At 35.5% G+C, this 144,179-nt stretch overlaps 1 long non-coding RNA gene across 2 annotated transcripts; it reads left to right on the forward strand.

The window, feature by feature from the left end:
• Nucleotides 1-45,324: 45,324 nt before the first annotated feature.
• LOC308640028 lies at nt 45,325-109,374 on the forward strand. 2 transcript variants are annotated; one of them, XR_014020156.1, is made up of 3 exons: nt 45,325-45,360; nt 103,396-103,522; nt 109,283-109,374. It is a non-coding gene; the product is annotated as an uncharacterized lncRNA (long non-coding RNA). The 2 variants fall into 2 exon arrangements; XR_014020157.1 differs by lacking the exon at nt 45,325-45,360 and adding an exon at nt 72,538-72,586.
• The last annotated feature ends 34,805 nt before the right edge of the window (nt 109,375-144,179 follow it).

The raw sequence follows: 144,179 nt of genomic DNA on the forward strand, positions 1-144,179 counted from the left end.
TATATATTTTATATAATCTGCAGCTACATATTGAAAAATAATAGTCATCAGAAAATCATGTATGTGAAGCTAGATCATTTCATGATTCTTTAGAACATGTAGATCTATAAGGCAAGATAGTGAGAGAAACAATAAAACTGAAACATTAATGAACTTGGGATACCATTTAAAAATCTGAGGTGAATGTTGGTTCAAAATCTGACTTCCATAACAAGACCCTTACAGCACAAATATTAAAAATCAAGAATAAATAAAGGGGATAGATTCAAACTAAAAAGCTAGTTTCTAGCAAAAGAAACAATTATGTGAAGAAAGAACCTACAGATTTTATACAAATCTTTACCACACTTAATTCAGAAAAAGCATTAATGTCTAGGGTATATAAAGAACTCAAAATTAACACAAACAACAACAACAAAGACCAATTAAAAAATGGACTCCGTAACTGAACAGACAACTTCACAGAAGAAATATGATCCATTAACAAATACATGAAAAAACATTCCACCTCTCTAGCAATTAGGATAATGTAAATCAAAATTACTTTAAGATTTTACCTCACTTCAGTAAGAATGGTAATCATTCAATAAATGTTGGTGAGGTTGTGGGAAAAAAGGAACACTCACACATTGCTCATGAGATTGACTCCAAATTGGTGCAACCACCATGGAAAGCAGTATGGAGACGCCTTGAAAAACCAGAATAGAAACATCATTTGACCCAGCTATCCCTCTCTTTGGACTATACCCAAAGGACTTAAAAACAGCATACTACAGGGAAACAGCTAAACCAATGTTTATAGCAGTACGATTCACAATAGTTAAACCATAGAACCAACCTTTGTTTTCTTCAACAGATGAATGGATAAATAAAATGTGATATATGTATGTGAATATATATAATTTCCCACACCAATGGAATATTACTTAGCTTTAAAGATGAATGAAACTATGTATTTGGTGCTAAAAGGATAGAGTTGAAGAATATCATGCTAAGTGAAATAAGCCCCCCCCACACACAAACACAAAGGCCAAATGTTCCCTCCAATAAGTGTATGATAATTCACAATGGGGGTGGGGAAGAATAGTTATTTAGATTAAGTAGAGACGATTGCATGGAGGGGAGGGAATATGGGGATAGAAATGATAGTAGAATGAAACAGACATTATATATAATACATAATATATATAGATGTTAAAGCACTCAACAAAGACAGGGGAGAGAATAGAAATTCAGTGGATTAGACAAACTTGGACTGAAGAAAAGAAAAGAGAAATAGGAGTACAAATGACAGAAGAATGAATCAGACACACCTTTTCAATGTTTATATATAAACACACCACCAGGGAAGGTCCACAGCATGTACACCTCAAGAATGGAATGCTAACTAAAATGAGTTTTACTCCATGTATAATATGTCAAAATTTGCTCTACTATCATGTATACCTAAAAAGAGTAAGAAATTTTAAAAATGACAAGGGAAAATTTGTATACCGAGAAGGTTTGTGAGTTAAAAACTCTTCAATGAATGGTAACGTCATTAAGGTTAAATAAAAGTATAAAAGAGTACCTTGAGCCCATACAAAACAACAATGGTAAATAGAGTTGCCCAAGTCAGTCTGCGCAACTAGGTATAATCACAAAATTTTTGGTTTACAACTCTTTTCTATTTGTTTTACAAAGCAGCACAAGAACAATACTTACAAGTTGAGCAGAGAGGAAACATTACACAGCAGTGTTATGAATACTATGAATAGTGCTGTGGGCACTCAAAGAAAGCATTCTCAATTTCCTCCCCCCCTTGCAATAAAAAAATCATGCAGTTGAAAGATACACTAGTTACTGATTAGATAACACATACAAGTGTTTGTGACATTCAGTATGTGGGCAGCTGCTCAACTTCGCAGGTCAGATCCAATAGATAAGGAAGACACTCTCTTCACACAAGACAGTGTTGCCTTGAGTAATACTATGAAAGCAAGAGGGAAAGCAAAAGTAACAGACACAGGCAACTGTATTGCCAGACTAGGAAAACCCAACCACTGAACCTATGTACTGGGGAGTCCCAAAGAGCTTTTCAGGGTCCTGACTGGGAAGTGCTGGGCAGAACATCCTCTCCACAGGTGAGAGTCTGAAGTCTTGTTCTACCTTGTATTGAAAGTGAGGCCGAATAAATACAAGTTAGAACAAAGAAAACTTCATTCTAACATCTTGCATAACCTGGTGATCCCCTGAAGAACACCAAGTCCTCCCAAGAACAGGTCAGATACTAGAGGAGGAAGTGATAGCCTTGAAATTACTAAATAAATTGGGATTCCAATGAGTGAGCCACCCAGCCAGATGCATTGAGAAATCAGCATTCTTTATCTGTTTCATCAAGGATTGCAGACATCATTCAATCAAGAAAAGGGAAGATCTTTAGTATTTTCCTTAGACCTCTAGGACTGAACCTTCCCTCCTGTCCTTATAGTTTAAACTCTCATATGTAAAATGAAGCCAGTTTTCTGCATAAAATAATGTGGAGATAAGCATGAAACCTAGATATTTACCCTTTGGAATAAAAAATGGTGTGAATATTTTTCTCCTAGAACTTATCATTATATTTCAATATTTATTTTTCAAATAAAGTTAAATGAAATGTTGGTGGGTGGTGTTTTTTTGACCCAAAAGGCTCACATATAAAGAGAATATTGTGTTTTTAATTTTTGATCAGGACTTGTAGATGAGAGTCTACAGGTTTATTTCAATCAAAATTGTGTTTCTCTCTGTGCTGTCATGGGCTCTTGTAGCTATAAGATCTGAGGAGGGGCATGGTTAGTTTATAGTATCTTATAATTACTGGGTTGCAGAGGGTTCTGGGAGACCATGACACATGCTATCTATCATATAATCCAATAAGTATAACAAACATTATGTTTTAAATTATTATGTAGAACCAAAGGGTCTACAAAATCAAAATATATAATGAAATAAAAAATGTGGGGACATAAATGCTCCTATAGTATGTCTTTTTCTTTTTACAGTCATCATTTTACATGTTTCTAGTTACACTTTTCTACTGGGTAACCAAAACTAAAGAAGTGGTCCCAAATTGTGATGTTTTTCCTACACTAGAGGAGAGTATAGTCACCTCAGTGATGAACGTCATAGAATTCATGAGGAACTGCATGGTTTCTTCAGTCCAAGAGTCAGGATGGGCCTATGGACCATGTGGATTCCCCAGGAAACATTAAGACTATTTCCCCCTTCAGCAACCCTCCTTTATTGCCTGAATATGCACGTTGGCTCCTAGTCTCTTGGGTCTTTCTCCTCTCTCTAATTGGGAGCTTGTATACCTCTCCAGAGTTGTAGATCCCTTAGGGTGTACTGCTACTCTAAAAGGTGAAATGTTAAACTCATAATTCAAACTAGGGATATCTGGGCATTGTTTTAGTATCCCTAGGTCCTTCCTATAAGTCTCTTTATTTTCCCATAATTACAAACAAGAGAGTATATAATTTACATAAATAATATTCTCCAAATAATACTTGATTAAACATATGAAATAATTAATGGAGATATTATAGTATTATTTACCCAATAGAATGTTTTACTATTGCATCGATCCATTAGCAAAGTGAATAGTGGGAGATGTGTAACCTAATATCATTAAATGCATGACAAGGTTAACATTAAAAAAATTCATACTTTATTTAGTAACAAATTGCATCTTTAATGAAATATAAGTAAAAATGCTCTGTAAAACGGGTATGGTGGGCCATGCCATAACCCTAGGGACATGAGAAGTTTTGCAAGTTCAAAGTCAGGATCCATAACTTAGTGAGGCCCTATACAACTTAGTAAAACCTATCTCTAAATAAAAAAAAAAATCTGAGGATGTGGTTTACTGATTAAGTGCCCCTAAGATTAAGAGGCTCTTAAAAATTTAAATTTTAAATTTCATATAAATCTTAAGAGACTTCTGAAATAATCAACTCTGAGTGTTATTAGTATTTCTCCAGTTGTGAAAAATGAGACTCTTTAGTAATTTTTGATTTATACTAAAATTATTTCCTTTTAGGGATGAACAATTCTATACTTGTATTTTCTTATTTCTATAATATCAGCTAAAGATGTTAAAAAATTTTTTCAGCAAATGTCAAAAGTAATTACCCATTTTCTACATTTAAATGATTTTTTCCACCTAGGTCCCAAATACTTCAAGGGATGGGCTATAGATAAGAAACTTACTACAATCTTTATATTTGTCAAGGTGTTTTTGTAAATATTTTGCTGTTATCTAAGGTACACACTTTGGACAAATGCTACTCCATATTTGCTACAGATATGAGGTCAGAAATTCAAAAAGGTCAGAATTTTGAATACAGTCTTGGACACATTCTTTGGGTTTCTATATGCTATAAATTCTCCAGTGTTTTAAAAATGTTTGATCAATGGCCAAAAGCTTTGCAAAAATTTTTCCGCACGTCCTCTCACTTGTATGAATTCTGAGGTGCTGAGTAGGGTGTGAACAACTGTTGGAGACTCTGACACCTATTTTACACTTGTATGATTTCTGTGCTATCATATCTCTGGTGTGAAATAGTGTTGAACTACTGTGAAATAAGGGTTGATTCATCCTTAAAGACCCTGATGCAATGTTTTCATTGTAAAACTTCTCTCCATTATAAAATCTATAATGTTTAGTAAGATATGATCTTCAATTTGAAAAGGTTTGCCATTCTTCACATTTATAGGTCTTCTCTCTAGTATGGGTTCTCTGGTGTCGAGTAAGTATTGATTTTTTATTAAAAGCTTTGCCACATTCTCTACATTTGTAGGGCTTCTCTCCAGTGTGGATTCTCTGGTGCTGAGTAAGTGATGCTTTGTGATTAAAACTTTTGCCACATTCTTTACATTTGTAGGGCTTCTCTCCAGTGTGGATTCTCAGGTGCCGCGTAAGTACTATTTTTTGATTAAATCTTTTGCCACATTCTTTACATTTGTAGGGCTTCTCGACAGTGTGGATTCGCTGGTGCTGAGTAAGTGATGATTTTTGACTGAAACTCCTGCCACACTCTTTACACTTATAGGGCTTCTCTCCAGTGTGGATTCGCTGGTGATGAGTAAGTGATGATATGTGATTAAAACTCTTGCCACACAATTTACATTTGTAAGGCTTCTCTCCAGTATGAATCCTGTTGTGGCAATAGAGATGTGAGTTTGTATTAAAACTTTTGCCACACACTTTACATTTGTAGGGCTTCTCTCCAGTATGAATACTTTTGTGCCAATTACGCTGTGAGATTCTATTAAAAGCTTTGCCACATTCTTTACAGCTGTAGGGCTTCTCTCCAGTGTGGATTCGCTGGTGCTGTGTAAGTGATGACTTTTGATTAAAACTCTTGCCACACACGTTACATTTGTAGGGCTTCTCTCCAGTATGAATTCTGTTGTGGCGATCAAGATTCGACTTTGTATTAAAACTTTTGCCACACACTTTACATTTGTAGGGCTTCTCTCCAGTATTATTTCTCTGGTGATTTTTAAGACTTGGTTTTTGACTAAAAGTTTTGCAAAGTTGTTTACATATGTGGGACATCTCTTCAGTGTGTGTCCACAGGTGACAAATAAGATTGGAGCTTTTATTAGAAGTTTTGTCACATTCTTTGCATTTGCATGGCATATCTCCTGTATGAACACTGTGATGTTGAGTAAAGTTTTTGAGTGTGTTGCATTCTTCACTTTTGTAGGTCTTCTCTGCAGAATAAATTTTTGGAGTTGAGTAAGAGTTGAAAAATTTTTAAAGCTTTGCCACACCTTTTACATTTACAGGTCTTTTATTCAGTATAAATCCTCTGATGCTTAACAAGTTGTAACGTTTCACTAAAAGTTTTTCAGCATTCTTTAAATATATAGGGTTTATCACTGTCATAGTATCTACTGTGTTTAGAAGATGTTGAGCAAGCCGATGCTTTGATATTTTCTTTAAAAGTATAGGGCTCTCATTCTATATAAATTCTCTTGTATTGAGCAAGCTCTGCACTGTGATTAAGAGCATTTTCACATACCTTACACTTGCAAGTTTTCTCTTGACTATGAATATTTGGATGAGTAATAGTTTTGGAGCTCTGAATCAAGACTTTCCCACATTTTTCATCTTGGTAAATTGTTTTTACAAAATTACTAGTAGTTTCTCTATATTCATAATTTTTATCATCAATGTAAATATCCTGGTAATTACTCAGGGTAGAGACATGGCTAATGGTGTTACTTATAGCATTATCTATATAGTGCACTTTCCAGAAATCTGTATCAGAATTGTCATTGAGCAATAGTGGGGAAGTAGAAACCTGTCAACAATTCTTAATATTGTCCATTTGTTTTGTTACAGATAAAAATGGACATTTTGTAAGGAAACTCTCAAAAGAGTCACTTTTAGAAATTTGTCTTAAATATTGTCTCTGTGCAAATGTTTGATGGGAAGTGTTACATTTATAATTGGCTAAGTTAAAAACTTATGCATGGACCAGATATCTTTTCAAATTTTCCACATTTCCTTTCAGAGGAAATATAGTCATCAAAATTGGCTGTGAATATATTCTTAAACATATATATGTTTAAGAATATATATATATATATATATATATATATATATATATATATATATATATCCTTAATACTAATAGAAATACATTAAATAATTTTTCAGATATTAATTGTTTATGGTATATTTTGGCTATAAAATTTTTATTGCAAATACAGACTACTAATTGGTTTTGTCCATTATAATACGATTTTTGAACTTTACTCTCACCTATATTTTCCCAATTTTTCCTTAGTTGTAAATAGTCAAGGTCACACTTTCCACATCTTCTCTCTCTCTCTTTTATTCCTTGCTCTGGTAAAATTTCTCGCGGATGATGAGAAGTCATGGCTGAAATAAATAAAAATTAAATAAAAAACAATCATGTTTACTTACTGAATTTTGCAAACATAGGAAACTACAGCAATTAAGGAAAATCAGCAAGGGAGTGGATTATTAAATCCAAGTCCATTGTTATGGCAGAAATATATATGAATCAAAGAAAAATCTACCCAGAAAAATACATTGAGAAATTTTCAAATCATCTTACTGTTCACAGTATCCAAGATGTGTACATGACTGTGAAGAATAATACAGTAGAGGAAAATACATTGTGTTACACATAGCCTTTCCTCCTTTACAATATATTTTAAAAATTTACCAACTTTGTTCTGCTTCATTAAAAAATATGAAACATGCAAATATTTGGGGACTGTTCAAAAAAGGGGTTACTGCTTACCACCAGAAAAAAAAAAACACAGCTAAGTCAACTGTAAGAAAAGTTATGAATTAATCCAAAGGAATAGTAAATTATCATTTAAATGAAGTTTACTGAACTAAACCAACACACAAAAACAGAATAAAAATTAGTCTAGAATTGTTAATAGTAATTAGCAGAAAATGTGTGTTGAAAGAATTTCTTTAGAAAATGTCTGAAAGTGTCAAGGAGGACACAGCAACATAGGAGGTTGAGCCAGAAGGATCAAAATTTCAAGGCCAGCCAAAGTAAAATGAAAAAAAAATGAAAAGTGGGAACTAATCCTTAAGTTTTCTTTCTAGTACTAATAAACACATCCCAGAAAATAGGAAAAATAAAACATCCAAGCAACTCAATTATCACCAAGTTGTAAAGACTCAAAGCAGGTATTAAACTAAGTTTTTAAACTCAGAATATTGAGAGCATCCAAGAGAAAAAGATGGGTCACCTAGAAATGTGTAACTATATAATTGTGAAATCCTTAGTTGAAACTTCACAACACAGAAAGGAATTCAGGGCTATTTTCAAAGAATGAAAGAATAAAATTATCACCAAGACATTATATTCACAGCTACTATATTTCAAAAGAGAAGGAAAATGATGTCTTTATAGATATAAAAATGCACACACTACTCATCAACACTAGCTGTTCTCCATAAGTATGGAAGTTAATCCTTCATACTAAAATGTAAGTGTGCCCAGCAACACAAGTCATATGAAATTTTAAACATGTCTGGGCACAAACAATTCTATTGTATTGTAACGATGGGTCGCAAAATATGTAATTTTGCAATAGAATTTGAAAGACAAAAGCATAAAAACAAAACTGTAAATAGGCATATATATCTGTAACCGTAATATAATTTTGAAAGGACACATAAATATATTCATTTTTTAATAAAGTGAAGTCAAGTTGAAACTCATACAAAGTATGCGAAGGAGATAATTCAGTTTTTAGATTTTTTTTGTTGCCAAATGCAAGATTACAAAATTCTGATCAAAACAAACCTTGGCTATCTGAATTAACTCTAAAAATTACAACTGTTGGTAGTCTGCAGGATACTCTAAATCTAAAAACACACACATACACGGAAAGCAAGAGGATATAAGAAGGACACATACAAAGGTGACCAAACACAATCTGAGCTGTCTAAATTATTGTACACAAAACATAGTTTAAGACAGTAATAGGACATAGAAGACGTTTTAAATTTAAAAATAACCTTTGAAAAGAGGCAAAATTGAGAAAAGGAACCTTTCCCTAGGTTCTGAATTAAGAGTAAATACATTCACAACAAACATCCTACTTTCCAAACACACAAAGAAACATTGAGAAAGTTGAATATAAACCAAGAATAACTGTCATACTAAAAGACATCAATCCCCACTTACTGAAAAGGGAAATACAGTGAAGCAAAATGGTAATTGCAAAGCATAAGACTTTACAATAGTTTCAAAATATTTTCAGATTTATATAACCCCTGTTCTTAATCACAAATGGGATATTATCCTGGATAGACCAATTTTATGTATTAAAAAGGTTAATAAATATTTAACATATAGCTATTTTTTTAACCAACATGGAATAAATATTTGAAGTCAAAAGTGGTAGGGATTTTCAAAAATCACTCAATATGTGTCAGTTGATTGAACACTCTTGGGCATGCTGTTGTTCAAGAATTGAAAGATAAATATTAAAAGATGTTTATAATACTTGAAGTTAACTAGAGGCTCCAGGTAATATTCATTAAACTCGCCTTGTTAAAAAGGATTTTTTTTTTTTTGCAGAGAAATCTGTTAAATTATATGAATATCCCCCAAAATACAAATAAGAAGACTTTTCCCTGCTAAAAAATATACTAAAAGTTATAGCATTCAATTGTAAATGCAGACATGGAGTTAGGTAAACGGAGTTCTTAGTGAGTGTGGCAATAAGCCCTCACATCAATAGCAAATTAAAAACATTACACATCAGTGTTGTTACAATGTTATTCAACAGAGCCATCATGGGGGATGCAAACCAAATATCCCTTGAAAAGAATGGATGAGCCCATTTGAAATATAGAAACAATAAAACTTTGAAGTCAAGGAATTTATTCTAATTATATATTTTACAAAATGTATGTACACTAGGTTAACTGAAATGTCACAGAAAGAATACTGCAGAATTCTACAAGCATGAAAGTACATGGGCAGAATGAAAAGCCAACCAAGATAAAATACAAAAGTCATAGACAAAAGAGGCTTAATATTTATACAAGCAAAAGCATATATAATATGATTGGCAATACAAACTAGAGTCATGCATATCTTAATTTGTAAAGCAATTAACTGATAAGAGGAAACCCTCTGTACACAATAAAAACATACTGAAAAAATTAACCAACCAAATTGTAAATATCCACAGATGTATTATTTTACGAATCCTCTTATTCAACTACAACTTACACCATCTCTCAGAAGAGCAATCTTTGTCCATCTTGACATTCATTCCATGGCAGATAATTTCACAGAAAATCCATTACACATATTCAGAAAGAACTCTAATAAGGAAAGTTTAGTGAAAAAAATGTACAAATAAGATTAGAGAAACCGACTTATGATAGTAATGTATTACAATGGGTTGACCTAGAGGTCTTGAGAAATGTGCAAAAATTTCCTCAAATAATGCAAGAAGGGTTGGAGTTGTAGACTAGTGGTAGAGTGCTTGCCTAGCATATATGAAGCCCTGGGTTTGATACTCAGCACCATATATGAATAAATGGGAAATTCATTAACAACTAAAAATATTTTAAAAAGTTATGGAAGTGCTGTCAGATAATATTGACACTCACAAGGTAAGGGGAGTGTTTTGTTGTTAATTGTAATGTTCCGATACATTACTGGAGGAAAAGCAGGAGACTAGGTAATTTTAAAGCACAAAACACAGGACAGGGGACTCGGAAGATGGCGGCGAAGGGAGTGCAGCACACCAGTACGCTGCGCCACTGTGCGGGAGAAACACGAGGTGAAATGGCTGAAGGCTACCTTGGTGGGAATCCCCAGTGAAATTGAGGTGCTCCAGAATCTAGAGGTCAGAAATTCCAGCGCGCGGGATTTGGCTGCAGGGGCTTGGTCGCGGGCGATTTCTTCGCACGGAGAGAAGCAGTACTTGGTCGGCGGACCGCCCCGTGGATGGAGTCTGGAGCGCGCCCGAGTTAATTAGCCGCGAGGTACCAGAGAGGGATTACAGCGAAGCGGATTCTGCAGGCTCCTGCCAGTGGCACACTGGCCGCGCTGACTGCTGAATTCCAGCTTTGAAATAGAGGAGAGAATCGGTCCAGTTCGATTCCCGACACCGGTCGGAACACGGAGGAGGACAGCAGCCGCCATCATGGAGAGCTGATGCAATCATCCCTGTTTTCTACTGATCTCAGCTCATTCAACTACAGAACAGGTGATTCCAGGCTGGTATTTGCCTGCGTCGCGCAGACAGATTCCTCAGGCTCGGGATTGGAAACTCTGAGGAGAATACTCTTCAGGCCTCACCCCTGGCAAGGCGGGCGCCGGGCTTTGAGCGGCCAGATTCTAGTTCCCCGGGTTGCTTTGGCCCAGGGCGGGAGATCCTTTGGGGACTCCGGGTGGAGGCCAGTTATAAGTGGAACAGTTTTGGCCCGGGGCTAGGGAACCCGAGGTGACGGGGTCTTTGACCCTGCCCCTGTCTGAGCGTACACTGAGCTGGGAGAGGTTGGAGCTGCCAGGCTCGGGCTCCCGGGGCTGCCTGGTCCTGAGGCTGGGGTACCTCTGTGGAGCCTGCTCCAAGCAGAGTGTGGCAGGGATCGGAGAGGCTGGGTTCTGGCTCTCGTGGCTGCTTGAGCCCAGGGCCGCGGAGCCTGCGGGGACCGCGAGCTGAGGCCAGCCACAAGTGAAACTTACGACGAGGGGCAGCGGGACTCTGTCTCCTGGAACAGTTTTGACCCGGAGCTGGGGAGCCCGCGGGAAGTGCATCTTAGACTCTGCTCCCAGCAGAGCGTGCACCGAGCAGGGAGAGTTTGGTGCAGCCAGGCTTGGGCACCGAGCAGGGAGAGTCTGGTGCGGCCAGGCTTGGGCTCCCGGGGCGGCTTTGGCCTGGGATTGGGGAACCCGCGGCGGTAGCCCTGAGGAGCCTGCTCCTAGCAGAAAGTGGCGGGGATCGGAGAGACCGGCTCCTGGCTCCTGAAGCGGCTCTGGCTCAGGGTTGGGGATCCTACAGGGACTGCTTCTTGGTCCGGGTCCTGCTGGGTGCTGCAGGGGCCTGGGGGGCAGAGTGGAGCTGCCTCCTGAGCCCAGAGCAGGCTAAGGGTCCCGCCGGTGTGGTATTGTGACACCCCAACTGCAGCTGGGGCCGAGGAGAGTAGCCGCCCATGCCTGGAACAGGACCAGCTACCCGACGGCAGGGTAGCCAAGTCAACCCACTTGGAGGGGAGGCCATGAAGAGCTGCCGTCTGACCCTGCAAGGTAGGCAGTCCTGCATCCCACTGGCAGGACAGCCTTGGCAGCCGGCCAGTGTAGTGGACGAGTAGCATCGAGGCAGTCACGTCACACTGGTTGGAGTGGGGGTTGAACAGAGCTGCCGCCAGAGTCCGGAAGGAGCCCAGAGACCCGGAGAGGCAGTTAGGTACCCCCACTGGGAGTGGGGGTTGAGCAGAACTGCCTCCCAGGCCCGCAGGGCGGGCAGATCTGAGACCCACCGGCGGAACAGGCTTGGAGGCCGACCAGCGTGGTAGACACGTCACATCAATTGGAGTAGGGGTGGAGAAGAGCTGCTGCCCACATCCGGATCAGGACCAACGATCCGAGGATGTGGTAGGAACGTCACCGCAATTGGAGTGGGGGCACAGTAGAGCAGCCACCCGTGCCCGCAGGGTGGGCAGACCTATGACCAACCAGCGTAGTGGATAGATCACCCTGATTAGAGGAGGATCACAGCCACTACCCGCCCTACAAGAGAGATATCCCAAATATACAAGAGCAACATAAATAAACAGGGGGAAAAATTTCAAAAACACAACAGTTTCACGAAGCAGAAAGAAACGCAAGCAACATGAAAAGACAAGGAAAGAAAGGACCACAAGCAATGCAGGTCAACTCAACTCTAGAAGAGGTAACAGCTGCAACAGATGGAATGTCAGATAAAGAGTTCAGGATATACATGCTTCAGATGATCTGGAGTCTCAAGGAAGACATGAGACAGCAAAATGAGACAATGAAAGATCACATTGACAAGGAACTACAGAAACAAATCCAGGAAGTAAAAGATCAATTTCACAGGGAGTTAGAAGTAATAAAAAACAAACAAATAGAAATCCTAGAAATGCAGGAAGCAATAAACCAACTTAAAACATCAATTGACAATACTACCAGCAGAGTAGATCACTTAGAAGATAGAACATCAGACAATGAAGACAAAGTATTTCAACTTGAGAAGAACATAGACAGTTCAGCAAGACTGCTAAGACACCATGAGCAGAACATCCAAGAGATATGGGATAACATTAAAAGACCAAACTTAAGAGTCATTGAGATACAGGAGGGCACAGAGCTCCAAACCAGAGGAATGAACAATCTATTCAATGAAATAATACGAGAAAACTTCCCAGACTTGAAGAATGAAACAGAATCCCATATCCTAGAAGCCTACAGGACGCCAAAAGTGCAAAATCATAAGAGATCCACACCTAGACACATTATAATTAAGATGCCCAACATACAGAATAAGGAGAAAATTTTAAAAGCTACAAGAGAAAGAAAGCAGATTACATTTAGGGGCAAACCAATCAGGATAACAGCTGATCTCTCAACACAGACTCTGAAAGCTAGAAGATCCTGGAATAACATTTTTCAAACACTGAAAGAAAATGGGCTCCAACCAAGAATCGTGTATCCGGCGAAATTAAGCTTCAGGATGGAAGATGAAATTAAAACCTTTCACGATAAACAAAAGTTAAAAGAATTCGAAGCTAGAAAACCATCTCTTCAAAAAATCCTTGGCAAAACATTACAGGAAGAGGAAACTGAAAATAACATTGAAAACCATCAGTGGGAGGTAGGACAGTAAAGGGGGGAAAGTAACCAAAGAGAAAAACTAATCAGGTTTAGTAACATAAATAAACAAATATGACTGGAGGAACAAACCAAATATCAATAATAACCCTAAATGTTAATGGCTTAAACTCACCAATTAAGAGACACAGGCTAGTCGAATGGATCACAAAACAAGATCCAACAATATGTTGCCTACAGGAGACGCATTTGATAGGAAAAGATATACATAGACTGAAGGTGAAAGGCTGGGAAAAATCATTCCACTCATATGGACTGCGGAAACAAGCAGGAGTGTCCATACTCATATCAAACAAAATAGATTTCAAGCCAAAGTTAATCAAAAAGGATAAAGAGGGACACTGCATACTGCTCAAGGGAACCATACACCAACAAGACATAACAATCATAAATATATATGCCCCAAACAATGGTGCAGCTACATTCATCAAGCAAACTCTTCTCAAGTACAAGAGTCTAATAGACCACCATACAATAATCATGGGAGACTTCAACACACCTCTCTCACCACTGGACAGATCTTCCAAACAAAAGTTAAATAAGGAAACTATAGAACTCAACAACACAATTAACAACCTAGACTTAATTGACATATATAGAATATACCACCCAACATCAAGTAGTTACACATTTTTCTCAGCAGCACATGGATCCTTCACAAAAATAGATCATATATTATGTCACAGGACAACTCTTAGACAATATAAAGGAGTAGAAATAATACCATGCATCCTATCTGATCATAATGGAATGAAACTGAAAATCAACGATAAAAGAAGGAAGGAAAAATCATGCATCACCTGGAGAATGAACAATAGGTTACTGAATGATCAATGGGTCATAGAAGACATCAAGGAGGAAATTAAAAAATTCTTAGAGTTAAATGAAAACACTGACACAACATATCGGAATCTATGGGACACATTGAAAGCAGTTTTAAGAGGAAAATTCATTGCTTGGAGCGCATTCCTTAAAAAAAGAAAAAAACAACAAATAAACGATCTCATATATCATCTCAAAATCCTAGAAAAAGAAGAGCAAAATAACAGCAAAAGAAGTAGAAGGCAAGAAATAATTAAAATCAGAGCTGAAATTAATGAAATTGAAACAAAAGAAACAATTGAAAAAATTGACAAAACCAAAAGTTGGTTCTTTGAAAAAATAAATAAAATTGACAGACCCTTAGCCATGCTAATGAAGAGAAGAAGAGAGAGAACCCAAATTACTAGCATACAGAATGAAAAAGGCAATATCACAACAGACACTTCAGAAATACAGAAGATAATCAGAAATTACTTTGAATCCTTATACTCCAATGAAATAGAAGATAGTAAAGGCATCGATAAATTTCTTAAGTCATATGATCTGCCCAGATTGAGTCAGGAAGATATGGACAGCCTAAACAGACCAATAACAATAGAGGAAATAGAAGAAACCATCAAAAGACTACCAACTAAGAAAAGCCCAGGACCGGACGGGTATACAGCAGAGTTTTACAAAACCTTTAAAGAGGAACTAATACCAATACTTTTCAAGCTATTTCAGGAAATAGAAAAAGAGGGAGAACTTCCAAAGACATTCTACGAGGCCAACATCACCCTGATACCTAAACCAGACAGAGACACTTCAAAGAAAGAAAACTACAGACCAATATCTCTAATGAACCTAGATGCAAAAATCCTCAATAAAATCCTGGCGAATCGGATTCAAAATCGTATCAAAAAAATTATACACCATGATCAAGTAGGATTCATCCCTGGGATGCAAGGCTGGTTCAATATACGGAAATCAATAAATGTTATTCACCACATCAATAGACTTAAAAATAAGAACCATATGATCATCTCGATAGATGCAGAAAAGGCATTCGACAAAGTACAGCATCCCTTTATGTTCAAAACTCTAGAAAAATTAGGGATAACAGGATCATACCTCAACATTGTTAAAGCAATCTATGATAAGCCACAGGCCAGCATCATTCTGAATGGAGAAAAATTGAAGGCATTCCCTCTAAGATCTGGTACAAGACAGGGATGCCCTCTCTCACCACTTCTGTTCAACATAGTCCTCGAAACACTGGCCAGAGCAATTAGACAGACGAAAGAAATTAAAGGCATAAAAATAGGAAAAGAAGAACTTAAATTATCACTATTTGCAGACGATATGATTCTATACCTAACAGACCCAAAAGGGTCTACAAAGAAACTATTAGAGTTAATAAATGAATTCAGCAAAGTGGCGGGATATAAAATCAACACGCATAAATCAAATGCATTCCTGTATATCAGCGACAAATCCTCTGAAACGGAAATGAGGACAACTACTCCATTCACAATATCCCCACAAAAAATAAAATACCTGGGAATCAACCTAACAAAAGAGGTGAAAGACCTATACAATGAAAACTACAGAACCCTAAAAAGAGACATAGAAGAAGACCTCAGAAGATGGAAAAATAAACCCTGCTCATGGATAGGCAGAACTAACATCATCAAAATGGTGATATTACCAAAAGTTCTCTATAAGTTCAATGCTATCCCAATCAAAATCCCAACAGCATTTCTTGTAGAAATAGATAAAACAATCAGGAAATTCATATGGAATAATAAAAGACCCAGAATAGCTAAAACAATGCTAAGCAGGAAGTGTGAATCAGGCGGTATAGCGATACCAGACTTTAAACTATACTACAGAGCAATAGTAACAAAAACAGCATGGTACTGGTACCAAAACAGGCGAGTGGACCAATGGTACAGAATAGAAGACACAGTAACCAATCCGCAAAACTACAACTATCTTATATTTGATAAAGGGGCTAAAAGCATGCAATGGAGGAAGGATAGCATCTTCAACAAAGGGTGCTGGGAAAACTGGAAATCCATTTGCATCAAAATGAAACTGAATCCCTTTCTCTCGCCATGCACAAAAGTTAACTCAAAATGGATCAAGGAGCTCGATATTAAATCAGAGACACGGCGTCTGATAGAAGAAAAAGTCGGCTATGATCTACATACTGTGGGGTCAGGCCCCAAATTCCTCAATAGGACACCCGTAGCGCAAGAGTTAACAACCAGAATCAACAAATGGGACTTACTCAAACTAAAAAGTTTTCTCTCAACAAAAGAAACAATAAGAGAGATAAACAGGGAGCCTACATCCTGGGAACAAATCTTTACCCCACACACTTCAGATAGAGCCCTAATATCCAGAGTATACAAAGAACTCAAAAAATTAGATAATAAGATAACAAATAACCCAATCAACAAATGGGCCAAGGACCTGAACAGACACTTCTCAGAGGAGGACATACAATCAATCAACAAGTACATGAAAAAATGCTCAACATCGCTAGCAGTCAGAGAAATGCAAATCAAAACCACCCTAAGATACCATCTCACTCCAGTAAGATTGGCAGCCATTAAGAAGTCCAACAACCACAAGTGCTGGCGAGGATGCGGGGAAATGGGTACACTTGTTCATTGTTGGTGGGACTGCAAAATGGTGCAGCCAATTTGGAAAGCAGTATGGAGATTTCTTGGAAAGCTGGGAATGGAACCACCATTTGACCCAGCTATTCCCCTTCTAGGTCTATTCCCTAAAGACCTAACAAGAGCATGCTACAGGGACACTGCTATATCGATGTTCATAGCAGCACAATTCACGATAGCAAGATTGTGGAACCAACCTAGAAGCCCTTCAATAGATGAATGGATTTAAAAAATGTGGCATTTATACACAATGGAGTATTACTCTGCAATAAGAAATGACAAAATCATAGAATTTGGAGGGAAATGGATGGCATTAGAGCAGATTATGCTAAGTGAAGCTAGCCAATCCTTAAAAAACAAATTTCAAATGTCTTCTTTGATATAAGGGGAGTAACCAAGGACAGGGTAGAGACGAAGAGCTGGAGAAGAAGAATAACATTAAACAGGGATGATAGGCGGGAGGGAAAGTGAGAGTTAAGGGAAATTGCATGGAATTGGAAGGTGAGCCTCAGGGTTATACACAATTACATATAAGAGGAAAGGAGGAGTAGGAGAAAAATTATATAAGTGGAAGAAACGATTTATAGTAGAGGGGATGGAGAGAGAGAAGGGGGGAGGGGAGGGGAGAGGGGACAGTGGAGAATGGGATAGACAGCAGAATACATCAGTCACTAGAAAGGCAATTTGTAAATCAATGGAAATGTAACTGATGTGACACAGCAATCTGTATACAGGGTAAAAATGGGAGTTCATAACCCACTTGAATCAATCTGTGAAATATGGTATATTAAGAAGTATGTAATGTTTTGAACAACCAACAATAAAATAATTTAAAAAAAGGGTCTTGTTAAATCAAGATAAAAAATTGTAGAGAGGGAATCTCAAGTGACTTAAAGATGTGAAAAACACCTTCTGTTGATCCTGTCTTTTAAGTTGTGTTATTTTGTTCCTTGTAGATTTTTTTGAATAAATTTGATATTTTAAAAGAAAAAAAAACACAGGACAGGTTTTTCTATGATAACAAGAGAAAGAAATCAAGGCTTCTAAAAATCTTTTCTGTTGGGTAACTTCTCAATCAACATTAATGAATTTAGGCTTCCTCCACTACCTCAATTATTTACTCTGCTATATGTGAGCCACAGGATTTGACATCTCTGCATTCCTCTAAGGAAACCATATGTCAAGTGAAGGATATATATCATGCCAACAAAGGAAAAGATTAAGGATGAAAAGAAACATCATTAACATTTTTTTGTCAGCACCAAGAACTACCCCATCTACTTTATTGATAGCATAAATGTGAAACTCATTCTTGTGGAGAAGTTCCCGAAATATATACTTCAAGGGAAGAAAATTAAATAATGATAATTAGGAATTTTGAAGTAAAGTTATGCTCACCCACAAAGAGCAGGTTGCTGTAGGTCTCCAACATCACTTCTCTATATAAATTCTGCTGAGCAGGATCCAGGCATTCCCATTCCTCCTCAGAGAAATTAATGGCCACATCCCCGAATGTCAATGGCTCCTGAAATAAAAATTGGTAGATCAATAGCACTCGGACCAAACCATTATTTAGTTTTTAGTTTGAATTAAGAGTTAGTAGAACTGACTGTCATGTAGGAGAGTGACTTTAATTATGTAAAAATATACTTTCTATTATCGTTCCATTATCTAATTCAGAGGAAAATACATAAGTCTAAAACAGTGTGTGTGTGTGTGTGTGTGTGTGTGTGTGTATTCCATATCAGAGTGAAGTGAAGGATATATACCATAATCCAAGCAATGAATAAATGCCCAACTCCTAACTTTTCTGCTATCAGTGAATGTGAAATTTGCTGGACATTACAGATGCAAATCAGACTCGTCAAAGATACTCTCATAAGGAGATTGTGCCCAAGGGAGACAAAAAGAGTGGTAAAAAGCTTTTGAAAACAATGTGGTTCCTATTCTCTCTGCTTTCTATCCATGAGATAGATTGACATCCCCTATACAATTAGTTTCAAGTATCATCCATGACACATTCCCAATGTGTAAAACATTCATATAATATTAACATTTGGAGATATGTAAAGGGACACTTCCACCTCGTGAAAAGACAAACTTGAAATATTTCACGTTCTATAAGCAGTTCAATGAGTGAATAAGATTGGAACAATAGAGGCCCAGACAACAGCACGTATGTGTTCAAAATACTGAGGAAAAGAAATGGTTAATAAAAGAAAAAATACCTTTTGATATAATTGTAATAGAAAAATAATAGTAACAATGTTACTTAAGACTCATACAACCAAGTAAATATAACCAAGGAAAACGATGGTTTTGAGAAATAAATAATAAAATTATTAGTCATAAGAGGCACAGGACTGTCAACATCTGTGTGTGCAAAAGGAAGATGAGATCAGTAAGACACACCAGAAGTGTCCACACGGGTTTTATGCATGTGGATGGATCCTAATTACTTAAACATAGCTACTTTATTGGAACAATTACCTTGACACCAGAGCATAGTCAACTCATCTACACAAATAACTAATTAAAAATCTTCAATAGCAAAATGTTTAAATAACTGAGCGAATTGGAATTGTAAGGTATCAAGATTTCATGAAAGAACAACAACAAGAAGACAAATCAGGTTAGTAGATGATTAGAGTCACGGTTCACAAAACACAAAAAAATAAAAATCCTGACATGTTAGAATAAATATATTTTCCAAACTGTGGAGCACCCTCACTGTAACACTGTAGCCTTCTGTGGCTCATTCCTAAGAAGTGAGTGAGGTAATTCTGGACAGCTAAGAAAATAAAGTCCACACACCTCAGATACCTTTGGCAAAGAAAGGAAATGCTTAGTCTTCCAGAGTCACAATTCTCACCAGTTAACAGACACATAGCTGCAGTCAGTTATAAGTAACTTATAAGTCTGATGTCACTTATAAGTCCCAGAATGTCATCTACACTGCTGATCAACTTCCTGTAAGTTGGTGGACCCTACAACTACCAAACATAGAAAGGAGCATTCAATATTAAGTGTTAGTTATCTACAACTCTAATAAATGATTAAACACAACCATGATAAAATCCTAACAAGTTTTTGCATAAATATTGAAAAATTGGCTTCTAAAGGCTATATGGAGAAGGCAGGCATATAGAGTGGTCAACAATTCTGTAGAATAAGTTTACAGGACTGAAATATTGGATGCTGAGATGTACTATGAACTTAAAGTAACCCAAAAGGTGAGCTATGTGGCAAGGAGTATACAAACAGATTATTGGAATAGAACAAAGTGTAGAAAGAAACTCAAAAAAATAGAAGAAATGGAAGGACTTCACTGGAGATGATATAATATTTTATTTAATTATGAATAACTTGGCATCTGTATGCAAAGAAATGAATTTGACACAGAACTTACAACTTTTAAAAAATGAAATCATTCATCTGAAAGAAAATGTTAAATTTGTAGCTTGTGTCAGACAACATAGCAGAAATTCTATATGGCTTTGTCCTTGACATGAACATTCAAAGCCAGAAGCAGCATGTATAAATGAGAAACTTAATGAGTTTTTATTCTGTTGAAAACTATTCTGTATTTTGAAGTATGCTATAAACTGAATGAGAAGAAACTAGGTGAAGTATTTGATTATATATATATATATATATATATATATATATATATATATATATATATGTATATGTATATGTATATATATATGTATGAGGCACTGGGTTTGATCTTCAGCACCACATATAAACTAATAACAAATAAAGGTCCACTGATAACTAAATAATATTTTTAAAAAACACTGAGAAAGAAAACAATGAGTTTCAAAATGGCACTATCACATATAATGATATTAGAAACTCATAAGGAGCAATAGTAAGAATAATATAATTAGAAACTATAATATATACAGATCCATGGAGATGATATTTGTGTATCTATCTACATCTGTTTTTCTATAGACTTCTGTATATGTACATACTTAGATTTATAATTATTGATATATAAAATCCAGAATTACATAGTTTAAGCATATATCTTAAAAAACTTTATTATAATTCATTAATTAATGACTTATTGTATATAGTTTATGCATAAATACAGAATAACTTGTAAGGTTTTCACTTAGAGATATTTACACAATAATATTTTATGGAGTTATGGTTGTAGTTAAGTGGTGCAGAATTTGTACACCAGGTGCAAGACCATGGGTTTGATTACCGCAGCACAAAAACAAATTCAATAGTTTCCACTAAGGCCATGATCACATAGTGACATTTGACAGATATTTCAGTCATTTTCTTGGAAAACCAAAGAATTTAGTGGGTTTCTGTGTTTCCTATATGTAGTAGAAATTTCAATGTCTGAAAACTTCTACTTGAAATATTTTTACCAATCCCCATTTATTTCTAATGTCATTAAGTTAAAACAATCAATCATGATCCTCATGTACCTTAAGCATAATTTTTATTTAAACTTTCATTTTTTACTTTTGTTTCTACTTAGTGCCCAGCCGTTTTTACTTTGGAATTCATCAAGTCCCCAGATTATTCCTCCTGTTCAAACACCATGGTTCCAAGAACTGTAGCTGAAATGTACAAACTGCCCCCTTAGGGAATCTAGACTGACAGTCCTGCCCTGGATGAGCCCATGTATCAGTACATTCTTAAAAGTCAAAGCCATAAGGAACAAATTATTATGCCTTTTATCTTTCTAAGGTTGTTGTCTAGTGAACAAACCAGTATTAAAATTTACACAAATCTAAAAATGTAAGAAAACAGATTTCAAAATGACAAGGGATGCAAAAATTAAAAATAATTCTTTGGGATAATGTAAATAGGTGTTAGAAGGAACTGACTTTTTTATGTATAAAAATATCAGAAACTAAACACTGGTGATCGTTTTACAACATTGTGACTACTGCATAAGCTATGGGATTGTAACCTTAAAAATTGTAAATTAGATTTTTAATTATATTTTGCCAGAAGAAAAAAAAAGGTTTTGTAAGAGGAACAAGAAAAATGTCAAAACCATAGCAAAAATAATAATTATAAAATAATAAAAGATTTCAAAAGGCAAACAAAAATGCAAGTGATATTTGCCCAATAAATAACACTATTTCCATAATGAGAAACATTTGAATATGCTACTGCCTATATATAATGATCAACAGTGGATTGTTTTCTTATGCCTGACATATTTGTATCAGAAAATCATGTCCGAGTAGCCATGAATATTAGCTATCTGTAATTTTAAATAATAGTTTATTTAGATAGAGCCACATTTTTTCCCAGCATCCCAATTCACCATAGCCAAATTATGGAAGCACTTCCCATTACGGACGCAGCTCCCAATAGATGAATTGAGTAATAAAATGTGATACACACAATGGAGTTTTTAGTCAGCTATAAATAATATTATTGACAAATGTCACAATTTAAATGGACAGAAATTAACAACATCATGCTATGTGAAATAAATCAGACTGATCAAGGGTCAAATGTTTTCTTTCACATGCAGCAGCTACAGCAAAACAAAGGGAAAGGAGAGGTGGATATCATAAAGATATAGGAAAGATTAGTGGAGAATGAGGAGATTGGGTGGGAGTGACAGGAAAGGAGAAAATTAAATGTAATACACACATACCACTGTGAATTCCACATTCCTGTATATGTAGAAAGCATCAACCATAAATGAATAAATAGATTAATAAAATAGATGAAGGAGAATATTGGGGGAAAATAATGAAGGGAAAAATAAGGTAATGAGAATTGAAAGGGATTAAATTAATTTAACAAAAGAGGTGAAAGCCTTGTACAATGAAAAGTACAACATGGTAAAGAAAAAGAATTAAAGAAGACCTAGAAGACAGAAAGTTCTATCTTGTTCTTAAATAGGTAGAAGTAATATTGTCAAAATGACCATGCTACCAAAAGCACTGTACAGATTTAATGCAATTCCAATCAAAATCCCAAGACATTCCTCATGGAAATAGAAAAATAAATAAAAATTAATCCTGGAAAAACAAAGAGACCCAGAAGAGGCAAAGCAATCCTTCGAAGAGGAATGCAGGTGGCATCACTATACCACACCTTAAACTATACTTCAGAGGAATAGTAACAAAACAGTGTGGTACTCGCACCAAAATAGACAAGTAAACCAATGGTATAGAATACAGACCACAGAGAATAACCCACATAAATACAGACATATCATATTAGACAAAAGTACCCAAAACATATTGGAGGAAAAGTAGCCTTTTCAACAAATGGTACTAGGGAAAGTGCAAATCCATATGCAGCAAAATGAATTTAGGACCCTCTCTTTTATCATACACAAAACTCAAATCAAAGTGGATCAAGGACCTAGGAATTAAACCAGAGACCCTACACCTAAGAGAAGAAAATATAGGTCCAAATCTTCATCATGCTGGATTAGGCCCTGACACCCTTAATAAGACTATTATAGCATAAGAATTAAAACCAGGAATCAATAAGTGGACAGATCAAAACTAAATAGCTTATCAGCAAAAGATACAAGCAGTGAGGTGAAGAGACATCCTACATCCTGTGAGCAAATTCTTACCACTCACATGTCAGATAAGCCCTCATCTCTAGGGTATATGAAGAACTCAATCTTGACACCAAAACAAAACAAAACAAAACAACAACAACAACAAACACACACACACACACACACAACCATATAACCCAATGTATAAATGGACCAAGGAACTCAACAAGCATTTCTCAGAATATAATATACAATTGAGCAACAAATATATATGAAAAGTTCAACACAGCAATTAGATAAATGCAAATCAAAGCTAAGACTTCATCTCCAGCCAGAATTGCAGCTTTTATGCATATAAACAATAAGTGTCGGCAAGGATGTGGGGGAATAGGCACATTGATACATTGCTGGTGGGGATGCAAATTGGTGCAGGCAATATGGAAAGCAGTATGGAGAGTCCTTGGAAATCTGGGAATGGAACCACAATTTGACCCAGCTATCCCACTCCTCAGTCTATACCCAAAGGGCTTAAAAACAGCATACTACAGCGACACAGCCACATCAATGTTTATAGCAGCACAATTCACAATAGCTAAACTGTGGAGCCAATCTAGATGCCCTTCAGTGGATGAATGGATCAAGAATATGTGGTATATATACACAATGGAATATTACTCAGCACTAAGAAAGAATAAAAACATTGCATTTGACAGTAAAGGAATGGAGTTGGAGAATATTATGTTAAGTGAAGTTAGCCAATCCCAAAAAACAAATGCTAAGTATTTTCTCTGATATATGTGTGGTGACTCACAGTGGGGTAAGGAGAGAGAACATGAGAGGATTAGATTAATTCTAGATAGGGAAGACAGTGAAAGGAAAATGGATGGGGAAGGGGATTAGCAAGGATTGTGGAATATTATCAACATCATTATTCAAAAACACATGTATGAAAATTTGAATTTGATGCCAACATACCTTATATACAAACAGATATGAAAATTGTGTTATATAAGAGTTGTAATGGAGAAAGAAATAAGTACATGTATAATGGCATGAATTAGCATGAACATACTTTTTTATACAGAGATATGAAAAATTGTGCTCTGTGTGCAATACGGATTATAATGCATTCCACTGTTGTCATGTAATTAAAAAATAAATAATTTTTTAAAAAAGAAAGTTATTGGAACCCGTTGGGGACACTATAAGCCTACAGGGTAAAGATTGTAAAACCTTGAAAACACAGAGATGGAAGAGAAGATTCATGAACAACATGAAAAACCAAGAAGAATGTGCCCCAAACAAAGATGCTACATTATTAGAATCCATGGACAGAACATCAGGAGAATAAAACAGAGAAGGAGTGGAGGAAGTACATAATTTTCTGTGAATTAAAGGATGATATAAGAGCAAATACAGGCAGCAGAGGATCATTTTGATAAAGAGCTACATAAGCAAATACAGAAAGCAAAAGATTCCTTCAATAAAGAGATAGAAATTCTGAATAAACAAACAAACAGATATCCTTGAAATGAAAGAAACAGTAAATCAAATTAAGAACTTAATAGGCAGCATCTCCAACAGAATAGATCACTTGGAAGACAGAACCTCCGACATTGAAGGCAAAATATATAATCTTGAAAAAATGAAGTTGACCCCAGTGAAGATGGTAAGAAACCAGGAGCAGAAGATTCAAGAATAATGAGATAACACAAAAAGACCAAATTTAACAACTATTGGAATAGAGGAAGGCATAGACATATAAACTACAAAAATGGACAATCTATTCAATGAAATAATATCAAAAACATTTCTAAACATGTAGAGTGAATTGGAAAATCAAATACAAGCAGCATACAGGACACCAAATGAACAAAATCACAACAGATAAACACCAACGCACATCATAATGAAAACACCTAGCATGCAGGAGAAGCAGAGTATTTTAAAAGCCACAAGAAAAAGGAATCAGATTATATATGGGAGAAACAAATTGGAATCTCTGATTTCTCAACCAAGACCCTGAAAGCTACAAGAAGATCCTGCAACAACATATACCAAGCTCTGAAAGAAACAGATGCCAACCAAGAATCATACCCAGCAAAATTAAATTTTGATTAGCAATTGAATTTTGATATAGATGTTATATTTCTGACAAAATAAAAACCTTCCAGGATACACAAAACTTGAAAGAATTTACAACTAGAAGGCCTGCACTACAGCACATCCTTGGCAAAACATTCCATGAGGAGGAAATGAAAAACAATGAAAATTAGAAAATGGAAGTATCCCTCTAAATGAAAAACCTATCAAAGAGCAAGTTAAATACAAAAAAAAAATAAACAAAAAATAACTGGTAATACAAATCATGTATCAATGATAACTCTGAATGTTAATTTCTAAAACTCAGCAATCAAAAGACTGGCAGATTGGATTTAAAAAAGAAGACCCAATAATATGCTGCCTCCAAGAGACTCATCTCATAGGAAGACACCCACAGACTGAAAGTGACAGTTTGGAAAAAATATATATCACTTGGGCTGGGGCTGGAGCTCAGCAGTAGAGTGCTCACCTAGCATGTTTGAGGCCCTAGGTTCAATCCTCAGCACCACATAAAAATAAATAGATAAAATAAGGATGGAAACCCTTGCTTGCTTTCACAGTCCATGTGAGTGGTAGGTTTTTTAATATTTATTTTTTATAGATGGACACAATATCTTTATTTTATCAAATAATGTGGACTTCAAGTGAAAGTTAATCAGAAGGCATAAAGGAGGACCTTTCATACTGCTTAAGGGAACCATACACCAACAAGACAGAACAATTATAAATATTTATGCACCAAACAATGGAGCATCTATGTTCAAACAGAATCCTCTCAAGTTCAAGGTCCAAGTAGACTACAAGACAATAATTCTGGGTGACTTTAACACACCTCTTTTACCACTGGATAGATCTTCCAAAGGAAAGCCAAACAGAAATTATAGAACTCAATAATACAATCAATAACTTAGATTTGACTGACATACATAGACTATTTCATCTTTCAACAGGTGAAGACACTTTCTTCTTAGCAGCAAATGGATATTGCTCTAAAATAGACCATATATTATGCCACAGAGCAACTCTAAGCAAATACAGAAAAGTAAGAATACTACCCTGCATTCTATAAGATCATAATGGATTGAAATTACAAATCAATGATAAAAATAGAAGATTCTCCAACACCTGGAGACTAAATTATATGCTAGTGAATGAAAAATGGGTTGCAGAAAACATCAAAGTGGAGATTTAAAAATCTTAGAGGTGAATGAGAATACAGATACAACATATCAAAGTCTCTGGGACACTATGGTGGCATTACTAAGAGGAAAGTTCATTGCATGGAGTTCATTCTTTAAAAAAAAGAAAAAGTCAAATAAATGACGTAAAATTGCATCTCAAAGCCCTAGAGAAAAAAAATGAATCAATACCAAAAGCAGTAAAGAACAGAAAATAATTAAAATCAGAACTGAAATCAATGAAATTGAAACCAAAGAAGCATTTAAAAATTGACAAAATGACTGGGAATGGAACCACCATTTGACCGAGCTATCCCACTCCCCAGTCTATACCCAAAGGACTTAAAAACAGCATACCACAAGGACATAGCCACAATGATTTTAGCAGAACAATTCACAATAGCCAAACTGTGGAGCCAACCTAGATGCCCTTCAATAGATGAATGGATAAAGAAAATGTGGCATTTGTACACAATGAAATATTACTCAGGAGTAAAAGAGTAAAATCATGGCATTTTCAGGTAAATGAATGGCAATGGAGAAAATAATGCTAAGTGAAGTTATCCAATCCCCCAAAACAAATGCCCAATGTTTTCTTTGATATATGGAGGCTGACTATAGTGGGGAAGGGAGGGGGAGCATGGGAGGAATAGAAGAATTCTATTCAGGGCAGAGGGGTGGGAAGGAAGGGGCCAGGGGATTAGCAAGGGTGGTGGAATGTGATGGACACCATTATCCAAAGTACATGTATGAAGAAATGAATTGGTGTCAACATACTTTATATACAGAGAAGAAAAATTGTGCTGTACATGTGTAGTAAGAATTGTGATACATTCTGCTGCCAGATATTTTTTAAATTAATTATTTTTTTAAAAAAAATTTCAAAATGAAAAGTTGGCCCTTTGAAAAAATAAATACATTTGATAAACCCTTATCCATGCTAATGTAGAGAAAGAAAAAATCTCCAATTACTAAAATCCATGATAAAAAAGGAATATCACCATGAACACTACATAAATAAACATAATTTGAAATTATTTTGAAAATTTGAACTCTAATAAAACAGAAAATATTGAAGACATCAACAAATGTCTAGAATCATATAGTTTATCCAAACTGAGTGAGGATGATATATACAAGTTAAACAGATCATTTTCAAGCAATGAATTAGAAGACACCTTCAAAAGCCTACCAACCAAAAAAAAAAAAAAAAGCCCAGGACTTAATGGATACAAGACCTTCAAAGAAAAACACCAACAATCCTCAAATTATTCCATGTAATTGAAAAAGAGGGAACACTTCCAAACTCACTCTATGACGCCAATATCACCTTTATTCTAAAATCAAAGACACATCAAGAAAGAAAGCTTCAGACCAACCTCTCTAAAAAACAGATGCAAAAATTCTCAATGAAATTCTGGCAAATAAAATACAAAAACATATCAAAAATATGGTGCATCATGATCAAGTGGAATTCACCCCAGGGATGCAAGTTTGGTTAAACGTACAGAAATCAATAAATGTAATTCATCGCATCAGTAGATTTAAACATAAGAATCATATGATCATCTCAATAAACGCAGAAAAAACATTTGACAAAATACAGCACCTCTTCATGTTCAAAACACTAGAAAAACTAGGGATAACAGGAACTTACCTCAACATTGTAAAGGCTGTATACACTAAGCCCCAGGCCAATATCATTCTAAATGGAGAACAACTGAAGGCATTCCCTCTAAAATCTGGAACAATACAGGGATGCCCTCTCTCACCATTTCTATTGAACATAGTTCTTGAAACACTGGCCAGAGCAATTAGACAGAGAAAAGAAATTAAAGGAATAAGTATAGGAAAAGAAGAAATTAAATTAGCACTATTTGCTGATGATATAATTCTGTACCTAGAAGACCTAAAAAGCTCAACTAGAAAACTTCTATAACAAGAATTCAGCATAGTAGCAGGATATAAAGTCAACACCCATAAATCAAAGGCATTTCTGTATATCAGTGACAAATCCTCTGAGGGAGAAATAAGGAAAACTACTCCATTCACAATATCCTAAAAAAAATAAGATACTTGGGAATCAACAAAAGAGGTGAAAATCTATACAATGAAAACTATGGAACACTAAAGAGAAATCAAAGACCTTAGAAGATGGAAAGATTCAACTTGATCTTGAATAGGCAGAACTAATATTATCAAAATGACAATATTACCTAAGCATTATACAGATTTAATGCAATACTGATCAAAATCCCAATGGCATTCCTCATGGAAATAGAAAAAGCAATCATGAAATTCATCTGGAAAAATAAAGACCCAGAATGGCTAAAGCAATTCTAAGCAGGAAGAGTGAAGGAGGAGGTTTCATTATACCAGACCTTAAACTATACTACAGAGCAATAGTAACAAAAATAGCATGGTATTGGCACCAAAACAGGCTGGTAGACCAATGGCACAGAACAGAAGACACAGAGAACAATCCACAAAATTACAACCACCTTATACTCAAAAATGGGGCCAAAAAATTGCACTGGAGAAAGGATAGCATCTTCAACAAATGGTGCTGGGAAAACTGGAAATCCATATGCAACAAAATGAAATTGAACAGCTCTCTCTAACCATGTACAAGACTCAACTCAAAGTAGATCAAGGACCTAGGAATCAAACCAGAGACTCTGCATATAACAGAAACAAAAGTAGGCCCTAATTTTCATCATGTGGGATTAGGACACAACTTCCTTAATAAGACTTCTATAGCACAAGAATTAAAACCAAGAATCAATAAATGGGATGGATTCAAACTAAAAAGCCTTTTATAAAAAAAAAAAAAAAAAAAAAAAAAAAAACAATAGAATAGCCTACTTCCTGGGAGCAAATCTTTACCCCTCACACATGAGATAGAGCACTAATCTCTAGGGTATATAAAGAACTCAAAAATCTTAACACCAAAAAAAAAAAAAACCCAATCAAGAAATGGGCCAAGGACCTGAACAGACACTTCCCAGAAGAGGATATACATATAAATCAGTACACAAATATGTGAAAAAAATGCTCATCATCTCTAGCAATTAGAGAAATGTAAATCAAAACCACTGTAAGATATCATCCCACTCCAGTCAGAATGGCAGCTATAATGAAGACAAACAACAGCAAGTGGTGGCTAGGATGTGAGGGAAAAAGGCACACTCATACATTGCTGGTGGGACTGCAAATTGGTGCAGCCATATGGAAAGCAGTATGGAGATTCCTTGCAAATCTGGAAATGGAACCACCATTTGACCCAGCTATTCCTCTCCTCGGAATTTACCCAAAGGAAAGCAGCACACTACAGGGACACATCCACATCAATGTTTATAACAGCACAATTCACAATAGCTAAACTGTGGACCCTACCTAGATGCCCTTCAGTGGATGAATGGATAAAAAAAATGTGGAATGTATACACAATGAAATATTACTCCAAACTAAAAGAGAATAAAATCATGGCATTTGCCAGTAGATGGATGAAGTTGGAAAATATTATGTTAAGTGAAGTTAGCCAATACCCCAAAAACAAATGCCAAATATTTTTTTTCTGATGTATGGGGGTGACTCTCAGTGGGGTAGGGAAGAAGATCATGGGAGGATTAGATTAATACTAGATAGTGAAGAAGGGTAGGAGGAAAATGGATGGGGAAGGGGATTAGTAAGGATATTGGAATGTGATGGTTATCATTATACAATGATATAATCGACATGATTATTAAAAAGACATGTAGGAAGGCTTGAATTGGGTGTCAAAATACCTTATATACAAAGAGAGATGAAAAATTATGGTATTTATGTGTAGTAAGAATTATAAGGCAGAAAGAAATGAGTACATGTATAATGGCATAAATCGACGTGAATATACTTTATATACAGAGATTTGAAAAATTGTGCTCTATGTGTGTAATAAGGATTATAATGCATTCAACTGTTATCATGTATTTAAACAATAAAAACAATATATATATAAAATTAAATCATGACCTAAAAAACATCCTAAAAAAAGAAAAAGAAAGAAATTGTGAGATAGGATGCATGTGGTGCTACACAACTGATATATCCAGTGGTCTAGAGGCTGAGGCAGGGGATCACAATTGTGAAGCTGACACCAGCAACTGAGTGAAACCCTGCCTAAACTTAAAAAAAGTAGGCAAAAGTAATTTTAAATTTAAAAAATATGTATTTTTAAGTAAAATTTAAAAACTGCTGGGGATATAGTTCAATAATAGGATACCCTATTATTATAATTATATACCCTATTATTATAATTATACCAGAATAGGAGGCTCCTGGATTTTTTCCACACATGCATACAACAAATAAACACCTACTTCTCTCTTGAGTTCCTCTTAAATAAAGTTATACGTGGATTGAGATACCTATGCATCGGACCACTGAGAAAATATCTACCATCTGAAGAGCAGTCAAAGTTGAGGGAAACTTGGGCATTAGTCCTGCCTTGAACAATGTGCTACATAATGGGGACAGAATACCCCCATCCAGTGTCACCCAGAGTAGATGAAGAATGATTTGGGTCACAAATGGAGCACATTGGACACTATATGACTTGTAGCTGGAAACACAATTTGGTGTTCATAGAAGAGCAAGCTGGATATACACAAGTATCAGGATGAGAGAAAAGGGTTGGTTTTCTATGGCTGTGGTGGGTCATGAGCTTTATCCCATGGGATCAGGGCAGAAAGGGAGTGAGATCAAGGGTCCCAGTTTATCCCTAGAAGGGATTTGCCAGCATAATCTGCAAACTGTGTCTGCTAACAGTCGAGCTCCTCCCCAGCCAGTCCCTAAGGGTAGACAGGACAAATGCAGTCCACCCTGACAGCCCTGCCTGAGCCCTCTCCCCTCTACCTCGGTAATAATTCCAGGCCTGACCAGTTCTTTCTAGAAGGAGTAAGTCCAGGCACTCAGAGTCCCAACATTTTTCCCCATTCCATGGACTCCATCCTAACCCACCAAGCTTTGGGAGCAATGGCAACTGAGCATGTGCAAATCTCCCTGGATCACAAAGAAGGGGCTTCACATTGGGTGCAACACTTCCATGGACTACGATTCCCCCCACCCCAGGAGTGAAGAAAAAGGATTAAAACCACAGCTCCCTGTTTCTTTCTAGAATAGGCTCACACCACCTTCTTGCAGTGAGCACAGGCAACCTTGGTTCTAACCAACTGCTTCAAGAATTCAGTCCCCAGCCAAGTAGGAGAGTTTCTGCAGCCTGAGCGCAGCTGTGGGAAAGGCTCCATATCAAACAGGTGAAGGAACCACTCCTCCAATTACATGGATATGGAGAAAGACCCACTCACACGGGGATAGAATATAAGCTTAGTGCAGCTTATATTAAATAGCATGGAGTTCATTAAAAGCTAACAGAGTAACAACCACTCTGGACGCATTTCCAAAAGAACCTGTACCAGTGTGTTAATAATGCCTGCATGCCCATCGCTGTTCCAGGATCCACAGGACCCAGGATGAGGGAACATCTGAAGTGGCTTCTGGATAAGGAGACTCCTCCCAGCCACAGAGCCATCACCTACTACCCTGAAAAGCTACTCCCCCTAAATGCACCTGCTCATAGGTCAACAGGTGGCTGATATGTACCAGACACTCAAGAGACCTCAGATGTGCCAGGTGTGGGATCCTCATGTCAGGCAGAGCCAAAACAGGACCAGGAAAACATCACAGAGGGCATGAGACCCCTGGGACATGCAGTCCACAGGAAGGACTCTCAGCCCAAAGACATTCTGACAAGGTGTCTGGCCTTGGTGAGGTAGCGAGAATACATATGCACGCGAGTGTGTGCGCGCGCGCGCTCACACATACACACACACAAACACACATTTTTCCAAATGTCAATTGGTTTTTGGTGTACTTTTCTCTCATGTGAAATGCTCATAAACAGAAAACAAAACCTTTGCTTCTTATTTTGTTACACTGGGGAGGAAAAATTGTCACTGGAAATGGGGACAGGGGACTAGAATTTGAGGAATTCATTGATACATGTGTACAGCTTTCGTCTGGGAGACAGGGTTGTGGATCTGACGTTTTGCTTCCCTTACATATAGAACATTCAGGGGGACCCAGGCAGGAGGGCCACACCTGTAATCCCAGCCACTCAGGAGGCTGAGGTATAAGTTCAAGGTCAGACATAGCATCTCAGCATCTGTGAGGAGATAAATGATAAAAAGTACGAGGGCTGTATCTCTGTGGGAAAGGACCTCTGCATTCAATCCACTATACCACCCATGCCCCCCCAAAAGAAAGAAAACCTCAGAGGGAAGAAAAACCTGAGACCCCTACAAATCCTAGCCCGCTTAGGTAGGAAAAGGGCGCACAGACTGGTGATTCTCAGGGTCCCAACACTCTGAAATCCAGCACAGAAGAAATTCAGGGAGGAGACTTGAGCTGCCAATTTGTATAGGAGATACCCGTGTGTTTAATAATGAGAATAAAAAGAATTCAACATCTTTAGAAACCCAAGAAATGTAAAATAAAACATATCAGAGATAAAATTAAATAGTATCAATGACGATAGGAAACAAAAGAATCCTAATAAACTCAAAATGTTTTAGTACTTAACTATTTGTGGGAACTGTTTTGCCATTAAAGACACATGATAGTCCCCCACCGCAGGGACTTGCTGCAATCAGTTCATATGACCAGGATAATACATTACTAGTCATGGTACATTCAGCTTAAAAATAGTATAAAATACCATGGGTAAGTTTTACACGGGTGCCATATGTATGTGGTACTATGTATAACTATGATGCACTAATAAACAATCCAGCATGCTTTACTCTTAATGGAAGCACCCAGTCCTAAAATTCATCCACAAAGTTAAATATATGTAAACTTAACCAAAAAACTTTTGAATTATAAGAGTAAAATAATAATAAGAAGAAGTTATTACCTAACACGTGCATTGTGAAGTTGTACTCTTACAATTGTCATCCAGGAATCAGGACATCAACAGACTCCACCCATGAACCCACGTTATTGTAAAAATCATACACTTAATTGCAACGGAAAAGTCATTGTAAATCAAACCCTAACAAGGCCAATCTCAGAACTTAGCTAGACCAGCGGGCAGAATAAAAACTAAAAACTACCAGGGAGAGAGCTTAATGGTAAAACACCCTTTTGTTAACTACCAAAACACAACAATCAAAAAAAAAAAAAACAATAAACTTCACAAAACTAGCTTAGGAATAGGCAAGGTCCCTGTTCACCGAAGCTTCCCTCCTGCAGGAAAACGGTATTTGGAAATTTGATTTTTTTTTTTGGGGGGGGAGTGCTGGGCATTGAACTCAGGGGCACTCCACCACTGAGCCCCATCCCCAGCCCTATTTTGCATTTTATTTCTAGGCAGGGTCTCCCTGAGTCTCCAAGTGCCTCACCCACTTTCGAGGCTGGCCTTGACCTCCCAATCCTCCTGCATCAGCCGGCACCCCCAGCCGCTGGGAATGACAGGTGTGCGCCATCCCCTGGCTTGGAGATTGGATTCTTATAGTGGTCCCACCTGTCAATCACCACAGTCAGGGAAGACGCCAGGCTGTCGCGCTCACCTGCCAGATAGATAGGACTTGAGCAGGGGTTGAGGCTGCCCCAGAGGATGAGGAGGCTGCCTGGAGTCTCCGCCACTGTCTCGTTCTCCACCCGGCTGGCCAGGGAGACAGAGGGGCACTGTCCCCAATGGGCTCAGGCCTGTGGTTGCAGAGAGCCCCCGGAATCAGGATGGGCCAACTCGGGTTCCCCCCACAGCCGCTCCCGCCAGATAGACTCCCTGCCCCGCCTCCCTCCTGAGCCTTCCTGTCCAGGCACCTGGTGCCACTGCACACTCACCATCTCCTGGTGCCCAGCAGCCAGGACTGACCTGGGGAGCTTCGTCTCCTGCATGGCAGGGCCACCCGGGATCCTGGGCAGGGAGCAAAGCCTGGAGTCCAACTGCAGGAATCTGAGTGGAACCTCGGACCGCGGAGAAATAAATCCCATCCCAAGCGTGGAAGCCCGCCCCATGCTCTCTGGCTGCCTCAGGATTGGACAGCGCTCAGCACGGGGGCTTCTGAGTGGACAGGGCGTGAGTCAGTCTCCGCTCTCCCCAGTCTGAGCCCAGAGAGCCTTTTTTTTTATTATTATTATTTGAATGATAGGGGGGTGATATCTGCTCCAGGCAAGGAGGAAACAAGAATGGCAGGGCTTGGGTATAGCTTTTTTCTTTTTCTTTTCCTTTTGAGGTCTGGGCATTGGGTTAGGGTTAGGCTGACCAGAATTCTAAGTTCTGTTGGGTTTTTATGTTAGGAAATTGAAGTCATTTCTTGAAAGTTTCATCACCTGGGCCTCCTCCTACAATAAGACCACCCAAAGCGTCTTCAGGGTGCTGACTTGTCCTCTCTTTATCTGTGCAAAATTGTCCAAGCAGAACTGGCCTTTCACCCGGTGGGAATTGCCTAGTGCGTCATGGCCAGTGCTGGTGGAGGCTCACTGGGTACCTGGCAAGCGCCCTGGAGGAGTTTACCACCCAGTTGGCAGTGTGAGAGCTGATGTTCCTCCAGCTGAGTTGAATCTATCTGGAGCCCACATTGAGGCTGGAGGGAGAGTAAGGAGATCAGCACAGAAGAGACACAGGAGTGCACAGACCTGGGTCAACCCCAGCTGCACCCTGGCTCCCTCGCTCTCTGGCCCACTGGGGAATTAAATCAGAGGACTCGACCTCTGAGCTCTTTCCCCAGCCCTAGTTTGAATTTTATTTAGAAACAGGGTACTACTGAGTTGCTTAGAACTTACTTTTGCTGTGGCTGGCTTTGAATTTGCCATCCTCCTGCCTCAGCCTCCCCAACTGCTGGAATTACAGGCGTGTGCCACTTTTTTTTTCTTTCTTTCTTTTTGAGAGAAATACCTGGGGTGGCCACAGGATAACAGCCTGGTGCTCTCCCTAGTTCCTGCCAGTCCCCTGGATCCCAGGCAATGGGATCCTGCCTCCTCCAAAACCCAGAGACCCCCTGCCCAGTTGTGCATCCTTAGTATCAGGTTAATACTCTGCACTTGACAGGAAAAAATAAACAACAAAAAAGACAGACCCTACCTGCTTGTCTTGATGCAAACAAAGTCAATGTGTTTCCAAGGAGGGCTCTGATCTTGTCCCCCCAATTCAGTGCTGCAAAAAGTCACATAATATAGAGAAGACTTCCCGTTAAGATGGGCTCAAGGGTCTCTCTCTTTAAGGAAAAACAATTTGCCTTTGATTGGGAGTCCAGGAAAGACAATTCCAGGTTTTCCTAATTTGGTAAATAAATCCATAGACTCGAATGCACCCTGCTATTCTCTGCCTTAGTTAACCGAGGAGGCCTCGAGATTACCTGCCCCCCCACACACCCAGGACACCTGCACCTGCAGATGAATGCGGGGGTAGGGGGAGTCCTTTCTTCTCTATGGAGCACTCTGAACCTCCACCATCCCACAGGCTCCAACACATTTAGAAGCATCCAATGTGGGAGCGGTTTAGAAAATTCTGGAATGTACCTAAACACATTTCTTCACCTTGCTATGATGCTATCAACTTGGTCCCATGGACCTTATCAGTACATTTTATCTTTTTCTGTTTTATTGGATCTTCTTAGATATATATTACAATAGAGTCCATTGTGGTAAAATTATCCAAACCTAAAGTATACCGTATTCTCATTAGGACCCCATTAGTGTGGGTGGGCAAGATGGGCAGATTCACTTAGGTATTTTTATATATTTAAATAAGAACAATATGGTGATTCATGCTACTGTCTTTCCTGTTCTTACCTCCTCTCCCTACCTGTCCCTGCCCTTTGTCTAATCTACTGAATTCTCTTTGTGCCCCTTCCTTGTGATGTACATAACACATGTCAGGGAAAATATGTGACCTTTGGGTTTTGAGGATTGTCTTATTTTACATTAGCATGATAATCTCCATTTACTGGCCAGTGTTATGAAGTCGTCTTCTTCTCTGCAATATTCTAGCCAGGAAAATTCATGAGCACTTTAAAAGCATCTTAATATTTACCCTTGGTAAAATGTGCCTCAATCAGAATGCAACTATTTGAAAATAGCTGTCAATGTGAAAAGTTTCTGAAATCTGCTGGTTTGTGGACCACATTTGTAGATCACTGCAAAAACCATAAGAGTCCATAGCTAAACACATAAGTAAAAATAGAAATCTAATAATGAGCATTCTCTTAAGACTTCCTTCCTGAAAACACTTCCCTTTTTGCTTTGATAACTAACTGATCATTTATTCAATCATCTAGCAACACTTGAGGTCCATAAAGAACTGTGGAACATGTCTGGTTGGGACACAAATACTGAGATGCCAAGAAGAAAGTTACAATGAACCTCAAAGAGAAGGTTCATAAATCATAAATGAAAAAATATGTATAATCTGATTCCTAAATGGTTGTGCATCAGAAAGAAAATAAAATTATTGAAAACGACTTCATTGGGACAACCAGAAAACTTTGACTATAGATTGTATGTTGAATAATATCATGGTGTCCATATTACATTCCTGAATTTGGTAACCATATTGTGATTATACAAAGGAATGTCCCTGGTCTTAGGAAATACTTCAAATATTTAGAACTAAAGATCCTAACATTGGAATCTCAATGCTTTAAAAAAATGTGTGTGTGTGTTATATGCATGTGCATAAACACATACCTATACACATATAAATATGTACAGAAAAAGAGGCATGCACACACAAGAGCTTACAAGGTAAATTGGGCAGAAATATAAGCTGTCAAATCTAGTGTATAAAAGACTATTATGCTGTTCTTGTAACTCTTTCATAGCCTTGAATATTTCCAAAATAAAAATTAAACAAACAGAAACTCTCTTAAATTTACTTCTCATGGCACAAATCTCAAATTTTTTTTGGAGAACTGGTAGAGCACTTGCCAAGCATGTTTGAGATACTGAGTTCAATCCTAAGCACCACATAAAAATTAAATTTTAAAAAAGGTATTGTGTCCATCTACAACTAAAAAATAAGTAAAAAAAAATTTAAAGTTTTTTAGGAGCTCAGGGGGCCTTCAGATGTTAAATGGTTTTAATGAAATGAACGATTCATATTTTATTCCCAAAATTATTAACAAAATTAAAATGTCTCATAAATAGAAAAAAAGTATCTATCCTGTCATTAAGTTTATGTAGATAAGACAGCCAAGTTACCTAAGAATCCAACCAGACTTGTTCTTTTTTTTGGGGGGTGGGGGTGGGGCAGGGTGTGCTATGATTGTGACATCACATATCTGCAGAGCTGTCATTATGCACATTCACGGGAGAATATGTTTGGTTGTATCCTGAGATTGTGATGCTCCTAGCATGTGTTGACTGATAATAAAGAGACACTAGCAGTAAGAGAGAGGTGTTGCAGATGGACAATGCCCAAGAGACTTTATCATCAGAAAGAATGAAAGCAAACAGATAGGATGCTGATTTTCCTCACTGCAGTTCACTGTGTCCAATTCACCCAGAGGCCTCTTCTGGCTCAGCAGCTGGCTGTTTCTCTTCAGTCTCATCAAAGTGCTGTTGTGAGACTCAGTTTCCCCACCTACAAAATGGAGATATTACAGAGTAAGCTGACTTGGAGTAGGGTCATCCTGCCCTCTGAAGTCTTTAGCTATTACTGACTTGAAACTCTACCCCCACCAGCATTCCAAGTGCCTGGGGGAAATTCCAATGCCTGTGCAAAAATGTCATTGAATTCCTAGGACCTTACATTCTTTTTTTTTTAAAAGAGAGTGAGAGAGAGGAGAGAGAGAGAGAGAGAGAGAGAGAGAGAGAGAGAGAGAGAGAAATTTTTTTAACATTTATTATTATTATTATTATTTTTTATTTTTTGGCGGACACAACATCTTTGTTGGTATGTGGTGCTGAGGATCGAACCCGGGCCACACGCATGCCAGGCCAGCGCGCTACTACTTGAGCCACATCTCCAGCCCGGACCTTACATTCTTATGATATCTAGGCCTCAATTTCCTCCTGTCTTGGCTGATGTCTTGTTGGTCCTCTGAGTCCTGTGATTTTGTATGTAAATTCATTGTCACAAGAAATTAGTCCTTTGCTGGGATTTCCAATACACACACATACACACACAAAGAAGACATACAGGCTCAAAAATATACACACACAGATGCACTCTTATGGATGGACTCAAACACATAGAAATAAAGACACACAAATGTACACACACAGATATGGACTACCTCACAGAACTAAAAAAACATAAAAATAAAGACATACATAGTTATATACACTGACATAGTTAGACATATGCACACACATACAAATTGATAGACACACAGAGACCCATGGACACAGACACCAAGCTTGTTTGTGCAGCAGACTTTATAAAGGTCTGGGGATACGGAAGGAGTCTTTAATGCAAACAACTTATACATGAATGTTAGGAATCTTCCTTCAAAGCTCCCTGAACTTCTGTCCATTTCCACCTTTTATATTCCCTGCCCTTCCCCAATATTCTCCTCCACTTTTTCCTTTATCAGAACAATTTGTGTCTTTTCAACTCCCTCATTTCAAAGTCTGCTCTGGACTTCTCTTTGCACCTCTCTCTTCTGATGATCTAGCTATGCTGAGAAACACCCTCTGATTTGGTCTCCTGCACTCACACCAGGTTTTGCCAGGGAAAAAGAGCAGGAGAGATTTATTTGCCCACTGATGTCACACGCCCTCACACAGACCTAACCTAAAATGCCAGCATGGAGCTCACCTCTAGATTCTATCATTATTAACCAAGGGTTTTGTATTGATGTTGTTTAAAGTTTTTTTCCCCTCTACAAAATCACAGAATATTCCCGCAGTCCCTTCACGCAGTTTCCTCTAATATTGACTCTTAAAAAGATTAACTAGGTTGGGCACAAGGGTGCATGCCTGTAATCCCAGAAACTCAGGGGGCTGAGGCAGGTGGATTGCAAGCTTGAGGCTAGCCTCAGCATGTAAGCAAGGCCCTAAGCAACTTAGCAAGATCTTGTCTCAAAATAAAAAATAAATAAATAAATAAAATAAAAAGGGATAGGGATGTCTCTTAGTGGCCACCCACCCCGGCTTCAATCCCCAATATAAATACATAAATAAATAACTATAGTATAATGATCAAAAAAAGACAAAAACCTGGGTACAAAACTATCAGCTAATCTATAGACTTCATTTGAATTTCACCAATTTTCCTTTAAGGTCTTGTTTCAGTCTGTGTTCTTGTGTTGCATTTAGTCATAATGACTCCTTAGTCTCTTCAAGTCTGTGACAATGCCTCAGTCTCTCCTAGTCTTTTATGACCATTATCCTTTTAAAAGATACTGGTCAGATGTTTTGCACAAGGTCTCTCCTCTTGGGTTTGGTGTTTACTTATGACTTGGCCAGGTTATGGGTTTTGTAGGGAGATGCCTTATGGGATTGTTTGGTGGGAAGGGGGATACATCAACATGACTGGTTAGGAGTTATATTAATTTTTATCATGTGATGCTTCTTGGATTTCTTATTATAAACTTACTATTTCTCCCTTTCTGATTAATAAATATCTTGGGAAAGATACCTTGAAAATATCTTATTTCTCCCTCAATTTTTACTTACTTAGGGGATGTGGCTCAGTGGTAGAACACTGGCCTGTCATGCATGTGGCCCTAGATTAAATTCCCAGTACTAGAGGAAAAATTGTTTTTGCTCACTTATATTTTTGGCATCCATTCATAGATCTTACCCATAACAATTATTATTATGGTTTCCTAAATGTTATTTTATTTTTATTTCACTCATCCTTTCTTTATTTATAAACTGTAATTGTCTTTAAGGAAGCAACTCTCTCTTTCTCTATTCTTTTCTTTCTTCTTATTTTTTTCTATCGATATGGGTTTATGGTTATCTATTTAATTCTATGACTTATAGTCCAATACTATCATTATTTATTTGCTCAACCTGTTCCAACTTTGTCTTTTGGGAACTCTTTCAGATTGGTTCCTGTATGCTTTCAGTAAGTTCCTATCAAATCGTCCAAGTTATGCTGCATGCATTACAAATATGTCACAAGGAATCCTCCTGATATATGTAATAATAATGTACCATTTTTTTTTAAATAGCCCCTATTCCTTATTAAGTATCTCTATTTTATGCCACTACAAGGTTTCAAGATTATTTTGCATTTTCCCTGCTCCAGTTCTGGGAGCAACCATATCTTGAAGAGCCCTGGTCTCTATTATTGGAGAATAGTATTTAGAAGAAGCCAGATCTGGGTGGAGATATTTCCTGCTCATTTCTATGGAGTGAGAGTTCTAAGCCCTCTTAGTCTTCAGAATTTGGAACTATGTTATGTCTATAAATGCATGCATACACATGCATCTCTGTTTTTAAATTTTCTTTTTCCTTTCATTAAAAAGCTTTAGTTTATAATGATAGTACTAATTTCAATTCATCACCACAGTGTTCATCCTAATACCATCTTTTTTTCTTTCTTTTTTTTTGTTTTGGTACTTGGGATTGAACCCAGGGATATACTACCACTGGGATACCTCCCCAACCTCTCCAGCCTTTTTTATATTATTTTGGGACAGGGTCTCAGTACATTGTGGAGATTGGTCTCAAACGTTCGATCCTGCTACCTCAGCTTCCTGAGTAGTTGGAATCACAGACCTGCACTACTGAACCCAGCTAATTTTCTCTTTCCTTACTTGCAACTGTGAAATTCATTTTTTTTCTTTTTTAAATGAAAGGCTGTTGCTTACATATTGTTAAATTGTGAAAAAATGTTCCTCGATCATTCCTCCCCCATCTTTTTTCTCTCCTAGAAATGGCTGACACAAGAATACAAGATAGGTTGCTATATATTGCTGTCAGAAGCTACATAAATGAGAATCCAGCTGATTTCATGGTCCTTCTTCATGCAAAAAGCACTAATCACACCCTTTATGCTTTATCAGTAGTGGGGTGCACGAAGTTCAGCCAAGGCTATGGAATATAAGCTCATATTTCTAGCCAAATGAGTCAGATGAGATGGGAATGAACATTTATTTAAGGAGTTGTGCATCAACATGGTTCTGAAAAAAAAAAAGGCTATTTCTCACTCCATCCCTCTGGGGAAAATTCCCATTCTGAGGCCCTCTCACTTTGGTCATTGGCTTCCCTGGAAGCAACTTGCCTCTTGGCCCACCTCTTTATCTCTGCATTGATTTCTGGTCTCTTCTCATTCCAACAATGCCAACATACCTACTGTATACTTTTCTTCCTACAAACCGGGATCTATTTTATCTTCCACATACCCCCTGGGTATTCATCTCAGTTTGGGGTCTCAGCAAACACCCCTCAAAGCTAGGGTCTTCAGAATATTTTCAATCAGAAAAGCCAAGATTCAATTTGTCTTTATTTTGTAGCTTGAGCTTTGGTTTTCCTCAAAGGTTGCCTGTTCTGATGACATTTGGGGTGTGGGAAAATGATCTGTTCTCCTGTCCTTTTATAATAGCTCAGACTCATTTAACACACAATCTCAACTGGAAATGCTCACCAAAACCTCAATTTTGCCTACTGTGCTTCAGATATGTGAAAGATGAGGAAGGAAGGGGGACAATATTAGATCACTCTGAGGGCATTATTATTCCCAACTAAAATCCCCATTATTTGAGTTCCTTCTAGTAAGAAAGAAAATAAGCTTTGTGCAGGTATTATTCCTTTTAGAGTTATCAATGATTCCAGAATCCCACAGGCAGGTTTGTCTGCCATCCTGATCCTACCATAGGGAGAGATGGGGGCCACCTCCACAGTGGACTGGTCTAACCATAAATGAATCGGAAACACCCATAGTGAGAAGAATGTCAGTGACAGTGGGAGGCTAAAGAGGACCTATGTTTTCTTAGCCATATCCAAAAAGCCTGAGTGGAACTGTCTGGCAGCCACAGACTTCCTTAGGATGCACTGGACAGATTCCTGGAGGTTCCAGGGAGATAATTTATGATTGGGCACTGAATCATTACAAGACTGTGAAGAACTCATTTTGAGGATTCTGAGAATATTATGCATTCTAGGAAGGAATGGTTAGCACAGTCACTTAGACTTGGTGGGAAGTATGAGTGATAATATTAATGATGACATCTATGCGAGTATGCTGAATAGAGATAATAGCAGTGTTGTAAAAAGAAGATACTCATAACAACCAAGGTGGTTGGGATTTAGTTCATGTCTCCCTTATAAACCAGGCAAGGCATGTAAGTTTGCCTCTTAATAAATTCTCACAACCATGAGGCAGGTACTCCCATTAGTTCATTTTACTTCTGAAAACTGAGATTCACAAAGGTGGAGAATTATACAGTGGTCACAAAATTACGAGAAAACAAAGGCCTTTCATAAATATTTCACTTTGTGGTCTTGTTGGAAGGATCTGACTTGTGGGTTGTAGGAATGTGATTTAGCTGAGTTAAGCATTCATGGGGTCATGGCTGGTGCTTTAGCACAGTGTCCCCAATGCTAGTTACATGACTCAGAGAAAGGAAACTGAGACCCAATGTAATCTAATGATGGAGGTGCTCAGTCAGCCAGTAAAGGAATGTGCTGTTGGGGGCATTCATAGTATCAGGGATGGGTCCACCCAACCAAGTATTCAATGACCTTGCTGGGGTTCAGAAACAAGGTGGTGAGGATTGAGGGAAAGCACACCAGACAGACACAACAGCAGAAGCCAAAGTACTGCAACATGGTATGGGCCTGCAGTGACAGGCAGTTTAATGCAGTCAGAATACATGGTTCAAGGTAAAGGGAGAAACAAGAGAGAAATCTGGAAGAGAAGCGGGGGCCTTAATGAAGCAGCCAAGGCCTTGGGCTGTAGATAGATAAAAGCCTGGATCTGGAATCCAATTCAGCCATATGCTAACTATTTTGACCCTGGGCCACATCTTTAGAGGTTTTCTAAGCTTTGTTTTACATAACTGAAAAGCATAGTGACAGATAGTAGTCTCCATGTTAAACTGACAGCTTGGGTACCTGGTCTGTGGTCACAGAGTTGATGAATGGATTTGCCAGGGCTGGAGAAAAGAACATGAGGCTAAGCTTCAAAGGAAAATGCCCCAAACCACATGCAGGCTTGGCTACATGAACTAATGACCACTTCTCCCTTGCTTCCCTGGAGAGCCAGGTGCCAGGAGCCTATCCTTGGTTCAACTCCTGCTACTCTCAGCCCAGTTCTGCTTATCCTAACTGAAACAGAATTATCAGACTAAATTAGTTAGTGAGTGGACAGCACTTGGAGCTGTGCTAGGCACCTTGTAGCCGCCCTTTTGATGTGATTTTGCCTCCTTACCCACTCCTTCAACTGGTGGATTGGGTTGGGTTGATATGAAGAAGGGGACTCATATTCTCTGCCTCATATAGCAGAATTATTTCCTGGAGAGTGGACAATCTTGGAGGGTGAGTGGACCCGCATTTTCTAACAGACATAACTATCATGTAACCTACAGTAGCCCAGGAAAACTCCAACAACGGGGTAAACTGAACCTTAAAGGCTCATGATTTATCAGAACCTGACCCAGAAGTAGAAAATGCTGTCTTGTGGAACAGGATCAAACTCAGACTCAGGTTCAAATTCTGACTATCTATGAACACTTATGCTAGTTTCTTCATCTCCAGGACTGAAAGAATATATGCCTTCAACAAATGTTAGCTCCTCTTCTTTAGAAACAATTATTATGATGTCCCCTGGGGAAAAGTGTCATGTGTCTTTTCCCTAACATCATGTGTATTCTATGTCCTGTATGTCATTCCATTGTGCATTGTTTCAGCAAAATGTCAACCAACGAGACTACAGAATTCAATACATTCTGGGTCCTGCCCAAGAAACGTCACAGGGAGGCCTTAGGAAATTCATGCAATGAAGCTGAAACATTTTATTGATAACAATTTTATGGAGACCAGGGGTATTGTAGCAGATGACCTCCTAGGTGTGTCTCTTTTTACCTTGGTGAACATTGGGGCCAGGGAAGGGGTGGGGAGTGATGACTGGGGCTAAAAGGCAGTGCCCTTGGTGCAAGCAGGGACAGGGCCTGGAGGTTGTCGTGGAGGGCACTGGTTTGGGAACCAGAGGAGCCTGGATTCCAATGTGGGCTCTTGTCACTTCCTAGCTGTGTGACTTGGAGCCCATTGCTTAATCTTGCCACACCAATTTTTCCTCTGTGAAATAGGGAGGATGGTAATACCCTCTTAGGGCAGTTGTGAGGATCCAAGGGGTGTCATTAAAGTTCTCAGCTGCAATGATTACTATTTTTACCATCAGGGCTGAGGCTGTGAGCTCCAGGGCCTGGGCAGGCGCATGCGCAAAAACACCAGGCGGGCCAAATGAGACCCAGGTGCTAGGTTACCTAGCACCTGGGTTTTAATCCTTTGGGGTCAGGTGGTGGGCGGAGTGGATTCAGGGGCGGGGATATGGAGAGAAGTTCGCAAGAATGGCTAGTACTGACCCTCAAGCACGGTGGGCGGTGTAAAGAGGAGGGGCCAAGCTAGTTCCAGGCTGGGTTTGCGCAGTGGTGAGGGCGGAGTAGTGAGGGGAGGACCAAAGTCTCGCGAGATCTCACTGCGTGGCCAGAGCAGCCGTGGAGGAGGCAGCGTGAAAGGTGAGCGGTGGGCTGTGGGCGGCGGTGGCGGCCATTGGGGCCTGAAGGGAATGAAAGCAGCAGACAGCAGAGACCCAGCCCCTGGAGAGGGGAGCGGGGCGGGTGGATGGCCAGTTTTTCGGAGGCCGTCCAGCAGGGCTTGTGGCAGAAGCGGCGCCGCCTGGTCCGCGCCATCCCGACCCGTGCAGGGTGGGGCGGCTGGGTCTTGGGCCAGTTCCCCCTGGCCAGTCAGACCTCGAGCTCGCTGGGACCCAAGACCCGCCTCAGTCTCCCAGGGTGGCTGGGTTGGCACTGCTGGTCATGGCTGGTTCACTTTGCTGTATGCCAGGCACTTAACGTGTGCACTTCCAAGCTAGGGCTGCACAGAGAGGTGTAGCGCCCTGCGGAAAGTTGCACTGCTGGGATGTGGTGGGATGGGGCTTCCAATACCTGCACTGGCCTGTGCTCCTTCCTTGCCTCCAGTCCTTCTCCCAGCAGTGCTTGCAGCTGGTTTCCTGGGGTCCTGGCGGGGCTGCAGAGAGTGTGTCAGACCCACTCTGAAATTGGATGCAGCATGGTATGTGAGTTCATTGGGAAAGGCTTTTTTTTTTCAAGCCTTTTGTCCAATTCCTGGAAGGTCTTCCACTCATAAATTGTCATTTGGTCCTGTGTGAGAGAGAAGAGGTGGGCATAGAGTGACCTTTATACACTAGGGGTGCGGTCACTAGCCCAAGGCTTGCCTCAGGCAAGAGAAAGTTTGATTCCCATTGAAGCCCTTGATTGTAGCCTGGAACAGTTGGTTGTCAACCACAGAAACCAGGCCCCTGTGTTTGGTGTTGAGCCTTTGTAGAGCCCACTTTACAACTGAGCAGTGAGGTTCCTAAATAAGAGAACCTACCTACACACATAAGTGAAAGTGGGTATGATACTTTCACTTACATGTAAAAGAGAAATAAAGGGATAACAATGTATGATGTGCAGTGCTGTCTCACTTATAACCAGAACTTTCAGCTGTGGTGGAAGACCGCATGCTTTCGAGTGCTTCCACCTGCTGCTAATGAAGAAGTTTGAGTTAGTTTAAAAAAAAAAAAGTATTAGGCTCTAGCTCAAACAAGGAAATCAAAGAGGGAAATGGAGATGGAGACTAGAGAGAAAACACTTAGTGTTGGGATAACCTTATTTAAGCTAATAAAAAGGAAAGGCTAGATTGAAGTAGGGATGACATGTCAAGGTCAATTACAGGCTGTCATACTATGGCCCTTCCTTGGATTCCTTTTCCACTATATCACAGCACATCCTTTGTGTCTTGTGCTTTGAGGTACTGCTACTTGAAAGAACAGTAACGAGTTCCTTCTCTTGCTAGTAATAACAGTAAACTATTAACAAGACTGAAACTTTTGGATTCATCAAGGTGAGATTTATCTGCTATCTCATACTGTTAGCATATATACTAGTCTATGTATACTCGTTACAATTTTAAATTTATGTTGAGTTAATGTGTAGTGTGAAGAAATGAGTACTAATTTTCAGAGTTTCCTTATTCTGCTGAAGCATCCCTTACTACTTTGTCTTACATAATTAGAGGCAAGCTGTGGGGTTTCCTATAACACCTTTAAATATTATGTCTTAAAGAAATGCTCATTTAAAGTGGGCTTGATTAAACCATTTTAAGATCAAAATTCTTGTGACCAGGATGAATCTTGATGATACAGATCCATCCCACCCAAGCATTGTGTGAAGCCTAGATCCTGGCCCCCAAACACTAAATGCCCCAGGGTGTCCCCCAAACTCTTTGATAACTAATTTTTTTAAGGCTATTTCTGCCTCTTTGAGAATACTAATAAGAGCATATCCATTATCTACTTAATTTTAACAAGAAAGGGGTGACGAACAACTTTTTTTCTGGGAAAATTGTTTTTTTCTGAAGTGTTTGACATATAACAAAGACATGGTCTTGGTGAGTGACAATTTTGTCAATTATTCTAGAAACTTGGGAGAGAAGGTTATTTCCTGTCATAAAATTTTGTCTTCTGTTGATGGGAATTCACATTAGAAATGTTGACAACTAAACACTAGAATCATTTTAGCAGTTTGATGTGAGAAAAGAGTTGGAAAGTGACAACAGTGTGTACTATAGCAGGTCTGAGTTGAGTAGAATATACATTCATGTCATCACTTAGGGGCTGGGTTACTTACAGGGATTGGATTGAACCCATAGGTGCTCTACCACTGAGTTATAGCCATTTTTCCCTTCTTGAAAATGAAATCTTCTGAAGCTGTTGAAGCAGTCTCAAACTTGGGATCTTCCTGTTTCAGCCTCCCAAATTGTTGGGAATACAAGCAAGATGCTTCATGCCCAGCTGTAATCACTTTTAAAATAATCCTTTCTACTCACTGGTGTTTATATTAGCAAATTTGAAAATGTAGATAGATGTACATATACCAGTCTTCGTGGTATGACTCATTACAAATTATCTTTTCATTTGAAACACTAGCTATGACATAGAAAAATTAAAATAAAGTTCAGCTTAAACTAGCTACAGTGTAACAAAAATTTCATCAACTTGTTTAACTCTAAAAAGGATATTTATTTTGATTTTTAAAAATTCTTGTAAGGTGTATGTTGCTTATTACTATTGAAAGGTGTTGTGAAAACAAACATGTAAGTAAAGACTTCTTGGAAGAGGATATATTTTCAATTGTCTAGAGATGTATTGAATCTCTTTGACCTGAGAAGTCAGCCAAGTTGAAAATAATTAATTTTTAATTTTTTGAGCAAGTAAAATGTTCCATAGTAAAAGAGGTCTGTACTGTTAAAAAATACTGTTAAAAATCATTACTTTTTTTCATATTCACATGTTCCTAAGTAAACTAAATAAATAATGAATTACAAAGATATTGAAAATGTTCCAGTTTCTAAGCATAGAGGATATATTTTCAGTGGACAAAACATGCATGCCTTTATGTTGTTTTCCATTTGAGAGACATAAGAGTTAGCTAGAAGGAAAACAAATACTTTACCATACAATTCTGTGGTTTATAATTAAGACATTTCATTAATTTTTAAGATGCACATCTGAGATAGATGGAATTTTAAAATTGGCATGTCGTAACCACATGGCATTTTTTCTAGTGAGTGGTACATATAATAAGAATGTTCTAAGTGTCTTAAAGGTGATGGCATCTCAGAGGCAATGAAATAGAAAATATATAAAAATGTTAGGACATTGGTTAATATTTAGCACCAAAAACTATTCAAGGGTGACTTGCAAAAAGAAGATACACAATTCTTTATCCTGTTTTTTTTTTTTTTTTTGGGGGGGGAGGGCGTGACGTGAGTACCAGGAATTGAACTCAGGGGAACAGAGCCACATCCTCAGCCGCATTTTATATTTTATTTAGAGACAGGGTCTCACTGAGTTGATTAGTGCCTCACTATTGCTGAGGCTGGCTTTGAATTTGAGATCCTCTTGTCTCAGCCTCCAGAGCTGCTGGGATTATAGTCGTGTGCCACTACATTTAACTTCTAAATCCTTCTGTCTAAACTAGAATTCTTTATTCAGAAGATTCCTATAGAGATCTTTCTCCTCATGTAAAACAAATGGAAGGCCAGTGTTCATATACATGAGTACATTTTTTTTTAAAGGATTTGAGGGAAACAAACTTCTTGGTTCTTTTTCATGGAGAGCACATGGCGGGCAGTTAATGCATTTGAGGTTAATTTGTTCAGAAAACATGAAGAGAATTTATGAAATATGGATTATTTTTGTTTCTTTCTCCTAGTTTTGAAAGCTTGTAGGTCCACTCATACTTTTTTTCAAGACATCCTTAAGTTGAATTTTGATGATTCATAGTTGTTATTGTTTTATAAGAATGTATTTGATGGCATTTATTCTCTGTGTACACAGCTTATGTGGGAAAGTAGCTCCATGATATATCTTGGCTAGGAAGCCTGTGAAAGGACATTTTCCATTTGATATTGAGGACAGGTTTCATAGGAAACTCAACCATATGAAGGTTACATACCGTTTTCCCCCAGGAGGACTTCAGCTTTGCTTATCCAAGTGTGGTCCTAGGTCCTGGAGCTTGTTTGAAATGCAGACTGGTGCTGTTGTGAATCTGTGGGAAGCAGGAGACAACATAGGTGACTCTCAGACTTGAGGGTATTACCAGGATTGCTGGACTAGTACAAAGTTTCTGATGCAGTAGTCTGGGTCGGAGCCTGAGAATTTTAATTTTAACAAGTTATCACATGATGCTCATGCTGCTGGTACAGGGGCCATATATGGAGAATCATTATACTAGAGTGTCCTCATTGTACATTTCTCTCTTCTTTCCTAATTTCTTACTCCTTCAAATAGCTTTTTAAAAACAGATTATCATATTCTTTAAATTCATTGAAGGGGGAAAAAGCATATGTTTTTGCAATGACCACACGAAGATTGATTTTCAGCATCTAATTTCAGAGCAAAAATCTATTTAAAGCTTGTTTTTAAATCTTATCTATAGGTGTCTCTTTCTCTTCTTTTTATAAGTATTCTTTTTAATGTTTAAAAAACTTTTTAATGTAGATAACATGTTCTTATGGTTCAAAAGTTAAAATGACACAGGCATGCTTGGGAAAATCTGATTTCCAATGGCTTTGGCGCCCCCTTCACCCCTCTTTCTTTGATAACCTCCTTCCTCCTTTAATTTTTTTCCCATAGATGTCAATTGTTTCCTTTTATAGTTGGAGAAATGCCAGTGTACTATATTCTTATAATATAAACTGTAGCATAATATGTAACTAATTTTGTCCCATGGCTTTTTCTTTATATGCTCTTGAGATCTTTTTCTGTTAGTATTTATTTAGAAAGAATATAATCTTTGTTTATAGAAAACACTTTAAAAAAAAAAAACAGCTGTGTTTAAACAGCATCTATTAAGTGCTTTGTTTACTTAACCAGCGCCCCTTGTGGGTATTTGGGTCTTCTCTAGGTTTATTACAGACCATACTGGGGTGAAACAGCTTGTATACATATCATTTTACATGTGCAGGTACATCAGTGGGATACATTCCTAGAAGTGGGATCGCTGTGCTAGTGGGCAGGGCATTTATGATTTTGTTAAATACTTCCTTTCTTGAGTTGCACCATTTTAAACTCCCAAAAGTACAGTTGCTCCTCCTTATCCACGGAGGATTGGTTTGAGCACCCCTTTGTGGATACTGAAATTCAAGGATGCTTGAGTCTATTATATAAAAAGCATAATATTTTTGTATAACCTATGCACATCTGCCGCATACTTTTAAATCATTTTAAGATTGCTTACAAGACCTAATACAATATTAATGCCATGTAAATACTTGTTACACTGTATTGTTTAAGGATTAATGACAAGGAAAAAAGTTGGTATGTGTTCTGTATGACAATTTTTTAAAAAATATTTTCACCTGTGATTGTCGAATCCAGTCTGAATACCATAGATACAAGAGGGCAGATTGCAGTGTATGAGAGAGTTCCTGTTTTTCTGAGGCCTTTCTAATGTACTGTGTCTTTACAACCCTTGAATTTGTTAACAGTTTGAAGTATGAGAATTATCAATACAGAGTCATTTTAATGTACATTACTATTATTATTAATGAGGCTGAACTTCTATGCTTAAAAAATAGTTGTATTTCTTTTCCTGTAAACTCTGTTCATGTGTTTTTTTCACATTTTTGTTTTGAACTGCGTTTTCCCCCTATCAATTTCTAGAAATTTATAAATTGTAGATATTAGTCCTGTGTGATATAAATTGTAGTTTTTCCCCAAATTTTCACTTATTTTTTTATTTACCTTCACATATTTTGATATACAGAAGTCTTACATTTTTTCTTTGAATTTTATTGTTTATATTACTCATTATGGTATCTTGATTTTTTAAAAATTGTTCTTTATTTCTATGTGGTGCTGAGAATTGAACCCAGTGCCTCACAAGTGCTAGGCAAGCGCTTTACCACTGGGCTACAGTCCCAGCATAGGTATATGGATTTTAAGTCACTCTAAGGCCTCCAAGAGTTTTAGAATTTGCCCATGGTTTCTTTTAGTACTTTTATGGTATCACTTTTACATTTAAATGTTCAAACTAGGATTTATTCTGGTGTTCAGAATGATGCATAGGTTCAACTTTATCTTTTTCTGTGTGCCTGTTATTTTCACCTGTTGATTTCAGAACCCTTCTTTGAATATTCTTTGGTATTGTTAACTTTTGGATGTATTAGGGTGTCTCTGGGGTTTGTATTCTATCAGTCTTTTTCTTCATATACCAGCATTACATTATTGGTTTTGTAAAAGTTTTAACATCTTTTAAAACTAGTTTCCCCTTGTTGCTTTTTATATTCCTAGGAATTCTTGCTTGCTTACTTTTCCATGAGTACTTTTGATGTATTTTGTCTAGTGCCAGAAAAACAAAAATCTAAACAAAATAAACATCAGATTAAATGTATACATTTAAAATCTATTTAATTTCTCCAAACTTTTTTTTTCTTTTTTTCAGGTTCTTAATAAAGGTGCTAAGAAAGAATGTAAGACAGGAAAATAATTAAATATTTTCACTGTAATGTTTTATGATTTTACATTTTAAAAAATTCTTTAATTGTTATTATTTTTTATTCTGCTTCCTTAAGTTGTAAAAGGGATATTGTTTTAGGAGTTTTTGAGTTCATAGAACCTGTGGGTGGTAAAGTGGATGCCAATAATACGGGCTGTCTGAATGATGATGTTTGTCTTTCCCTATCTCTTTGACTCTAATATTTTAATTTCTATTATCTTGTCATTTTAAAGTGTGGGTCTGAGAAGGAGATCCTGTATGACATCTACTTGCAACATTCAATGAATTCTTTCCTCTTAAATAGGAAGCTGAAAAGGATTGAAGTAATTTTGGTGATATAGAGGCACTTGTTTATCTTAAAAGTTTGTTGTGATTTTTTATTATAATAATTAGAAAAATTTCTACCCATAAAAACAACATAATGACAAAAGTAAGCCCTCAATTTTTGCACAAAGAAATGGCCACCATTAGCTCACTTTTGGAAACTTATTGATGGATATGAAAGTATATAGAAGACTTCAAATAAACAGCAGTTTCTCTCTATATGAAGCTATGGTGGTCATTTTTAATGAGTTTTATATATCTCTATTTGTGAGTTGAAACTGATGTGCATAATCATGGGTGATCATTTTACTGGCTGCCTAGTTTTATTTTTTTAATTTTTTTTTTATTCATCAGTAGATCTTTATTTATATATTCGGTGCTGAGAATCAAACCCTATTGTTCACAAGTGCCAGGCAAGTGCTTTACCACTGAGCTACAACCCCAGCCCTCGCTTCCTAGTTTTCCATCATTTAGAGGCATCATACTTTATCTGTCTACTCCTTTGATAACCATTTAGATTGTTACTTGTTTTTCTTTCTTGTGAATAATTGTATGTTGATGATAGTATACTTATTCATTTATCTTCTTAGAGGCATAACTGTCAGGTCAAACATTATATATATATATATTAAGTATGATAAATATGACTAAGCTGTTATCTGTAAAATGTCCATGAGAATCTTCAATGTCCATGAGAATCTTATTTTCAAAACCCTTCCTCACACCAAGTTTTGTTAATCTTTTTAATCTTTGCTAATCCAATAGGTAAGAAAAAGTACATTTTTGAGATAACATGTTTTTAATTGGTACTGGGGATCTAACCCAGGGCACTTCACCAGTAAATTAGATCCCCAGCACTTTTTATTTTATTTTATTATTTTTTTTTATTTTGAGACAGGGCCTTGCTAAGTTTCTGAGGCTCTTCTTCAACTTGTGATCCTCCTTCCTCAGTCTCTTGAGGTTCTTGGATAACAGGTGTGTTCCACTGTACTCAACTATTGAAGGAAACCTTGTGTTACTTAAAGATTTCTTTCATTCTGTATTTTTATTAACAGAGAATTCTCTCCTTAAGACCATACTTGTGATTCTTTTGTGTCAGATATTCTTAGGGTTAAATGTGATTAAAATATTTAAATATATTGAGTTGTTTGTACGTCGTTTGCCTTGATTTTAACTCATTATTAATATTTGAAAACCTCAGGGTTGGGGATGTGGCTCAAGTGGAAGTGTGCTAGCCTGGCATGTATGAGGCACTGGATTCAATTCTCAGCACCACATAAAAATAAAATAAAGATATTGTGTCCACCTAAAAAGTAAATATTAAAAAAAATTGAAAACTTGATCAACCAGTTATAATTGTTTTGAATACAAAATGTTTTCCTCTGCAAAGAGCAGTACTTTTGTGTTTCATTTACCTGAAGGGAAGTCTAAAGTAACTTTCAAAATAAATTTCTTAAGAATTTTCAAACATGGATACCAATGGCTGAATAGCATACAGAATATTCTTTCCATAATTGGTTGATAATATAGTGTTTTAGAGTCATGTAAACTATGTGATTGTGTGTTCATGTGTAAACCTATGTGTATTTCTTTTGTCCAAAAGATTTTATCACTTCCTGATGTAAATATGATTTTTAATTTTATGTTTGCTTTACATTTTATTTCAATCAAATAAGAGTTACATATAAGGATGGCCTCACATGAAGCAGATTCACAGCTTTGTCATTGACCTACTATTTATTCTTTGGCTTAATAAGACAACATTAAACTGTCTTCTATATATAAAGTACCTCTAGATTGCCTTTCCTGAGGGGGCTTTTTTTTCACTTCAATTAACATTGTCTACAGAATACCCCAAGGTTGGGACCATATGGTCCAACTGGTGATTTAGTCACCAGTTTTTATTCAGCACTGAATACCTACCTACCTGGTGGGCATCCACAGACATCCAAATCATTATTTACTTATTTGTTTACTTTTTTGGTACTGGGGATTGAATCTAGGGGCAGTTTACCACTGAAAAACATCACCAGCCCTTTTATTTATTTATTTATTTTTAATTTTGATAGGGTCTTGCTAAGTTGCTTAGGGTCTCACTAAGTTCCTAAGGCTGGCCATGAACTTAGGATCCTCCTGCCCCAGCCTCAATCTCCCAATGGTTGATGCATATTCATTATTAGGTTAAAGATGTGAAAATGAATACCCATACGTTTTAATTTAGAGAGGACTAACATAGTTTCATTTAATTTAGATGTGCATAACTGTATGGCACTTGCTACTATTTCATTTGATGGTACTTTGTTTCAAAATTTGATTTGGACTATATTCTAGTTAATTTTTAGAATCACATAAGCCATGTAGTTTGAATCTTTTTTTTTTTTTCTTTATGGGCAGAGTAAGTATTTAAACTAGGTATGCTGCTGGATATTGTTTAAGATCTGTTTATGTTTACCAGTATAGATATCACAATATTTTTTACAATATCTTTTTTTGAAAATAAGGATAAAGTAAATGCCCCCAAAATAAAATAAATATAATTGTATGGTTCACATTTTTAAAAATAAAAGCAGATGTTTAGATTGCCAGACTATGTAGAATGAATAAGTTGTTGTCTGGCACCTGTCTATGAACGTTTCCTGACTCCTAAACCAGTTTATCACAGCCAAAGTAAGCAGAGATGGAAAAATGAATGATATAATAGATTTAAGCAGTGTTTTAGTCTGTATTTTATATAGTTTATTTCTATTGGAATACAGGGTTCTAAAGAATAAATGTAACTAGTTTTTTTTTTTTAAAGAGAGAGTGAGAGAGGAGAGAGAGAGAGAGAATTTTTTTTTAATATTTATTTTTTAGTTCTCGGTGGACACAACATCTTTGTTGGTATGTGGTGCTGAGGATCGAACCCGGGCCGCATGCATGCCAGGCGAGCGCGCTACCGCTTGAGCCACATCCCCAGCCCAAACTAGTTTTAATTAGTATTTTTGCAGAAGTAATTTGCATGTGAAAATTTTAAAATCAAATAAGCCTATAGAAATTTTTATTTGCACTTTAATTTGCCTAGGAATTGTTTCTTTTTTTAATATTCATTTTTAAGTTGTAGTTGGACACAATACCTTTATTTTATTGATTTATATGTGATGCTGAGTATTGAACCCACGGCCCTGCATGTGCCAAGCAAGTACTGTCCAGGTAGAGCCACAGCCCTAGCCCCTAGCAATTGTTTCTTAATACATAGTCCAAAATTAAGTCAAGGCAGACTTGGAATTTTTGAGTCTTCATTATTGGGCCAAATTAATGAGGTTTTACTGAACTTTTCCTTCTGGGATCTTATTGTGGCTAAGGATGCAATCTTATTTGTTTTCTAAAATATTGAAGTTTGATGTTTTTTAATCTCTTTTCTGTGGCAGTACCGGTATTTGTTTATATCAGTGCCTTTTATTTTACTGATGAGTTCATTTCTTTAATTGTGTGCCCTAAAGCCTACTAAAAATATTCCTGGAAAATGAGGGATTAAATAGAAGTTATAACTAAAATGAAGGCTTTATCCTTTATTTCTCCTGTTAGCTGCATTTGTTAAAATTTTTTATACTATATTTAAATAGATATTAAGACTTTATTACAGGAATGGGATTATGGCTCAGTGGTAGAGTGCCTGCATGGCATGTTGAGGCACTGGTTTGATCCTCAGCATAACAATCAATCAATCAACCAATCAATCAATCTATTATGTCCATCTACAACTATCAAAAAAAGACTTTATTACATATTACATGGGTTGGATTTTGTGCATTTGAAACAGTTTCCTCCTATATTAGGCATAAAGCTTAGTTTAGACTGGCATAGTAAGTGATCATTTGATTGGAAAGTTGGGTAGACAGAGAAGTTCAGTCTTTCTGTGCAGAATTTGAAACTTTGTACTCTTTTCGATAAAACAGCTTTGCAATCAGGGTGGTAGTACTGAGCTGCAGTGGAAGGAGAGATGCCAAGTTCTGGTGTACAGTGTAGATGAGAGCTGCTCAGCTTTTCCTTCTGTAGACTCTGCAACTGACCAGATCTCCTCAAGGGGCACTGTTAACTCACAGTCTTCTGAGTGGAATTTTAGAAAGGGGAGGGAATAACAGTAGCTTTGGGGCACAAGGTCCATAATGAGCTCAGAGCTTAGTGAAACTCCCAAAGTTCTTAACATCCCATCCTCTTGAGAAATTTCCTGTCCTAACCCTGAAAGTTTTTTCCAGTGTGTGACATAATGCAAATTTGTGTGGAGCCAGGCAGAGCAAGTCTATTACTACAGAGTCTGGATGCTGTCTTTTAATGGACATCCAGCATGGGAATATGGCTGAAAACCACTATCCCCCTCCCCACATCTTATATATAGCAGTGCAATTGGAATTTCACACAAGCTTTTCCTTCTTTGGTTTGTTTAGAGAGGACACTTAGGTGCAGGTGGTGTTTGAGTATGTTAAACCCCCTGTGTTTTGTTTTAGATATATTTCAGTCTGTTCTAATATAACAAATGTTTTTAGTCTGAACATTCTAGCAGCCGTCACTCAAACATTAATTGCTGTCAATGAGAAAGGATATCTTCCCACATTTTTTCATGGTGATTAAACCATCCCACTTCTTTTTTCTTTTACCTTAATAACAGATTACTGACACTTGGAAATTATAATCATGTTGGCTCAATCTTTATGGAAAGATTACCAATTATTGCACAGCAAAATAGGCATTTCTGTCTAATAGAGTGTTTCTTTCCATGTCTTTCTCTCAGTTCAGTGCTTTTAAATACATTTTAGGTGAATGAATACATTGTGTCATGCTGTGATTTAATATTTTTAAGACTTTATTGATAACTTTTTAAAAAACTTATGTGGGAGGGGAATGAAGGAGGAAGATTATTCATTCAATGTGAAATCTTCATAGATCTTTAGATGTTTACAAGGTAGAAGGATGGCCAATGTTAATTACCCCTACTCTGGTACAAGTTCTGAAATGAGTATTTGCTGTGAAGAGTTGTGAACAGCAAGGATTCTTGTGCTGGGCTGTGGATTGAGCATTGCACTGTGCTCTTTGTGTGCATTACTTCATTTTGTTCTCAAAACAACAAGGACTCAGTAAAATTGTAAAATTTTTCCTTAGGCATGTAGCTAGCAGGTTTAAGAAAAAAGAAAAACAAACACTTGAATTCAGATCTCTCTATCCCTAAGTTCTAGTGCTTTCTTATGCATACACAGAAGAGTATTGGTTAGAATCTTAGAAAGTTGTATGCAACTTCATAGGCTGCAACAGGATGATGGATAGTATAAGGCCAGCTTCAGGAACTTGATGAGACCCTGTATTAAAATAAAAAGGTGTGGTGGGGATGTTACCCAGTGGTAGTACATCCATGTGTGGTTCAATCCTAGGTTCCACACACACAAACACACACACACAAAAAAAAAAAGAAGGAAAATGTTGTTAGACTCTTTCCATTGTTGTATTTTAGATAATGAAAATGTTGAAAAGACTGACAATAACTCTATTCTCTCACCACCCCTGCCCTCATTCATACTATCCTTTTTATTTTTAATGTTCCTCAGCATCAACTAATAAAATCTAGGAGCATGCCACGGTGTCTGGCTCAATGTGTTCAATACAACATAGGCTAGTTTAATTTAGCAGCACTCTGAAATGAAAGGTTCATGCTGCCAAGTACAAACAGACCTTCTGTGGGATGTTAATTTGATTATAGGAGAGAATGCTTGTCTTTCATTGCTATGTGCTAATAAAGAAGCTGGCAGATTTTCTTATGAGTATAAAGGATTTTGACTTGTTTATATCCGTGTAATTCATAAGAAGTGGGTAGTCTTAATAAACATTTTTCTTTTTGTAGTCTTTGGTTAGTTTCATTCTGTAACCTGCCAGCTAATTGTGACTTGCATGCTCTTTTGTTCTTTGCTCTTTTTACTTTGGATCTGGTTTTATGGTTGGTTTTCATAGGGATTTATTGGTAGGAACATAGATTATTTCCCCATTTGAACAGATTGTATGTTTTTATGACAGATTATTCTGTCACTGGCAGAGTGATTCAACCAGACCCTCTTGCAGAGGTGTTACTATATGACTTTGTGCAGCCATTTTAAAAAATAACCGCTTTATTTATAAATAATTCACATTACCATCAAGGTCACTCCTTAAAAATGCAATTCACTGAGTTTTAGTATACTCACATAGTTGTGTGCCTATCCTGCTGTCAAATTCTGAAACGCTTTTGTCACCTCCAAAAAAGATCCATACCCTTTAGTCTTCACTCTGCACTCACTCTTGCTCCATGTAGCAATGAACCTCCTTTCTCTATTTGTGGATTTACTTGTTCTGGACATGTTATATAAATGTAATCATTCAGCCCTTTGTGTCTGGCTTCTTAGCCTGTTTTTGAGGTAGCACATAACAGAACTTTATTCCTTTTTTATTGCTAAATAGTGTTCTATTATATGGATACACTGCAGTTTGTTTATCCATTTATCAGTTGATTTATATTTGGGTGACTTGTACTTTGTGGTTCTTATGATCATGTGAATATTTGTGTTTTTTAGTTGACTTATGTTTTCTTTTGGGTAGATACTTAGAAGTGAAATTTATTGGCCATAAGTAAATCTGCCAGACTGTTTTATAAAGTGACTCTATCATTTTACATTCCCATCATCAATGTTTGAAGATTCCATTTCTCCATATCCTTGCCAACACTTTGCCATGGTATTTTTCCATAGTAATCATCCTAATGGGTATGAAGTGGCATCTCATTGTGGTTTTAATTTGGATTTCCCTCATAACTAATGATATTGAACTTTTTCATGTGCATGTTAGCCATTGTTTTTCTTTGTTAGACAAATGCCTATTCAGATCCTTTGCCAATTTTAAAATTGAGCTGTTCTTTTCTTGATCAGTTGTAATAGTTCTTATGTATTCTGGATATACACAAATGTACTCTTATCAGATATAGTGTTTTTACTTTTTATGAAGCATGTATATTTTTTATTGGAGTCTAATTTACCAATTTTTTGTCTCCTTATGCAGTTTCTCTGAAATTTTCTATAAGTTAAAAAAAACACAACAGACCATATTTCTCAATGTTCCATTAATATATTTTAAGAGAAAGAGAGAGAGAGAGAGAGAGAGAGAGAGAGAGAGAGAGAGAGAAGAGAAGAGGAGAGGAGAGGAGAGGAGAGGAGAGGAAATTTTAATATATATTTTTTAGTTTTCGGTGAACACAACATCTTTGTTGACTATGGTGCTGAGGATCGAACCTGGGCTGCACGCATGACAGACAAGTGTGCTACTGCTTGAGCCACATCCCCAGCCCCCATCAAAATTTTTTTCTACAGAAATAATTGTCATTTAGTTAACTACACATGGATTAGAGATATTAAAAAAATATTTTGTATTTTCAAATATTTTTATCAAATTTAATGGGAGAAGCCTAAGTTTTCAAACCTGATATCTAGTGCCCTTTTTTTAAAGTCAGAAAATATCTTTGAGTGTTCTGCTCAGCTCAGAATGCACATGTTATTCTGTAGACATTTATAGGTGTCTAATGTACTTTGAGGACTTGAGTGGGTTTGGAGATCCAGGGATGCTGGGAACATGGTCCTGTCCTTAAGGAACAAGAGGTCATGTACCAGGCTACTGATTTCTATAGAGGGTAGTTGCACCAGTGGAGGAGGAGGGGCACTGTCTGGGTGAGAAAGCCTCACAGGGAGTCAGTGCTGGTGCTCTGTCTGCAGAGATGCATGGGTGATCAGAACCTTTTGTTATAATCTGTGATTCTTCCTTTCAGACACTTGCTGCTATGTGTGTTGTGTACATTGGCACCAGTTATCTGTAACAGCAATATTTATGGATATTAATGTAATGATATGTAGACATCATTGTGATGACTTAGATACCTAGAAGTAAGCTTGAAGAAAGCCACTTTTCTTGGATTTCTTCAGGATTTCAATAATGGGGACTTCCTATTTACTAATTAATTCAGTGCGGTGTGTTCATGTATCTGAGTTCCAGCCCAAACCCAAGCAGTTCTGGGTAGTCAGAGCTACAATGTGAATCAAGGAGGAAAAGCTGTTTGGCTGGAGGGAAGATTGTGAATAGAGGGTGGAGTGAGTCCTGTTAAGGAATTTAGATCTATCTATAATAATGGAGAGCTCTTGATGAGTTTTGGTGTGTGTGGGGAACATGGTTTTTCCTGTTATTGTAGCACAGATGCTGGTTGTGAGGACTAGAAAGAAGAGAATTGTGGGGCTGTTGGACTAGTCCAGATAAGAGCCAATGAGGACCTGAGCTAGGGTACTGATGGTAGAGATGGATACACAGACTGGAAAATTTTAGAAGGTGCAAGTCTGGATGTTTGGCTGCAGTAAACCATCATAAGTTAAAAGGAGGGTTACTAAAGAAGGAAGACATTCTGAAGAATGTTTCAAAGGAATGAAATGCCACAGAAATCAGCATGATTTTAGAACCTTGGGGTTAAAAGTGACAGAGCAAGGGCCATCCTCAGGCTCTTCCACAAGAGGGAGGAAAGAGGGTCTCCTCCCAGCTGTGCTTTTTAAAATCCCAAGAGCATACTTTTTTTTAACTTATATTATTTTTTTTTAGTTGTTGATTAATTTTATTTTGTTTATTTTTATGTGGTTCTGAGAATCAAACCTGGTGCCTCACACATGCTAGGCAAGTGTTCTACCACTGAACCACAACCCCAGCCCCCAAGATCACTCTTAGGCTTGGGATTTTTGCCCTCTGCTCAGGCGGAAGTTTTGCTGGGAGCTCCCTGCCATCTTCAGTAGCATTCCCAGAATTGGGGAAGCATTGTGGAGCAGAGCCATCTGTTCCTCTTTGGTAATTCAAGCTGACTTGGGCAGTTGTTAAGATCTGAAGCAGAAGGTTGAGAATGCCTCAGAAGTTTGTGGCCTTGACAGTCTGTGATGACAGCATTTCTGTGCAAGAACAAGGTCCAGGATTGAGTAGACTAGAATGCAGGAAGTAAACAGAGTTCACTTTAGACCAGCTTAGTTTGGGAAGTGACTGTCCAGATGTTACATTCCTGTGACTATTCACTTGACTTACTTCCCTAATAGAAGCCATTCTAGAAACAGGTTATTTTCTTTGCTATGAGTTTCCAGAGCCTATCATTACTGTACTTGGCACATCTGTGAATGAATGCATACAGGTGTTCATGCATAGCATGCTGGGATGAATTATTTGATCAGAAAATATAGATTTAGGAGCCCCATGTAGAGCTAGGTGGTTGAAAAGTCTTGAGAATTATTCTTATTGGCTAAGAGACTTTTATGAAAGTTCACCTATTGTGTGGACCTGTAATTTTAACGTCTAAGTAACAAAATTGTGCCTGTTTTCTTTTTTCCTTTTTGCTCTGCCTAGAATTTAATTACAGTAATTGTCTGTTGATTTTGTTTGTGTGTGTGTGTGAGTCAGATTAGAATCAGACTTGTGATAAATAGGGAAATTTATGTGATAAATGTATGTGAAACTCTATTTTCTTTTAAGAATAACTGTCTCATAGGATGAAATCTTGGAATTGATTTCAGATCACTCCTGTAAACTCTCACAGAAGATGTTTATTAAACACTTGGAACAATACATATTGTACTAAGAAAATGTGCTTTTATCAACTCTAGAAATACAAAGCAGGGAACTTAATAAATCAGGCTTTATTTGTGAATGGAAAGGACTGAAATTTCACCTTAAAAGTAAGAATTCAGTTGATATCAAGATTGTGTATTCCGAGTAGCAGAAGTTAATGTAGTTCCATTTCTTCTTTAAAAATAAAATGATTAGGGCTGAGGATGTGGCTCAAGCGGTAGCGTGCTCGCCTGGCATGCGTTTGGCCCGGGTTCGATCCTCAGCACCACATACAAAGATGTTGTGTCCACCTAAAACTAAAAAATAAATATTAAAAAAAGTTCCCCCCCCCTCTCTCTCTCCCCCCCCTCTCACTCTATCTTTAAAAAAAATAAAATGATTACAGATTTCAGATTTTGGCATCTTTAAATCTGACTCCTGATTCCTCTCTCTTAATAGTTATTGGAATACCAGTCTAGAATGGAATTCAACTTTGATATTTTTACTCTAATTTTGAGATGACTGTGGTTCTAATTTTATCTCCACTCTATATTCAGTAAAGCCAAAGTATTGTTAGCTTGGTATGCCATAATTTTTATTATTTCAATTTCAGAAAAAAAACATAATTGTGTTTATATAAATTAGTAATATTACTCTTCTACTTGGGATAGGTTTGTGTTGCTTTTAAAAATGTAAGGCAAAAATACAGTTGTATTAACTTAGAGGCTAAATATTTTTTTTCCTACCACCCTACCATATAACACAATATCATAGTGAGTTGCATATTTGTTTGTGCCTTGGTGTATGTGGAAAATTGGCTTGAGAACCCCCTGTGAACACCAAAATCTGTAGATGTTATACTCTCTTATATAAAATGATGTAATATTTGCATGTAACTTATACCCATTGTTCCAAGTACTCTCCATCATCTCTAGATTACATATAGTATCTAATATAGTATAAATGTGGTGTAAATAATTGTGATGTTGTATTCCTTAGAGAATAATGACCCTCCAAAAAGTCTGTTCAGAACAAAAGCATGTTTTTTTCCAAATATTTTCTATCTGCAGTTGGTCAAATCCATGCATGTAGAACACTGAAATATGGAAGACCAGTTTTAAAATATTTATTTATTTTTTAGTTGTAGTTAGACACAATACTTTATTTATTCTCATGCAGTGCTGAGGATTGAACTGAGGGCCTCATATGTGTTAGGGGAGTGCTCTATTGCTGAGCCACAACCCCAGCCCACCAATGTGTTTTTAACATTTGTGTTTATTGTCTCAAATCTTCCTATTCCCTGCAGTAGATGTGAGCCTTTTAAAAAATTTTACTTTTTTTTTGCCAAAAACTTTCAGATTCAGCAGTATCTTTTAGCAAGTTGTAATAGATATTTCCAAGAATTAAAATTAAGTTATAGCATCTCAGCTTTTGAAATTATTGTAAGATATATTGTTATAATTTATTATTTAAAATAACTCAGATTAACTTTTGCTTGAATTGTAGATTAATGCTTGTTCTTTCAGTTAGAGTTTGAAGAAATATAAAATAGAGACTTTTTGTGATCTAAATTTTAACAAAGCTACTCAGTTTGGAAAACAGTACATTTCAGATTTTAATGATGAGATCAAAATCATGAATCTGAATTGTGTATGCAGTTAAATAACTACATGAAATTTTTTTGAACCAAGGTCCTGGAACCTCACATTTTATCACTTTTAAAATCTGTTACAGAGCTGAAATTAAAGAACATGGATTTTCAGAGGTACCCTTGTCAGTCTCTAGAAAAAGTAATTAAAATTCACTTTATACAGTGCAGTTTACTCTGTTTTTCTATTTTCTGACTTTTTTTTTTTTTTTTTTACACCAGGAATTGAGCCCAGGGTGCTCAAGCACTGAGCCACATCCCCAAACATTTTTTCTTCTTTTCTTGAGACAGAGTTTTATTAAGTTGCTTAGAGCTTCACTAAATTGCTAAGGCTGGGTTTGAACTTGCAATCCTCCTGCTTCAGGTTTACAAGCCACTGGGATTATAGGCATGTGCCACCAACCTGGCTGAACAATCTTCTTAATTGACAAAGAACAGTAGATGCTGTTTAACTGGTTCTTGCTCTTATGTTAGTGAAGTCTTAATTTAAATTTCTTTCTGCATTTCAAAGAGAACAAAATAGTTACAGCAATTCTAAAAGGGTAGAAGTTATGTAGTTTCTGTAAACTTCTTTTTTGGATGTTATCTGTGTGTAGCAGTTAAATAGGAATTTTGGTCAAAGGACAGTGGAAGGCAGGGCTGTCACTACACTGTTACTCACACAGAATCATTCCAAAACCAGCATTGTGGGCTGGGGATGTGGCTTGCCTCACGTATGTGAGGCCTTGGGTTTGATCCTCAGATCCACAAATAAATCATTATTCTATGTTTTCATTAAAGAAATACAAAGTCATGTTTGGAGGAATGAAGGATAATTACTCATTTATATATCTTATTTGTTATAACTTGACACAAATCATTTGCTTATGTGATAAACAATGCTTCACTTAAGAACAGAATTGTTTTGAATATTTAAAATCACTTTAAACATGGTCAGAATTAATAATAGCACTGCTGGTAAGGCCATTCCATAGATGTCATTTTAATAAAGAGATCTTGATCTTACCTGAAATTGCAAGATATGGCAATAAAGGCTAGCTGAGAGCGAAAACTTGGAAGATAAATTGTAGCCCACACCCAGCTCTGCCACTATGTTGTTTCTTCTCCATGCAAAGGCAGATGGTCAGATTAAGATGAATTAGAGAAAAATAACTCTACTGAGATTAAAGGGGAGGTACTTGTGATGGGATGAATCCATATTCTCTGGCAGGTGTGGTCCCATTTGAGGCCTTCCTAATAAAAGGTTCAAGATATACTCTGTGCTATTAGTAATGGAAATTAGCTCAGTGACCTTGGACAAGTTATTTAAAATCAATGACACTCTACCTGTGTATAATATTCTCCAGCATAGCATTGTTGTGAAGATGGTAAGCACAGTGCCTAGCACATTGCAAGTTACAAGTAGATCTTACTCCACAAAACAGTGGTTTTCTTCAAAGTAAAATGCAACAGGAGGGAAGTAGTTGACAGTGGAGGTGTCAAGAGGAACCACAAATTGGCTCTTAGCTTCAATGGAACTCAAGCTGTAGCAGGTGTTATTTCACAATTTTAATTACAATCAGTATCAGAGGTGAGATGTAACGTTTCATAACTTTAATTATAAGTGGTTAAATGTCTTTGCTTTTTTTCACCATTTCACCTAAAGCAAACCATTTTCATTTGTAAAACTCCAAAAATCAATAAATAGAAGATGCAATGAATACTATGAATACTATGAATACTGAATGCTATGGTTATCTTCATCTTTTGTTTAGTGGATATTGCTTCTCAGTGAAGAGGAAAATACTTGGATATTGTGCTTGCAGAACTCATAGTCTGGATTCTATGGTTACTGAACACTCAGGATTAGTGGTGTTTAATGTAGATATGAATTTGGGTATTATGTGTTTGAAACACATGTAGAGAAATCATGTCAGTCAAAATTCATTAAAAGCTTATTGTTTAGCAAAATTGTACCTCTGCGAACACGAAACATGATAGTTTTGAAGAACCTGAACAAATTTAGAAGAAGAGTAAGTTTTTAAGAGAATCTGAAGCACATACCATCCACAGTTACTATTGGCAAGTGATTTTTATAGATTTTTGGGTACCTTGAATGAGTTCCTGTGTTCTTTTTTAAAATTATTCATTAGTTGTAATCAGTTATACATGACAGAAGAAAATGCTTCAATTCATTGTACACAAATGGAGCAGATGTTGTGTTCTTTTAGAGAAACAACCTTAAAGGGTACTATCATTGTAAGGGAAAAAGATAGTGGAAGGTTTTCAAATGGATGCCCTTTCTATGCTGTAAAAGGTCTTGTATATTATGGCAGAGCTATGGGTGGTTTTATTTGTGATGAGAAATTAAGCTTGTATCTTCTATAAGATATAGTAATTTGCATTCTTTTTTTAAATTTTATTTTATTTTACTCATTTTTTTAAAGAGAGAGGGAGAGAGAGAATTTTAATACTTTTTTTTTTTTTTTTTAAGTATCTCGGTGGATACAACATCTTTGTTTTGTATGTGGTGCTGAGAATCGAAACCGGGCCGCACGCATAACAGGCAATTGCTCTACCTCTTGAGCCACATCTCCAGCCCATAATTTCCATTCTTGGTCCAGTTAGCTGAGTTCAGTAATGAAGAATATGCTCTTACAAAATATTGTCTTTGATACCATCAGTTAGAGAATTTACTTAAAAACTTCCTATTTGTTATTTGTATTTAAAAAAAATCATTTGGGGTATGTCTTTTCACCCTTTTATATTTCTAAGCCAGAACCACCACTTAGAACTGGCAGACTCCATACTTGCTGTGTGTGGAAGTAATTTTTAATCTTTGTTCTGAGTTCACTTAAGATATGAGAGATACTTGTCATTTTGGAATTCTAAGCTGTTAGTATACAGTTCTTCAGTCATGTTATCATTGAAATTTATTATTTTAACCTTTAATTAGAAGACTCACTGTTCTTGGCTGTCTGTGGCCTGTTTCCATTGCTATTCATTCATCATGTGATTTAAGTGTTGCTAAACCTTACAAATTATTCCAAAAGAGACATGGAATAACTTTGTAATTTGGTACTGTCCATTCTGCATAAAATCCAGCCCTTTCAACCATGACATCCTGAGACCACATGTACAGTAAACATTTATTTGAATTAATGAATTGCTTCAGGGCAGCTTGTAAACATAGTGTTTTAAGTATTCAGTGTCTGAGCCTTCAGTACTGGTAGTGTAGCTAAACATTCAGACTTCATTTGAAGCCAGTAAACAGACAACTGTGCAATCCAGGGAGATCAATTTGCAATTTGTTACCTTTTATATACAATAATAATTTAGTTTTTTTTTTTTTTTTTTTTTTACGAGAGAGAGTTTTTTTAATATTTATTTTTTAGTTTTTGGTGGATACAACATCTTTATTTTATTTTTATGTTGTGCTGAAGATCAAAGCCACAACCCCGCACATACCAACCTACTGATCTGCTGTCATTATAGGTTAGTTTGTTTATTCTATATTTTTATGTAAATTGAATTATACTACATGTACTCCTGTTTTTTTTTTTTTTTTTTTTTTTTTGGCTTTTTCACTCAGTGTGATTATTTTGAGATTTGTCTCTGTTTCTGATTATATCAGTAGTTTATTCTTTTAAGTGCTCAAAGTATTCCATTATATGGATGTACCTGTTCACCGTTGATGGCCATTTGGGTGTTTCCAGCATTTGGCTCTTAGAACTAAATCCATCTGAACAACTTTATTCCATATCTTTGTGTGTGAAATTAGGCTCTCTTTTTTATTTGGTAAATACCCAGAAGTGATTTGAATAGATCATGTGGTACGGTATTTTTAATTTTTAAAACTGCCAAACTGTTTTCCAAGTTGTTGTTTCCTTTTACATTCCTACCAGCAGTGAATGAGGAATCAGTTGCCCCAAGTCTCTATTTTAAATACTTACTGTGGTAGTCTTTTTAAATTTTATTTCTCTAATAGATACATAGTATTACCTCATTGTAAATGTTTTTTTTTTAAATTAGTTGTAGATGTACACAATATCTTTATTTAATTTATTTATTTTTATGCAGTCCTGAGGATTGAACTCAGTGCCTCATATGTGTAAGGCAATTGCTGTGCCACTGAGTCACAACCCCAGCCCCTCATTGTGATATTAATTTGCAGTTTCCTCTTGCCTGATGATGATATTGAGCATATTTTCACGTGCTTATTTGCCATTCCTTGGTAAAGTATCAAATCTTGTATGCTATTATTTTTGGAATATTTTATTTTTTTATTTATTAAGTTTTAAGTGTTCTTTATATATTCTGGATACAAATTCTTTATCAGATGTATGATATTTTGTCCCAGTCTGACATGTTTTACGTTCCCCTAGCAGTGTCTTTCAAAGAACACATGTTCTTAATTTTGATGAAATTCAATTTACGAATTGTTCTTTAATGCACTTTTGGTATCATACCTAATAACTCTTTGCCTAACCCCAAGTCACAGAAGTTAGCTCCTGTTTCCTTGAGGAGGTTTATTGTTTTAGGTTTTATACTTAGGTATATGACCCATTTTGAGTTAATTTCTGTATGTGGTGCAAGGCAGGGGTCAAAATTCATAAGTTTTTGTATTTGGGTATTTAGTTCTAGCACCATTTGTTAAAAATGAACATTGTTTCTTTGCTGAATTGCCTTTGTCCCATTGCCAAAATCAGTTTTCTCTGTACATGGGTCTATTTTGGCCTCTATTTTGAAGCATGATCTGCTTGTTTATTTTTATATCAGTACCACATTGTCTGAATTAGTTTACCTTTGTAATAGTGTTTTTCTTTCAGATTTTTTCTTTTGCAGAGTTCTTTGGACTCTTCTGGGTCCTTTGCATATGCATTGGAAGTTTATAATCAGCTTACCTGTTTATACAAAACAGCCTGCTGGGATTCTGAGATATTGAATCTATGAATCAACTTGGAGAGAATTGACTTCTTAACATCATTGAGTCTTGCAACAAATGAACATGTTATTTCTTCCCATTTGTTTAGATTTTCTTTAATTTTTCTCAGCAATCTTTTAAAGTAGAAGTCTTGCATAGCCCTTTCAAATTTGTCTTAAATATTTGACATTTTTGGTGTTATTATAGTATGTTTAAAAACTTCAATATATAATTTTTCATTACTAGCATAGAACAACAATTCAGTTTTGTATCTAGCTCTTGTATCATGCAGTTTTGCCAAACTCACCTTCTAGGAGTAGCTTTTTGGGGGTATATTTCATTGGATTTTCTATATAGATAATCTAATCGTTTAACAATATGGTTTGAATTCTTCCTTTCTCACTTGAATGTCATTTTTTTTCTTGCCTTATTAAACTAAGCAGAATCTCTGGTATATTGTTGGATAGAAATGATGGGATTGGTAATCCTTGTCTTGTTCCTTATATTAAAAGAAAAACGTTCAATCTTTTTTTTTTTATTATGTGTGCTGTTAAATGTAGGGTTTTTTTTTATTCCTTTTATCAGAATGAGACTGTTCTATTCCTAAGGTTTTTATTGTTTTTGTTTTTGAACTAAGAATGGGTATTGGATTGTTATTATTTGTTTGATAATATAGTGATGTGCATTGTATTTTGAATGGCAAACCAGCTTTGCAATATTAGCTTAAATCTTATTTAGTCATGAGGTAGTATGTTTTTGTTTTTGTTTTTGTGCTTGGGATCAAGCCAGGGCCTTACACATCGTAAGCACACACTGTACTACTGAGTTATACCACAGCCCAAGAACCAGCATTTAATTAGTTTATTTTTCTCTATTTTTTTTCTGTCATTTATTTAGAGATCTTTCTCCTCTTTCTTTATTACTTCTTTTTCTCATTTACTCTCTGCATGTGATTTAATTATTTCTTTTGCCATATTTAAAAATTTTTATACATAAAATATGGTTCTTTGAAGATTGTGATTTAAATTGTTTCGTCTCTGAGACATAATGATATTGAGGCACAGAGAAGTGTGCTGTAGCTCAGTGGTAGAGTGCTTCCCTCACACATATGAGGCACTAGGTTCAATCCTTAGCACCACATAAAAATAAATAAATAAAGATTATAAAAAAGATGGATTGGGAGAAACTAATGTCTGAGGCACCTTACTTTGTTGAAATCTGTGGAAAAATTCCTGAGAGAAAATCCTAAGTGTTACTTTTTTTGGCACTTTCTTTTGCTTTTTTTTTTTGCCGGCAGGGATTGAATTCAGGGATATTCTGCCACTGAAATACATCCCCAGCCCTTTTTATTTTAGGGCAGGGTCTCAGTTGCTGATGTTGGCCTTGAACTTATTATTCTACTGCCTCTGTCTCCTGAGCAGCTGGGATTATAGGCTTGCACCTGTGTGCCCAGTTTTCCGGTGTTAGTTTTTTTTTAGATGGACATAATACCTTTAATTTATTTATTTATTTATTTATATGTGGTTCTCAGGATCTACAGGAGAAGAACATGACACTCTGAGGATTGGAAGGTAAATAAAATTTGTGATTTCAAAGGGATTTTCTGGAATTAGTGAAAGTAGTAAATAAACCACATCTAATAAAATGTTGGCATAGCACATTTGAAAGGAACCCTGTTCTATGATTTTTAGCTCCAGAATGTGATGTCAATAAGATACTGCCTTTTCCTGGTTGAGAGATTTGCATCTTCATGCTACCTTATTTCTGACAAGGGTGACACTGATGTAGCTCAGTGGTAGACTAGCTAATCTATGCTTTATTTTACAAGAAAGTTCTGGCTTAACTGCACATGATATTTTACATTTCTTAACAAACTGTTATCTACAGAAAAAATGCAGTTTCAAAACAATGTTTACAAGACCAACTTAAGTTACCCTGAAGTGAAGACTTTTGTGACCCTGCTATAGACCAGATTCTGGAACTCAGAGAAATAAAAATAATTCTTACTAACCATGAAATCTGTGAGAGTTTATGCTTAAGAATTCAATTAGTAATGGTGAACATGAGCCTAATTAACCTAAAGTTGTCATGGCAGAGGGTACTTGGGAGTTTGAAGTTATCCTACTGTCAGTCCAAAGTCAAGAAGTGTACCTGGGCAGGACACTTTGGGATCTTTTTTTTAGGTCTTCAAAAAAAAAATGGATATCAAGAGAGTCATGCTATTTTTTTTTCAGAGAGAACACACTTTCTTCTGTCAGAGTGTCACCCTGTTCCTCCTTCACATCACTTCTAATAAACTCAATGCCTCCCTGAGATGTATTTTAGTATCTTTGACAATACAAACAATAGTGTTATTTCTTAAGAAATTCACAGGGAAAAGATTGCAAATCAAGGTTCCTGAGAAGAGCTTAACAATTTACACTTAGCCCCTCATTCTAAAGCCACAACTTGTTCAACATACATTCCCTTCACTAACAGAGCCTTCTTTGCCCTACACAGGAATTATGATGAAAATAGGAAACACATAGTTAATACTAATAGCAAATGAGTTGAAGTCCCCACCTATCCTGAGTCAGTGACACCTGGCGCAGCAGATCTCTCCTGTCATTTGTAGACAAACAATTTAGCAGCGTGGGAATGTGCCTAGAAGTGCTCTGTGGGTCTTTCTAAGGACAAAGGTGATACATAATCTCAGTGAGGTTCTTAGTGCCTTGCCATTGCTGAGGCTGGCTTTGAACTCACTGTCCTCCTGCCTCAGCCTCTCCAGTTGCTAGGATTACAGGCATGCACCCCTGCATGTGGTAGATCCCAAGGGTTTGATCAACGAAAACAGAGGAGCCATAAACCTGTCTTTGTGTCCTTATTTGATTCTGATCTGTATGCAACTTACTGTCACTCAAACAGTAGGCCTACTGAATTAGACAGGCACTCAGTGTAGATAGGTGAATTTGTAAGGGTCCTTGAAGCATCTGAGAAAGAGACCACACAAGAGACTGGCTTCATGCAATTGGCAGGAGGGAGTTTATTGAACCAGCATGCTGGGGCTCAAGGCTCACTCAGGAAGGGAGAGCAGCCCAGAGCCCAGAGCAAAGGTCAAGCAGAGCTTAAGTACACTTTTTGGGGAGGGTGGGGGGGTGGGCTTTGCATACATCAGAACAAATCATCATGAGGCACGGGAAAATTGAACAACAACTCTGAGACATGATTAGCACATTCATTGGTGGGAACAGGTCGGGTGGGGGTAATTGGTCACTCCTAAGGGGGGTACACATTCAAACTGATTGGTTCAGGCCCTCTGACAAACTGCACAGGGCCCAAGGCTAAATGTCCAGTAGGGCCTTGTCTTAACTATCTCAGGAATTTCAGTGGAACTTAAGAATTCCTAGTCTTTTACATTTTAATTCAGGCTTTGCAGCTTAGAAACTTTACCCTTTCAAATTGAGTCAGGTTGAATCTAAGAAGCCAATTTTGAGTGAATCTGGGAAGTTAGAGATGGTACCCTGAGGGGTATTATCAGGAACCTGCCCCTGCTCCAACCTGTTGCCAAGGTAACCTGTCCCAGGTTTTCCCCTCCCTACAGGGAGCTATAAGATTGTAAATATGTCCTTGTCTACTCCATCTTGCCCTTCCCCTTCAGCCCACCTATTTCCCAACTTTAGGCCATCCCACCAAGCCTTTCTGATCCTAGCCAGTCCTCAGGAAGAAGAAAAGGGAGGAAAGGCAGGAGAACAAAGGAAGCCTAGGACATATAAAAAGGGCAGAACACCTTGCTTCTTAGGATACCCAGATACCAGCTATGGCCCCCTTCTCCCTTGTGGGAGAAGTCTGTGTTACCCTTTTCTAAATAAACCCTGCTTCATATGCTTCCCTCAGCATGCTTCTCTAATGTTCAAACTTCAACATGTGGAAAAGTAAGACTTGTCACCAGTAACCAGTGGTATCTCTACCAGGCTCAATTTGGAGGAAGTTCCTGAAGCCCTTTCCAATCTGTCTCTTGGGTGAGAACTGTCCAATCAAGAAACAGTCAGTGATGAGTGGGCAGACTTCCACAGTCTTCTGTTCCTTTTGTTTTTGGAGCCTGCCATTCACTGAATCCATTTCTTTGCTTCCAGGTTTCTGTGCTACACTGAAGCTGAAAAAAAAAAAATATGTATATGGGGAACACTGAGCATACTGAAAGCCAGAAAATGGTAAGTGTGTGTTCTTATTTTGAGACTGGGTAGAGAGGCTGTTTGAAGCCAGTGGGACTGGCAATGGTGGCTGGAAACTCCTCATAATTGTCTCCAGAGTCTGGTGGATAGAGGGTCTCTCCTTGGCAGCTTAGCTTTTAGTTTTCTCTGACTAGAATAGTGGAGCTTAGATTAGCATTTTAGACCTTAAGTCTTTTGTTCCATAATTGTATGGTGTTTTCGGAGCCTTCCTGAATTCCTATGTGGGCATCTGTGTGCCATTAGCTCAGCATGTCCCCAGAATGTGTGGTGAAGACTGGGATAATCATCAGAAGAGGACCCCAACTTCATTAGTTGTGTTCCTGTATGAGAGACGCTGTGGCTTTTTTAGGGACCCCTATTCTTGTTCCTCCTAAGTTTTTATTTTTGTTGTTTATATGTTTGTTTACTTTAGACCATGAATTATTCCCATGGGTGTTTATCTATTGACCCACATTCTCAACCTTTTTCTATATATTTATGTAGAGACAAAGTCTCACTGAGTTTCTTAGAACCTCACTAAGTTGCTCAAACTGGTTTTGAACACAACATCCTCATTCCTCCTCAGCTTTCTAAATGTAGACTAAGAAGTATCTCAAATCCAGAATGATTATCTGATAGTTTAGCTATTTATAGGTCTGAGATTAAATCCCAAATTTCCAGTTCCCTTCACATTCTCAAAGGCAGGCTTCTTGCACAACTTGATTGAGAAAAAATAAAATCAAATAGATAAGGCAGCTGTATCATGGACATCTTATTTAACCACACCTGAATGTTAATGGATAGATATGTTAATGAGCACCATTAAGGCCTATTCAAATTAAAAAAAAAAAAACAAAAAACAAAACAAAACACTTGAGACTCACTTATGGGAATACCTTCAATCAAATTCTTTTTCCTTGGGATGAACCCAGTTGGAAGTCACTGGAAGGAGGATGGGATATATTAAGGACAAACTTGAACCTAGTTGGTAATAAAAATGCCTTTTTCAATACTCATTTTAAATAGATATTAACCAAAGCTTTGCCAAAAACCATATTTAAACTTCGAAACTGACACACACAAAAAATGAGTTCTTCTGCTAACATGCCCTTTCCCACATTTTGGGAGTTGTATTTTTTTCTTGCTAAAATAAATCCTACTCTTTTTACTACTACCTTCCCTGAGTGTCCATAGATTTTATTCTTCAAAACTTGTGAGACAAGATCCCAGAGAAAATTGGTTAAATGGAAAATTCAGTTTCATCTCAAAACTTCTGTTTCAACATAATTATGTTTTCCTATATTTTGTTTTAAAGGCATGCTTCATTTGTATTTTTTTCTCCAAGAACTGGATGACAGTTTTAAAAGATTTTGCTTTATCCTTGTGAGACTTTCACATAAGAAAAAAGCAGGAAAAAATTAGATGACATTAAAAATAATGACTTTTTTCTTAATAAAATAATATAGTCAATGTGTCCCAGTCGCCAGGGGCAAAATTGAGACATATGCAGTCAAGGAGAGAAATAAAAAAATGTCCAAATGCTTCTGCCCCTTTTAATGCTTTATTCACTCAAATTGCTCAATGCAATTATACTCTATAGGTTCATACTGAAGAAAATAACAATCCTGAATGCTAGGCACTGTAATAGAGATAATCCATTCACAGCAAAAAAAAATAAAGGTTGATTAATTTACTGCTAAGAAGTATAGATTAATTTTAGACACTGCAAAAGTAACTTAATCATGACAGGCTAGTTACACACATTCCCTCTGTGTACTAAGTTTAAATGTCAGAACAAAATTCTTAAGCCTTAGGCTTTTAGTCCAGCAGATGCACACTCACTCAGACCATGATGACCAGGTCCAGAACCAAGGCAGGTTTCTCCTGGCTTGGAGTGGACAACAGGTTGAGGAGAGAACCTATGGAGAAGTTGTGGCTTTCACCAAAGTTCAGATGAAGTGGTAGAGTTTGAGAGATGAGAAAATCATGCAGAGGTTCAGAAGAAAAATGACAAGTGATGGGATGTCAGGTCCTCATCAGGCTCTTCAGCTTGAGTGCATGCTGGTTTCTGCTGGCTAAATCCCTGCTCATTAGCTCTATTATTTATACTAAATTTGGGGGCGTTTAATCTTTCTTTCAATTCTTATTAGCTATCATGGGATTTCTCCATTACATCATTTACCCTGGGGTAAGAAACTTCTGGTCTTGTGGTCTCCACTCTGATTTTCTTGTCTGTCTCTCTTATCAGGCCAAGTAGAGCCTGCCAGATATTTCACTCTGTTTATCAATTTAAGGGGAAATAACTTTTTTTTTTAGGCCATACTGGAGTACTCTGTGGGTGTGCCTGGTGCCACTGCATGTTTCAAACTGGAGTTTTTAAAATGGAGTTGTTTAAGTTCAGGGCTAAGGCCATCCTCACAGTCCCAATTAAAGACTTTTTAAAAATGTAATGGGACCTTAAATGAGTTTTTTCCCTCCATATATGTAAGACCACTTTATTAAAATGACCTGTAGAAGCATTCCAAACATTTCCAGGAAACATCTGTGTACTAGTGTGGAGGAAAATAAAGATGGGACTGAACTTGATTTAAACTCTAAGGAAGTTTAATCACAAACACTAGAGTACATAGTAAATCTGAACATCAAAAGGCATGTGAGAAACCTGATACATTTAATGAAATTAGTTATCAATGAGCTTTTATTTTACTTATTGATATGTGGATCTGAGGATCCAACCCAGTGCCTCACCCATGCTAGGCAAGCATTCTGTTACTGAGCTAAAACTCCAGCCCTAATCTGATACATTGTTATTAACCTGTTTTACATAGACATTAAACAGTAGCCTTAATACTTTTTCAATATCTGTTTGGATTGAATTAATAACCCAGAAATCAGTGAAGCAAAGAATCTAATTTTATCTCCAACTGTGGTTTCAGATATCATAGTGTCCGAGTTAAGATTCCGCTTTGAAGAACTTAACTGTGTTGTGTTCTCATTCCAACCTCCCATATTTGCCCAGTTCTTAGTTTTAGACCAGTCTGACTTAAGGTGTCCACAGATATCAATGTCTCTTAGCCTATTTAGAAAATATCATTATCTGAGTCTTGTCTTCTAGAGATCAGTTTGAACTATAAGTGTGTAGCATCTATGGGGAGTAGTTCAATGCTGTGAAGCTGGAAGAAATCTTTTGATATTCTTTTCCTAAAAGGATGTTTTTTTTGGGGGGTGCATACCAGGAATTAAACTCAGAGGCACTCCACGACTTAGGCTCATCCCCAGCCCTATTTTACATTTTCTTTGGAAAGAGTTGCTTAGTGCTTTACCATTGCTGAGGCTGCTTTGAACTCTCCATCCTCTGCCTCAAACTCCCAAGCCCCTGGGATTAGAGGCATTTCCCACCATGCCTGACTGGCATTTCATTTTTTTTTATTAGATACTGTGAATAAAGGTACAATAAAAATGAAATTGCAGTTATTTCTTTGAGAAAATTTTCCAATTCATTTAGATGTATGCCCAGAAATATTATTACTGGATTGTATGGCACTTTTTACCAGATGTATTATTATCATTATTAGTTAGTTATTGAGTCACTGTAGATTAACCCATGGGCACTTTTTCACTGTGCTATACACCAACCTGTACCCCTTTTTTGAGACAGCATCTCACTCATTTGGTTACAACCTTGCCAAATTGCTGAGACTGGTCTTGAACTTGAGATTCTCCCTTCTTATACTCCTGAGCCACTGGAGCATAGGCATGTGCAGCCTTGCTTTGCTACCCCAAATTATTATTAGGGGATCATATGTCATTTTTATCTTGAGCTTTGTAAGAACCTTAACACTTTTTTCAAAAAATATATTTATTAATTTTTAAATTTTCACTAATATTTTTACATGTATATGTACACTGGCATAATTGTAATCTTTCAGAAATTTCACCTTACTTGGTTTGGCACTGGGAGATAAACACAGGAGTGCTAACCACAGAGCCACATCCCCAGTCCTTTTTGTGTTTTATTTTGAGACAATGTGGAGAAAACAGGAGCCACTTCAATGAAACTAAAAATGTGTATGATCCCAAGAAATCAGTTTTTTCAAACTATAGCATTTATTTCATTTTGAACGTACCTCCTCTTTTCACCTATTTTTCTGGTTTCAACAGCATTAATGAACATATCTGTAGCCTTATGCTATCATATAACTACATATTATGAGGATCAGAAACACAGTATTTTATATAGGCTTTGCTACTGTTTGAGGAGTATCATATATATTAAATAAACACTTTACACAAAAAAATAAAAGCAATTTATGTAGTTTCTCTAATTCAAGAGAAATTGTTTTTTGTCCTCATCAATACTATGTAACTTTCTTTTTTTTGCATCAGATGTTAGCTTGCATTTTTATAATTTGTTAAGATGTTAAGAGGTTTTAATTTTTGATCATTGCTCCTACCATAAGTGTCATTTTTTATTAAATATTCTTAACTTTTATGTGAGCTCATGAGTTCTCCCACTTCTCTTTATACCTTTTCTTAAAATTATGTTATTATTTAGTTGTGGCTGGACATAATACCCTTATGTTATTTATTTATTGTTATGTGGTGTTGAGGATGGAACCAAGGAACTCACATGTGCCAGGTGAGTGATCTGCTACTGATCCAGAACTCCAGCCCATCTTTGTACCACTTAATGAAAAAAAGTTTGTTTCTTAATGTTGCCCAATTTATATTGTTTAACATATTTATGTAACTTTTTGAAAATAAATAACTGCTCTGTTTTGTGGTTCTTGAAATTTAATCTAAAGTTGCCATTACACTCATCAACATCCCCAGGCATTTTTTAAAAATCTTATATAGAGACAGGTTGTTGGCAAGTGGCCCAGCTAACCTTGAAATTTTAACCTTTCTGCCTTAGTCTTCCAAATCGATGGCATTAGAGGCAAGTACTATGACATTTTCCATATAAATCCCTTTTATTCATGCTGGAGATTGAATGCAGGGGTAACTGACAAATGAATCATATTCCCAGGATTATTTTATATATTATGTAGTGACAGGGTCTCACTGAGCTTTTTAGTGACGCTTTTTATTGTGGCTGGCATTGAACTCACAATCCTCCTGCCTCAGTCTTCAGAGTTTTGGGATTGCAGGCATGTGCCACCACACCTAGCATAAATTCTTTGTTATAGTAACTTTTGACAGATATATATGTGTTATTGAATCTAGGGGTGGTATACCCTTAAGCCACACCCATATACCTAGGCCATTCAATATTTTATTTTGAGACAGAAACTTCCTTATGGTGGTCATGGCATTCCTGTGTTGACAAGCCTTTCTTTGAACTTTTGGTTCTTCAGCCTCTACCTCCCAAGTCATTGAGATTATTTGTGTAATACCATCCACAACTCTATTTTATTTTTATTTTGAAGTATATAATACTCCTGAAAATGAGTTTCTTCTGATATTAAGAAAGCATATAATATAGTTTTCCCCCCAAATAATTTTTTGTCCCAATGATTTTTTTTTTTTTGGAAAGAATGTCATATTTGTATTTCTGCAAAGCACTGCAAACTTTCTCTAAATTTCAAGTTTCTTGTTGTTTGTTTTGTTTTGTTTCTTTTTCTTTTTCTTAATAAAGGTTCTATGTTACTTACACACATCTATTTATTCATATTATTATAAGGTATCTATTTTTATAAGTTCATATTGTACAACAATGTGTGGTAAAATCCATCTGTTTTTCAGTGATGTACTTCAAGTAAATCTAATATGTATTCTAAGATAAATTTAAAAAAAAAAGTTAAAAAAGTTTAGAGTTCAATGTATACCTATTATTAAATGAGGCATATTTGGTATAGGTACATATATATTACTATTATATACCATTAATATTTTATTGCTACATCTCAAATTAATCATATCTCTTTCAATTTAATTTGTCTTCTGGAAGCACGCATACATGACACTCTATGCAGATGTACATTTTTTGTGGTGTGAAAATTTTGCTTTTGCTTAGTATGTTCTGCCCTTTACTCTCCTTTTTATGAAATTGTCATTTCAAAATTATTCATTTTTCTGAATTTTAGACCTTTTATTTTAACTAGTGAAGTCTGTAGATTTTCTTTTTATCCTCAGCTTTAGGTGCATCCCACTATATAAATTTTAATGTTGTGTAATTGACCTCTAATATTCTGTAAAATTTACCCCCAATTCTGAGCACTCTGGACTATTGATGTCTGAATGAAAAAAAAAATCTCAAAATTATTCATGCAAAAAGCTGGAAATGGATGGATCAGAATGTAAGACTGGTGGATGCTAAGTATGTAGGTGACATTATTTTTTTTTAAAGTATTGGTGTAGGGGCTGGGCTCAGCTCCAGATTTCTGACCTATCACATAAGAGGCCCTGTGTTTGATCATCAGCACCACATAAAAATAAATAAAATAAAGATATTGTGTCCAAATACAACTGAAAATAAACACATTAAAAACTGTGGAATATATGGGGGTAGGGAGAAAAAGATCAATGAAAAAAAAAAAAACTTGAGCAGCAGAAGGGTTCAGATGCTACAAGTCTACAATGGCATCATGAGGTTACATGGGTAGTGTTCTTGGAAGCAGAAATAAAATTTGGGAAGAAAGAAAAAGGTAACTGTTGCACTATTTCCAAGTGAGAGAGCCAGTTGTGTGGGTTCTCTTTTTAACACTTCCCATCTAGAAGTGGAATTGACAGTTCATAAGGTGTGCCACACTTTTTCAAGGCTACAAGCTCTCTTTTACAATTGCAGTCACATTACATCCTTGTACTTTTTAGTTATTCATTCATTCATTCAATTATTTATTTGTTTATTTACTCACTTTTTCTTGTCATTGTTTTTACATTATTAGTGATTATATAATGGCATAAATATCCCAAATGTTAACTTCTCTAATATTGGTTTATGTGTTTATGTATATACTTATTATTTGATCAATTTCCCCCTTGCCAAACCTGATTTATATTAGATCTTAATCTTGTTTTATAAATACTTGATTAAAAACATTATTTTAAACAGCTTAAGGATCTATCTCCTGAGCATAATTCCAATCCCAAACTAAAGTGGGCATCTGGGTCAATTAAAAGATGTGTCAAATCTTTTCTTTGTTCCTATTTACACCTTAAAATAGGACTCCTCTCCCACTTGTATATGTTTGAGAACATACTAATTTCTGAATGCAGCATTTAATAAATATAGATGAGTTTTCATCAACAAATCCACTATTGTTTTTAAATTGTTTAATTCCTTGATCCTGAAAGTTTCACTGATTACCCCCGCACCTCTCTTTCTCTCTCTCACTTTCTCTCTCTCTCTCTCTCTCTCTCTCTCTCTCTCTCACACTTTCATATTAGATTGAACCCAGGAATGCTTTTCTGCTAAGAAACATCCTCAGCCCTTTATAAAATATTTTATATAGAAAAAAGGTTTTGGAAGTTTCTTAGAGCCTCACTAAGTTGCTGAGGATGGTTGGCTTTGAACTAGTGATCTTTCACCCACAACCTCAGAAGACTCCAGAATTATAGACATGCACCACTGCACACAGCTTTTGATACTCTCTTTAAAATAATCAGTCACAACTCTAATAATTGAAATTGCATTTACATCACTCTTTTTTAATGCAGTAATATATTACCATCTAAAATATTTTTTGAAAAAATTTATTAGATGACTACCATTTTATTCCCAGATTTTATTCTGTTACCTCTTTAGGATTGATAAATGGTCTTATTTCTCTTCTTTCTTCTTCTTAGATATGTGTGGTCTCTTGTTATCAAATGCATCTATGATAAGTGTGTTGAAAATTATGATTCTAAACCTATCATGAATCCCAACATTTCCAAGAGTATTGAGAGTAGAAAAAGAAGAATATTCATAACTAATGAATCACTTTCAGTGGAAGCATAGTACCAGTGTCCAAGGTGGAATGTAATCAAGATGCTTCAGTGGTAAGGTGGAGTCAGAACACCACCCTAGGGATTTGGGGACCTCTAAAGCACCATGTCCATATCAGAATCTTTTATTCACCTTTTAAATATAGTTATTGCTGCTTGCATAAAAAATAAAACACTATGTATAAGAAAGGTGAATGAGAATTAAATCCTGTGGAGGCACCAAGGTTGATCTTTAATTCTAGTGGATAATTAGTAAAATAAGAAAAACCTTGCAATAGCCTTCATCTTTTCCAACTACGTGGAATAGAACATTTAGATGTACTGAACTGAAGTGACAAAAATGCATTTCATGGAGGTGGTACCAAAGAAATTTTAATGGCAGAATCCTGAAAATGTTAGATAAAAATATACACATACATATACAGTTATACAGAGAAAAAGATAAATGATAAGCTCATAAATGCAAGAGTAAATTCAGTGTACATGAGTTGTATGTACAAGGTAATGATAACAGCATGAGTTATATGTACAAGGTAATGATAACACCTAAAAGATGAAGAAAGTAGTAATTGAGGTGATACAGAACTCTATAATTGTGGGGAATAATAATAAAAAATTAATAAAAATAGATACTGTTATATCACTTTGGGTATGCCTCTTTCCTCTGCTGTTCTTCTGAATTTGGTTCTCTCAAATAAGCTTAGGTTGGTAAAGTGCTTTCTGAATTTTTGTTTTCTTTTGTTTTCAGGATTTTGTCAGCTAAGTCTTGTAATGCCCAGTCCTGAACTCACTTTTGTTGCTTTTTTACAATTTATTCTCATCTGCAGAGGCACAAACCCACTTCACTCACACTTTCAATGAACTGACTTTTTTCTATCTTTGCAAACAATGTTTGAAATAGTCAGTCTATAGGAGGGTCTTCCATATCATATAATATGGTTCTCAGACCCTGTGGGAATTGAGGGTAGTTCCCTACTGTTTTACTATCATCTTCCCTGTGAGAAGGTTCATCTATCTTTTGTATTCCACCAACTCAGAAGAGAAGTATTTTTGGTCATAAGCTAAAGAACACTAGAAGCTATAAGATTTGAGAAAATGCAAGTAATAACTTTCTCTTAGACTATTATAAGAAGTATGGCTATTTCATCAATTTGATAAAAATTTATATACTCACAGTCATTCACACTGTGAAAGTCTTGTATTTAAATAATCCATAATTGTAAGAAATAATTTCTGGTTATTTCATTCCAATAAGTGACTTAATTTTTTAGCCATATTAAAATCAGAAATTACTGAAAATTAAATCTATGTATTCAAATTTCCACGATAATAATGTGATCAGAATTAAGTAGGAATTAAGAGAACATTGAACAAAGTTGCTATAAAACATGATTGAAACTTCCCTGCCTTTCCCTGTAAGAAAGAGGTTGATAAAGCAATGTTAAATTTCTGAATAGTATTTAAGTTTATTTGTGATTCATTTTTCAATACTAGTTTCCAGTGCTGAGGATATAGCTCAGTTGGTAGAGTGCTTGCCTTGCATGCATAAGGCCCTGGGTTCAATCCCCTAGCACACACAAAAGAGAGAGATAGATAGGGAGAGAGAGAGAGAGAGAGAGAGAGAGAGAGAGAGAGAGAGAGAGAGAGAGAAAGAAAGAAATACATGTTTGTTTGTGATGTAACTTATTGGTGTTCTTTGCTAAACCATTCTCTCCATGTTAGATACTCACATGTTCTCTTTTGCTTTTAGTTACTTCTGATAACTTCTGCCTTGACTATTATTTTCTTATGAACCTAATAAAGATTCATTTTATTATTTGGAACTAAAAAAACTGATTTTCACAGAAGGAGGTTTTCTACTGTTATATATATACTCTGATCATTCTAGTTCTATATTTTGGAGATTGGCTGTTTTATTTTCAGCTTTTTAACCTACTCAATTTAAATTTGATCAATTTGTTGACTAGTTTCCTATCATTTGTTTCATCAAGTGAATGTAGTTTGATCAATTTTATGGTTCCATTCTCTACTTTTCTACCTCATTGATATTGGTTTCTTCAAAGTTTCCCATCAAAGTCTCTGATTGGTGGTGGGGATAACTAGAAACTAAACTCAGGGCTACTGGAGTAGTGAGCCTCATACCCAGACCTATATTGTATTTGATTCAGTGGCAGGGCCTCACAGATTTGCTTAGTGCCTTGTTGCTGAGGATAGCTTTGAAGTTGAAATCCTCCATCCTCAGTCTCCAGAGCTACTGGGATTCTAGGCTTACGCCTCCTTAAACAGCTAGATCTTGCATGTCTTAATTTGATGTCATTTTAAACTTGCAAATACAACTATGTTGCACTTACAGAAATATATTTCCATTCATTATGCAATTATTATTGTGGTAGCAAAATTTTTTTTGGGGGGGTAATGTTTCTCTATAATTTTTCTGTTGTACTTACTAAATTAAATATATATCATGTTAATGTCATGTTATTGACAGTGTTTTACAACATTTAATATTTTTGTAGCTATGTAGTAACTAAAAATGAATAAGCTCATATTTCTTCAATCTTATATGACCCCAATGTAGCTAGTTTCAGACACACTTTTTACTGTTTCTACTCAAATTTGTCATTTTATGATGAGTAGGCCAATGACAAAATTTAGTTTCATTCAAAAAATAAATATTTAATTGTATTTATTCAGGTTATCATCACATCTGATAAGCCTATAAAGAAAATAGTAGTGTGACTACTTCATAGGTGATTGTGAGTTGTTTTAGTAATTAATATGTTACCACAATGTGTCCATTAGAAACAGCTCCTGATTTACTCAGTGAACATTCTTTAAAATATGATATTTTGAGAGACCTTTAGCATGGCAGCATGAAGATATTCATGAAAGGTTAGCCCAGCAGAACTAGTGAACAGGAAAAAAAATTCCAAGTATTTATAATTGCTGGTCCAGAAAAGTAGCTCAAGAAAATAGACAAGTAAAGGTACAAACAAAAGTATAAAAGGCAATAGAAATACACATTTTTTCTACTTTCTTAATGGATATTGAAAGCAACATATGAAATTGCATATTTAGAATATATGTCCTTAGTTCCTCAAAAACCCTAACCTGAAAAATAAAAACAAAAACAAAAACAAACAAAAAAACCTCTCGCTATGTGGTAAGCATTCTTAGTATTCTTCTTTATATTGTTTGACACATATTTTGAGGTTTCTAAAGGGAAACATGTAAAAAATAGAGAGTGTCTTCAGACTGAAGTGTTTAACATTTTTTTTTCATCACCCATACAACATTTGGCTTGGTACAAAAATCCTTGTTTAATTCTACTAATTTGCACTTTTTTTTGGAGTGCAACCAAAAGTTCCAGATGTGTATCTTCTAGTCTAGCATGTACTTAGTGCCACATTAGTTATTCACCAATGGAAATCAGTCCTCAAAAAGCACTGATTAATTAATTAATTAATTTTTAATTTTACTGTGGAATTGACTTAAGTAAATGTGTGACTCTTTATTTTATTCTTCTTATTTTTGTTGTTCTTTGTACTGGGGATACAATCTAGCAGTGCTTTATAATTGAGCAAAATCATCTCTGCCTAAGTTGCCCAATTAGTTTTGTACTTTCATTAGTATCAGGAATTAAACCCAGAGGAACTTAACCTCTGAGTTACTTGAAAAACTTTTTTTTAGTTAAATCTCTGAGGTTGCCTTTAACCTTGAGAATTACCTGCTTTTTCCTTATGAGCTACTGGTATTACAGAAGTTCACCATCATAACAAGGAATCTTGTACTTATTTGGTTGGCCTCACCATCACAACTTACTAAAATTATAGATGTACACCATCATGCCTGATTCTTGCTGAGTAAATTTGAGGTACTGGGTTCAATTCTAAGCATTACATATACATAAATAAATAAAAATTAAAAGTCCATCCACAACAAGACACATACTTCACATTTGTTTATTATTTTATTACTAAATTAATATTTGTTAATAAAACTGGTTATTAAACCCATAATATTATAGTTAGGCTTTATGAAACTGGATAATGAACTAAAAGTAATGTATATGTCCTGGTCTCAGGAGATTACAGTTCATCAGTTATTTACAATATATATCATGTTCCTTTGATTTGCAACTGTTAGTTATCTCCTTCAAATAGAAATTAAAGTAGAGGCTAAAAAACTTGTAGGCCATATTTGTTTCAACTAAGTGCTAATTTTGTAATTAAAAAAAACCTATTAGATAATTAATTCATTTTTAGTAAATTTCAGATATTAGTCATTTTAAGGGTTTTGGTGATTGACCCCACTGACACTTTACGAAAGAGTCACAGCCTGAGAATTTCAATTTTAAGACATGGTCTCTCTATGTTGCATAGGACCTCACTAAGTTGTTGAAGTTGGACTCCAACTTGCAATCCTCCTGACTCAACCTTCAACATTTCTGTGATTACAGTAGTGCTCCACTGCCCCCTAAAGTTATTAGATTTTAAGAGAGCACAATTGGAAATAGAATGACCTTGCTTGGTTTGTTTTGTATTCATAATCCTCTGACCACAGCCTCCAAAATTGCCAGTTTTACCAATGTATGATAAATTGTGTAATTTGCGTCTTTGTGAGTTACTCATATAACTTATGTGTAAATAACATGTCAGGAAACTTTATGCTCAGGATCTTATTTCTCAGGTTTCATTTTGTCTTTTAGTAAATGCCTTGTGACTCCTTTTTCATAAATCTGACTGTCCCTATGAATAGTTTCTTCTCTCTGAAAACATGGCTATGAGTTATAGATGATTTTTGTTTGTTTTAATGCAGACTTGTTCCTTGCTATGTTAGAGTAGGACCCATGACATATGCAAGAGCATAGGTAAGAGAGATTGCCAACACAGAAGTAGAGCAAAAGTAGGAGTGAGGAAGCTGAGGAGCCCAGAGAACTGAGGATTGTGTGAGACGGAGCACACTGCTCAGCAGGGAGATCAAGTTTATATTCTACAAAAAATAAATAGGCAGTACAAGAAAACATATATGTGAAGTATTAGAAAATATTAGTTAATCATGTGAAATTTTTATTCACTCATAAAACAGCAACAACAATCAATAGAGTATTAGTAGAATGTTAATTAGAACATAATAAATGTTCACTTTTGCAATAAGAAATATAATACAGTTGAAAATTGGCATTATATATTTTTTCAAAAAGAGATAAATAGACAGATAAAGCAAGACATGCCTGTAATCCCAGGACTGAGGGCTGAGGCAGGAGGATTATAAATTAGAGGCCAGCTTAATAAACTTAGGAAAACTCTCTGCCAAAATAAATCAAAAAGACTAGGGATGTAGTTCAGTGGTAAATGACCCCAGGGTGCCATCTGTGTCCAAAAATACAAAACAGAGAGAATGAGAGAAAGATAGAGAGTGAGGGGCTAAGAGAGAGACAAAGAGAGACAGAAAGAAAGGGGGAGAGAGAGAGAGAGAGAGAGACAGAGAGAGAGAGAGAGAGAGAGGGGCAACCAAGATTAAAAATATACATTTTACATGGTTGTGGCAAAACAGTCAAACACCTGCCATGGTTGTGCAAGATCTTGGGTTTGATCTCCATTGGTGCATGCACACACACACTCACAAAAAATGAATATTAATTCATATAAGAATATTAAAAACTTGACAACTTTACAATAGTGGTTGATGTATAGACATAGTTTTCTTATATACTTATTACAAATTATAAAGTATAAATGAAAATTTTAAAAGTCACAGTATATTCACATAAATGTAAGTGGATCTCACAATGAAAACTCAGTGTTTTTTTTAACAGTAATAAGTTACATTTTTATTTCCCTATTTTACAGGCTTTAATTTTGGTTGCTTTATGAATTCCATAAATTATTTATCTTTTCATTCCTAGAAAGCACATGTGAACTTAAAATTAACTTTATAAATATTTTCAGGGTGTAGTTCTTTATCATTTAGTATATTCACATGTTTACCATCCCCAGCATTTAGTTTTAGAAACTATTTTAGATGAAAAGAAATTAGTGCCACTACCAGTTTTTCCTTTTTTATTTATCACATAGCTCTAGGCAATGACTTATATGTGTTTTGGATTCATGAATTTACTTGTGCAAAAAATTTAAATACAATATTAATTGTAAATCACATTATAGTTTCTCTCCTTACTTTCAATTAGCTTAAAGTTTCCATGTACACATTCATTGTAACATTTAGTGCTCTCATGAATCCTACTTGCTCAATATGGCTGGGATAATAACTCAGAGGTAGTGTGCTTTCCTAGCCTGTGTGAGGCCCAGAGTTCAATTTCTAGCAACACAAATATAACTTTCCTGAGTAATAGTCTACTGTGAAAAGTTACATGTTTCCATTTATCTATTTACCTTGCATTGATTTTACATATTGGTTCTTATGAATAGTTCAGTAATAAATATTCCTATATGAATGACAGTCTCAATACATTTCCAGTTACATTTGGTATATTTCAGAAATAAATGCTTCTTCATCTATTAATTCTTTATTTTACCAAGAAACCACCAATGTAATTTTACTTTTGTATCAGAGAGGCATGGAATTTTCAATATTCTGCATATTTACATTTTTTCTTTTCCATGTTGTTTTATTTTAGGGTATTATTGCAAATATTTATAATTTTTGTTTGCATAATATAAAACAGTTGCTTTGGATAGGCAAAAGGAATAAAAGAATGATGTCAAAAATAAACACATAGTTGTTCATTCAAAGGTATAACAAAGACATATTAGAACTGTGGTAGCAGTTCTATGTACTCTGTACTATATACTATGTACTATGAAGTCATCTAGATTTTAGGAATTATCATTGACTTAACAGCTTAAAAATTTGGGGGTCTCTGGTATGTATAACATTTTTAATGGTTTATTCCCTTATTGTTGGGTAATTATGAAGGGTGCATTTTGGCACTGGAGTATGAGAGCCTAAAAAGGTAATTATTTGGGCCCTGGGCTCAATCAGCCTCTCAATAAGGAGGAATGACTACCCTCTAGCCAAGGCTAAAAACTTGGAAAGGATAGTTCTTTGAAAACAAAAAGGAAAACTTAATAATTATGTCTTCATTTTCATGTTGAGGTTACTTTTTGTACAGAAGTTTTTTCAAGTCCAATTTCTTATTTCTTATTTTTACTTTGGAAGCATAATGAAGACTCCACAGCTTAATCTGATTTATAAATATGTGATTGTTTTCTTCTTAATTGTTTATAGTTTTAATTACTATATTTTAGTGTAAAAGACATTTTATGTTAAATATTGTACATAATCTCATGTAAAATCCAATAACATTATTTAAAACATAAGCATGCATTTATATCAATCTAGGTTAAACAAGAGACTACTTATTCTCCAGTTAATTTTTCTGACACAATTGCCAAAATTAAATTGACCAGAGGTATGGAGTTTACTTATAGATTTCTAGTTTTCTTCCATTGTTGTGTTGTTCAATCTTATTTGTATATATACTACCTGAATATTCAAATAATTATAATGATTAAGGTAATAGGATATATCAATGTCAGTAAGATATAATATGTAATGACAGAACATTTTTACTTAATTTTATGAGACATTAACAAGATCAACTAGTGAAAAAAATTGAAGCACAACATTTTTAGAAAAAAAAAACACTTTTTTTTTTACCTTGGATTGAACCAGAGGCACTTCACCACTAATCCACATCCCCATACCTTTTCATATTTATTTAGAGACAGAACCCCTCAAAGTTGCTTAGAGCCTCACTAAGTTGCTGATGCTAACTTTGAATTTATTTTTCTACCTCTACCTCTTGAGCCACTGGGATTTTAGATATGTGCCACCATGTTTTGTTAGTTTTTGTGTTTTATAAAGATGAAATATTGTTAACTTGCATTATTTAAAATCATTCTTACTTATTAACATAAGTGTTAATAATCAGAATTATCAAAGCAGAGAATCAAGGTGCTGCTTGTGAGGATGATAGGTAACCCTCTGAAGTTCACCAGCCATCAGCTAACTTTTTCTACCAGAAAAACCCAGATAAGCCCAGCATGAATTAATAAAGCAGCCCAATCAAAATCTAATAAGCTTTAGAGTGAATCATTCACCATTTATAATTGGAAACCAAGATTCTATCACATACTTGGAAAAAATTCTGTGGAAAACAGCAGTTGCCTTATTGGTGCTGTTTTCCTTTTTCCCTAAGTTAAGTCTGGACCATTATTGAGGTGCTATTAGCTTATGCAGATATGTATACATCAGATTGATGCAAAAACTGTCACAATACCTCATACAAACTGAGGAAACAATATCACAGCCTAGGTAGGCATTAGTTCAAAGGCTAAGTTACAAAATAAGATGTTTGTCTTTAATACATTTAAGTTTTAGAGTCAAGGCTGTGAAAAGATATACCAAAATGAGACATCCAACTCTTGGAACTCTGTTATGCTATCTGACATCTGAAATGGGAATGAGTCTGTGTCCAGCATCAAATAGAAAAAAAAATCATTATCTTTTATACCTTGTCTTTTGGTCTTCCTTCTCTTTCTGAGGGAAGTGCCTCTACTGCTGTTTGGTTTTGTGGAAAAGCATTTATTAGAAAGTGTATTCTCATATCTCTTGTATGGAATGCAGGGGTCCAGGCCCTTTGACACCCAAAGGACAGGGAAGCCATATTCTCAAAATGGAATGTGATCATTATGAATTAAGTTGTGCTAGAGCATTAAAATTGAGGGAGTTGTGAGGATGGAGTTCTAAATACATATATATTCTTTATCAGTAATTTTATATTTGTCTCATAATAAGAATACTCTAGATATATTCAGTTTTGTGATTAAAATAAATTTCAACTATGTCTTTTTTTATTTTATATACTAAAATAGTTAAATCTACACCTGTGCCTAACATATTATTTGTAGTTGGAGATTAGGGGAGTGCTTCCCAGTTGAGAGCTCTAACTGTCTTTTTAGAAATTAGATCAAGAGACTTTAATAAAAAATTATTGCCCTTTATATAGTTTTCAGTAATTAACTATATGTATGCATTTAATTCATACATTGATATTATCCTATATAAAAGGCTTAATGTAAATATCCTATTGCCAGGCTAGACTCCATAACTTTTGGATAAACTTGCCTTTTAAAAAAGCTGCTGTCTGTACTCAATTATAATCACCTTTAAAAAATGAAGTAAATGCACACAAGAACATGCCTATCTTGACTCATTCTGGCCTCATTAATTCCTGGAGGTGATGCCATCTACTGTTATTAGATAGTAGGCTTAGTGGATTCAGATTAGGAGAGAAGCAGTTTCCAATCAGGTGCTCTTGGATGATAATTGATTAATCCAAATTATGATAAGTACAAAAGCTATGACTTACACTATCTGATCGAGTTTTAATTTCTGGAGCTTGTCATTGTTTCAGATTCATTTCTAGGCTTTCTTCACAGTGCTCAGGAGACTGAAGTTCTGCTTCCACCTAGATAATAAAAAAATCTATTGGGAAAATGCAAGTCACCCTGAAAGCCAGGCAATAGTTACTGTGCAGGGTATTGAGACCGTATGTGTACACTGGAAAGGGAGAAGCACTCTGAAATATTGCGTGGAGATTATCTGGAGAGTAGTTGGATGCCCTGAACCTGAAATAAATCTCCTGAGACATCCTTCACTTAAGTCTCTTTTTTTTTCTTTGAGTATTGGCAATACTGCTACATGATAATGGGCATGCAGTCATTTCTTTTACTTACTCATTTTAACTCCTTGAATTTATATCCAGAATTAATTTAACCATGTTATATGTTATTTCTGTTTTAAATAGTTCAAGGAGTTTACATTATTTTCACAAGTGACTTTTTTAAACTTAAATTTTCACCAACAGAGTGCAAGGGTTTTCTTTTTTTCCATATCCATAGCTTCTTGACTCTTTGTTTGGTATTAGATTATTTACAAAACTATTCTCTTTTTTTGGGGAATAGGCACTTGGGATTTAACTCAGACGCACATCCCCAGCCCTATTTTGTATTTTATTTAGAGACAGCATCTAACTGAGTTGCTTAGTGCCTCACTTTTTCTGAGTCTGGGCATTGAACTCGAGGCCCTCCTGCCTCAACTTTCCAAGCTGCCAGGGTTACAGGCATATGCAACTGTGACTGGTGATGAAAGCTACTCTAACACCTGTGTTCAGTATACAATTGTCCACTATTTGACTTGTTTATCAAATATGTCAGGGAAGATTGTGGAGTCCAGTTTGTCATGTATCCACAGAGAGAGTGTGTGGAAATATTTTCTGGGAATTAACAAATATATGTGCTTTATAACCCCTTATCTGAACTACTGCTTGGGATTTTAGAAGCCCATTTAGATGCTTGCAAATCAATAGTAAACAAATATTTTGTTATCTAGGGAGATTTGCCTATGATCAGTAAGCTTCATTCCCAGAACTTGAGCATATGGAATGGCTTTTTATTTGGGGGCCTCTGCCTAAGTCTCCTACTTTTCTTTCTCTAGAGTGTTTTCTTATATGTGAGGTAACTGGTTTCTTCTATTGAATGGAAGATGTTAAGATATTACATCAGTCAATAAAGAAAAATTTTCCTGCTGGGAAAAATTGGCTGTCATGGAATTTTTAGAGGGGGAAGCTGAAGACTGGAGCTCTTTGTGTGCTGAACACCCATAAATGCATAAACCATATTTGTGATTTAACTTCTATGTTCCAATCCCAGGGTCTTAAGCCCATGGAAGCCCTTGGAAGAACATAGATAACTATTATTTTTTTTCTGTATTCTTAGTGGTATTAATGTGAATATCCTTCTTCAGCACAAGCAAAATTAAGATCTAAAGCACAGAAAACAGTTTAGAGGTAGGGTGTTATATATATGGTCCCAATCATTCTCTTCTTGGGGTTTCACTAGCTGGTGGTAATTCTGTTCCAATTACCTAGCACATTGCCTAAGGCTGGACTGAGATCCCAGCCTACCCTAGTTTTTAAAGATCATCAAAGGGTAGACATTTTCCAAGTTGTACAGTTTATATAAATCTTTCAACTCATTTTTTTTTACTTTGCCTAAGAGGAACTTGAAATATAATATTTCCATTTAATGTATTCATTAATGGAAAGTGAGTCAGGAGCTACTACTTATTTATATTCCCAACATTGCCCTCACTTAATGTACGCCTTTTATCATTGGGCTATTATTGTAATCATGTGTTTTGCAGATTGTACACAAACTACACCAGTGAATTCTGCCCCCAAGTCGATGTTTCTCCAGGTTGGCCATGTCAACCATTCACATGTGATGTTGTTCTTGAGGTGTTTAGATTTATGTTGACCTTTCAATTCCTATTAAGTATACATAAAGTTTCACATACATATTCATTCACCTATGGATTTTGTTTTTTATTATTGTAAAATAAGTTGTTCTTTAAATTCAGAATTTTCATGTTGCTGGTTTCAAATATAACATATAACATTCCAGATGAATTTTAGAATTTTTTCTCTGGTCACTTCTCTCATTAAAAGTAAAATATGCTAATATTTTAATGAAGTGATATTGTAGATTTAGGGGAAATTTTACATCTTGGTAATGATGAGTTTTATCATGTACACAATGATGTGTATAATAAAGTCTTTTATGTTCTTTTGTATATTTTTATTTTCTCAAACTCTACATATTTTTATACGTGCATGAATGCAAAATAACACATATATGTGACATCTACATAAAATTATGTGATGACTCTCATATTTGTCAAACTGGATGTATTATGATGAAAATGGGTTTTGAAAATCATTTTCTCACTGTATTCCATTTGCCTTTCTAACACTATTCTTGTTATATCTTTCTCAATGTACATTGCCTTTTCTCCATGTCCTGGATTTCAGCTGTTTGTACCAATATGGCCATATCCTTATATGTTATCATGGTTAAGATATGCAGTAATATTAATAAGCATATGCTTCTGCTGGGGAATAGACATATATTTTCAATACCCCTTTCCTAAAAGAAATAACAATTTTTACTCTCTCTTTAGTTCCTTAGAATTTACTTGTTCCATGTTCTTACTTATACTATTTAATTTTTGTGCCACAGATATGATTTTAATTGCCATTTTCAAATTTCTAAAGCTATTGAGCTATTTTTTATTTATTGAACAGTATGTTTCCTTTTAAAAGGTGGCTATTGATCTCTTCCCTTCCTTTTATTGTCACCGAGCATTGATTTCAGAGGCACTTAACCCCTGAACAACATCCTAGATTTTTAAAAATATTTTCTTTTGATACATGGTCTCACTTGATTGCTTAGGCCCTTACTAAACTTCTGAGACTGGATTTGGACTCACAATTCTCTTTCCTGAGTATCCTGAGCTGCTGGGAGTATAAAAATCTGCCACCAATCATAGCTGTTACTTTCTCTATTTTGGAGTCTCTGTGTTTGATATTCTTTCTATTTTTATTTACTATTTTGCTGCCCAGTTTTAAAATCAGGGATTCTTAACTACTGTGCAACATCCCCTAATATTTTTATTTTATTTTTTAAGTTTTAGACAGGGTCTCTAATTTGCTTATGGGCTTGGATGTGTTGCTAAGGCTTGGGATCCTCTTTCCCTAGCTTCTGTTACTCCTTTTTTATATGTGAGGCATACATTTTGTCATATGTGAGGCAATTAGTTTTTTCCCCCATTTGTTACTTCAGTTTGTACCCTTTAATGGTATCATATTATAAATATGATTTGCATTTAAGTATTTTCCTGTTTTGTTATAAAGGTATCATTTAGGGGCTGGGGATGTGGCTCAAGCCATAGCTTGCTCACCTGGCATCTGCGGGGTGCTTGGTTTGATCCTCAGCACGACATAAAAAAAATAAAATAAAGATGTTTTTTCCTCCAAAAACTGAAAAATAAATATTAAAAAATTCTCTCTCTCTCTCTCTCTCAAAAAAATAAATAAAGGTATCATTTAACTTTGAAAATAAACAACCATATTTCTCTTAATGTTATTATTATTTAATATTCTTCATGATTAAAAAAGGTGTGTCATACTACTCAGACACATTCACAGCCATTTCTAAAGTTTATTTTGAGTAAGCATCTCACTAAGATGCTTAAGCTGATCTTAATTTTGCAATATTTCTTTTTCTTTCAAGTAGCTGGTATTACAATCACCAACCATTATGTACACTGTATAAATTTCTTTCTTGTAAAAACTATGGCATATCTTATATTTTTCTTTTATATTAAGGTATATTTTACCAGTGAATGATTTATTAACTAATACCAGGAAATGATACAATGGCATTTTTTATTATGCAGATACTCCATTGTTTAAGCAGAGTTTTTTTGGAAAGTTTATCTTTTTTTTTCTCCTTTATGGTAGTTCTGTTTCTGTGTTATATCATTGTCTAAATGGCCAGAGTCTTCGTAAGTATTCTGTCTTTAGTTCCACAGGGCTAATAACTCACCTCATCATGATATCTATTTGATTGCTATAATGTTAAATCCAATAGTCATATGTAGCACAATGTTTTCATTAATGATGGACTTTATGTACTCTAATGGCTAAATTATAACCTAGGTGTGTAGTGGTATATACCATGTAGAATTAAGTAAGTACCCTGCATCATTAGTAAAATAACAGAATCACCTTATGGTGCATTTTCTATAATGTATCCACATAATTAAATGAGGCATCATTATACATACCATACATTTTACAAGTATATAATATATAAATAATATAAAAATTTTACTTATAAAATTTACCAGAGCTCTTTTAATTTTAGTTGTGTTCTCAATGCAACATTTGGAATTACTGATACTTTCTATGCTATATTCAGTGTTAATATGTTCAAGTATTACTCCTTTGTTAGTATTTTCCATATACACTCTACCTATAAAAATTGCCTTTCTCAAAATATCGAGACTGATATTTAGTGAATGAATTTTTACTTTTATTTTGAATTAATCATTTAATAGTGTAATTTCAGGTACCCTAATTTGTTTGTCTCCTTTATGCTCTTCCCCACCAACTTTTATGAAATTAATTTGATTATATTTAACAGTGAAAATACTTGATCAGCATCACAGTCTACCAATCAATGAATTATTACAAGTGGAACATTACTATGTGACTACTATTTCTATTAAGAAATAGAACATTAATGATGCTACATAGAACAGCTTCGTGTCCTCTTGCTTTCACTATACACTCCAGTCACCCTAGTGGTAACTTCAACTTTTTTGTTTCAACTAGTTATTTAAAAGTATTATTCTTTAAACAAACAAACAAACAAAAAACAATTGGGACCATTTATTTATTTTGTTAATTGTACAAGAATTGAGTAAAATATGTATCTCATTGTGTAGGAAACAAAATCTTATACCAATTATGCCTGAAGTTTTTTGGTGGAGCAAATAGGAGGGTGATCCAGGAGTCAAAAAAAGAGGGGTAGCTCAAAATATCAGGGATGGAGCATGAAGAGTTCAGTTATGAGAGGTTACCTGAGTATAAGGATTGTGGGATAGTTTGAAGAAGAAGAAAAAAAAGATTAGGTATGAGTTACTGGAGACAATCTGAGGGAGCTCAGACGGAACAGGTTCAGAAGTAGAGGACCAGCAGATTTAAATTGGATGAGCAGTGCCTGGAGAGGGATAAATTCAAAGTCTTTAAAGAAAATGAGAGTGACATTTCTGGTAAAGCTCTAAGAGCAGGAAGCCAGGTGTGTGGCATACTTGTTTGATTACAGCATTCTGGTTTTTAGGAATGTCCAAATATGAGGCCACTGGGGTAAGTATCCTGCTGCCACAATATTTCCTGTCTTCTTCCCCATGGGATCAACCTCTTTTCTCATCTAATACACAGTTAGCAGTTTCTTCATCCTCCTTAGATCCATTCTTTTAGTCCTTCACCTTTCTTCTATTTGTTCCAATTTGCTATTTCTTTCATTGTGTCCACATTCAGATCCTTGATTCTCAAGGATGTCACATACCTTATGCTTTACTCTGACATTGTTGTGGGACTGGGCATGGGCTCATGGGAATCTTGGTAACCAGGGCTCTGACTTAGACAGTGAAAGATGGCTGCAGAAGCAGTGTGTTTTCATGATGAAAACAGCAGTGGCAGTAACCTGTTGGAAAATTCGCAATATTTTGGTGTCCAAGAGTAGAACTGTTGACTCATTGAGGTATACCTATGTAGGCAGTACCAAATCAATTTTCCACAAGGCTTGTAATTTCCGTTATTTTTTTTTTTGCCTTTCTATTTCATGTTCTCCTTCCTGATTGATATGCAATAGTGAATTTGCTTTTTGTAAACTTGTCTCTATAGTCATGATTTATACTCCTTTTTGTAAATTTATATAATGGTTTAATATTTCCTCTTTATTTAAGTGAATTTAGAAATATTTTGACTGTAACATACTCTTTTGGTATGCCTTCTTTTCCTCACAAATATAAACCACTTTCATTCTGTCATATCAACTTTTTGCTACATATGTACTTTGCAAGTATTTACTCTCACTTTATATTTTATCTTGGATACCTGAGTGTTCCTTATCTACAATATTAAAATTTGGCCTTCACATACATAAATCCATGAAAATAAACAGGAAAGGGTCTTAAAAATTGAGTAATATAGGTCACTGATATAGTTTCTCTTTTCCCAGTATTCAAATAAGTACCATGCACATTCATTTTAAGAGGATTACCAAGGACAGGCAGAAAGTATAAATAGAGTATTAGTTGGAATAATCCAAAGCTCCATGTAATTGAGTGGGTTTAAAGGTTTCAAGAAAAAATAAGTAAATATTCCACTCTGTACACAGTTATGTCCTCTGCTCTGCATCTGGAGACAGTGTATGATGTCACATTTTAATCTGTCATAGTCAGTTTTGTGCATAATTAACCTGTCTTGCTACTTTCTCCTGATCAGTGTCCCCTCTCTTCCTTCATCCACTGTGTATGAAATTTTATTTTTTGTGATTCTGTCAAATACTCTGTGCAAGAATAAAAATAAGCTCAATGGAGGATCTAACATCTATGTTGCTATAGTTCTGATTCTATGAGGCTTGAATGTTGTAACTTGTTATGACAGCACCATTCTCTCTCTCTCTCTCTCTCTCTCTCTCTCTGTGTGTGTGTGTGTGTGTGTGTGTGTGTTTGTGTAGTCTCTCTTTATTCTTTTGAAGGCTGTATCACTACTAGGAGAACGGAAACATTTGTAACCACAGAAAAAATACAATAACCATTAAAAGCTGGAATGATTTTCTTCCAGAGTTTCTGAAGGAGTGTGTCTTTGCTAAAATTTGTTATTAATCCTCTGTCTTGATAATACAAACATCCATAACTATAAAAAATGAGTTTTTTTATTATTTTAAGCTGTTATATTTGTGATTATTTCTTTTAGTAGCAATAGGAATCTAGGGACTTTTTTTGCAAGTTTAATTGACAATGTAACCAAACTGAATTCTCCAAAAGTGGTAGGTATCAAATATAAATACTGGTTGTCCAGGTTGTTTATATATATTTGCAAGTTTAATTGAAAGCTGCCTAGCATATTTTCAGAAACAGAATGAGCTTGGTAAGGCAAATTCTTCAGCATTTCATTTCATTTATTTATTTATTTATTTATCTATTTATTTGTTTATTTAATATCTTACCTGCTGCTTACTGCAGATGTGACTCTATCTTTTATGTAACTTCTCATTCTTTATAAAATATTCTAAAATACTTTTTAATATATTTTATTTTTGCAGTTTTCAAAAATGTAGGGCTGATTCTGAAAAACTTCCTGAAAATACGTTTTTATTTTTAAAACTTGGAGGATTTTTTTTATTGCTTCTGTCATCTACTTAATTGAGAACAGAAAATTTACTGGTTCATGTTTCTTTCACTTTTTTCACTGAGTGGATATATTTGTGTCTCTTTGGTGGTCTTGTTTTTTTTCGTTTTGTTTTGTTTTGTTTTGTTTTGTTTTGTTTCTGAATTGTAGATTTTTGAGATTCAAACCAATGTTTTTAATATGGTAAAAGTAAGGTATATACCAAGTAGCTTACTTGTGTCTCTTGCTATTTAATTTTGTTTTTTCCCCAAATGAGTTATAACAGAGCTAAAAAAGTAGATATTTTCAAGGTCACCATAAAGGAATTGTGTAAAGATAGAAAAAAAATTAGACAAAATGGAAAAGTCAACAAAATATATGCACTTGGGCTTCTGACTAATGTGGTGAATTTCTGGCTGAATGTTATCTAATGTGCTGTCATTGTGTACATAAAAATTGGAGAGTGAAGTCTTAAATTCAGAATGGTCACATAGAACTGTTTTTCATCTTTAATGTGTCTTAGAGTATTTACTAGGGGTATTAAAGGATCTCCATACTCCTTATTGTGTAGTGTTCAGTGACTTTGAAACCGTTTATGAATTCACATTCCTGAAAACTTTAAAAAGCTGAGAAAAAGTGTCTTTTAAAACATAAATAAATCAGTATAAAAGAATACTATATTCTGTTGTTTAAATGGTATCTCAACCTATAAATAGTGATATTAAAAATCTATACTTAGAAATATGTGCACGTAGCAAAGAAAATTTACCAAAAACTACATACCTATTAATATTGCAGCCAAAATGTAACTAACATTTTATAATTTCTCAGTATTATCTATTAAATTCTGTATGTGCTTTATTATTGTCAAAGTTTTACCACACTGCCTCAATTTTGTAATATATTAGAAATCTTCTCTTTTTTTGGTACCATTAATTGAACCTAGGTACACTTAAGCATTGAGACAAATCCTGTGCTCCCATGCCCTTTTTATATTTTTATTAGAGACAGTGTTTTGCTGAATGACTTAGAGCCTTGCTAAGTGCAGAGGCACTATTTGACCTTGTGATCATCCTGCCTCATCCTCCCAAGTCACTGGAATTATAGGTGTATACCACCATGTCTAACATATATTAGCAACCTTAAGATTGACACTTGTTTCTCTTTGTTTTACAATAACCTATGGTTATTTTGTACAAAAATTATGCAATGTATTTTGGGATGTATAATGTGTACATAAACATTTATAGTACTTGCACAAAGGGTACAAGAAAATAAACAGTCTGTGGTAAGGCTTTTATTTTGTATTTAGTAAACTCATATAATATTGGCTCTAATTAAATTGAGATAAGATGGAAATTATAATTTTCTTAGCAACCAGTAAAAATGAAATATAGTGTCATTGAAATACTAGGAAAAAATAAGCTGAGTGGAATACTTATTTGTTTAAAATTATTGATGGCCCCATTCATCCTAATGGTCCAAAATAAGAAATAACTCAAATGTTCTTGGATGTTGAAATGAACAATTTGTAGTGCATCCATAATATACAAAATCAGTCATCAATATAAAGGAACACTTTACTGAAGCACATGTGCTTATTGACTCTTACAGTAGCTGTATTTAAAATTATGTTGCATTATGCCAGGCAAAATAAAATTATAGTTTTTATAATACATTACAGTAACATCATTCTGGGGAAAACAAAGTTGCATGTAAAAGAAAATGTTTTTTTTTTTTTGGGGGGGGGCAATGATGTAAATACTCTGTGCTTAAAAGTAGTGAAGGATTTAACATTCTAATTTGTTAAAACTGTATAATGTATTTCTATGACATTCAAGATATGTACATATGACATCACCAAAAAATAAATATACAAAGAGGATGGCTGGCCTATGTTGTGAAATGGGTAGAAGCATAGAAAAAATAAAAATGGCATAAAATATGCAGGTATTAAATTTGGGTAACTGGTAAAATATTTACTTTTTTAAGATACATTTTACATTTATGTAATAAAACATTCCCATGCTAGTTATTAAGAACCTTTTTGCTCTTTGGGATAGTAGATGAAAAAAGTGATTTAGACTGTCCTGAGCAAGGCTGATACAAAATGTGTTTACTTTTGAATAACTTCTGAATCTTTACATAAATGCTTTATGTGGTTTTATATGTGCATCATACTTTAATGAAAATTTTGAAAGTTATGTTTGTGAAATAATTATGGTTCTCAGAATACTAGTAACAATTTATGATTTGGTATAAATCTCAAATTGGTTTTCTTTCTATTTTAATATTTTATCATTCTCAAGCATTTACCCATGTTCTAACACTTGGACATAACTTTATTTATTTATTTAATTCAGCAACCATTTGGTAAACATTATTTTTTTATTCATTTTTTCCCCTCAGTACAGAGGATGGAAGTAAGTATCACCAAATACACACACACACACACACACACACACACACACACACACACACACCAGTGGGGATATATATATATATATATATATATATATATATATATATATATATTCATTCACTGGTAAAATATTCACTTTGTGAATATATATTTTTTTCTTTTAAATGACACCATGCTATGTTACCTAATGTCAGGTGTGAAGATCAAGTTCATAATCTCAGCATTTTAATAGGCCGATGTGAGAGAATTAATATATTGAGAATAAAAAATATAAAGGGGAGGTGAATGATGCTCAGTGTGTAGGCACTGCTGAGTTTAATCCTTGATATTAAAATTAAAAAAAAAATCTTTGAACTTTTGTTTATTTGTCTTTCATAAGCATAGACCGCAAGTTTAGGTCCCCATTAAGAAAGTTTAGAGTGTGATGTCTTTTCAGTATCTGCCATGTCTTTGAGTGGCTATGGGGTAAAAATTACATGAAGCTGACCCAAGGTGTCCACAGGTTCCATGTTTGTTGAATTACCTAGAGAATGCTAACCTGTGTGTAATCCTCTCTTCCTACAGAGCAGCTTGTGGTCAGGAAATGGAACACCTTGTTGGACTAGCTGGATACTCTAGATACTCTAGAGATTACAGGAATATCCTTTATAATTTTCATCTAAATAATTCAGATATAGGAATATTAATAATATTTTCCCGAAATGTTAGGTTCAGCTCCCGAGAAACACATTACTGCTCAGATCTATTGATTCTGTAACTGAAAAGAAAGGGAAATATGATTTTTGTCCTCCTTTTTCTTACTGATGTAGGGAAGATTGAGTATAAGGGGCCAGAATTTGAAATGAGAATAATCCGTAGCAAGGATTTAGGAAAAAAACAAACAAACAACAACAACAACCAAAAAAAAAAAAAAAACTATTGTGTTTGAGCAGATGTCTTCAAGGAAAAACTCAGTATATGCTAATTGGAAGTCATAATGTAATGTCTCAAGTTTGGGGTGGTAACTAAATATTTAAATAAATAGGATGGTGGGTTTAGCATGTCTCACTTAGTCTAATATTTTTATTACCTATAAAATGCAATCCATCACTAACATTTGAAAGATTTAAAAAAGTTGCCAAAGAGAAAAGATAGAGGCAAATTTCAAATAAAATTGTATTCAAACTAAGGTAATTTTTTGAGCCTGAAAAAGAACATCATTGAAGGTAAGTGAGATCATAGTTGTATCTGTGGCTATAATTTTTATTGCTGTGGAGCTATTTCTAGAATGTCAGATTGGAAAAAATTCAGAGATAGTTTATAAGCAGCTTTTGTTTTTCTAAATCTATTTTGCAATACTTCAAATTTATCAAATATAAGATATGGATGCATCCAAAATCTTAGGCTGTCAAGGGTTTCTTTTTAGAAGAAATAGCAAATAAATAAGGTGAAATGAAAATGGACCAAAGGAAGTTAGAGCATTCATATCTTTCTGGGCATATTGTGACATGCCAGTAATCACAACAATCTGGCATGTCACAACCTGAAGCTTAGTGTAGCAACTTAGTGAGAGACTGTCTCAAAAAAAATAAATAAAAGGTCTAGAATATATCTTAGTTGTAGAATACCCCTGTACCAAAAAAAAAAAAAAATCAAAACTCCAAATGAAGTATCCTTTTCCCTGAAGCCAATGAATACTTAGGAGTTTTAAGAAAATTGTGTGTATGTTGGTTTGGACTGCCATGAGACGGCTCAGTATTCTTAGATTTTCATATAAAGGAAATTATCTAAAGAATACCAACCTGTTTTTTTAACAAATATTGTGTTCTTACCCCTGAATGTAAAATGTTCAATTAAATATTATTTTATGTAAAACAATGGGAATATTCAGAATGAGTATCTGAATCAGCATATTTAAAATAGTGAGGATCTTCTAAATCTTATTGGGAAAGGGGCTCTTCTATGGCAGAACATAAAAATTGGAGGTAATATCTTCAACCACTTATTTCCTCAAATGGCCTATATACTGTCCCTTTTTCCTCTGACATTTTTTTAGATTCTATGTAAGGTTTCAATTGTCATCTTCCAGATTTATATAATTTATAACAAGCTGGTATACATAAGTGTTCTTTTTTATCAGAATAAGTAACTTGAGTGAGTAAATGTAGAGACCCCTAATTTATAGGAAATTAATTATAAATATGAATATTGTTCTATTCTGGGGCTTGAAACTGGCACCTAAGTTAGTAAAATTTGATAGTAGGGAACACCAAACTTGTGGGATCTGTACTAGATGGTATCAGAACTGAATTATTGGACTACTATTTGTTGAAATATTGGTTGTTGTGCAAGTTTGCACATTTGGTATCAAAAGTGGTTGCAGAGTCAGGAAAAGGTGGCACAAACCTGTAATCATAGTGATGTGGAAAAATGAGGTAGGATAAAAGTAAATATGATTCAAGACTCAGTAATTCAGAGACCCTAAGCAACATTGTAAGCCCATTTATCACAATAAAAAAATCAAAACTTCTTGAAATGTAGAGTGCCCCTGGATTAAATCTTTAAATTAAAAATAATAATAATAATAATAATGCTGAATCAGAAGAAAGACATCACAGATCAGAATGTTATAGTAATTTCATGTATGTGTTTGTTCACTAGTGATAACTGAGACCCTGGTAAAAGGAGTATTTCCAAGCTGTCAGAGAGGCATTTAGGGTGCAAGAGCCTTTCAGAATTTTTTTTCTTAACTGCTTAGTATTCTCTCAATTTCTACTGTGAAATGAGCCAAGTGAGGATACAGTTTCACAGTGAGAGTAGTTTTACAAATCTGGAAGTGTTAAACCTGATATGTCAGTTTCCTTATGAACTGAGAGATTAATAGTCTATTCAATTAATTTGCTTTTTTTATTTTTATTTTTTGTTATAACTTTGTGCCGTGTGATTCAAGTTGACCCAAGTACCTAAGTGTTTTGTAATAGTTTGATAGTTAAAAATTTTATTCTTTTGTTTTAGAAGTGAGTTGTGATGTTGTAAAAGTAATTTTTAAAATACAGTATAGATTTATGGTATATTTAAATAATGAGAAGTTAGACAACTTTGAAGATAAACATTCAAATAATTATGTGGACTGTTGAAAGTTTTGGTGTGTCTTTAGTGATCTCTTATGTCTTCTGCACACTAAGGTGACCACTGTCATATGAGTATAGTTATTACTTACAATTTTCCTATGCATATCTCAAGTATCATTGATTTGTTTTGTTGTTGTTCTTTTGAATATTCAATAACTAATTGCAACTATTATTTATCCTTTGGAATTATGTTGGATTTTTTCCCACTTTTTTTGCTTCAGTGTTTTGCTTTACATGTGCTGCTGGCTGGGTTTCATTATACCAAAATTATCCACCAATTTTACTGCTTAAAATGTATTATTGGGGCTGGGGATATAGCTCAGTTGGTAGAGTGCTTGCCTTGGGTTCAGTCCCGGGCACCACAAAAAAAAAAAAAATGTATCTTATTGAATGGTTGACATCACTACCATTTGTGAAAGCCACCTCTTTTAACTCTCATTAAAATTTGTATGAAATTAAATACTATGTCATTAATCATATGGTCTATGTGTTATGTATTTCTTCATTTTTATTTCAGGAACCATTGACATTAAGGGATGTGGTCATTGAATTTTCGGAAGAGGAATGGAAATTCCTGGACCCTTCTCAGCAGACTTTATATGGAGATGTGATGTTAGAGATCTGTAAAAACCTACTCTTTATTGGTGAGCCTAAATTTCATTCAGAATTTTTAATTAAAAACCAATATTTATTTTTTTAACTTTATAGAGTATCTTATGGTAGCTTCTATTCTGCATTAAAAAGTTTGCTTCTTGTTTTTAGTACAAAGATTGGGCATTTGTTTATGTAGAAAAGAAAATGTTAAAGATTTTTTTCTTTTTAGGTGTAACTTATCTTTTCTAAGTAGTGATTACAATGTAGAGAATGAAAATGGTTTCAAAGCATTTTAGTGTTTTTGTCTAGAAAAAAATGTTTGAGAAAATAATTTTGTAGACTCTTATAGGATATTTTCTCTTTCTTTTTTTCCTAATGAGGGTAACATTAAAAAGACTTCTTTAGTTACCAAGAAAATAACAAAATGTGACATATTCCATCAAAAAAAATATTGATATCTCTATGTAATCTTTGGTCACCACTTGGTCTCCAATGAAATAACCTTGGGATTTGAAGAGAAAAGTGACAGTAGACATATCAAATTAGGTAGAAATCAATGAAGCAAAGAATACAGATAAGAGGTCCAAAATTAAAGAGGAATTCACATTTTAAAATGTTAATTGATAAGCTAAAATCTGACAGAAAATGTTTTTTCAAACCTTGGTTTGTTTCAGTTGCAATCATTAAAGAGCATTTCATACTCTCTGTTTACCATGTATATCAATTATTTAAGCTCCTTCTTGTTCTTCAGTGATCTCCCTACATTTCAATTAACAAAATATTGTAGGAAAATCAAAAGAAGAGGGGCTGGGCATGTGGCTCAAGTGGTAGCTCGGTTTCCTGGCAGGCATGCAGCCTGGGTTCGATCCTCAGCACCACATACAAACAAAGATGTTGTGTCCACCGAAAAAAATAAATATTAAAATTCTCCCTCCCTCTCTCTCTCTCTCTCTCTCTCTCTCTCTCTCTCTCTCTCTCCCCCCACAACACTCTCTCTCTCTCTTTAAAAAAAAAAAAGAAAATCAAAAGAATACATAGGTAAGTGAAAGGAAATGTGGCATAGTGACACAGAGGCCAAACTGCCAAGCTTTATTTATATCAACAGGTTAATTTAGGTCATTGGTATCACTAGTACATACTGTTCACTTTATTACTAGGTAGATTACAAACTTAGCAACATTATGTAGCTTATTTATCAGTTATATACTAAGTTGCAATGTGCAGTGTTAGGAGTTTGTGTAGCTCTCAAGAAAGTCCATTGTATAAACTTACTGTTTTATGGACAGATTTAGACTCAGTGAACCATTGTGCTTGTCTAAAAAGAGAGGTTCTTTATTCCAAGGAGTTGTGTGCCAGAGATTATGTATCAGGCTGATAATACTCTGGTGCAGAGCCTTTTCAAGCAGGGCACTGCCATAGCAGATTTACATTACACATGTATTTAATTACTTGACTAGTTCCTAGAGAAAATTGCAGGGCATTCTAAGGTGGGGAAACAAAGTCTTGTCACCCCTACAAATTATTCCACAATGACTGTGAGGATATGCATAACCTGGCATTTATTTGCATTTGGAGGCTCCCTAGAAAATCTGCTCATTTCCAAATATCTCTAGGCAAACCATTGTAAGATATTAATATTACAGGAGAGTTTCTTTAATATAATTTAAATATTTATTCATTCAAATTTTTCTCATCAGAACTTTATATGAATGCTTATATTGAATATTCTGTAAAGTTTTTCTGCCATATAATGAATAGCAGTATTTCACAATACCTGCTCCTAGTGGTTCTGTAAGTATAGCTGATCAATGTGGTTTAAAGAAGAATTTTCAGGGCTGGGGCTGTAGTTTAGTGGCAGAGGGCTGGCCTCACACATGTGAGGTATTGAGTTTTATCTTTAGCACTACATAAAAATAAATGGATGAAATAAATGCATTCTATCCATCTATGGCTACAAAAATTAAAAGAAAGATTTCTATTGTAATACAATTATTCATAATATTGTAGGTAACATTTCTCTAATTCTTGTGTCTTTTTTGACTCTCACTCTTTAGAGAGCTTCAGTGTTGTTCATTATGTTTTCTCACATTAGTGATCCTGTTTTTGTTTTTATATCTATATGTAATAATTGAATAGAAATTATCATGACTTGTCACTTTAGGACAACATTAGATAAAATTAAACTGCATGTGACCCATATGCCAATTTTCAATCAAGTTTTCCATGCTTTTACTTACAAGTACAAATAATACCCCTGTTTTATATATGATTGTATATTGCCTTGATTATTTACTCTGCTTTTGTGCTTAATCATGTAATGTATCTAAGGTTTGTTTATATATATATATATATATATATATATATATATATATATATATATATACACACACACACATACATACACACACACACACACACACATACATACACACATACACACATACATACACACGTACACACATACACATAGAGCAGATTGAACACAGAGGTTCTTGTAATATTGAGCTACATCATCACCCCCTTTTGACTTTTAGTTTGAAATAGACTCTTGCTAAGTGGCAAAAGTTGGAATTGTATTTCCATGTTTCAGCCTTCCATGTAGCTAGAATTAATGGCATATTCATCATCTCTACATATATAAATCTGTTCTTTTGTCTAGGAGTAAGACATTAGCTTTTTAAATGTACCATAAAGATGTTTACAATTCTTTTATCTTTTATATATTTGTCAAATATGTAATTGTGTTCAAAACTGTATATCTTTGCTGAATTATTATCTTATATATTTTAAATTTACTGGTCAGTTCTGTTCATTCAAATTTTTTTGTAACTTTTTTTTACTAGAAAATTTGTATCACATTTTTTCTTCAAACAAGTTCTCCTTTTCCTTACTTTTTCATCCCTAATGCCATTCCTTTTGGTCTTTATATTTGGCTACAGTAGATATCTCTCAGAAGTAGAATTACCTGGTATTTTTTTTGGGGGGGTGTGAATTACTATTTTACTTAACATACTCTCCTGAATGTTGATCCTTGTAGATATTATATAATTTATTATCTTTGAAAAGATTTTTAACTTTTTCATTCCAAATTGCCTTCATGTAGTCATTTGAAATGATATTTGATTTTCTTGCCACATTGGTCTCTTTTGAATGTTGTTAAATGAGAATAGGTCTGTAAATATATTTTGATTGGACCATCAAGTTGAGGGCTAATTGATATACTTTCAATTTTATTACCCTTGGCTTTCTCATTTAACCTCATTCCATTGAATATTGTAGCTTTTATTATTTTATATCAGGAATTACTATTTAAATTTTTTTAGTATGTGTACTTATTGATGTGCCAAGAATATTCTAAAGAATTGTTCAAATAACTTATTTTGTTTACACAAAAATAATATTGATTGTTTGGTATTACATAGTCTTCTTAGATTTTTGGGGGTGCTACTGGCATTTTTTATTTCTAAGAACAGGTGCTTAACCACTGAGCCACATCAACAGCTCTTTTTGGGGAAGGGTACTAGGGATTGACCTTAGGGGCACTTGTCCACTGAGCTACATCTAAAGCCCCATTTTTTTTATTTTACATAGAATCATGGTCTCCTTGATTTGCTTAGCACCTTGCTGTTTATGAGGCTGGCTTTGAACTCACAATCCTGCTGTTTCAGTCTCCCAAGCTGCTTGAATTACAGGTGTATATTACTGTGCCTAGCTGGCAGCTGTTTTTATATTTTATTTTGTGACAGTGCCTAGGTAAGTTGCTTAGGGCCTTGCTTAATTGCTGAATTTGGCTTTAAACTCATATTCATAAATTTTGAATATCACTTTCACTTTTGCTTTCCAACTTATTATTTTATGTTACAAAGCAACTTCTATATTTTAATATATTTAACATTTGTTTTGTATTTTTACCCTGATCTCTTTGGAACAATATTCCATACACTATAAAGAAGATTGCCTCTGTAAACCTAATTAGTTTTTAATGCTTTTTGAAGTATTTTCATTCCCTGAGTACTAATGCAATGATATTTTTTTTTATTTACATCAACTGGGGATTGATGTATCCTACTATTACTGTGTTGCTTTTTATGCTGTTGAATTTTTTTCTGTGATTTCTTTCTATATATAAAAAATATGATTGGAGTTACAAATATTTCGACTATGATTTTATTCCAGTGATTAGTCATATTTATCTTTATATGATATTGTACTTTGTCTCTCATTTATATAATTATTATCACCTTTGCAATTTTGAATATAATATTTGTTATATCTTTTTGTTTTTAGACTTGTGTGACCTTGTATCTTAAGAAAACATTATGTAGATTTGCATCTAACATAGTTAATATACTTTTAGTTTTAATCTTGTTAATCACATTGTTTTCTGTTTAGTTTTTTACAAATTAGTTTATTTCTACTTAAATTCCTGATGAGAAAGAACTTATTTCTGCAGATTTCAAATTTTGTTGATTTTTTTATACTTTTTTCTACTATGAAAAAAACTGCCTTAATTTTTCTACTATGAAAAAAAAACTGCCTTAACAACATCAATTTTTTCATAGATTTTATGGTGATTATTTTATTTTATTACCTTCAATGTTTATTTTATCATTACTTTGGAATTATATAAGTACATAGGATCTCACTGAGGTGCTTAGTGCCTCACCATTGCTGAGTCTGTCTTTGAACTTATGGTACTTCTGCATCAGTCTCCCCAGATACTGGGATTACAGTCATGTACCACATCTTCCAGCAGTACCTGTGTATTTTAATTAATTCTAGCCTTTGATATATTTTCTTCCTCAAATATCTAATTTGTGAGAGTGTGTGTGTGTGTGTGTGTGTGTGTGTGTGTGTTTGGTGCTGGGGATTAAGCCCATCCTTTTGCATGTGAGGGAAGAATTCAAACATGTGAGCTGTGTCCCCAGCCTGAGACATTGTTTTTAAAAGAATATTTTTAGTATATAATTTCTAACTTTTCTGTTGCTATTTTTTCTATTTTTTTTTTCAATTTTCTACATTTATATTTAGTTTATTAAATGCATGTCAGGTGGTTTTCTGGCATTACTTAGATAATTAACAACATCAATTTTTGAACTCTCAATTACTAGTATTACATTGTTTGTTTGCTTGAGTTGATTATACTTTTTATTGTGTGAGCTATTATCTTCATTGGGACATTTCTATTCAAAATCTGTTCAATTAGATCATTATAGTCATTTTGGAAAATATTTGGAAGTTACAAAGTAAACAAAAAAGGTGATGTGCAATGATATATAAATTTAATTCCATATAACTGAAAAGCTGAGACAGTGGAATGCCAGTTTAAAATAAATTTCAGCATCTTTTTCATAAACTGTCTTTTAAAAAAAAATATATAGATATAGAAATAGAGAAATGCCTGTGGATCTAGTTTGGTGATAGAATACCCCTGTGTTCTCTTATGAAATAATCCCCCCAAAGATAAAAATATAAATAAACAAATAAAAGATATTCATTTCCTGAAACATTTGAGTCACAGGTGGATTCTGAATATGTTGAAGTGAAAGGCTATGATTTGACATTGTTGTAGTAATATTAGTCAGTTTGCATTTTGTCCTCATCTGTGGTGCTATAATTTCTTAAGATAATTTTCAAAATTCTCAAAGCTTTTGTCATCATTTTGTAGTAAATTCTATATATTTCTTGAGTAAAAATCACCTTGAAACATACTGTTCTGTGGCTATTCCCCCCCACTTTGATAAAGTTTTATATAATTGCAGAGTTTTTCACCATAGTAAGTGAAATAACTTTCTATTTTTTTTTTTTAGGTATGTCTTCTAATCAAAACCAAGAATTTTCAGGAGAGCAAGAAATACAATATTTTTTGCAAAACTTGAAAAAGCAAAGGTATGGAAAGCAGGGAAGTTAATACTTCATTTTAAACAAGAAATTGAAATTGAAAGAGAGGGAAGTTCAGAAAATTTGTCTTAATGAATGGAAAAAAAACATGAAAATTATTTATTCAAAAAATTACAAGTTCATCAGGTTATATTATTACAAAAATCTCAGAAGACTGACTGCTCATCTAGTGCCATTCAGTTTTTCTTTCATTAAAACTTTAAATTACACTATTGTAATTGTAAAATTTTTACTACTCAGTATTTTTTGTAAAACCACTTGCAATACACAATATTTTAAATTGCAAAAACATGTATCAAATTACATTTACACAATGTTTACAGGGCATTATTAAGCTGTATCTTAAAAATACCTTTAGAATAATAAAGACTCAGCCAGTTTGCTCAGCTTTAGAAATAGGATTAAAATAGAAATAGGCATTTTAATGAAAAAAAAAACTCAAAAGTTATAAAATGCTTATAGTCAGTTATGTTTTTAAAACTTTGAATAATCTCTACATAAGCGCAGGTTAGAGAAAAGTGTACAAATCATTAATTTAAAGTTGCAGCATTCTAATCTGTCTTTTTTATAAAGTAATAAAAAGAGATTTTCTACATAGTATAGACAAATTGTCTAATTTAAACACATGCATACTATTTCTACTTAAAAGAAATACATGCAGATTAAGGAAATGCTGAAACAAGCCTTAGTAAGACATTTCTGTTGAAAAGAACAATTCAATAATTAAATGTGCTTACAGTGAAAGTTTGGTAGGTATTGCTTTTAAATGCAATAATAATTAAGCAAAAAAAAAGAAGAAGAAGAGAAGCAGTTGAATCTTTCTGAAACACATCAAATAAGCATACAGCTCATCTGTCATGTATGACAATCCAAACACAGGAAAGTCCCAGGAACTTTTAGGACAGTCTCCCAGAAAGCCCACAGCCCAAATGGCCTGCAGGAATCACACCCCAAAAGCAGACATGAGGGTCTTGTGAGAATTGTGAAAGGCTTCTGACACTTTTCTGGGATCTTGCTAAGAGGTATAAAACAAGCGTGAGATAGAAGTAGTAGGAATGGTGTGGGGCAAATGAAGAACAATGAAGGGCTTAAGCTAATAATTGTATAACCCTTTGAGAAAAGTAAAGCAGCCTCAGTGGTGATTTAAGACAACCTTTGAATGAGGAATGGCTTACCATTAAACTTCTCCTCTGTAAGTAAAAAAAAAAAAAAAAAAAAAAAAAAAAAAAAAAAAAAAAAAAAAAAAAAAAAAAAGATCTATAATGTCTTTGTCATTTCATGATTCTGTCTACCATTGCAGAAGCCCACTTTTGTAGAACCTTCTCCCTGAAACTTGATAGTTTGAGTCAAAGGTGCTTGTAAATGTTTATTTATAATTTTAATTCAAACTGAAGCAGTCTTTGTGTAGTTACCAATGTATTTATGGCTCATAAGTTAGCATAATTACTCCATGTCATGGGACATCAAGAATCCCACCTGAGTAATTTCTTTTTTGGAAGGTGATGAGCCATCTGAAAAAAAAATAAATATCTGAAATAATTAGTAAAGGAATATAAGACCAGGCAAGTACTTATGTTAAAAGCGGTAAAACATCTTATAGATTCTCTACACCTCATAAGTTCTAAAAATCAATTGCTAGATAATTTTTCCAGTTCTTTATTTAAGGGAGTGTGCATCAAAGTAGGAATAAGATTTCAACAGTAAGAGTCTTTCTTGAGACAGGTTGATTGGCATTCTGACATGTCTCACCCATCTCTGTGATGCTAAGTGACTATATGGCTCCAATGGATGATACCATCTCCAGTGCCATGCTTAATTTAGACAAAACTAGGTAGTATATAACATGTACTGGATCGTCCCAAACCAGCTGGATTTCAACTGTGAGTTCCCAGATACCAGACTTTTCTCCCTAAAGGCTTCCATGCTTTTTTTTTTTAAATTTCATGCACAGTTTATAGATATCTTTCAGCAGCTCCATCTGACATGCACTGCTTCATCTTTCATATCAACAGGGATTTTGACCAGACTCCAAGTGAATATCCCAAAAGATCTATGCCTTTTTGTGGTTTTGGGTGGAATGAGAAAAACTTTCCAAATGTGAGAAATAGAGACTTCCTGGATCCTATACATGTCCCTAATGAACTAAATTCTGTTGCCATTAGATTTTTCTGAGGCCCTAGGACTACTTACCTGTGCATCTCAAGAAATATGTTTTCAACAAATCAAAAGTATTCTCTAACTTATTTCAGTGAGCTAGTTACATAGAAAGAATTTTAAAAACACCCTCAGTGATAGATATTTTTGCGGGAAAGTTGAGCAGCCAAGCTCAGATGAAGTTTGCTCTTTGGCTTAATGAAGAATGCTCTGGCACATCAGGGCAATAATATGTCCAGTGCCTGCAGGATTCCCAACAAATTAAAACTAGACAATAGTGTGTTGGAGGAAAGGTGGAACTGTAGGGATGTGGGGCATTGGCTAATCTGGAGAGAGACAAGAACACATATGGCAGTCACATTTGAGGACCTGTGTGTGCTTTTAAACATTTTTGAACAGCATTTGTAATTATACTGTTCCTCTAAAAAATGAAAAATTTGCAATGGAGTCTATTTCATGCTTCAGTTAGTCACTGGAATAATTTAAAATTCACCATTGAGTAAATATACACAAATATTTCTTTAGAGAAGATAGAAGAAAAAGAAGGAGAAGGAGAAATTTCTGAGTTTTAGTAGTCTCTCTGTTACTTTACAAAAATGGTGAAATGAACAATTTCTCCTTGTGGCAATGCATGGAATTATAATGGATGTGGGAGTATTTGTACTTACCTAATATTGCTTAATTTAAAAGTAGAAAGAATTTTAAAAACACCCTCAGTGATACTCAGAGAGACATATATTTATGATAAATATTTTAGGACCTGTAGACAGTCTCTACCCTAGGTAATTTGCAGCATAATAGATTTGGTGTAAAACAATGTAAATTCTGTGAAAGTCATTAAAATTTTCTTCTTTTTTTAAATCCTAGAAATCACCCATGTGATCGTTTAATAATGCTTTACAATGAGAAAAGTGAAAAAGTTTTTAATCCATACCCAAAATTTATTTATCCAAGCTTTTACAATCAAGAAACAAATTACAGCTATAAGGTATGTGAAATCATTTTTAATAAAACTACAAGTATTTCTGAACTTCAGAGAATTAATATTGGTGGGAAGCTCCACAAGTTAAAAAAATATGTAAAAGCATTTAAAAATTCCTCAATTCTTTATCAGAGCTGTGATAAATCCTCCATAAGTAAAGAATGTGAAAAATATTTTACTCAAATTCTATGTGTTACTAAAAACAATAGGCTTTACAATGGAGACAAACCTTACAAATTGAAGAAATGTGAAAATGTATTTAAGTGTTGCTCAAACCTCTTTAAACACTACAGTAATCATACTGGAGAGAAAATCTGGAAATGGAAAGAAAGTGTCAAAGCTTTTAATAAAAAATCACACCTTCCTGAACACCAGAAAATTCATACTGGAGAAAAGCCATACAAATGTGAAGAATGTGAAAAAGCTTTTAATCAAAAATCACACCTGACTGAACACCAGAGAGTTCATACTGGAGAAAAGCCATACAAATGCAAAGAATGTGGCAAAGCTTTTAATATAAATTCACACCTTACTGAACACCAGAGAATTCATACTGGAGAAAAGCCACACAAATGTAAAGAATGTGGCAAAGCTTTTAAACAAAAATCATGCCTTACTGAACACCAGAGAATTCATACTGGAGAAAAGCCATACAAATGTGAAGAATGTGGCAAAACTTTTAATAAAAAATCAAAACTTACTCAACACCAGAGAATTCATACTGGAGAAAAGCCATACAAATGTGAAGAATGTGGCAAAGCTTTTAATAAAAAATCAAAACTTACTCAACACCAGAGAATTCATACTGGAGAAAAGCCATACAAATGTAAAGAATGTGAAAAAGCTTTTAATCGAAAATCACACCTGACTGAACACCAGAGAGTTCATACTGGAGAAAAGCCATACAAATGTAAAAGATGTGGCAACGCTTTTAGTCGAAAATCAAAACTTACTCGACACCAGAGAGTTCATACTGGAGAAAAGCTATACAAATGTAAAGAATGTGGCAAAGCTTTTAATAAAAAATCAAACCTTACTCAACACCAGAGATATCATACAGGAGAAAAGCCATACAAATGCAAAGAATGTGGCAAAGCTTTTAATATAAATTCAAACCTTACTCAACACCAGAGAATTCATACTGGAGAAAAGCCATACAAATGTAAAGAATGTGGCAAAGCTTTTAATCAAAAATCATGCCTTACTCAACACCAGAGAATTCATACTGGAGAAAAGCCATACAAATGTGAAGAATGTGGAAAAACTTTTAATAAAAAATCAAAACTTACTCAACACCAGAGAATTCATACTGGAGAAAAGCCGTACAAATGTGAAGAATGTGGCAAAGCTTTTAATAAAAAATCATGCCTTACTCAACACCAGAGTATTCATACTGGACAAAAGCCATACAAATGTAAAGAATGTGAAAAAGCTTTTAATCGAAAATCACACCTGACTGAACACCAGAGAGTTCATACTGGAGAAAAGCCATACAAATGTAAAAAATGTGGCAATGCTTTTAATCAAAAATCAAAACTTACAAGACACCAGAGAGTTCATACTGGGGAAATGCCATAGAAATGTAAAGAATGTGGCAAAGCTTTTAATCAAAAGTCAGAACTTACTCGACACCAGATAATACATACTGGAGAAAGGCCATACAAATGTGAAAAAAAGTGACAAAGCTTTTAATCAAAAATCACACCTTACTTGACACCCTAGGCTTCATAATGGAAAAATGCCATACAAATGTAAAGAATGTGGCAAAGCTTTTAATCAAAAATCATGCCTTACTCAACACCAGAGAATTGATACTAGGAAGAAACCATACAAATATCTATAATGTAGCAAATCTTCTAATTGAAGGTCACTTCTTAGTCAACACCAGAGACTTCTTATGGGAGAAAAGCCATACAAATTTGAGATTGTGGCAAAGATTAATCAAATATAACTTACTTGACACCAGAGAATTAATATTAGGAAAAAGCCATACAAGTTTAAAGAATGTGGCAAAGCTCTTTATCAAAGATCACAAATTTCTCAACACCAGAGAATTCATACTGGGGAGAAAACATACAAATGCAAAGAATGTGGCAAAGCTATTCTATTAGGAAAAGTATTGTTGTTCACCAAATATTCATACTGGATAAGAACCATGTAAATGTTAAGAATGTGGCAAAGTTTAAGTATGCTTCAAGTGTTAACAAGAAACAGATCATTCATACTTGCAACAATTCTCACAAATCCATAGACTGTAAAAGCCATTTCCTGTAAGATCAAACCACATTGGTCACCAAAAACTTCATACTGGGAAGAAGTATTACAATTGCCTAGAAATAGCTCCGTAGCACGAACTCCCCATAAAATTCCAACCCTTGTCCAGCTGGCCATTATTCATTAGCCAATGGAAGTGGGCAGGAAGCATGATTGGATGCTCCAGCTTCTTTCCTTCTGTGGACCTCTCTAGGTTCAATTGTCATTTCCTCAGTTTCTCTGTATTGATTGAATTCAAATCATCTTTTTTTTTTTTTTCAAAAGCTATATTTGGACTTAAAGGCCTATTTGTACCAAACCAACACATTAATAAAATTATCTTATGGCTGAAGTCTATGATCACATCAATATTTTTCCCATAATCTCAGCTGGACAGAATAGTCCTATGTCAATGTCTTATTTATTTTATTTTATTTTGGGTGTATACCGAGGATTAAATTCAGGTGCACTCATCCACTAAGCCACATTGCAGCCCTATTTTGTATTTATTTAGAGACACAATTTCACTGAGTTGCTTAGGGTATCACTTTTACTACTAAGACTGGATTTGAACTTGTGGTTCTCCTGCCTCAGCCTCCTGCACTACTTGGATGCAAGGCATGCGTCCCTGAACCCAGAAATCAATGTCTTTTGCTTTGTAGTTAATTAAAAAAAATTACTCAGGATTTCATGTCCATAAAAAGCATTCAAAAGATGGTTTTGTCACACTTCAGGCATCAGATTCTGGCTTTTAAAATGTCCTTCGTGATACATCTTAGTTTTCTACATCAAATGCAGAGTTCAAAAGCTTGAAACCAGGTGGCTGAGAAACAAAGATATAGAACAGCAAAATGCAACACATGTTGTGGTTAAATCCACATATGTCATGGGTATAAATGCTCACACTAAATAGACATCAAGAGGCCTGTACATGACCCCTGAGGGTCCTGAGCCTCCATTCAGACTTTGAGCCCCTGAGCCTTCAGAGGGTCTGCACAAATGAGAAAGAAGCATACTACCTTTTCCCACCCCAAAACATACTATAGTGTTTACTAGACAGAGCAGAGGAAGCACTGTGTGTCTTTGTACCAAAGTGTGGTTCTACTTGCATATATATGACATCTGTTTTAGAGAACACTGGGACAGTACCTGATGAACCATAGTTGCCCTTTTTTCTCTTAATAGAAAACCACAGCCCTGCACATTTTTAAAACAATTTTGTTACAGTTGAAAAAAATAAGAATGGTTAAAAAATGGTGTCAATGAGAAGCATTTGAACTGATGAGTCCATCCTTCAGTAGCACTTACAAGGATACAGTTGTGTCACCCAGAAAAAGGCAGGTGTGTCCCAAGCCACACTGTGAAAGCTCAGAAAGTTACATCTTTCCCTGGACCCATCCTCGGCTCTTCAAGTTGCTTTTCCATGTGAATGATATTTTTAACAGTTAATAAAGTATGAGGAAATCTCTTCTACTGCAATACTTCAGGTTCTTTCAGGATTCTGGAAGACTCAAACTTCAGCTGGGCACACTGGTACACACTTTTCATCCAAGCAGCAGGGGAGTTCAAGGAAGGAGAATCACAGTTTCAAAACTAGCCTCAGCAATTTCACATGAATCTAAGCAACTTAGAAAGATCCTAACTCTAAATAAAAAGATTTGGGTATGTGGCTTAGTGGTAGAGAGCACTTTGGTTTGATTCCTAGTACAAAAAAAAAAAAAGAGACTCAGGTTTGTGGTCATCAGACTCAGTTTATGCTGTACATAAGTCTGAACAATTGCATTATTTAAAAACTTTTTTTTTAAATTATACTATCTATAGTTACTTAGTGATCACCATAGTGCTATAAAGCACAGATACCTCCACTAACTTTTACTGTCACAGAAATACCTCCATAAAAATCCCACAATATTAAGATGATTCCTCTGTTGATGGAGGGATTCATTTGGTAGCCTCTGTTCAATTACTCTCTCACAACAGGCATGCACTTAACCCCTGAAAGTTTCAGTAATTCAGACTCAAAAATCATGCCTTACTCAACACGAGAGAATTCATACTGGAGAAAACCCATACAACTGTAAAGAAGGTGGCAAAGCTTTTAAGAAAAGATTATGCCTTATTCAATACCAGAGAACTCATACTGGCAGTGGTTACACCCAGTGGACATTGGGCATTCTAGAGGCAGTTTTATTTTCAAGTAGGGAGTAGGATTACTAAACATCATCATGATGGGCAATCCTCTTACCAAAAACAAGCCTTTGGTCTCTAAGTTTTACCATGCTGAGGCTCAGGGTAGATCATACATGCTGAAAAAAAACTGGTATTTTTCTAATTTATTTTTTCTCCCAGTGCTTTAAGCACAATGATTGTCTCCCAGTAGTGAGGAAGGGAGGAAAGAAACAAGAGAAGGAGCAGAAGGAGACACACAGCATATTATCAGAAGAAACCTAAAGCCTTCAGGCAGGAGAATTATTAATTTGGGCCTGATTGTGGTGCTACTAACACTCTGTCAAAGAGTTCTACCAATCTTCCCAAACTTACCAGTCTTGGGTCACTTGTCAGTATCAAGCCAGATGCCCCTACTTGAACAACCGGCAAGATTCTTCCTTTGCAGAAACCCCATTGAGTAAGCAGTCTTTTCACCTCTTCTTTTCCAAGAATGAATAGTGAGTCATTGAGGACTTCACCTGCATTCTTGTGCACATGCACGCGTGCGCACACACACACACACAAAAAAAAATTAATATTCAGGCCATCAGAATCTGCAACCCCATGGTGGAGCTGGTGACCTGGGACATTATGTTGCCATCTCCCAGAAAAACCTTTGACTTCTGATCCTGCACATTCCAGAATTTTCTGTGCAGTGTTTCACTTTCCCTTTCCAAGATGCCATCTGAGAGAAAAAAAAGCTACAGTGAGATTCAAAGCCTTTTCACTGCCATCTTCTCTGTATCTGAGTAGTCTTTCCTTGTCCCATACATCCTGAGTTTGTGCCAGGCAGTTATCACCTGGTGTCAAATTGAGGATAAAAGGACAGGGGAGAGATTGTTGAAAGGCATCAGAATTCTCTGCTGTGCTGGCCAAGATTTATGGCTCACTGGAAGACACTCTATTAAAACAAAGAGTCCTGTTGCTCTGCAGTCACTCATAAGGCTGCGTAGGGTCCATTAAGCAAAAAAAAAAAAAAAAAAAAAAAAGATCACAAACACCGTTCCTTGCCTGAGGGAGCAGAGAGCAAGCCTCTAGAAGAACCTACAGAGTCGTTTTCTTTTTTTTTTTTCTGGAAATACAAAGTACTTGTGTTACCAAGGCCTTTTACAGCTGTGACTCTCTTCTTTGACAATGGGGCTTTGCTTAACATCAAGGGGATAAATTCTTAAAGTGTGTATGTGTGTGTGGGTGGGTGGGTGTGTGTATTTGGGGGGCAGAGGAAGTTACTGTGAATTTAACTCAAGAGCATTTTACAGGTGTTCTACTATACCTTAAGAAGATCCCTAGATGTGTTTTCAAAATTTTACTGTGAGCCTGGATCTCACTAAATTGTTCAGGCTGACCTTGAACTTACAATCCACCAGCTTCAGTCCCTTGAATCACTTGATTTATAGGCATGGACCACCTCACTCAGGCATGCATCATTTCACCCAGTCATGACCTTCTGGAGAGAGCTAGTTTTTACAGATAGTCAGACGTTTTCCCAAGTTGTTCATGTCAAAATTAACTAATATAATTATCATACTACCAACATTCTTCTACTTTTGCTCCCAGCATCCAGAGTCAGTCTTTGTGTGATATAATAATGGCATGTCCATTTACCAGAATAACAGAGATGGCTCATGCCCCCTAAAGCTCACTGAAAATATAATAACATAATAACCCTAAATCCACTTATGCTGTATCATCTTTTCTTCCTGTGCAAATAGAAGAAAGTCTCTTTTACATGTTCTCCATCACCTCTCACACCCCTATCTCCTGACCAACCCTGGAGCTTCCCAAATGGCTCTTCACTACTGCTTATAGAAAGCTGTAGCTCTCTGTGATAGTGCATGTGTTCATGTGAATCTCCTATATATGATTAAAACAAACCCTAAGGACTCTTACGACAATGGCAAATCTATAAATCTCCTCAAAAGGGCCAGAAGAACTGCATCTGTAACCTGTACCACTTAGACTTGGTCATAGGGAGGCACCGAAGCCCCTGCTTTCTGTTAGGCCTTCCCCATCTTAGTACTGGGGAACACAAAATGCTTCCAGAGGTGGGAGGAAAGGAAGGGCTCTGCACCTGGAATGTGGGAATTGTGCAGGCACTGTTCCTGTTGCATACAGTCTCTTCCAGCATTGTTGTAAACGTGGGTTGCAGAAGACGTACATTAGCAGATAATGTCCACAATAGTCTGGAGTAGAGCTAGGCTTAGATTCAAATTCGAGATATCTTCCCACCTTCTCAGTTACCTTCCTTATAAACACTTTAAAGCATCAAAAAAAGCAGGCCATATGTTCTGGGTGTTCATAAACAGAGTATACCTTTCAGGAGAAGAAAATATTGTCTCTACTTTTCTCTTCCAAATTGGTATTATTAGGGCCTATGACCATATCTCTGCCACTATCAGGACTTCAGGCTGTGGGCAAATAGTCAGCCTTTCCTGTATGAGGAGGAGGACCTGCACCATTTTAAATAAATTTCCTGCTACAGTACTATAGTAGTACTGTAGTCAAAGACCCTGGCTTCATATCACTTCCTGAAATCTGCAGTAAAACCTGCCTCAGCATAGGGACACTTCAGGGACTCTGATGGGAGCAACCAAGAGAAGCCCCCAGCCACCTGCAGAGCGCCTCCACTGGCAAAAAAACAAACAAACAAAAAAAAACAAAACAAACAAACAACAACAACAAAAAAAAACGCTCGCCATCTAGTGGTCTTATCGGGCAACTGTGGGGTTCTGCACATCATGATCCAGAAACTTTATTTAAGAAAACCATGGCCCATCCAATCATGGTTACAGTGCAATAACATGGCCTTTAGAGATTTTTTATTTTTTTTAATATTTTGTTTTTAGTTTGAGGTGGATGTACTTTTTTTTAAATTTTATTTTTATGTGGTGCTGAGGATCAAATCAAGTGCCTCATGCATGCTATGAGAACACTCTTCCACTGAGTCACAAATGCAGCCCCCATTAGAGTTTTTAAACAAGAGATTAGGTATCACTTTAATCTCTGGAAGCGAAGTAAAGGTTAAAATGTTTACAGGGATTGACTCTTAGCTGTGGGTGTTGTTTGAAGGTCTTAATCAGGTCATTGCAACAGTATTTCATGAACATCTCAGCAGTAGAGATCCATGCATCCAGCCCCTTGGATCTCAGGGTGTCAGCCAGGGCTGAAACTAGAAAATTTTGGATGAAGGTCATTAAGGTGTAAGTTAGTGAGGTCATAATAACTTTTTTTGGTAAAGTGGTGAAAAAATTGTTCTTGGAGGAGAGACCAAATCAGGGCACAGATTGTAAGCCCCAACCATGCAACTGAATGAATCATAAATATTAAGATTTGTGAGCCACTCTGAGTCTCATAATAAAGCTGAGCTACAACCTGAGAACCCACATTTCTATCCAGTTCTCTGGTAAAACTGATGTTTGTCTGGGGCTCAATCTTTGGGACATAGGATCAACAACAGTATGATTTAGGCTAAACTACTTCTTGCTAAATGACAGGGGACAGATGTGAGTGGTGAGAACATGAGGTTCAGGGAATAGTTCTATAAAGCGGGGTTCACGGTGCTGACCCCCACATGCTTTTCTTTTCATGATGAAATTAACCTGCTACCCTGCCTGCCTTAAGTGGATGTGGTAGATCACATTTATCAGTAAACTGTTATCTTCAGGAGAAAGTCAGGTATAAAATAAATGTCCATAAGAGGAAGCCATGTTACCCTAAGAAGGGAACTTTTGTGACTCTTTTCACATACCAGATTCTGAAACCCAGAGAGATAAAAATATTTTTCCTAGCTCTAAAATCTACAAGAATTTATGGTTAAGAATCCAATTAGAATCAGTCGCATTGGCCAAGGTGACCTAAAGTTATCATAGCAGTGGGGACTTGACAGTGGGATGCCATCCAGCAGTCAGTTGAAAGTTAAGTAGGAGGCCTGTGTGGGACTCTTTGGAAACTTCTCTGGGATAACCAACAAAAGTGGATTGTATGAAAGGCACACTGTTTTTCTCCCCTCTCAGAGGACCCATTATCTACTATGAGAGTGTCATCTTTCCTTGTTTATCTATTCAATAAATTCATGCCTGTTATTCTGAGTGAAATGTCTGAAATCTTTCTGACTTAGTTATAAGAATTAGAGTTTTAAAAGGGGGCCTTCTTACTCTCTCAGTTTATATGAAGTCACCAACCTTGTATCATTAAACATTTACAAAGTTCTCATGATCTACATTAAGCTTGCTCCAGCTACACTTTCAAGATTTACAAAGTTGTAGTTTCCAGCTCTTTCAGGAAAAGCCAAAAGATAGAGCTAAGATCAGCTAAGATAAAGCTAAATGGTGTGACTGTCTTTTTCCTCATACTCTAGTGCTTAGGACCACCAGGAGATAAGGTTGAGCCCAGTTCCTGTGCAGCAAAGACCTTTGTTTCCCACTTCTGCATCCAAATTACCAATGAGGTTAGAATGGTCATCATCCACAGTATGTGAGGCCAGATATGAGATGTTTTCACAAGATATATGTGCATTTTCATCACTTTCAAATAAAGATTTGCATGTGAGGTGTTTTATGTTAGAAACTCACCAAAACAAATGGTAAGCCTGTGCACTGGACAACCAGAAGAATTTCATCAGAGGATCAGTTCCATCCTGTATCTCCAGCATAAGGGGCTCTGGTAAATGCTTGGCTCAATAAACCACTCTTAGTTTAGAAATAAGCAATAATCTGATCTCCACCCACAAATTCTGTTCAGCCTATTCAAACCACTAGTACATGTAGCCAATCAAGTTATCCCTGCTCAAGGGACACTCAAGAAACTGGAATCCATAACCTGGCTTTACCTGTTCTACTCACTCAAGAAAAGTATTTCAGTTGATATGGTTTTTAGTATGCACTGCAGAACTAGTAAAAAAAAAATAATAATGTGCCTGAAACTAGGAACAAATTATTGGCTATAAATATATAACAGTAAAACAAACAAATAAAAAACAACACTTTCAGAGTTAGTTTATCCACTGAGCAACATCCCCAGCCCCATTTTGTATTTTATTTAGAGACAGAGTTGCTTAATACCTTGTTATTGCTGAGGCTGGCATTGGACTCAGGATGCTCCTTTCTCAGCCTCCAGAGCCACTTGGATTACAGGCATGTGCTACTGCACCTGGCCCCAAATTTGTTTTCTTTTACATGTAAAATATCTGTGGATAGTTGTGACTGAAGCACATCTGACTTCAGGAATCACTGTCTTTTCATCTCTCACTTTCCATTTTATTTTCTGGCCTCCCCTTTAGTCATAGTTGGCAATAAACTTTTCATGCTCACTTTCTATTTTTATTGGTGGCCCTCTGGAAGAGTATGTTCAGACCAGCTCAAACCCACTTTGCAGGTTATTAGCCTCTTGTTCAGGGGGCTTCATGCTATGAATTCCTGGTCTGGGTAACCTGTCTGACTCACCCCACATGGAGCGGAAAGCAGAAGGGGATTCCCAGGGGGGGAAAAAAAACACAAGCAACTTCTGGAAGAAGAGAAAAGAGATACTGGTGATAAATAACACATCAGACTCCCCTCTGATGTCCAGGGAAGCCATTCTCTATACTGTAAAGCTGAGAATCTATGTTAGTTCATGACACTGTCCAAGCACTCAGGGCTCAGAACATCTCCACTTTATAGATGAGGAGACTAGAGCTCACAGGGAGTTTAAACTTCCTGTCAAAAGCCATTGGCCTTGAAAGTGGTAGACCTGAATATGAAGACAAATCCAGACTGTTTTGAATCAGTGTTGACCTCCCAGCTCAAGGCTACTCTCCATCAAGTACAAGAAGATTATCATTGACATAGAGGAGGAAGAGGGGAGCAGGAAAGATACAGATCCCCTGATAGAACTTCACATAGACCCTGTACTGGTAAGTTTGTTCCTGAGTTTGGGAGGTTTCCTGCCTACTAATATCTTCTAGTGGTTGATAAACATATATATTTCCACATCACCTTTCTAATTTTGGCATTCATATTGTTTTTTTTTTGTTCACTTATTTTTCTTGTGTCAACTTCCCTTGTATACTTACAGAAATGTCCTCAAAATCTTAAGTGTTTGTGGCAGTTTTAAACCCAAATGAGTAATGCTTGCCTCAAATAAAAATTACATTAAAGTTCCATGAAAGAATTTAATAAAAGGCTAGCCATCTGTTCACCATTTAATATCATCCCACAACTGAGGTAGGGTCTTCTGAATCAATTTGAATAATTAGAGCTACCAGGTCACAGAAGAACACAAATGACCACTATGCTTCTTCTCCACATGCAGTTTTCCAATTTTGTAATTTCCTCTGCACTCTAAGAGCAAGTCAAAGGATGTACCAGGTCCTCTAAACCAGGATTCCAGGTTATCCTACCCCAAATGTGGCCAAGTCTCCGCACCTTTCCTCAGGCACTAGATCCTGGCCACTGCACCCCCTAGTTTCTGAACACATACATTTATAGGTGTATAAATTTATTCAGGGGCCTTGGTTTCTTCCAGCACTATTTTGTGTGAACACTGTATCATGTTGTAACTCCTGTTTTACCTTTAGTGTGATTATTGCTTTAAGTGCCATTGGAAGAAGTCAACAGGATTGCATTGTGTATCCAGGGAGCCAGGCAGTGCTAGGCCTTGCATATCTTTTCCCACTTTTCTTCTGTGTATCTGCTGCACAGATGTCTGACTTAGACCAATTTTCAGGGGGAAGACACAGAGGATACCAACCCCAGAATAAAAAAGGGCCTTTGAGAGTAAGAACAATACCAGTCACTGTGAAGAGAAAAAAAGTCAGTACTCAGGGACCTGGTCTAACTATCTTGCACAAACAGCTAGGACAGAGCTGTATTTGATCAATATTTCCTGATTCCTTGCACAAAGTTTTCTTTTATTCAACTGAGATTATTTCTATCACAAATGGCATTGATCTCCTTTCTCTAAGGACAGAGTGTGCAAACTTCTCACTCTAAAATTGTCTAGTCTGTGGAACGGCCACGTAGTCATAATGACTTTCTCTCACCTAGGAGATGAACCACGTGACCTCCTAGAAGTTAATGATCCTATAGAAATAGAAATTAAAAAAAAAAACTTGGAAAAACAAACGGATATAGAGAGCCCCACCACACCTTGCCCTCATCCTGAAGACTCCAAGACATTTCATCCTGTGGATGGAGAAGTCTTCATGTGATTGCATAAACCAGAAGGCTGTACATAAAGTACATTTCCTCTCAGAAAGCAATATGAAGTCGTTGTGGCTTGTACTCTTTTCTCTCATAGTTGGCCACTCAGCTCCCTTCTGCTCAGCCCCATTTCACAACTGGGTTTCAGTCTGGCTCCCCTCTCAGTGCTGGTAAGGGTCATCCTTAGGAGGTGAATGCATCCCACCTGCTCAAAATCTGTACAACTACACCAGAAAGATAGCTGAGTATGGGTGAGAGACACAAAGAGTCTATAAGTTGAGGTCCCAACAATTTAAGGACAGATATTATCCCCAAAGCCTAGACTTCCAAGAAAGTGTGGTCCTATGAAAAGGGAAGGGAGAGGAAAGAAATCATTTGCCAATCAAGAATACTTCCTCTACACTCACTTCTTGTTTTATTATTTACTGTAAGATGTTTATTATGATTATTTTTAGAATGGCTAAAAACTATAAGAAACCCAATCACCCAATATAGCAATATGGCTGGGTATCTATGGTGCAACTATTCTACAAGCTCTTATGCAGACCTAAGAATGATAGTTTAAAAGTATGGATGGTTTATTTCAGATAATGTTCATATATAAATACAAAATGTTAATTGCATGTGTGATGAGATTACTACTGTGCTAGTTGATGCTGAATTTCTTGAGGAAAATGTTTCAACCCATATACAACTATAGTGGTCCTAGTGAACTTCTTGCTAGTGCATACAAATATAGAAATACATGACTGAAGTATAATCCCTGTTTCCACTCAGTGCCTCAGTGTGGCCTGGGATACCCAACTCTGGCCTGCATGCCCTGTACAGCTGTCCCTAAGAATTTATGCTAGGAAGCTCATCCAGGTACCAAACCTGTCCTGCTTCATAGGAGGTGCCACACCAAGAAGAATGACACTGTATTTTTCAGAGTGCATGTGGTCTTGAGGAAAAGTTTTTAAAAATTTAAGGCTTGGAATGGACATTCCTATGAGAATGAATGTGTCAGTGTTGCTTGAGGGTTGAGCCCTGACCCTAACCTCAGGGGGTTTACAATTCAGGATGACTATTCACAGGTCTTGCTCCTTCTCCAGTATTGTAAGAGAACTCAAGGTCACTAGTACCTGTCAAGTACCATGACCACAGTTCTCTGTCTCTGTTTCTCTGTCTCTCTTCTTGCTGCCCATTTTTTTTTTTCAGCAGGATCCCACAGGGAGTTCCTTCATCAGCACTATGTAAAGCCATATTTGGCATGCTTCTTGTTAACACTGGGATGAAACCATAGCTTCATTGTTGCAGCTGCTACCTCTACTGGTTAGAAAATACAAGGGGAGTGTGGGTCATGTCTGCCATTACCAAGAGTCTGTGCCAGCATTAATCTCAGCTCTTGGACCAATGTGCCCAAAAGGGGTGTGTGCATTAATTAAACCTTGAAAATTCAAGAGGATACTTACCTCAAGTTGTGACTTCCAGAGATACCTTGCACACCATAGCAGGGAGCATCTTGGGCACATTGCTACCAGTCTCATCTTGGCTTAGCTAAGGAACTGGTCTTTGGAGAAATGGCCCATCCCTCCCCTAAACATCTGAGGACCAGGACTGGTTTGGATTCACTTACACTTAATTGAGGAAGGTGTATTTTTTGTCCCCAATATGTTTCATTTCTTTCTTGCTCCCTTTGGTTTTCCCTCTTCTCACCCTATATTCATTTTTCCATAATCATGGTCGTGACAACAGTGTTAAAGTCATCCATGGACTCATGGTCATGTGTATTAAGCTTCAAGTCATTCCTTCAGGTGAAATCTTGTCCACACTTCATAAATAAAGCAAAACTGGTTCCCATCATGCCATAGATGCTGCTACCAAGAAGCAAAAGTCAAAAACACTGAGAAGGCAGCACCTCTAGCAATTAGAGAAATGCAAATTAAAACTACACTGAGCTACCATCTCATTCCAATTATAATGCCAATTATCAGGAATATAAGTAAAAGCAAATTTTAATGAGGATGTGGGAATAAAGGAAACACTCAAACATTGTGGTGAGACTGCAAATTTGTGTAAACTCTCTGGAATGCATTGTGGAGATTCAATAAAAGAAAAATCTAGTATTTAATGCCCCCCCTGCACTTTGAACCAATTATCACATTCTTCAATATTATATATATATATATATATATATATATATATATATATATATATATATAGTGAGAGAACATATATATGTGTGTGTGTGTGTGTGTGTGTGTGTGTGTGTGTGTGTATATATATATATATATATATATATATACATACATACATACATATCTACATACATACATACATACATGACTTGGTATGAGCAAAATACAGTGTGACAAAGTAACATCAATGTTTATAGCAAAACAATTCACAAGAGTTGAGCTATGGGACAAAGCTAGATGCTCATCAACTGATAAATGAATAGAGAAATTGTTGTATATATAAACAATAAAATATTACTCACCCATAAAGAAGAATGACTCTATTACATATCCCAGTAATTAAATGGATATGGAGACTCTCATTGTGAGTGAAACAAGAAATAAAAACATAGGTGGAATGTTTTTGCTGATATGTGGAGGCTAAACCACAATAAATGAGAGAGGAAAAGGGGAGAAGTTCAGTAGATTATCCAAAGAAACCTTCAAGAAAGGTAGAATAGATAAGAATAGGAAAGACATTAGAATGAATAATTAGAATAATTAGGAATTATTGTTTTAACTGGACAAAATATCATTATTTATTTTTCTTGTGCTGAGGATTGAACCAGATCTTTACATGTGAGGCAAGCACTTTACCAATGTACTATATTCTCAGCTCAAAATAATTATGAATTATAAATAAGAGTTTCTATGCTTGTATAATTTTATCAAAATGGATTCTATGCCATTAAACTTAAGAATAACAACTAAAATAAATTAAAAAACATGGAATAGGAACATGAAACAAAATTTATAGAATAAAAGTCTGATGATTAAATGTCTTTAGGTTCAATTCAAAATTTTTTGAATCTCTTTCTATGTGGAGTCTGCCAAAGGTATTCAGGCCTGAAAAGAGAAGAAGAAGGGACTGCACCCCTTCTGCATTGATATACAGGTGAAGGTATCCAAATGAGAAGATAATCTCAAGGTCCCCCATGTTTAACTAGGGCAGAGAGGAGCAAGGTGCTTGTTTATATATTTATTTATTGGCACATACATGGAGATATATATATATATATATATATATATATATATATATATATTTATAAAAATCTGGAATTAGTTTCCTGGATTTACAATGAAAGCCAAATGTTTTTTCCTTGAAGAAAGAAATCCTTGACCCTCTTTTAATAGTAAGTCTCCTCTGTATTATATGACTTTTTGCACCCCTGATATTTGCGGAGCAAGATACAGAGCTCTCTTTTGAATCATATCAAAACAAGCAGGCAGAGGTGAGAAGTAAGTAATGCTGTTTTTTTTTCTTTGTAAAGTACCGAGTGTCCACCTGCAATTAAGGATGCACCCCTTGGCAGGGCTTTTTTGACTGTTGTAGGAAGGCAAGTGAGCACCCAGGTCCCAGGATCCAGGTGAGTGGAGGGAGCCAGAAAAATTACCCAGGTTTGCCTTGTTCTGTGGAAAGCTGCCATCATGTGGCCACCATAGGTATTTCTTTCAAAAAATGTCTCACCAGTGAGCAAGGGAGCCCAGGGACAGCTGGATTTTACACATGTCTGTGCTCTCTGATGTCTCTTCTGTGCTTATCTTCTTATTCTGCCTCCAGATTAAACCACTTAGAGAAAAATCAGGCTCTAATGTGGACATCCACATCCAAGTCTACTACAGGGCACCTGTCAAGCCTGCTGGAAGCACTCACCAATGTGGGCAAAAGGCAGTGTGTTTATTGGGCACTGAATATTTCTTTTCTGTTTCTACTGTTTTTGTTTTAGCTACCTGCCCCAGGTAGCCCATGTATCAGTCAACTCTACTGGACTTCCAGTACTTTTACAAGATGAATTGACAACTTTCCAACAAACTGAAAGGCCATATTCATTTGCATATGTTTAAATATATAAAAGATAAAAAGTCAGCACTCCAAAGAATGCTTTGTGATAGTCTTATTATAGGAAGTGGCCCAGGTAATGAAGCTTTGAAATCAACCTCAAATTTTTAGCATTAGAACCAAATAAAACTTAGAACTCTGGTAACCAGGTACACACATTCCACAGAGGGTGCATTATTCATCTCATTTAAAGGGAGATGCACACAATAAAGAGATGTTTTCATGGTGTATTCAAACCTTCCAGGGTTCTAGGCACAAATATGTCCAGAGCACATTTGCATGTTGGCTCAGCCTTCACACCAGGACCTATGACTATTTATCAGAAGGCATTTATGGGTAAAAGAGAGCAATTTAGAGAAGACCAATCCAGGCAAGTCCTCATCTGGGATCAGAGCTGGAATGTTTTTTGACATTCCCCTTCTGTGTGTGGGCAGGGGGAGGGAAGTAATTGAGGGGCACCTTCAATGGCACAATTAGGTCATATCAGGACATGGGTGGTAAAGTGGATATTTAAATATTGGATTCTAGTTTTTTTACTAAAATTACTATCCAAAGATCTTATTCTGTAGTCCAATGTGTGGAGGTCTATGCATATATTTCATCTATTTTTAATCTGTGTATAATTTTTTTCAGTGGGAATGTTATCTTTGGAAACAGCCAGTATTAATTATTGTCCTACAAGTAAATCAAAATTTTTTGCCAAGCTCCTTGTAAACCATAGTAAAGCTACTTGTTAATTCTGTCTCCTGGGGAAAGAGGAAGTGCACCAGAAAACTCACAGTGGTATCTGTGTTGTAAGGTTAGCTAAGCCTTCTGGAAAATTGTCTCTTCAAGAGAAAAAAAAAAGCTGCAGATGTCCAGAATATGCAGAACAAATACCCAAGATGAGGAATCTCCTAACCTGTAAGAATTTCACCACTTGACTCATCTACATGGCCATTCCAAAAGAATTCTAGATTGTATTATTCTCCCTGACAACATAATACATGTAAATCTTCAGATTATATACGTGGAGAAATAACAGAGAAATCATTTTCACTTTGTTGTCAGTGTTTATTGGGCACTTATATTTCTTTTCTGTTGCTACTGTTTTTGTTTTAACTACCTGCCCCAGGTAGCCCATGTACCGGTCAACTCCCATGGCCTTCTAGTCCTTTATGAGACTTATATATGAATATCCTTACTAAGAAATTTTGACACAAAGAGAAGTGGGAGTTACATAAACAAAGGAGGTAAATGTAGCCTATATTGCTTTATGGATGTGCCATACCAGAAAACAAGTCTCTATAGCCCCATCTGGTAAGAAGCTATGTCCTTGAATGCCTTTAGAATATTCTAGTAAGAAATTTATGTATTTATTTATTTATTGTTGCAGCAGGTCAGCCTTTCAATGCTGTTGGAATGTGATTTGATCCAATTGTACATTCATTCAACCAAGGGGCAGGGACAGTGTATGTGTATCCTAATGGGCTGCATCAGTGTCACAGGGATCTCATAAGACAATGAATAGACTGAGTTACACAGGTATTTATTTGTCCTAATTCTTGAATTTTTACATCAAGATACTTGCTGGAATGATTTCCTTTGAGACCCACTCTTTGAGATGTAGATTGCTATCTTCTATCTCCATGTTTGCAAGACATTTTTCTGGGCTTCTCTGTGTCCTTAGAAAGTAGGTTGCTCTAAACATTAAAGCTTCAAATACAATTGATTATACCTCCTGGCACTATTTGCATAGTAAGTGAACCAATTAAAATTACCAATAATTTGAAAAGAATATCCTCATTTAAGAGTCCTAACTCAGTCTTTAATGAAGAGCTAATTTGAGAATAGCTTGGTTATTTTTCAGCCAGTGCCCATGTAACATTATTCTTTGCAGGTCATAGTTCCATTCTTCAATAGATGTTTAGGTGTCATTCTTACACCTGAATTGTGTCTAGCTACTAGTATTAATTTGGCCAGGCCTGTTGTTTACTAGTACAGCTGTGGGATTTCCGTCGTTTTTTTTTTTTTTTTTTTTTTTTTTTTTAATTGAGTTGGGTTTGGTATTACTTTCTCTAATGATAAATCAGTAATCACTGCTTATTTTTCTTTATTCTTTTATAAATTTTATTTATTTTTGTCTAATTAGAGGTAATCTATTACAGAATAGTCACTTTGTGATTGGTTAAGCATTATTTCAAGGTTTTCTTGTCTATCTTTTATTCAAGATATTTTTATAATGCCAGACAGGTTTTCTTTAAGATTTAAGTTGTTAACAACAATATTTGGTATACATTTTAAAAGATTGTATTTTTAATCTAAAGACAATATTCTGAATATAAAGGTTTTAAAAATAATAATTTTCCAAAGAATTATGAAAGCTTGGATTAAAATATATTTATGCAGCCAAGTGGCTTCACTTAGGTGAAGAATTTTTATGTAAGAAGATTTTGTTGTGTTTTGTTGTTGAAAGCAGATATTCCTAAGACAATTTTCTGAATAGATTTTATTAAAATTATGAAAGTAACTGTGGAATCAACTTTTTTTCTCCCCTAACGGATCACCAATGGAATCTCCTCTTTATGCCCAGTTTGGTCATTTGTCCACCTTGGCCTTCAAATACTGTTTGAATCTAGAGTATTTTTAAGCATATTTAGCAAATATTTCCATTTTGGTTATTGAAACAGGAAAACAAGCCTGAAATATATGTAAAAGTCATATTTAAAAATTTTAAAAGTACTATTTACCTTAGAAAGTGTGATAAGTGCTATCACTTTTTTATTTTTTATGAAAAGTAATTTAGATATACACTTTATATCAAATTCAATCATAAGAGATGCCTTTTTTTGTTTGGGTGAAACAAAAAAGAAAGAAAGAAAGAAAGACTCAATATCTCATTGCCTTAGAAAAGTGTTAGGCTGAGCAAATGGCAGTGCAGAGTTTTATAGAAATGTTCTGGCAAATACTACTCAGAGTTACTGGAGATTGAAATCAGGGGCACTTAATCACTGAGCTACAACCAACCCCATTTTTATATTTTATATAGAGATAGGGTCTCACTGAGTTGCTCAGTGCCTTGTAATTCCTGAGGCTGACATTGAAATTGTGATCCTCCTATCTCACTCTCCTGAACCACTGGGATTAAAGGTATGTTCCACCATGGCTAGCTGTGTAAGATATTATAAATCAGTATATGCATGACATTTTTTTTACTAGTTTATGTGTTACTCAAAGATGTATAGCTTATTTTTTTCTAATGAAATTCTACTTTTAATTGAAGATGGAAAGACAGTCCTGCATTGCTCCTGCCTATGTTGTTGACAGGAAAAATCATATGTCATCAGATGTGTTCTGTACCATCAGAGGTTCTTTTTAGCCTGAAAGATGTTGGTAACCACTCTGGACAGTACAAAAATTTAAGATCTGAGTAAGGGGTACTGAATGGTTATTGCACCCCACAATATATTTGACTTTTACACTCACTCGAATAATGAGGTGTGGTTCCAATTTTGGGAATCACTCAGTGAGGTTGAGTTACACACTCCTGTTCCTTAGGAATCCTATCCCTTTTCACTTTTTGGGATAAAATGTTCCATGGAATTTCTCCTCATGTGTCCCCTATATAAGAATAAAAAATTCCAGTGGCTCTCACTCTTTCCATGGAAACTAAAAGTTGGAGAGCCATCCCAAAGTGTATAATGGTACTTTTTTGTCTTATGTGCTTCTTTTACCATTTTCTTACTTTTTGAAATAGTCGGAGTTGTGAACACAGCATACATCAACCAGCTCCATTGGATGGCAATAGGAATATTTGTCTGGAAGCCTCCTAAACATTGAAACATTGCATCAGCTTTAAATTTCCTCAGTCAGTTCACAGACACAACAGGAGTGAGAGATTTTTATCGAGGGAGAGGAACCTCTTCTCCACTCCTACTACTTGTTAATGTTATCTCATGTTGAGCTTTTATGCTTACAGGTAATTTTTTTTTCAGTTTGAAGAGAAACAGTAAGTTTTATTTTCCAACTTGAAAAATTACTTAAATAGCCTACTAATAGTTTTAGTGGCTATTATACATTGAGGACCACTTGAAAGATATCTTTTTTAATTCCTCCAATTGGATTCTGAGGCAAGTATAATTAGTTTCCCTTACAATCCTCACAACTGCAGATTAGAGCTAATAACTTACCCAAGGGCACAAATGATGAGCTAGGATTCCAACCCTGGTCTACACACCATGCTCTCTTCTGCATCAGCCTAATTCTTCTTTACAATTTACTCGCTAAACTTTTTTCATGCTCTTGATAATTTTTTCTCATATTGTTTTCTTTTTATTCTTTTGTGTAGAATATTGGCTTTGAATTTGAAAAAAATAATTTCCAGTTTTGGCTAAAGATGGAAAGGCATTTTACTTTTACTGCTGCCCAAATGGTTTGCAGGCAAAAATCAGGTGGCTTCAGCTGTGTTCTGCACCACCAGATGTTTCTTTAAAAAATCTGAAACATTTGACCAAAAGTTCATTGTGCAAAATAAAACATTTTTATGCTTGTTATGTAGGTTATATTTAGACTAACCTCAGTTTGTGTAGCAGTGTCAGTTATTGCTATAATTCAAAACTAGAATCAATAATATTTTTTGATATGGTAATGGCAAGCAGCCATGGATAACACTTAGGATTTCTGGCCTGATCAACCGATAGGATAAATCTTTTCCTGAAATGATGAGACCCTTTTTATATTTATTTATTTATTTATTTATTTACTTACTTACTTATTTTGAGATGCAAGTTTGTGTGTGTGTGTATGTGTGTGTGTGTGTGTGTGTGTTGATGGTTGTGTATGCAGTTTATTTTGTACATTTGAAATTTAATTATATATTGCTTAGTGAATGTTTAGAGAATTGTATGTATTGAATCCAAAGTAAGCAAAGGTATCTAGGTTAATTTTGTCATGTTAATAAAATTTAAAGTTTTTTACAAACCTTTAAAACATGTGAGGCAATAGGTCCAGCTCAGGGACTACCATTGCATCAGGCATGCTCTTATCTAGGAGTCACAATGTTGGGTTTGGTTATGTTTTGTAAAAATAATTTTTTGGAGTATATAGGGAGTTGTGTAACTGAACAACAGAAGAGGACTCAGCAGTTGTAAAGGTTGCTCTTTTGTTAAGTGAGCAAGTAAACAGTGAAATGGTTTCCCAAAAACATAAGTGCCTAATGTCTGAAAATTGTGAACATGTTAGGTTACATGGAACAGGGGAATTAAAGTTGAAGAAGCAGTGATAAAATGACAAGGATGGAAAGAAGGAATAATAAAAAAAGGGATTCTTCAAGTTAGTGTGGCAAGATTTAGTATGTCTTACCCTATATCAGACACACACTCAAATGCTGGAATCTATTAGTCTTAACATCTTGATCAAAGGATTTAGCCCTGAGAGTCACATTTCAATGTATGTTATGTATACACAAAGAGGGAGAGGTCTAATTCTCTCAAGGTTCCTCTTCTCCCTATGGAAAGGGAAAGGCTTAGCATTTCTTATGTAGTTCATGTAGGAGAGGTAGTAACTGAATCCTCATACACACCTTATAGCTGTTCTCATTTGCATTCTTGGGCTCTTACAACATTACTGTCCTAAGATTATGATTTTCATTAAAACTCTGAGGTAAGAGAAGAATCTTTTATTCTTTTTAAATATTCTTGTTATTTTATATTGGAATAACTCTGTTTCAATCTGTAAGTGTTTTCTAGTTTTTGTTTGTTTGCCTCACTCACCTCTCATGGTACTGAAATTGAACCCAGGGAATTCTATATCTATATCCCTGATTTTTTTTTTTATTTTGAGAAAGAGTCTTACTAAGTTGCAGAGGCTGGCCTCAATTTTGTGATTCTTGTGCCTTTGCCTCCTGAGTCGCTGGGTTTAGAAATGTGTGACACCACACCTGGCATAGATAGTTTCCTAATCTTACCTAGCCCGTAAGCCTAGGTTTTGACCCTCTAAAACATCTTTCTTTTTATAACTATATTTGACCTGCTGATGTGTATAGCAGATATAAAGAATTGGTGCAGCTGAATGAATGAAAGGATGTGAAGGAAAGTCAGGTACTGTCTGTAAACTTCATTAGAAGAAGCAAAACTAAAAGAGTAGCCAACCTCAAGACAAAAAGTGTTTAGAGCAGAAAAATATCCTGAATGAGCAAATGATATTTAGAAAAAAATGAGAATAAGATATAAAAAAATGAGAATAAGTTTTAGGTAATCATGAATTATTTTTCTGAGAATATAAAGAATGCATGTTTATTTCCTTGATTTACTAAAATCAAATAGTTAATTTTCTATCATTGCATTTGCATGTTGGCTCCTAGTCTCTTGGGTCTTTCTTGTCTCCCTGATTGGGAGCTTGTATAACTCTCTGGAGTTGTAGATCCCTTAGGGTGTACTGCTACTCTATAAGGTGAAATGTTAAACTCATAATTCAAACTACGGATATCTGGACATTATCTTAGTATCCCTAGGTCCTTCCTATAACTCTCTTAGTTTTCCCATAATTACAAACAAGAGAGTATATAATTTACATAAATAATATTCTCCAAATAATACTTGATTAAACATATGAAATAATTAATTAAGACATTATAGCATTATTTATCCAATAGAATGTTTTACTATTGCATCGATTCATTAGCAAAGTGAATAGTGGGAGATGTGTGACCTAATGACATCATTAAATGCATGACAAGGTTAACATTAAGAAATTCACACTTTATTTAGCAACAAATTGCATCTGAAGTGAAATATAAGTAAAAACGCATGGTGGACCATGCTGTGACCCTAGGGATGTAAGAAGCTTTGCAAGTTCAAAGTCAGTCTCCATAACTTAGTGAGGCCCTATGCAACTTAGCAAACCATATCTCTAAATAAAAAAGAAAAAAAAAATCTGAGGATGAGATTTACTGATTAAGTGCCCCTAAGTTTAAGGGGCTCTTAAAAATTTAAATTTTAAATTTCATATAAATCTTAAGAGACTTCTGAAATAATCAACTCTGAGTATTATTATTTCTCCAGTTGTGAAAAATGAGACTCTTTAGTAATTGTTGATTTATACTAAAATTATATCCTTTTAGGGATGCACAATTCTATACTTGTATTTCCTTATTTCTACAATATCAGCTAAAGATGTTAAGAAAATTTTCAGCAAATGTCAAAAGCAATTACCCATTTTCTACATTTAAATGATTTTTTTCCACCTAGGTCCCAAATACTTCAAGGGATGGGCTACACATAAGAGACTTACTACAATCTTTATATTTGTCAAGGTGTTTTTGTAAATATTTTGCTGTTATCTAAGGTACACACTTTGGACAAATGCTACTCCACATTTGCTACAGATATGAGGTCAAAAATTTAAAAATGTCAGAAATTTGAATACAGTCTTGGACACATTCTTTGGGTTTCTATATGCTAAAAATCCTCCAGTGTTTTAAAAATATTTGATCAATGGCCAAAAGCTTTGCAAAAATTTTTCCGCATGTCCTCTCACTCGTATGAATTCTGAGGTGCTAAGTAGGGTGTGAACAACTATTGGAGACTCTGCCACCTATTTTACGTTCATATAATTTCTGTTCTATCATGTCTCTGGTGTGAAATAGTGTTGAACTACTGTGAAATAAGGGTTGATTCATCCTTAAAGACACTGATGCAATGTTTTCATTGTAAAACTTCTCTCCAGTGTAAAATCTATAATGTCTAGTAAGATGTGATCTTCAATATTAAAAGCTTTGCCATTCTTCAGATTTTTAGGACTTCTCTCTAGTATGGGTTCTCTGGTGTCGAGTAAGTGATGATTGTTGATTAAAATCTTTGCCGCATTCTCTACATTTGTAGGGCTTCTCTCCAGTGTGGATTCTCAGGTGCTGAGTAAGTACTATTTTTTGATTAAAACTTTTGCCACATTCTTTACATTTGTAGGGCTTCTCTCCAGTGCGGACTCACTGGTGCTGAGTAAGTGATGAATTTTGACTGAAACTCTTGCCACACAATGTACATTTATAGGGCTACTCTCCAGTATCAATCCTGTTGTGGCAATAGAGATGTGAGTTTTTATTAAAACTCTTGCCACACACTTTACATTTGTAGGGCTTCTCTCCAGTATGAATCCTTTTGTGACAATTAACCTGTGAGATGTTATTAAAAGCTTTGCCACACTCCTTACATTTATAGGGCTTCTCTCCAGTGTGGATTCGCTGGTGCTCAGTAAGTGATGATTTTTGACTAAAACTCTTGCCACACACTTTATATTTGTAGGGCGTCTCTCCAGTATGAATCCTGTTGTGGCGATCAAGATTTGAGATTCTATTAAAACTTATGCCACACACTTTACATTTGTAGGGCTTCTTTCCAATATGAATTCTCTGGTAATTTTTAAGGCTTGGTTTTTGACTAAAACCTTTGCAAAATTGTTTACATATGTAGGGCATCACTCCAGGGTGTGTACACTGGTGACAAATAAGATTTGAGCTTTTATTAGAATTTTTGTCACATTCTTTGCATTTGCATGGCATGTCTTCTGTATGAACACTGTGATGTTGAGTAAACTTCTTGAGTGCATTGCATTCTTCACATTGGTAGGTCTTCTCTGCAGAATAAATTTTTTGGTGTTCAGTAAGGGTTGAAAAACTTTTTAAGGCTTTCCCACACTTTTTACATTTACAGGTCTCTCCTTCAGTATAAATCCTCTTATACTTAATAAGTTGTAACTTTTCACTAAAAGTTTTTTCACATTCTTTAAATTTGTAGAATTTATCACTGTTATAGTATCTGCTGTGTTTAAAAAATATATCAAAGCATTTGCTTGCTCAATATCTTCTATACTTATAGGGCTGTCTTTCTCTATAAATTCTCTTGTATTAAGAAAGCTTTGCACTGTGGTTAAGAGCCTTTTCACATATCTACACTTGCAGGTTTTTGTCTTGGCTATGAATATTTTAATGAATACTAGTTTTTGATCACTGAAGCAAGACTTTCCTACATTTTTCATCTTGGTAAATTTTCTTTAGAAAAGGACTAGGAGTTCTCTATAGTCATAATTGTTATCACCAATGTAAATATACTAGTCATTACTCAGGGTAGAGACATGGCTTATTGTGTTACTTATAGCATTATCTATATAGTGCACTTTCCAGAAATCTGTATCAGAATTGTCATTGAGCAATAGTGGGGAAGTAGAAATATTTCTACAAATTTTAATATTTTGTCCATTTGGACACAGGGAGAAATTCATCTTTTGTTTCAGAAAAATGGACATTTTATAAAAAAACTCCCAAAAGGTTCACTTTTAGAAATATCTTTTCTGTGCCAATGTTTGACTGGAATTTTAACTCAGTGCTACTTTTATACTTGGCCAAGTTAAAAACTGATGCATGGACTAGATTTCAAATTTTCCACTTTGCCTTTCAGTTCAAAAACGGCTATGGATTTATTCTTAAAATACATATAAAACTCCTCAAAATAATTGGAATACATTGAATTTTTGTTTCAGATATTAATTTTCTCTGATGTCTTTTGACCATCAAATTTTTATCATAAATAGGGTCTACTGATTGATTTTGTCTATTATAATACAATTTTTGAACTTTACTCTCACCTATATTTTCCCATTGTTTTCTTGGTTGTAAATATTCAAAGTCACACTTTCCTTATCTTCCCTCTCTCTCTTTTAATCCCTGCTCTGGTAAAATTTGTCGAGGATGATGAGAAGTCATGGCTGTAATAAATAAAAATAACAAACATGTTTACTTACTGTACTGGGCTGAGTATATTTTGCAGACCTAAGAAATTACACCAAAAAATAACATCAGCAGGGGAGTGAATTATTAAATCCAAATCTATCATTACTGTAGAAATATATAAATCAAATAAAAATACACACAGAAAATTACTTTGAAAATTTTCCTAATCATCTTTGTGTTCACAGTATCCAAGATGAGTAAATTACTATGGCGAGTAACATAGTAGAGAAAAATACATTGTGTTACACAAAGATTTTCCTCCTTCAGAATATATTTTCAAAATCTACCAACTTTCTTCTGTTTTTTTAAAAATATAAAAATATGAAACATGTGACTATTTAGGGACTGTTCAAAAAGGGGTTTCTGCTTACCAACAGAAAAAAACATGGCTAAATCTACTGTAAGGAAAGTTATGAATTACTCAAAGGGAATAGTAGATTATCATTTAAAAGAAGTTTACTGAAATAAACCAACACACAAAAAACAGAATAAACATTAGTCAAGAATTGTTACTAGTAATAAGCAGAAAATGTATGTTTAAAGACTTTCTTTAGAAAATGTCTGAAAGAGTCAGGGGTGGTTGTACATAGCAACATAGGAGGTTGAGCTAGAGGATCAATATGTGAAGACCAGACAAAGTAAAATATGCAAAGTGCTAAATCACCCTTAAGTTCTCTTTTTAGTACTAATAAACACATCTGAGAAAATAGGAAAAATGAAACATCCAAGCAGCTCAGTTTTCTCCAAGTTGTAAAGACTCAAAGTAGGTTTCAATCCAAGTTTAAAAACTCAGAATACTGAGAGCATCCAAGAAAAAAAGATGGGTCATCTAGAAATGTGTAACTATATAATTGTGAAATCCTTAGTCAAATCTTCACAACACAGTAAGGAATTTGAGTCTATCTATTCAAGGGATGAGAGAATAAAATTATCAACCAAGACATTATATTCACAGCTACTACCTTTCAAAAGAGAAGGAAAATGAAGACTTTAAACATATAAAAATAAACACACTATTCATCAACACTGGATGTGTTCTCCAAAAAGTACTAAAGGTGATCCTTAATAATAAAATGTAAGTGCACAACATCATAAGTCATATGAAATTTTAAACATTTCTTGGCAAACAATTCTATTTTACTGTAATGACATGTCTCCAAACATGTAATTTTGCAATAGAATTTGAAAGAAAAAAGCATAACAACAATACTGTCAATAGGCATATATACCTGTAACAATAATATAATTTTAAAAGGACACATAAATATATTCAGTTTTTTAATAAAGTGAAGTCAAGTTGGTACTCATACAAAGTATGAGTAGGGGATTCTTCATTTTTAGAGTTTTTTTTTTGTTGGCAAATGCAAGATTACAAAATTCTGATCAAAACAAAACTTGGATATCTGAATTAACTCTAAATATTGCAACTGTAGGTAGTCTACAGGATACTCTAAATCTAAGAAAACACACATACTGAAAGCAAAAGGATATAATAATGACACATACAAAAGTGATCGAACAAAACCTGGGCTGTCTAAATTATACTACACAAAACATAGTTTAAGACAGTCATAGGACATAGAAGACGTTTTAAATTAAAAAAAAAAATTGAAAAGAGGCAAAAGAGGACCCTTTCCCTAGGTTCTGAATTAAGAGTAAATACATTCACTACTTACTTCATAGTTTCCAAACACACAAAGAAAACACTGAGAGGGTTGAATGAAAACAAAGAATCACTGTGATACTAAGAGACATCAATCCCCACTTACTGAAAAGGGAAATAGAGTGAAGCAAAATGGTAATTGCAAAGCATAAGACTTTGAAAATATTTTGAAACTACTATAGATTTATAGAATTTATAGAATTCTATAAATTCTATAAATGGGTTATAGAAGACATCAAGGAGGAAATTAAAAAATTCTTAAAGATAAATGAAAACACAGACACAACATAACGGAATCTATGGGACACATTGAAAGCAGTTCTAAGAGGAAAATTCATTGCTTGGAGTTAATTCCTTAAAAAAAATAAAAAAATAACAACAAATAAATGATCTCATACTTCATCTCAAAATCCTAGAAAAAGAAAAGCAAAACAACAGCCAAAGAAGTAGAAGGCAAGAAATAATTAAAATCAGAACTGAAATTAATGAAATCGAAAAAAAAGAAACAATTGAAAAAATTGACAAAACTAAAAGTTGGTTCTTTGAAAAAATAAATAAAATTGACAGACCCTTAGCCATGCTAACAAAGAGAAGAAGAGAGAGAACTCAAATTACTAGCATACAGGATGAAAAAGGCAACATCACAACAGACACTTCAGAAATACAGAAGATAATCAGAAATTATTTTGAATCCTTATACTCCAATAAAAGAGAAGATAGTGAAGGCATCGAGAATTTTCTTAAGTCATATGATCTGCCCAAATTGAGTCAGGAGGATATAGACAACCTAAACAGACCAATATCAATTGAGAAAATAGAAGAAACCATCAAAAGACTACCAACTAAGAAAAGCCCAGGACCGGATGGGTATACAGCGGAGTTTTACAAAACCTTTAAAGAGGAACTAATACCAATACTTTTTAAGCTATTTCAGGAAATAGAAAAAGAGCAACTTCCAAATTCATTCTAGGAGGCCAACATCACCCTGATTCCTAAACCAGACAAAGACACATCAAAGAAAGAAAACTACAGACCAATATCTCTAATGAACCTAGATGCAAAAATCCTCAATAAAATTCTGGCGAATCGGATGCAAAAACATATCAAAAAAATTGTGCACCATGATCAAGTAGGATTCATCCCTGGGATGCAAGGATGGTTCAATATACGGAAATCAATAAATGTTATTCACCACATCAATAGACTTAAAAATAAGAACCATATGATCATCTCGAAAGATGCACAAAAAGCATTCAACAAAGTACAGCATCCCTTTATGTTTAAAACTCTAGAAAAACTAGGGATAACAGGAACATACCTCAACATTGTAAAAGCAATCTATGCTAAGCCCCAGGCTAGCATCATTCTGAATGGAGGAAAATTGAAGGCATTCCCTCTAAAATCTGGAACAAGACAGGGATGCCCTCTCTCACACTTCTGTTCAATATTGTTCTCGAAACACTGGCCAGAGCAATTAGACAGACAAAAGAAATTAAAGGCATAAAAATAGGAAAAGAAGAACTTAAATTATCACTATTTGCAGATGACATGATTCTATACCTAGAAGACCCAAAAGGGTCTACAAAGAAACTATTAGAGCTAATAAATGAATTTAGCAAAGTGGCAGGATATAAAATCAACATGCATAAATCAAAGGCATTTCTGTATATCAGCGACAAATCCTCTGAAATGGAAATGAGGTAAAACACTCCATTCACAATATCCTCAAAAAAAATAAAATACTTGGGAATCAACCTAACAAAAGAGGTGAAAGACTTATACAATGAAAACTACAGAACCCTAAAGAGAGAAAGAGAAGAAGATCTGAGAAGATGGAAAAATATACCCTCATCATGGATAGGCAGAACTAACATCATCAATATGGCGATATTACCAAAAGTTCTCTATAGGTTTAATGCAATGTCAATCAAAATCCCAACAGCATTTCTTGTAGAAATAGGGAAAGCAATCACGAAATTCATATGGAAAAATAAAAGACCCAGAATAGTAAAAACAGTGCTAAGCAGGAAGTGTGAATCAGGTGGTATACTGATACCAGACTTCAAACTATACTACAGAGCAATAGTAACAAAAACAGCATGGTACTGGTACCAAAACAGACGGGTGGACCAATGGTCCAGAAAAGAGGACACAGAAACCAATCCACAAAACTACAACTATCTTATATTTGATAAAGGGGCTAAAAGCATGCAATGGAGGAAAGATAGCATCTTCAACAAATGGTGCTGGGAAAACTGGAAATCCATATGCATCAAAATGAAACTGAATCCATTTCTCTCACCATGCACAAAAGTTAACTCAAAATGGATCAAGGAGCTTTATATCAAATCAGAGACAGCATCTGATAGAAGAAAAAGTTGGCTACGATCTACATACTGTGGGGTCGGGCTCCAAATTCCTCAATAGGACACCCATAGAACAAGAGTTAATAACAAAAATCAACAAATGGGACTTAACTCAAACCAAAAAGTTTTTTTCTCAGCAAAAGAAACAATAAGAGAGGTAGACAGGGAGCCTACAGCCTGGGAACAAATCTTTACTCCTCACATTTCAGATAGAGCCCTAATATCCAGAGTATACAAAGAACTCAAAAAATTAGACAATAAGATAACAAATTACCCAATCAACAAATGGGCCAAGAACCTGAACAGACACTTCTCAGAGCAGGACATACAATCAATCAACAAGTACATGAAAAAATGCTCAACATCGCTAGCAGTCAGAGAAATGCAAATCCAAACCACCCTAAGATACCATGTCACTCCAGTAAGATTGGCAGCCATTAGGAAGTCAAACAACAACAAGTGCTGGCGAGGATGTGGGGAAAAGGGTACACTTGTTCATTGTTGGTGGGACTGCAAATTGGTGCAACCAATTTGGAAAGCAGTATGGAGGTTTCTTGGAAAGCTGGGAATGGAACCACCATTTGACCCAGCTATTCCCCTTCTCGGTGTATTCCCTAAAGACCTAAAAAGAGCATGCTACAGGGACACTGCTACATCGATGTTCATAGCAGCACAATTCACAATAGCAAGACTGAAACCAACCTAGATGCCCTTCAATAGATGAATGGATAAAAAAAAATGTGGCATTTATACACAATGGAGTATTACTCTGCATTAAGAAATGACAAAATCATAGAATTTGGAGGGAAATGGATGGCATTAGAGCAGATTATGCTAAGTGAAGCCAGCCAATCTTTAAAAAACAAATGCCAAATGTATTCTTTGATATAAGGAATCTAACTAAGAACAGAGTAGGGATGAAGAGCATGAGAAGAAGATTAATATTAAACAGGGATGAGAGGTGGGAGGGAAAACAAGAGAGAAAGGAAATTGCATGGAAATAGAAGGAGACCATCAGGGTTATACAAAATTACATACAAGAGGAAGTGAGGGGAAAGGGAAAAATAATACAAGGGGGAGAAATGAATTACAGTATAGGGGGTAGAGAGAGAAGAGGTGAGGGGAGGGGAGGGGGGATAGTAGAGGATAGGAAAGGCAGCAGAATACAACAGACACTAGTATGGCAATATGTAAATCAATGGAAGTGTAACTGATGTGATTCTGCAATCTGTATATGGGGTAAAAATGGGAGTTCATAACCCACTTGAATCAAAGTGTGAAATATGATATATCAAGAACTATGTAATGTTTTGAACAACCAACAATAAAAAAATTAATGAAAGAAAGGTGTAAATATGAGAATTGGAACTATAAGATTCTTAGCAGAAAACATGTAAACCGCTTGACCCTGCATTGGACAATAGATTCTTAGAAAACACTATTTTCTTGTTTCTTTTTGGTACAAGGGATTGAACCCAGGGGAGCTTAACCACTGAGCAACACTCCCAGCCCTTTTAAAATTTGACTTAGAGACCAATTGCTAAGTCTGGCTTTGAACATGTGATCCTCCTGCCTCAGGCTCCCAAACTGCTGAGATTATAGGCATGTGCCAAAAGATACTGCTTATAATGCCATATATTTAGAAAGTATCTACAGGATTTTAGATATGAGGTTTATGATGTGGCATAATAAATTTTGTGAAGGGTAAAGAAAAATATATTTATAATTTAGTCACTATGTTTTTTTTTTTTAAACTATAGACTTCATCTAGGCTTCTGTATATACTATTTGAAATTTCACTGGTCCCAATGGGGACTTCTCTCTGAAAAACTCCAGCTACATTTACCTTGTATAAGTCAAACCTGGACATCCATTTGTCTTAATCCATAGACTTAAATAAAATTGAAATTTCTCAAGAGTAAAGATTAATACTCTGGAGCCAAATGATCCATAGTATTGTGTGGAATCATATTAGCTGAAGGGCTGTCAAGCAAATAATATTGACTAATTAACTTCTGACCCCAAACTAACAGCTATATACTTGTGGCTTCTTCATGTAGTCATGAATGTATTATTGAGTCCAAAAAAGAGAAATCTTATAATTTGGTAGGCAAATTTTTTAACAAATTATGAATTATCATGAAAATGGTTCTCATTTTCACCAAACTCACAAAAGTGTAAAC

The sequence above is a fragment of the Spermophilus citellus genome (assembly GCF_964194105.1).
Source record: "Spermophilus citellus genome assembly, contig: SCAFFOLD_220, whole genome shotgun sequence".
Taxonomy (NCBI): Eukaryota; Metazoa; Chordata; class Mammalia; order Rodentia; family Sciuridae; genus Spermophilus; species Spermophilus citellus.